A 143,701-nucleotide genomic window follows, 5' to 3' on the forward strand; every position below is an offset into this window, starting at 1 on the left:
TCACCTACCTCAGCCTCCCAAAGTGTTGGAATTACAGGCATTAGCCACCGCGCCTGGCCAATTTTCCAAAAATATTAATCTATACATCCAAGAAGCTCAAGGAATTCCAAGTTGGATTACTTAAAGGCTGGTCCTCACTCTAATGTGCTACTCGGCCTCCACCCTAAGAAGGACAAACTGAAAGAGATCCACACTGAGGTATATCGTAGTCAAATTGTCAAAAACCAAAGACAATGGGATCTTTAAAGCAGCAAAAAACAAAACAAAACAAAAACAAACAAACAAACAAAAACTCTTAATTGCACACAAGTTATCCTCAATAACAACTAACTTCTCATCAGAAATCATGGGGACCAGAAGACAGTGGAATGATATAAGTACTGGAGGAAAAGGACTGTGAACCAAAAATTCTGTATCCAGCAAAATTGTCCTTCAAAAGTGAAGAAGAAATTAAGATATTCCCAGATAAACAAAAACAGAGAATTCATTACTAGTACATGTGCTCTACAAGAAATATGGGATTCTTTAAGACTGAAATGAAAGGAATGATCTCTAACATCTCTCTAATTTTATAGATATGAAAACTCAGGGGCAGGTGGAAGGAATAATCTTATAAATGATGGGATAAGAATTAGATCCTCGTTATAACCACATTGATGCAATCCTTTCTTCATTCATCAAATTAATTCCAAGAACACTGAAACATCTGATTCCAGAAGGCATCTTAGTATGAGCACAGACTTGCCTATGTCCTTGGGAGCAACACTGGGGAATAAATAATTATATTCAATGTGGTAAGTATTAGAATAGCCTATACTGGCCTGGTGCGGTGGCTCACGCCTGTAATCTCAGCACTTTGGGAGGCTGAGGCGGGCAGATCACAAGGTCAGGAGTGTGAGACCAGCCTGGCCAATATGGTGAAACCCTGTCTCTACTAAAAATACAAAAATTAGCCAGGTGTGGTGGTGCACACCTGTAGTCCCAGCTACTTGGGAAGCTGAGGCAGAAGACTCGCTTGAACCTGAGAGGCAGAGGTTGCAGTGAGCCGAGATCATGCCACTGCACTCCAGCCTGGGCAACAGAGTGAGACTCTGTCAAAAAAAAAAATAGCCTATACTAAGAACTTTTCAACTTCCATTTCAAGATGATAGACTGAGCACATGTAGTTGTTTCCTTTTATTCCAAGTCTCTATACATTGCTCAGAATGATTTAAACAAATATGTTTCTTCCCTATAAAACAATATAGGGAAAATCTGGTGAACCAAAACCACAATAAAAGGTGGAAAACAGGTGGGATCAGATTAAATATGGAAACCGTGCCAGAGGAGAGGACTGCCGCAAAAGGTGAGAGCAGCTCTAGGAATGCTTCAAACTCAGAACTTGAGAACTGGGAACCAGAGGTGGTCCATGATCGACTGACCATGACAGGTAGAGGCTCACAGAATAGACAGCCAGGAATGTTCACCTCAGGCCATACAGTGAGTCACAGAGGTGTCTTCCCATGGACAGGAGAAGTGAGAGATGGACAACTGGGTGTGAGGCAAGACAAAGCCCCAGAGATTAACGGCTCCCAAGGATAACAGGAAGCTTCCACATCTGGAAGGTTCACCGTTGGCTCATCCTGCCCAGCAGCACATCCCATCCCTTCATTCCACTTTACACAGGTGCACCAAGTCATGGCTGCATGTCCTACACCTTTCTGTAAGCAGGCCACTTAGGCTAACAAGGAATTTCAGATCCAAAGGTGAACTCACAGCCAAGAAAAGCCAAATATTTGAAAAAAGTGAGTATCATGAGGGAAAGGACTGACAACGAAAGGAGTTCATACCTGAAAAAATAGGGTTAATAAAGCATACAAACCTGGGCTTTAGGATAACTATAATCAGATATGAAATGATATTGTACTGAAAAACCTAGATACCTTTGGAATTAGAAGCTTGACTATTAAAATTTAAAAAATGTATTTGATAGAGTGAGTAGCAGAAAGTATGTAGCTGAAAAATGTATTAATGATCTGGAATCAACCAAAATGCATTCCAAAATTAACAAGAGATGAAATATATAAAAAGAGAATAAACAGAATAGATGAAGTTCAAATAACCATCCAATATGAATTCCGGAAGAAAAAAATAGAGAAAATGGACAAAAGAGAATACTCAAAGAAAGATTAGAGCTGGGCATGGTGGCTCATGCCTACAATCCCAGTGCTTTGGGAGGCCAAGGTGGGAGGATCCCTTGTGGCCAGGAGTTCAAGACCAGCCTGGCCAACATATAAGACTCCCATCTCTACGAAAAATAAAAATAAAAGAACAGTTTCTCAGAATTGAAGAATGATATAGCTTTTCAGATTGAAAAAGCCCCCCAGTTGCCAAATAGAATAAGTGAAAAAAAGACTTTCATTTTGACACATACTGGTGACATTTCAGAGTACCAGGGATAAAGAGAAAACCGAAGAAGAAAAAAAAACACCCCAAAACAGATCACACAGAAAAGAATTAGAATCACATTATCAATAGGCTCTTTCTCAGCAATACTTGGTACAGAATGACAATAGAACAGTATCTTCAAAGTTCAGGGGGATTTTCTTTAATTGAAGCATATTTACTATAATGATATGCACATATCTTTTTTTTTCTTTTTGAGACAAGGTCTCACTCTGTCGTCCAGACTGGAGTGCAGTGGCACGATCATGGCTCACTGCAGCCTCCACCTCCCTGGTCTCAGGTGATCCTCCAACCTCAGCCTTCAGAGTAAGCTGGGACTACAGGCACATGCCACCACACCTGACTAATTTTTTAATATTTAGTACAGATGAGATCTTGCAATGTTGCCCAGGGTGGTCTTGAACTCCTGGGCCCAAGTGATCCACTTGTGTTGGCTTCCCAAAGTACCGAGATTATAGCATGAGCCACCGTGCCTGGCCTATGCACAGATCTTAAGTCCCCATTTTGATGAGGAAATAATTTTGAAATCTAAAATTCTACAGGCAGCAACTCTCTCATTCAAATGTGAGAGTAAAATGAAGAAATATTCAGATATAAAAAGACTCAAAGTTTGTCATTTAACAGATACTTTACAAACAAATTATTAGAAGAATCACTTCAGAAAAAAGAAAAAAACAAGAAAAATTAGTACGATTGTAACCATTAAAGGCAAAAAAAAGTTGAATCGAAGTAAATGTTAATTGTAAAAAATTAATAATAATTTGAAATGAAAACCACAGATGATATCAACATGGGTGGAGTGACAAAAATAAAAACACGCTAAGGTTCTTTTCTCATCAGCAAGAGGGTTTTCACAATTTTTAAAATTTTTTTGAGACAGAGTCTTGCTCTTGTTGCCCAGGCTGGAGTGTAATGTTACGATCTTGGCTCACTGCAACCTCTGCCTCCTGGGTTCAAGCGATTCTCCTGCCTCAGCCTCCTGAGTAGCTAGGATTACAGGTGCCTGCCACCATGCCTGGCTAATTTTTGTATCTTTAGTAGACAAGGTTTCACCATGTTGGCCAGGCTGGTCTTGAACTCCTGACCTCAGGTGATTTGTCCGCCTCAGTCTCCCAAAGTGCAGGGATTACAGGTGTGAGCTACCACACCTGGCCAGGAAGAAGTTATTTTTAACAATAGAAATGAGAAAAAAATAAGTTTAGTTTGTATGGTGAAGAACATACTAACAAAATGTAGAACTACAAATAAAATATATACATTCAAAATCATGCGAAAAATAATAGAACTTCAATTCCTGCAGCCCAACAAAAGTCAGGAAAGAGGATAAAAGGATTTTTAAAGATGTATATAGTCTAGCCCTGTCATCCAGGCTGGCACAATCATAGCTCACTGCAGCCTCAAATTCCTGGGCTTGAGGTATGCTCTTGCCTCAGCCTCCCAAGTAGCTGGTAATCCAGGCATGTGCTACCATGCCTGGCTTTTTATTTTATTTTATTTTTTATTTTTATTTGTAGAGACTGAGTCTCAATATGTTGCCTAGGCTGGTCTCAAACTCTTAACCTCAAGTGATCCTCTGACTTCAGCCTCCCAAATAGCTAGGATTATAGGTGTAAGCCACTGCACCTGCTGAAACAACACATTTTCTGATTTCAAATTATACTACAAAGCTATAGTAATCAATATAGTATGGTACTGGCATAAAAACAGAAAAATAGTTCCATAAAACAGAATAAGGATCCCAGAAATAAACCCATGCATATGTGATCAAATCTTCAACAAAGCACCAAGAATACACAATAGAGAAACAACAGTCTTTTCAATCAATGGTATGGAGAAAACTGGATATCCACATGAAAAAGAATAAAATTGGACCCTGTCTTACACTATGCACAAAAGTCAACAGAAAATGGATTAGCCTTAAATGTAAGACCTGAAACTGTAAAACTCCTAAAAGAATGGTTTTATGGATATGACATCCAAAACACAAGTAACAAAAGCAAAAACAAGTGGGACTGCATCAAACTAAAAAGCTTCTGCATAGCAAAGGAAGCAATCAACAAAATGAAAAGGCCACAGTAGATAATATTTGCAAGCCATATATACAATAAGGGGTTAATATCCAAAATATATAAGGGACTCATACAACTCAATATTAGAAAAACAAATAACTTGATTTAAAACTGGGCAAAAGACCTGAATAGACATTTCTCCAAAGAATACATAACAATGGCCAATGCATATATTAAAAGGTGCTCAATAACACTAATCATCAGGAAAACTGCAAATAAAAACCACAATGAGCTATCACCTCACACCTGTTAGAATGTCTAATGTCAGAAAGTCAAAAGATAACAAGTGGTTGTGAGGATATGAAGAAACAAGAACTCTTCTATACTGCTGGTGGGGATACAGACTGGTACAGTCATTATGAAAAACAGTGCGTTTCCAATTGCATAGCTTAAAAAAATAGGAAAACAGTATGCAGGTTCCTCAAAAAATTAAGAATAGAGATATCATATGATCCAACGGTCTCACTTCTGAGTATGTATCTGAAGGAAATAGAAGCAGGATCTTGAAGAGATGGCTGCCCTGCTGTGTTCACTCTAGCATTATTCACAATAGTCAAGATATGGAAACAACCTAAGTGTCCATTGATCGATGAATGGATAAAGAAAATGTTATATATATGTATTTATTTTTCAGCCTTAAAAAAAGGAAATCCCATCATTTACAACAACATGGTTGAACTCAGAGGACATTATGCCAAAAGAAATAAGCCAGACACAGAAAAAGCTGAACTCATAGAAACAGAGTAGAAGGGTGGTTACTAGGAGATGGTGGTGGGGAAAATGAAGAGATGCTGGTCAAAGGGCACAAACTTTCAGTTATAAGATGAGTAAGTTCTGAAGACCTAAATGTATAACATGGCCACTATAGTTAATAATAATAAGGTATTGTATACTTGAAATTTGCTAGGATAGTGGATCTTAAATGTTCTCACCACACCTCCAAAATTGTAACTATATGAGATGACGGATATGTTAATTGGCTTGATTATGGTAATCACTTCACAATATACACATATATCATATATACATTTATCAAAACATATTGCATACCTTAAGTATATACAATTTATCTGTCAATCATAGCTCAACAGAGCAGAATGAAGTAAAGACACACACACACACATACACACACACATACACACACACACATATACACACACACACACATATATATATATCTATTTTTTTTTTTAGTCAAAGTCTTGCTCTGTTGGCCAGGCTGGAGTGCAGTGGCATGATCTCGGCTCACTGCAACCTCTGTCTCCTGGGTTCCAGTGATTCTCCTGCCTCAGCCTCCTGAGTAGCTGGGATTGCAGGCGTCCGCCACCACATCCGGCTAATTTTTGTATTTTTGGTAGAGACAGGGTTTCACCATGTTGGCCAGGCTGGTCTTGAACTCCTGACCTCAGGTGATCCTCCTGCCTTAGCCTCCCAAACTCCTAGGATTACAGGTGTGAGCCACCACGCCTGGCCACGTGTATTTTTTTTTTTTTTTTTTTTTGAGACGGAATCTCGCTCTGTCGCCCAGGCTGGAGTGCAGTGGTGCAATCTCGGCTCACTGCAAGCGCCACCTCCCGGGTTCACGCCATTCTCCTGCCTCAGCCTCTCCAAGTAGCTGGGACTACAGGCGCCCGCCACCACGCTCGGCTAATTTTTTGTATTTTTAAATAGAGACGGGGTTTCACCGTGGTCTCGATCTCCTGACCTCGTGATCCGCCCGCCTTGGCCTCCTAAAGTGCTGGGATTACAAGCGTGAGCCACCGCGCCCAGCCGGCCACGTGTATTTTTTAAAGCCATAAAGGAGAGATTGATAAATTTGATTACACAAGATGTTTTTTGAAAGCTTCTGTGTGACAAAAGATACCATGAATAAAACTAAGAAGCAAGATAATAGTTGGGAAGTAGAGACTTTCAACACATATAACAGAATGGAGTGATGTTGAAACTTACAAAACACTTACTCCTCAATCAATAAGAAAAGCACGGATAGCTCACAGTGAGTGTCCAAGATCACATATGGAGAAATCAATCCAATCACTTATGGGGTCAATAAACATGAGAATAAACTTTGCAAGAGCCTGGGAAGTGCAAATTAAGACAGCAACAAGATGCCAACAAAATAGAACTTGGTTGGATGGTGAAATGGTGAAAGGGTACAACATTTCAGTTAGAAAACTTTTCCACTGCCTGGCAAGGTGGCACAGGCCTATAATCCCAGCACTTTGGGAGGCTGAGACAGGAGGATCACTTAAGCCCAGGAGTTCACGTCCAATCTGGGCAACATAGGGAGACCTTGTGTCTATAAAAAAAATCATAAAAATTGGCCAGGTGTGGTGGCCTGTGCCTGTGGTCCCAGCTACTGGGGAGGCTGAGGTGGGAGGATCGCCTGAGCCTAGGAGATTGAGGCTGCAGAGAGCTATGATCATGCCACTGCACTCCAGCCTGGATGGCAGAGTGAGACCCTGTTCAAAACAAAATAAAAACAAACAAAAAAGAAATCAATTACACAAAAACATTGGAGGCATTATCTACTAAAATTTAAACTATTCATACACTATTGCCCACCAGTGTCTACTCCAGAAAGTCACTCACTGCTTGCAAGAATGACCTGGCAGCAATTCTTGTGACAGGAAAACACTTGGAAACAGACTTTATATATTTAACAGCAGGAAAGTGGTCATATCAACCATGGTTTATCAGTATTATAGAACACTGTGCTGTGGTTCCAAGGAATAAGTTTTTGTTTTTTGATTTTTTTACTTCATTTTATCTGGAACTAGGGTCTCACTCTGTCACCCAGACTGGAGTGCAGTGGCGTGATTATAGCTCACTATAGCCTCCACCTCCTGGGCTCACACAATCCTCCCACCTCAGCCTCCCAAGTAGCTGGGACCACAGGTGGGCATCACCACACCCGGGTAATTTTTTAAATTTTTTGTAGAGACAGGGTCTTGCTGTGTTGCCCAGGCTGGTCCTGAACTCCTTGGGCTCAAGCAATCCTCCTACTTCAGCCTCCCAAAGTGCTGGGATGGCAGGTGTGAGCCACTGCATCCAGCCCAAGGAATATGTTATCATTATGTTTCTGACATACAGGATGTAGCATACAGTAAACGTCATGAATCTAAAAATGCATAAAATAATGTGTGTGTGTGTTGGTATATGAATGGCAAAGGGTCCAGGAAGGTAAGAGAAGTGACCCTGGGAAAGGACTGGGATGGGGATGTGATTGGGAGGATTGAACATTTCACTGGCATGTGGGGACTTTTTTTTTTTTTTTTTTTTTTTTAACAAGAGAATGAGCTTATATATTGGTTAAAAAGCCAGAAACAGTTGCTTTGGAAAACAGTGGTGGCTCCTCAAAAACTTAAACACAGAAGGACTGTATGAGCCAGCGATTCCACTCCTACATATATACCCAAGGGGATTGGAAACACTTCCACACACAATCTGTACACAAATGTTGATAGAAGAATTATTCATAATGGCCCCAAGGTGGAAATGAATATTATTTGATCCTTAAAAAGGAATGAAATACTGATTCAGGCTACATCATGATGAGCCTTGAAAACGTTATGCTAAGAGAAGGAAACTAGTCACCGAAGGCCATATATGCATGATTCCATCCATATGAAATGTCCACAATAGGCAAATCCAGAAACAGAGAGTAGATTAGTGGGTTTCAGGGGCTGGGGAGAGGCAGGAATGGGGAGTGACAACTAAGGGGTACGGAGTTTCTTTTTAGGGTGAGGAAAATATCCTAAAATTAATTATGCTGATAGTTGCACAACTTTGTGAATAGAGTACTAAAAACCATTGAACTGTGCATTTTAAAAAGATGAATATTATGATAATGTGAGTTACATCTCAATTAAAAAGTGATCCAAAACAAAACCTCTCCGAAATAGACAAAGAATTGCTAGTGGGGGAAAAAGAGGAAGGCGATATTAGCCCTGGGAGCAGGGACAGCTGAAGAGGAGATGCCTTTTGAGCTGGTCCTACAGGGAGAGTTTGGAAGGCAGAGGGGAACGGATGCGGGTCTTCCAGACAGCAGGCGCGGCACATGCAGAGATGGCAAAGGCAGGGTGTGCTGGGGGAGCTATGAGGAGGTCGGATTGGCCCAAGCAAAAGGAGAGGGCAGAGGCGAAGGGGAAGAGAGGTGGGCCTGCCCCAGGAGCGCTCTACCGGCTGCGTAAGTGCCGGTGCCCGTCCCAGCCCTGGGGCTGCAGGAGGGCTGATCTGCCAGGGCCCCGGTCAGCCAGCAGCGCACAGTGCTTGTAAGGCAGGCTGGGAGAGAGGCAGGCTGTGGCTAAGTTTCGCTTTCCTAGAAGCCTGAGATCACAGGTTCCCTTGACGTGAGGTCACTGGAGTAAAACAATGGAGGAAGCGTGTAATGAATCATTATCACAGGGGCAGAATACACGCAGTAAAAGGAAAGTAGAACTGCAACCAGGGATCTTTAGCACCCTGTAAGCGGAGGCCTGCCTGGGCTGGCTCCAGGGACCTGCTACGGGGCTTTCCTGGAGACATGGGAAAATTCCCTTGTCCAGACTTTCACATCAGGGTTTCTGTTAGATCAACTGGAGAGGGACGGGGGAGACCGGGTCCACCATGTCACCTGCCCCTGGCCCCCATCGCACACAGGGCCCCAGCGTGCTGTCCTCACGAGGCCTCGCCAGCATTACTCCCTCATTGCACTCCTCTCGCGACCCCCACCCCCACCCCCGCACTGCACGCCCTGACCTCCTGCCTGCTGATCAACTGTTGAAGAAATTCCACTTGGAAGAAGTCTACAGTGGGGACTGGGGGTCTCCCGTGTGGGGGATGACTCCTAAGCCTGGAGGCAGAGGGAAGAGAACCGCGCACGGTCCCTTCCTCCACAGACCTGCACAGCAGATTAGCGTCTGCTGCCAGCTGCCCTGCTCCCCAGTCCCTTCCTTTGAAGGAATGGGTGGTAGGGTCCCCACATAAATCTGGAGGTGGTGCCTCTGTGGTTTTCTGGCGCAGCCAGGCTGTTTTTCTCAGATCTGCGTGAAGTGGGAGGGGCACAGCAGGGGGTGACATTCTCATCTTAAAGCCAGGAAACTGAGGCTCAGAGGCTTTGTGTGACTTGCCTGCAGCCACACAGCAGCCCATGGTATGGTTGGGACCAGATCTGGAATCGCTGAATCCCAGCCAAGACTCCCTTCTGCCTCAAGATGAGCCATTTATGGCTTGACATGGAGGCAGATCACCTGAATAGTTCCCATTCCCCACAAAGTTCTCAACAAAAAAAGGGCCAACTTGGACACAGTGATTGAGATGGAGACTGACCACGAGAGGAGTGCACCTCCTAATCCCCGTTTCTGGCCCTAAACATCTTCCTGGCTTTCTGTTCAGGACCCCTCCTGACTCCCTCAAATGCTCCTGGATTCCGCTGACTTAAAGGATCAAATACATTTTGGTTCCTTGCCTGTATCCCCCCCCAGGAGCATGTGCAGTCCTGGGGCTGACAGGGACTTGGAAGGAGGAGCCCAAGTGTCTTATTCCGTTTTTTTGTTTGTTTGTTTGTTTTGTTTTTTTACTGTTAGAACACCACAGACTGGGCAATTTATAAAGAAAAGGATTTATTTGGTTCATAGCTCTGTGAAGTCCAAGGGCATGGCACTGGCATCTAGCAAGAGCCTTCATATTGAGCCATCCCAAGGTGGAAGGCAAAGCGCTGGAAGGAAGATGGAGACTGAACTTCACCCTTTTATCAGGAACCCACTCCCTCAGTGACTAGCTCACTCCTGCAATAACAATATTATTTCACTCACGAGGGCAGAGCCTTCATGGCCTAATCACCCATCTCTTAAGGTCTTCACAATGGTAATTACATTTCAACATGAGTTTTGGAGGGGACATTCAACCATAGCAGCAAGTATTATATTGGAGGGAATAGACTGCCCGTCCTTTCCCTAAATGGAGACTAAGAGGATATGACCATTGGCTAAAACGGGGGAAGGCAGGCCCTTGGGTTACCTATTTGTGAGGAGAGAGGGTCCCATACCTGTGTAGCAAATGTATGTTCTCCCAGTCACAAGGAGATGTCAGGAAGTGTGTGTCCTCTTGGGGGACAGACTGGGGCCTGGCCTCTGAGAGGCCCGAGGCTGGCTTTTTCACCCCCAGTGAATGTATGAGGCCCAGAAATTTGATGTTGTCAGCACGCAGTGAGAGCAGCTGTCACCCCTACTCCTTGGGGTAAAGCCGAGAGAAGTGTGAAACAGCCCACATGCCCATGGCAGCTGTAGAAAGGCCCTGCTCAGACTCCTGCCGTGAGGAGTGCAGTTGACAGACCCAGCCTGTCGTGAGCTTCCCTCCGCCTCATCCTTCCTGACTCCATGCTTCCCGGTGCTGCTTCCAGTCTTTGATGTGGGAGCACCAGATAGAAGTACAGGGAGGCGGTATCTGGGCATCCCCTTTCCTGGGGGATGTGGGATGCCTGTAATGGTGACATTGTTTAGAGGACTCCTTATCAGCCTGGGCCAGCGATTCCCAGAATGGCCCTGCAGCCCTAAACTCTTCCTGTCCAGCCTCTTTCCTTCCCCTCTCCTTTCCCAGGCATCTGAGTGCAACATTCTCCAGCTCACCCCCCCTGTCTCCTTCAAAGGCATTTCCCCCAGTCAGTGTCTCATATGTCCAACTTCGTCTTGGTATCTGCTTCTGGGAAGACCCAACTTCTACAGTGTCCAACAAAAGAATGGATGAACTGCTGTGTGGTCATGCAGTGAATGAGCTAGAGCTATGAGTGTTGCATAGACAAATCTCAAAAATATCATGTTTAACTGGAAAAACCACATCACAGAAGGGGGCTTCAGATAGATCCCTCCTCCCAACCCACCAGCTGCTCTAAGCACTTTACGTGTAGTTATGCATTTGATGCACACACCAACACTCAGCATCATCCCCACTTTGCAGATGAAAATATCGAGGTAAATCACCTCACTGTGCCTTGATTTCCTCATCTGTAAGATGGGGATGACAATAATGCCTCCTTCATCGGATGATACTGTGAGCATTAAACAAGTGCAAAACATTGAGTGTCGCACCTGCTGTATCGCTAGCTTCTTTCATCGCCATTATTTGTATTTCCTGTTTGATTCTGTTTTCCTGTCTGGAAGGCCACATCTTCCTTAGATATTTAATTGCTATTGTTGTAGTGTCCGTATCTTGCTCATGGTTTTCTCTGGCTTTAAGGTCCTTCATGCCAACAAAAGCTGGGAAAGGGTCATGGGAAGAGATGGAGTGTCTGGGAGGGGCATAACCTAGTCATGAATTCTTTAGCTGAATTACATTAGAGGCACCAGGCCTCCCAGTGGGCAGGAGGGCTTGTTTGTGTGCTTTCTGGGTGGGGAATGAAGAGGCTGCCCAGGGCCAGGAGGCGAGGCTGCCAGGTGGGCTGAGGACCACCTGTGCCTATCCTCGAGGCTGGGGGCCAACAGGGAGAAATGGCAACACAGCAGCTACTGTGTGCTGGGCCCTTTCCATTCAAGCTCTTGTTTCATCCTCACAACTGTCCCCTTTTCTGGAGGAAAACCGAGGTTGCTGGAAGAGGAGGAGCCACCACGGAACTCAGGTCCATCTGGCTCTAGGTGAAAAGTTTTTTTCTTTGAGACCGAGTCTCGCTCTGTCGCCCTGACTGGAGTGCAGTGGTGCGATCTTGGCTCACTGCAACCTCTGCCTCCCGGGTTCAAGCGATTCTTATGCCTCAGCTGCTTCCTGAGTAGGTGGGACTACAGGCGCATGCCACCATGCCCAGCTAATTTTTGTATGTTTAGTAGAGATGGGTTTCTTTCTTTCTTTCCTTTCTTCTTTCTTTCTGTCTTTCTTTCTTTCTTTCTTTCTTTCTTTCTTTCTTTTTCTTTTCTTTCTTTCTTCTTTCTCTCTCTTTCTTTCTTTCTTTCCTCTCTCTCTTTCTTTCTTTCTCTTTCCTTCTTTTCCTTCCTTTCTTCCTTCCTTTTCTCTTTCTTTCTTTCTTTCTTTCTTTCTTTCTTTCTTTCTTTCTTTCTTTCTTCTTTCTTTCTTTCTCTTTCTTTCTCTCTCTCTTTCCTTCTTTCTTCTTTCTTCTCTTTCGTTCTTTCTCTCTCTTTTCCTTCCTTCCTTCCTTCCTTCCTTCCTTCCTTCCTTCCTTCCTTCCTTCTCTCCTTCCTTCCTTCTCTCCTTCCTTCCTTCTCTCCTTCTCTCTTTCTTTCTTTCTTTCGAGACAGAGTCTTGCTCTGTTGCCCAGACTGGAGTGCAGTGGCACAATCTCGGCTTACTGCAGCCTCCGCCTCCCAGGTTCAAGCAATTCTCCTGCCTCAGCCTCCCGATTAGCTGGGATTACAGGCATGCACCATCACGCCCAGCTAATTTTTGTATCTTTTGTAGAGTCAGAGTTTCACCATGTTAACCAGGCTGGTCTCAAACTCCTGACCTCAAGTGATCCGCCTGCCTCAGCCTCCCGAAGTGCTGAGATTACAGGCGTGAGCCATGGCACCCGGCCTGGAGACGGGGTTTCAGCATGTTGGCCAGGCTGATCTCGAACTCCTGGCCTCAAGTGATCCACTCACCTTGGCCTCCCAAAGTGCTGGGATCACAGGTGTGAGCCAGTGGGCCCAGCCTTCCAGATGAAATTTTGATTCCTGCCCGGTGACTAGAAACCAGGTCATCTGTCTTTGGGGCACTCCCTGGGGACATTCACGACAGCCCTTCTTGATCGAATGTGCTGCACTGACTGGAAGGACCAAGAAGAAGGCTATCTTCTGGAAATCAGCAGGGCCACTTCCGTAAGGCTTCCTGGGTCTGTGTGTTCACTCTGGAATAGCAGAAATTTAGCACATTACTTTAGGTAAAAACGTTATTTGCTTTATATCCTTATCTCAAGAAATTCCCAGATCCAACCTTAACCAAGTTCTGATAAAATATAAATGAAGCCCAGATGGAAGGTCAGCGGGGAAGCAGGTGAGACGCTTTATCCTGAGCAACAACGCACATCTGTATTGGGTGCCATTTCACTTAAAATACTTGTGAGGAGGGAGGGTCCCATACCTGTGAAACAAGTGGGTGTCCCTCAGGTAACCTCTGTTTTTATTCCACACCTACTTTGAAGCAGGATTCATAACTTTTTCTTATTCTTCCAGAAAAAAATCTGGCCCCAGAGCGTCGGTGAGAGGAGCACATGCGATCGGAGAGGCCGGGACGTGTGGAGCGTTCTGCACGCCCTTCACCTCGCCCCATGGCACTGTCATGTCCCTCTGCTTGGCTGTGCCACCCTCTAGGGGATCTATCTCTTCCCTTTCCTCCAGGCATCCATCACTTTTGCCAGCTCCAGGCTGCGGCACCATGGTTTTCCCTCCACTAACCTCAGTGTCCCTTCTCTCTCATGCACAGTTTTGTCACCACATCCATCTCCCTACCAAACAAACAAGGATGCCCAGTTACCTAGAGCAGCACTTTCATAAGCAGCAGTGGTCATCTCAATACATGCACAAAACATGCTTCAGAAATTCCAATGTGTGTTCATAATTTTTTCTTTTTTTTTGAGACAGAATCTTGCTCTGTCGCCCAGGCTGGAGTGCAGTGGCATGATCTCAGCTCACTGCAACCTCTGCTTCCTAGGTTCAAGGGATTCTCCTGCCTCAGCCTCCCAAGTAGCTGGGATTAAAGGCATGTGCCACCAAGCCCGGCTAATTTTTGTATTTTTAGTAGAGACAGGGTTTCACCATGTTGACCACGCTAGTCTTGAATTCCTGACCTCAAGTGATCAGCCCGCCTCAGCCTCCCGAAGTGCTAGGATTACAGGCATGAGCCACCATACCCGGCTGCGTTCATAATTTAAAAAAAAAAAAAAAAACTCTCAGAATATTAGAAAGGGAAACTTCAATTGGATAAGGATATCTCTGAAAAAAATCTATAGCTAACATCCCAGTGAATAGTTAACGATTAAAAGATCACTCCTATTCAACATTGTTCTGGGAGAGTCCTAACTTATGCAAGAAGGTCCTCCCAGCAAAGGAAAAATAGAAAAAGAAAAAAGAAAGAGAAAACAAAGGAAAAGCTGAGATATTGGAAAAATAACAAATCTGTCTTTTTTCCTCAGACAACCTGATTATGTATAAAATCCTAAGGAATCTACCAAAAAAGCTCTTAAAAACTAATATGAGAATTCAGCAAAGTCACAGGATATAAGCTCAATACAAAAAATTGGTTGTAATAAAAATCATTTGTATTTATATACACTAGCAGTGAACTATCTGAAAATGATATTTTAAAAAATTCCATTTACAATAGCATCAAAGAATAAAATATTTAGGAATAAATTTAACAAAAAAGTGCAAGAATTATACTCTAAAAACTACCCAAAAGATAACTAAAATAAATTAAAGAAAAGCTAAATAAGTGGAGAGATATCTGTGTTTATGAATTGGAAAACCTAATATTGCTATGATGGCAATATTCCCCAAAATTGATCTACAGATTCACCAAATTTCCCACCTGTCTATTTTGCAGAAATCAAGAAGTTGATTCTAAAATTCAAACAGAAATTCAAGTGATCCAAAATAGCTGAAATAATCTTGAGAAGAAAAAACTAAGTTAGAGTACTCACACTTCTTGATTTCAAAACTTATTGTAAAGCTACAGTAATCAAAACTGCATGGTAATGGCACAAGGATAGTCATATTGTCTGATGGAATAAAATTGAGAATCCAGAAATAAACTGTTATGTTTATGATCAATTGACTTTTGACAAGGGTGCCAAAACAATTCAATAGAGAAAAGAATGGTCTCTTCAAATGGTGCTGGGACAACTGGATAGCCACATACAAAAGAATGAATTTGGAGCTGTACATACGCAAAAACACATACAAAAATTAACTCAAAATAAATCAAAGACTTCAGTGTAAGAGCTAAAACTATGAAACTCTTAGAAAAAGCATGGGGGTAAATCTTCATGACTTGGATTAGAGAATGGTTTCTTAGATATGACACAAAATTAGCTGGGTGTGGTGGCCCATGCCTGTAGTCTCAGCTACTTGGGAGGCTGAGGCAGGAGAATAGTTTGAACTCAGGAGACAGGAGTTGCAGTGAGCCCGAGATTGCACCACTGCACTCCAGCCTGGGTGACAGAGCGAGGCCCTGTCTCAGGATTAAAAAAAAAAAAAAAAAAAAAAAATATATATATATATATATATATATATATATGTGTGTGTGTGTGTGTATATGACAACAAAAGCAAAAACAACAGAAAAAAAGACAAGATAAACTGGATTTCATCAAAATTAAACATTTTTGATCACCAAAAGACACTACCCATATAGTGAAGAGATAAACCCACAAAATGAGGGGAAATATTTGCAAATTATATATCTGATGAGGGTCTAGTGTCAATAATATATTAAGAACTCCTACAACTCAATTTAAAAAAAAAAAAGCCAAACAACCTAGTTTTAAAATGGGCAAAGGAAGCTGGTCTTGATGTTGTGTCCCTGCAGTCCTAGCTACTGACAAGACTGTGGTGGACGACTGCTTGAGTCCAGGAGTTCGAGGTTGCAATGAGCTATGATGACATCACTGTACACCAGCCTGGGTGACAGAGCAAGACATCGTCTCTTAAACAAACAAAAAACGGGTGCGGGGCGCAGTGGCTCACGCTTGTAATCCCAGCACTTTGGGAGGCCGAGGCGGGTGGATCACCTGAGGTCAGGAGTTCAAGACCAGCCTGGCCAACATGGTGAAACCCTATCTCTACTAAAAATACAAAAATTAGCTGGACTTGGTGGTAGGCGCCTGTAATCCCAGCTACTCAGGAGGCTGAGACAGGAGAATCGCTTGAACCCGGGAGGCGGAGGTTGCAGTGAGCCGAGATTGTGCCACTGCACTCCAGCCTGGGCAACAGAGAGTGAAACTACACACACACACACACACACACACACACAAATGGGCAAAGGACATGAAAAGATGCTCAACCTCGTTAGTCATTAGAGAAAATCAAAGCCACAATGAGATATCATTTTATATGCACTAGCTTGGCCATAACAAAACAAAACAAAAATGAAATAACAAGGTTGGTGAGGATGTGGAGAAATTGAAACCCTTATGCATTACTGGTGGAAATGTAAAATGGTACAGCCATTGTGGAAAATAGTACGGTGGCTCCTCAAAAATTAAAAATTACCCCATGACCTGGCAATTCTATTCCTAGATAGCTACTCCAAGGAACTGGAAACAGGTACTCAAACTAATACTTGTAGATGAATGTTCATAGCAGCACCACCCACAGCAGCCAAAAGATGGAAACAACACAAATGTCCGTCAACTGATGAATGGATCAAGAAGATGTGGTATAGACAATGGAAGATAATTCACCCAGAAAAAGGAAGGATGAACTACAAACAACACAATTAAAACAAAAAGACATGAAAAATTTTAAAGTAAAATGGTAGAAAAATATACACCAGATAAGTAAGAGGCTGAGGTAGCAATCTTAATATATAATAAAACAGAATTTGAGGCAAATAAGGAAGTTACATAATGGTAGAAAATAAAAGCATTAGAACAAGAAGCCAAACCATTATAAACCTAAATACACCTAAGAATATACTCTTAAAATATACCAAGCGACAAGTGAAAGAACCATAGGAAGGAGATCAGTATCTATGATTAGAGATTTTAACACACCCCTCTTAGAAACTGGCAGAGCAAACAAACAAAAATCAAAGAACACAAGATTGAAACAATTTTACTAATAAGCTCAAGCTGTCATATGTAGGTAACTCTTACTATTCAACAGCCACTAAGAAAATTTACATTTTTTTTTTTTTTTTTTTTGAGACGGAGTCTGTCGCCCAGGCTGGAGTGCAGTGGCGTGATCTCGGCTCACTGCAAGCTCCGCCTCCCGGGTTCACCCCATTCTCCTGCCTCAGCCTCTCCAAGTAGCTGGGACTACAGGCGCCCGCCACCACGCCCGGCTATTTTTGTGTGTATGTGTATTTTCAGTAGAGACAGGGTTTCACCGTGGTCTCGATCTCCTGACCTCGTGATCCACCTGCCTCGGCCTCCCAAAGTGCTGGGATTACAAGCGTGAGCCACAGTGCCAGGCCGAAAATTTACATTCTTTCAAGCATTTGTAGAACATTTACAAGAATAGACCATGTTAGGCCATAAACAAAGGTTCAATAAATTCCAAAAGATCAATACCCTTCAGAACTGTGCCATCCACTATAGTAGCCACTAGCTGCATGTTGTTGTCTAAATTAAATTAAAATTAATTACAAATCACAATCCAGTTCCTGGGTGACACTAGTTGAATTTTACATGCTCAATAACTATTTGTACCCACCAGTTACCACATTAGGAAGTGAAGAGCATTTTCATCATTGCAGACATTTCCATCAGATAGAAGGATTACCTGATTTAGAGGACAGCACCCAGCTAGACTGCAATGTAATTGGGGGGAAAGGTTAGCTTTAAAAATTCCTAAATGAATATCCTAAATCTCAGGAGATTCATGCCAGTATATTTTGAGGTGAAATGTCATCATGTCTGCAACTAACCTTTAAAGGCTCGCTAACAAACAAAGGATAGAAAGTGGGAGGGAGATAATATAAGAGATGAAGGAAAGGGAAGGGAAAAGAGAGAGATAGGAATAGTGATAAAGTAAAAGTGGGAAAATATGGACAATTTTTGAAAGAAGTGTAAGCTGTATAATCATTCATTGTCCCATTGTTTCAACTTTTCTGCATGTTTAAAAATGTTCAAAATAGTTATGGTGGGATCTCTCTATTTGGAAACTAAACGACATATTTCTAAATAACCTTTAGGTTAGAAAGGAAATTATAAAAGAAGTATTAGAACTGAATGAAATGAACAGAAAGAAAGCATACACTGCGTTTCAAAGTTTATGGGACACCGCTAAAGCTGTGCACAGAAGGCAATAGTAACTTTAAAATATGTTCATTAGGAAGTAGGAAAGGTTAAAAAAAGTGAGCTAAATGTTCAATTCAATAAATTGGAAAAGAACATCAAAGCATACTAAAGAAAGAAAAATGATGGAAATAATAAAAATAGGGGCTGAAAATGAAATAGGGAAGGATAATACAAATTTAAAACATTATTAGTCTTTAGAAAGACTAATAATGTTTTTGGCAAGACTGATCAAGAAAAACAGAAGATACAAATAAAATATAGGAAGAAATAACAAGACATAGATTAATATACTTAGTAGAGAAATTTTACATGGATTTTCATAAGGATCGGAAACTATTTTGACCAATAGCATTAATAAGAAAAGTAAAATAAATAAAATTGATAAGAATTGAAGGGAAAGAGAATAAACTATCATTATTTTTAAATGATATGACATCTCCCTAGGGAAAAAAAAATCAACAGACAGACTTTCAGATCAGGAAGAATCTTTAGCAGCTATTAAGGTTGCTGGATTCAAGATCAACCAGTGCTGGCAATAGTCAATTAAAAGTTTTAATAAAAAACAAGATACAATTTTTAATATTTACAAAACCATGAAGTATCAAAGAATTAACTAAGAATATATGAGATGTGTATGGAAAATAAAACTTTAATAAAAGACATTTGCACATGCTCCCTGACTTATGCTGGGATTATGTCCTTATAAACCCATCATAAGTTGAAAATATGCATTTAATACACCCAACCTACTGAATATCATCATCTAGGCTATCATAAGTCTATCATAAGATAGACTAGGCTATCATAAGGTAGCCTAGTCTACCTTAAACGTGCTCAGAACACTTACATTAGCCTATAGTTGGACAAAATCATGTAACACAAAGCCTACTAAGCCTATTTACAATAAAGTGTTGAATATCTTGTATAATTCACTGAGTATGTACACTGGAGAGCACAGCATTGGTGTTCACCCTTGTGATTGTGAGGCTGACTGGGAGCTGTGCCCACGGCTGCTGCCCAGCGTCACTAGAGAGTATCACGCTGCAATTTGCTAGCCCAGGGAAAGATCAAAACTCAAAATTCAAAGTATAGGTTACACTGGGTGCATATAGCTTTTCCGCCATCATAAAGTTGAGAAATTATAAGTCAAACCATTATAAGTCGGAGACTGTAATAAGGATGATCTCAATGAATGAAGAGACAGACATACTCTTGAATGGGATGGTTTAATATGACAAGATATCAATTCTTACAAATTAATCTGTAAATTCAATACAATTCCAAAGCAAATTTGAGTTGAATTTTTTTTAAGTTGATAAACTTGCTGAATTAGGTTAAGTAGTTTCCCCCTGAAATTCATGCAGACCCAAAACATGGGTATGTGACCTTTTTAAGAAATAGGGTCTTTGCAGATGTAATTAGTTAAGATGAGGTCATACTGCTGCTGGTGTCCTTCTAAGAAAGCTGTGTGAAGACCGAGGCAGAGATGGAAGCAATACAGCTGCAACCTAAAAAACGCCAAGGAATGCCAAGGTCCCCAGAAGCCAGGAGGAGGTGGGGAAGGGTTCTTCCTGGGGCTGGAGAGAGCATGGCCCTGCCAACACCTTGATTTCAGAATTCTGGCCTCTGGAATGCAGAGAATACATTTCCATTGGTTTGAGCCACCACGTTTGTGGTAGCTCATTACAGCAGCACTAGGGCTCTCCCTCTGAAATTTATCTAGGAGATGAAAGATCCACAAGTATCTAAAACACCCTACCAAATATACAACTAAGAAGAGTGCAGTGCTGGAACAAGAACAGTTAACCAGGGCATGGACCAGAATAGAGACACTGGAGGCAGACCTCTATATTCATGAGCATTCAGCACTGACTGTCTAGTATTTGGTGTTGAGAAAGGGACTCAGAAAATGAAAAAAAGAAAAGAAAAGAAAAAAAAGTCAAATCTCTACCTAACACCATGGAAAAATGCTGTACTTCACATGGAATAAAGATTTAAAGCTATAAAACTGACAGAAATGTAAGAGAACATCTTTTGAGACTTAAGGCTATGGAAGGACTTAACCAAACTTTCAGAAGCAGAAATTATAAGGAAAAAATGATAATTTTGGTTACATCAAATATAAAAATTTATGTTCAACCAAGGGCTCTATGGACAAATTTAAGACTGGTGCAGACTGGGGGAAGATATTTGTAATTTCTAGGGGCTGATATCTAGAACATTAGTCTAGACCAGTGCTGTCTGGTGGAGCTCTCTGCAGTGAGGGAAGTGTTCTATGGCTGCTCGGTCCACCAGCTGCATGCAGCTACTGAGCACATGAAATGTGGCTACTGTGAACTAGGAACTACATTTTTATTAATTTAACCATAAATAGCCATATTTGCCTAGTGATTACCCTATTGGACAGTGCAGGTCTAGAACATAAAGGAACTCTTACAAATCATCAAGAACATGATAGAAATCACAAGAGAAAGATAGGCAAAGGATATATCCAGCAATCCAAGAGGAAACCCTAAAGACTAGTAAATATAAAAAGATTGCTCAAACTCATTAGTTTAATCAGAAAAGGGCAAACTCTTCCTCCTCTTCTTCTTTGCTTTCTTCTTCTTCTTCCTTTTCCTCTTCCTCCTCCTCCTCCTCCTCCTCTTCTTCTTTTTTGTTTTTGAGACAGAGTTTCACTCCTGTTGCCCAAGCTGGAGTGCAATGGCACAATCTTGGCTCATTGCAACCTCTGCCTCCAGGGTTCAAGCAATCCTCCTGCCCCAGCCTCCCAAGTAGCTGGGATTACAGGTATGTGCCACCACGCCCAGCACAGTTTTGTATTTTTAGTAGAGACGGGATTTCACCATGTTGGCCAGGCTGGTCTTGAACCCCTGACCTCAGGTGATCTGCCTGCCTCAGCCTCCCAAAATGCTGGGATTACAGGCATGAGCCACCGCGCCTGGCCAGAAAAGGGCAAATTAAAATAACAATGAGGAAATTACCCTACACCTACAAACTGGCAAAAATTAGAAAGCTGAATCATTAAATTATTGTTGGGGTTGTAGGGATGTAGGAATCTCTAGGCATTGCTGGGGGAGGGTGGACAGCCCCCAGATTAGATATGCACAGAAAAACATAAATGGGTCTTGAAAACATGCTGCTGGAGGAAAAAAAAAAGAAGCAGAGTTATATAGTGCAATGTTATTGTCATAAATTAAAAATGCATGTACACAAAACACTGGCTAAAAAACATGCAAAAGGATGCACATTAAAGACACTGGAGCAGTTGCCTATGGGGAGAATGGAAAAGGAGTTGGGGTAAATGCAAATAAATATATTAATAAAGGGCCAGGCATGGTGTCTCATGCCTATAATCCTAACACTTTGGAGGCTGAGGAGGATGGATTGTTTGAGTACAGGAGTTTGAGACCAGCCCGGGCAATATGGCAAAACACTGTCTCTACAAAAAATATAAAAATTATCTGGGTGTGGTGGTGGGCACCTGTAGTTCTAGCTCCTCAGGAGGCTGAGGTGGGAGGATTGCTGGAACCCAAGAGGCAGAGGCTGCAGTGAGCCATGATTGCACCACTCAAAAAAAAAAAAAAAAAAAAAATATATATATATATATATATAAACAAAATTTAAAATATAAATAAAACAAGGGAAGAACTTTGCATGGGACAACAATGATAAATTAGTCAATAAGAAAGATTTATTGTTAATCTCTTATCAGATGTAACCTCTGTTAAACAAATATTATGGGAAGCTATTGTTTTGGACTGAGCTGCTGCACTAGGCCCCAAAAGGCCAAACTTAACCAAAATGGAGTCACTCATGCTAAATGTCACATAATCTAATTGAAACTTTAAGGAAGCAGATAGATAGATCACCAACCAGAACAGTTTTTTCTGAAAACAGGAGATTTCAGTCTACCTGAGCCAGGCTAATAAGGGAGTCTCCTCTGTTTTAACTCTCACAAAAAAGTAACCTGATAACCAATTAGCTTTTTAAAATCCTATTTCCTTGTTCCCATCTTACAAAACCCACCGTTCCACTTGCCATCACCCAGTGGGAGCTCTCATACTAGTTTGTAGAATGTAGGCTGCTGCAATTCATGAATCTCAAAAAGCCAATTAGATCCATAACTAAGTTAGTTGTAATTTTGTCTTTTGACACGCTTAACCCAAAACAGTTATCTTAAGGTGTTTATAATGTAGGTTTATAAAAGGAAAAGGTAAGGGTTAACATGTTATAGAAAACTGTTTGTATTTTGGAGTTAACTAGAATTGTTACAGTTCATAATATTTAACCCACTGACTATGACACCATTGACTGATATGATTAACCCAACCAATGTATAATAAAATGTAGACTCTCCAGGAGTCAATAAATCATTTCTTTTTTGCAGAAGTTTATGTAAATTTTAGAAACCATTTAATCTGCAATGCAAAATCTCTTTCATGACACTATGACACAGAAAAGGCAATAAAAATGGCTTCTTTTCATTGTTGGTATCTTTTTTTTTTTTTGAGACAGCGTCTCGCTTTGTTGTCCAGGCTGGAGTGCAATGGCACAATCACCGCTTACTACAGCCTCAACCTCCTGGGCTCGATGATCCTCCTACTTCAGCCTCCCAAGGAGCTGCGACCACAGCGCCACCACATCCTTTGCTATGTAGCCCATGCTGGTCTCCAACTCCTGAGCTCAAGTGATCCACCTGCCTTGGCCTCCTAGAGTGCTGGAATTACAGGTGTGAGCTACCGCGCACGGCCTGGCCTCTCTTAAGGCAGAAACAGCCCTCCTGCGGATGAAATGAGCTGATACTCTGAGCAGGGTCTTGATGCCACTCTCAGCCCCCTGCCTCCTCTCTGAAGCCCCATGGTGGGATCCACTGCTGCGTGTGTGCACCCTCGGGTGGCAGCCAGCTGCAAGACGGGCACCTTGTACGTGTGCAGCCCTGGGCACCATGTACACATTCACCCCTGCTCCAAAAGCTAGGACTACAGCCGTGTGCCACCATACCTGGCTAGTTTTTTATTTTTATTTTTAGTAGAAACAAGGTCTTACTATGTTGCCCAGGCTGGTCTCGAGCTCCTGAGCTCAAGCGATCCACCTGTCTCAGCCTCCCAAAGTGTTGGGATTACAGGTGTGAGCCACCGTGCCTGACCTGTTAATATTTTTATTTAAATGGCTAGTTCTCTTTTCTATTGTGGTAAAATATATATAATGTAGAAATTACCATTTTAACCATTTCTAAGTATAAAATTCAGTGGCATTAAGTATATTCATATTGTAGTACAAATATATTCATATTGTAGTTCACCACTATCCATTTCTAGAACTTTTTCACCTCCCCAAACTGAAACTCTGTACCCGTTAAATAATTCCCTATACCCCCCACCCCCCAATCCCTAGCAACTATGATTCTGTCTCTGTGAATTTACCTATTCTAGATATTTCATATATGTGAAGTCATACAATATTTGTTCTTTTGTGTCTGGCTTATTTTTTAGTATAATATCTTCAAGGTCTGTCCACGTTTATAGCATGTGTCGGAATTTCATTCCTTTTTAAGGCTGAATAATACTCCACTGTATGTATATACAACAGTTCCCCTTTTTTGGGGTTTCTTCTTCCATGGTTTAAGTTACCTGGGGTCAACTGCAGTCGGAAAATATTAAACAGAAGATTCCAGAAATAAACAATTCATGAGTTTTAAATTTCTCACTGCTGTGAGTAGTGTGACAAAATTTCCTGCATCTATGCCACTGCCTGTTAGTCACTTAGTACCCAGCTTGGTTATCATATTGGCGATCTCAGTATTGCAGCATTTGTGTACAAGTAATCTTTATTTTACTTAACTGTTCTATTTATGATTCGTTATTGTTAATGTCTTACCGTGCCTAATTCATAAATCAAACTTTATCATAGGGATGTATGTATATGAAATAAACAGGGCTGGGCCTTGTAGCTCAGGCCTGTAATCCTGAAAAACACTTAGGAAGGTGGAAGTGGGAGGACCTCTTGAGCCCAGGAATTTGAGACCAGTCTGGGCAATAGAGTGAGAACCCTGTCACACACACACACACACACACACACACACTCACACACGGAAAAGGGGGAAAAAAACCCTTGGCATATGTAGGTAGGGTTCAATGCTATCCATGGTTTCTGGCATCCACCGGGGGTCATGGAACTGTCATGTGCCGATAAGGGGGACTACTGTACCACGTTTTGTTTACCCGCTCATCTGCAGACAGACCCTTGGGTTATGTCCACATTTGGCCTATTATGAGTGACGCTGCTGTGAACATGAGTGTACAAATACTTGTTCGAGTCTCTGCTTTCAATTCTTTTGGATGTGTGTATACTTAGAAGTGCAGTACAGACACTATGGAAGATATTCTGACAGTCTCCCCCCAAAGCTAAACATAATCTCATTCTATGATCCAGCAAATCACACTCCTGCTTATTCAGTCAACTTTTAAAAAGCTTATGTGCACACAAAAAGCAGCACATAAATATGTACAGCAGCTCTCTTCACAATGGTCAAAGACTGGAATAAATCAGGATGCGCTTCAATAGATGAATGGATAAGCAAACCAGGCTACATCCATGCAATGAAGCAATAGAAAAAAAACCAGTTATCAACCCATGCAAAGATATGGATGAACTCAACTCTATCTATATTGCTAAGTAAATGAGTCGGTCTGATGAGGCAATGTACTGTATGATCCTATTTACACGACGTTCTGGAAAAGGCAAAACTGCAGAGAAGGTAAACAGATCAGTGGTTGCCAGGGGTTTTGGGGGCAGGGAGCTTGAAAAGGAACATTCTTTATGATGCTTTAATGGTGGACACCTGCTATTATGCATTCATCAAAACCCATAGAAGGTTACAACCCAAAGAATATATAGTAAGGTATGCAAATTAACATAAATCACTGAGGAGGTTAGAGGATGTCCGGATGGAATGCAGAATGTGACAAAGAACCTAACCGTGTCACAAATGTATGAAACAAACGATGGTGGGGGAAAGGTGCTGACCAAAGTGACTTTGGAAATGATGGAGATCCAGAAAGCTAAAGGCAAAGGAAACTGTCCATAAATGGTGCCGTCTCTTTTAGAAAGTTCCCACAAGGGTAACAGTTAACAGTTCTGAAGCCACTCTACCTCTAGTGCGGAATTGCACAATGAATTAAATACGTGGCAGATGGGTGTGAGCCTGGTTTCTCACTGCTGGAGTGAGAAGTCACAGATGAGAAGAGAAGCTAGAATGATCCATACGCTAATAGGTTAGAGCCGAAGACATCAGTGCGACTCATGCTTACCTTAATTTAGACACATGATCCAGGAGTCTGTATCCTTGTGAGAATATGCACGTTTCCTTGTACTGTGAGCAGAGAGCACTGAGAAGCAAGGCTTCCCTTGTTAGGATGGCTATTATCAAAAGGACAGGAGATAACAATGGTTGGTCAGAATGTGGAGAAAAGTGAACCCTTGTACACTGCTCTTGGGAATGTAATGTTTCTCAAACAAGTAAAAATAGAACTACCATATGATCCAGCAATCCCACTTCTCGGAAGATACCCAAAGGAAATGAAATCAGTATCGTGAAGGAATATCTGCACTCCATGTTTAGTGCAGCATTATTCACAAAAGCCAAGATATGGAAACAACCAACTGTCTGTCAACAGGTGAGTGGGTAAAGCTAATGTGAGGTATATCTAGAATATAAGGCAGAATGTTATTCAGCATTAAAAAGCAGGAAATTTTGCCATTGGCAGCAACAACATGGGTAAGCCTCGAGGACATTATACTAAGTGAAATAAGCCAGACATAGAAAGACAAATACTGTGTGATCTCATATGTATGTGGAATCCGAGAAAGTCAAACTCATAGAAGCAGAGAGTAGATTGGTGGTTGCCAGGAGCTGGGGGTGTTGGAGGTAGGGAAATGGGGAGGTGCTGGCTGAAGAATACAAACTTCCAGTTATAAAACAAACAAGTTCTGGGGATCTAACGCACACATGGTGACTCTAGTTAATAATGTGTCACAGCATTTTGCTAAGAGAGTAGATAGTAAGTGTTCTAACCCCATGTGCACACGTGATGCAGTGGATGTGCTAATTAGCTTGATTGTGGCAATCATTTCACAGTGTATATGTATATCAAATCATCACCTTGCACACCTTAAATATATACAATTTTCATTTCTCAATTATACCTCAATAAAGCTGGAATAAAAGTTTCTCCCGAGGACAGATCTTATTAAGAGGAGAATGCTCTGGCGTATTTCAAAATGGTGCCTGTTCTCCTCCACCTGCCTGAAGCCCTCTGAGATTTTTCTCCAGGATTCACTGTGAGAATCCGGTGGAGCTCCAGGAGTTAAGGCTCACAAATGTGCCCCCATGACTGGCTTGCCCTGCAGCTATCAGACTCATCCTCATTGAGCCCAGCGCCACCAGCTTTGCAGGCTCCCCTCCTGCCTGGCACTCTGGTTCTGGTTCTGCTGCAGTAGTTGTGGTTTTTTTTTTTTTTTTGAGATGGAGTCTCACTCTGTTGCCCAGGCTGGAGTGCAGTGGCGCAATCTTGGCTCACTACAACCTCCGCCTCCCGGGTTCAAGTGATTCTCTTGCCTCAGCCTCCTGAGTAGCTGGGATTACAGGCATGCACCACCACCCCCGGCTATTTTTTGTATTTTTAGTAGAGACGGGGTTTCACCATGTTGGTCAGGCTGGTCTTGAACTGACCTTGTGATCTGCCCACCTCAGCCTCCCAAAGTGCTGGGATTACAGGCGTGAGCCACTGAGCCCAGCCAGTTGTAGTTCTTTGTATTTGACTGTTGGTCTCTCCACCCTGAGGGGCTGAGGCTTGTCCTGTGACTTCACTTCTCTTACAGATCTAGGAAGAATTCCAGATGTAAGTTTTTAATACGATCTTCCAATAAAAGAAACCAGAGCTTCTTGGAGAAATTGATAATAATGGGACTGGGGCAGCAAAAATACAAGATTGGATAGTACTGAAATAAGGAAGTGCTCAAAAAACAAAATTAAACAAACCCCGCAAAAATCGAATGTTGTCAAACAAAAGAAGGAGCTTTTGGAAAGCCCTCCCAGTGGCCAAAGCACGAACAATTTGAGCATCAAAATAAATAATGTAGTATTAAATTATAGTCGAAAGCTTAAAATAATTATCCAGGTGTCCATGATGGTATATATAAATGATTAAATGAATAAATGAGTGAATAGAAATCCCTTATGCAGAAGAGCTCCTAATGATTAATGCAGATAATCAGTCAATAAGGAGGCAGCACAAACTCCCCACTTCTTTTTTTTTTTTTTTTTGAGACGGAGTCTTGCTCTGTCGCCCAGGCTGGAGTGCAGTGGCGCGATCTCGGCTCACTGCAAGCTCCACCTCCGGGGCTCACACCATTCTCTGGCCTCAGCCTCCGGAGTAGCTGGGACTACAGGCGCCCGCCACCACGCCCGGAGAATTTTTTTTATATATATTTTTAGTGGAGACAGGGTTTCACCGTGTTAGCCAGGATGATCTCGATCTCCTGACCTTGTGATCCGCCTGCCTCGGCCTCCCAAAGTACTGGGATTACAGGCGTGAGCCACTGCGCCCAGCCCAAACTCCCCACTTCTTAAGTGAGGGCTTTGCATAGTGATTTCGTTCCAAAGACCACATGCAGTATAGACAGGGGAAAAGTTACTTCCCAGTGAAGAAAGCTGATAAACATAACCTCAGCCGGGTGATCAGCATTAACGTGAACAGGGTCTTGGGAGCCTGTGCCCTTGCTATGATGTAAGAAGAATGGCACTTTGGCCGGGCGCGGTGGCTCACGCCTGTAATCTCAGTACTTTGGGAGGCCGAGGTGGGTGGATCACGGGGTCAAGAGATCGAGACCATTCTGGCCAACATGGTGAAACCCCGTCTCTACTAAAAGTATAAAACTTAGCTGGACATGGTGGTGCTTGCCTGTAGTACCAGCTACTCGGGAAGCTGAGGCAGGAGAATTGCTTGAACCCGGGAGGCAGAGGTTGCAGTGAGCCAGGATAGTGCCACTGCGCTCCAGCCTGGCGACAGAGGGAGACTCCCTCTCAAAAAAAAAAAAAAAAAAAAAAAAAAAGAGAAGAAAAATGGCACTTTACCTCAGATCATCTTTCTCAGAACCAAGAACCCCAATCTAACAATGAGAAAAACATCATTTAAACTGGAGGACATTCTACAATACACCTGACCAGCACTCCTCAGTATCTTCAAGGTTATCAAAAACAAAGAAAGTCTGACGAACTGCCACAGCCAAGAGAAGCCAAAGGAGACATCACTAAGTGGTATCCTTGATGGAACTCAAACAGACAAGGAAAATGTATCAGTCTGTTCTCACGCTGCTATAAAGAACTGCCCAAGACTTTATGAAGCAGAGAAGTTTAATTTATGAAGCAAAGAGCTTTAATTGACTCACAGTTCCCCATGGCTGGGGAGGCCTCAGGAAAGTTATAATCATGGCAGAAGGCACTTTTTCACAGGACGGCAGGAGACAGAATGAGTGCCAGCAGGGGACACGCCGGACACTTAGAAAACCATCAGATCTCCTGAGAACTCACTCACTATCAGGAGAACAGCATGGGGGAAACTGATTAAATTACCCATGATTAAACTACCTCCCACTCGGTCCCTCCCATGACACACGTGAGGATTATGGGGATTATAATTCAAGATGAGATTTGGGTGGGGACACAGCCAAACTATATCAGGAAAACTAAGAAAATCTGAATAAAGTATGGACTTTAGTTTGTAGTAATAACTTAATATTGGTTCATTCATTGTGATAACAGTATATACTGATGTAAGACATTAGCAAGAGAGGAAACATATGGATGGGTCTGCACAACATGAAAAATCTTTGTGCTATCTTCCCAAATTTTATGTAAATCTGAAACTATTCAAAAATAAAAATTTAGTAATAATAATATAACACATAATAAATAATTATATGTATTATAAACATATGTTAAAGTGACATTTGGAATTATATGTTAGTCTGTATCATTTACTTTTCATTATAATAAATGTTATTATGAAAAAACATTGTTATTTTTTTCAAACACCTGTTTAATTAGTTGTACTATTAATCACAAGTAATTGACAGTGATAACTGGCTGTACTTTTTTTTTGAAACAGGGTTTCCCTCTGTTGCCCAGACTAGAGTGCAGTGGCACCATCAGAGCTCACTGCAACCTGAAACTGCTGGGCTCAAGCGATCCTCCCACCTTCGCCTCAGGACTGTACCACCATGCCTGGCTGGTTTTTATTTTTATTATTTACTTATTTTTTTGAGACAGAGTCTCACTCTGTTGCCCAGGCTGGAGTACAGTGGTGTGGTCACAGCCTCAGCCTCCCAAGTAACTGGGACTACAGGTGCGTGCCACCACACCTGGCGAATTTTTGAATTTTTTGTAGAGACAGGGTGTCACTGTGTTGTCCAGGCTGGTCTTGAACTTCTGGGTTCAAGCCAATCCTCCCACCTTGGCCTCCTGAAGTGCTGGGATTATAGCAGTGAGCCACTGCACCTGGTCCCTCCTGTTTTTTACTAGGAGCATTAAAAACATCTATTATAATGAAAAGTAAATGATACAGACTAACATATAATTCCAAAAGTCACTTTAATATATTTTTATAATATAATTATTTATTATGTTATATTATTACTTTTTGTTGTTGTGTTGCTATGTCCTGAGCTCATTCTCAATCTCTCTCTCTTTTTTTTTTGAGACAAGGTCTCATTCTGTCACCTAGGCTGGAGTGCAGTGGTGTGATCATAGCTCACTGTAGCCTTGACCTCCCGGGCTCAAGCGATCCTCTCCCTCAGTCTCTGGAGTAGCTAGGACTATAGGTGTTCACCATCATGCCAGGCTAATTTTTAAATTAATTTTTTGTAGAGATGGGTCTCTGTACGTTGCCCAGGCTTGTCTTCAACTCCTGGGCTCACGTGAGCCTCCTGCCCTGGCATCCCAAAGTTCTGGGATTACAGGCATGAGCCACTATGCCTGGCCAAGGGTTCACTCTGTAAAAAGCTGATTACCTTTCACCAGGGTAAGATGCAGACTTTAAAGAATCTATTTCAATTCATGGTCAACATTTTCAAGAGAGTAGCTTTATAAAATGATGCTCCAGTGGTGAGTTCTTTCCTTGTGAGTGGCTGTCTTATTCCAAAGAAATTTCCCTTAGTTCTGTTTCATGAGCATCTTTTAGCAGTGATACAAATACTCACCACTGGAAAACAATATTCAAGGTCTGGAAGAATGTTAACAGAATTCATGATGATGATTTGATGTTTCATTGTGATGTTTTCTAAAACAGAAGTGTTTATATATTTTTTAGAAGTGTTTAAAAGAATATTCAATCTCATAATTTTCTAGATGCTTTGCAGAAAGTGATAAAATCAGAGAAACAAAAATTATGGGATACCGTATGAGTGATTTTAGGTGTTGTTATGTTTTGTAAAAAAGAAAATTACCTCATAGAGCTATTATTGGAAGGAATTATTGGAAACCCAAACACTGGAATGTTTCCAATTTTAGCTGAACTTACAATTACGTTATGATGTCCATATAGCTAGTCATGTAGCTAATGATAAAAAGGGATCTGTGCCTTATTTGTATAATAAAGTTCAAAAGGAATTTTTAATGCTTCTAGGAAGTCACTTTAAACTTGAGCTATAATTGAGAACACCAGAAGTAAAATACTCTTCTGACCTTTCAATCTGCATAACAGAAGTAGCCAGTCATGACCAAATGTATCATATCACAAACTATGTTCTATTAGCTATGCATACTTAATGAACTAATAAATATACTTATCAGTTACTGGTATTGTTCCGCATTGTAATTGCTACAATACTGGTACCATACCAGTAACTATATATATATATGCACACATAATACGTTACTGGGTCATAAGAAATTGTCAAACATAGCAATTATGTCACTTGAAAACAAAATACTCTAAGAAGTATACTTTAAGAATATAGTTTTGATCATGGAAAAAAATAGAATAAAAAAGTAGTTAAAATTAAGAATCCTGGGCTGGATGTCGTGGCTCACACCTGTAATCTCAGCACTTTTGAAGCCTGAGGCCAGTGGATTGCTTGAGTCCAGGAGCTGGAGACCAGCCTGGGTAACATTAGGGAGACCCCGACTCTAAAAATAATAATAATAATAATAAAGAATTCTGTATAAAACTACAAATAGAGGATAAATCAAGTCTTTTAACCGAACAAACTGGGAACCTAGAGGAAATGGGTGATTTCATAGAAAAATGTAAGTTGCTAAAATGGACCCTGAAATAAGGAAAACAAAAACTGCAATTTGCATAAAGAGCTGTCATATGACCCCACGACCACATGGGTTCACAGCTAAAGGTAACTGACCTTCAGCTAATTCCGTATTGCAGATGGTCAAGACCTAGAAAAACAAACCAAAAAAATGAGATTCTCCTGAATTCATCTTGTGTTTTAATATGAAAACTTGATACAGCTAACATTTCCTCTAATCCACGACTCCGATGACTAAAAACATGCATCACCTATGCACCCCTACAAATCTGCTGCCAATTAAACTGTGACTTTCTTAACAAAGGAACGATAAGTATTGTTGACGCATTTACTTCCATTATAGCCAGGAAAAGAAGACTGTAGTGAGATCTGATTTTATTATAAACAATATATTTAAATGTAATGTAGTGGATTCTGCGCAGCTGTTTTCCAGCGTGTGCAGGGCTTTGGCGCTGTGGGAAAACAGACCAGCAAAACCTTGGCAACCGGGGCGCCCACCCCGCCGGCCCCAGCGTCTCAGCATCGAGACCGTCCCAGAAACAAGTCAGAATCTGCAAATATACCGCGATAGGCGATGACCAGGAGCGGCAAAGCCTCGAGGAGGCGAAACTTCTAAAAAGTAAGTGTTTTAAAAATGTTCTCTGACAAAGTAAAGAACCACGTGGGAAAATCCCAGAAAAGTGACCGCTTCCGTGCGCAGTTTTTAAGAGCGGTTGGAGGGCGGGGCGCAGTGGCTCCTGCCTGTAATCCCAGCACTTTGGGAGGCCGAGGCGGGCGGATCATTTGAGGTGAGGTTCGAGACCAGCCTGGCCAACATGGTGAAACTCCATCTCTATCAAAAAATGAAAAAAAAAAAAAATTAGCCAGGCGTGGTGGCGCGCGCCTGTAATCCCAACTACTCGGGAGGCTGAGGCACCAGAATCGCTTGAACTCGGGAGGTGGAGGTTGCAGTAAGCCGAGATCGCGCCACTGCACTCCAGCCAGGAAGACAGAGACGATATAAACAAATTTGCATGTTGAAGCCTGTATAAGACATGGTACAGTGAGTGAATAGACCCCCATCCCCAAGAACACTTTATACATATTAAATGGATATATGATTACTGTGCAAAAATTCATTCTGGAAATGAACATATATTTGAGCACTAATATGTAATGTACATCTTCTGCCCTAAGGAGAAAACAAATTATAAAACTTTTTACATTCAAAATTACTTTCCCGAGCATGTCTTAGAATAATCTATGTGTTGATGCATGTAAATTGTATTTTAGTTAGGCAAAGAAACAAATCTGGTTATTTATGTAAAAACTAGTCTAATAAAGTTACTGGCTTTATCACTTTAAATCTTTAGTGTCTAAAAGTGGTGTTTAAAGTAATAGCACATCAGAAAACCTTGTCTGGACAAAACTAGTTCACTCACTGTTTCTGCACTTGCAGTTGCTCCCTTTAGGGTTATAAAAAAAGGATCCAAATGTTACATGTGTTGATATTATATCTTGTCAGTTACTGATGTCTGTGGTATCCTACCCTCATCTCTGAAAGGGATAATACTGAATACTTTGTACCATTAAAACCTAAAATTAAAAAAAAAAAAAGGAACGGTTGGGAAAGCCGCGGCAAAGCTCCCTCTTCGGTCCGGGCCGCTCCCCTCCGCGCCCCGCACGACTGAACTCACGAGAAGAAAGCTCGGTTCTCCCCGCGCACGCCGCGCCCAGGCTGCACACCGAGCACGCACGCACGGCGCGCGGGTGGAAAGTAGCGGGATCGGGCGCGCCCTGCCGGTGGTCAGCACACAGTGCAGGACTACTTGAGCCCGCTATTCTGGAGTGAGTTGCATGCATCACATGCATTGGCATCACTGAAATTCAGTGTACAGATTGTGCCACGCGGTAATTTTGGAAATTCAAACTGAAGTGGAGCCTGCTATTCCGTATCTTGATCGGAATGGATATAAGAATCAAAGTAAAAGGGCAATAATACAAGTTAATTGATTTCCTACATGTCAGTAAAGAACAACTGGAAGTTGATTTGAAATGAAAGAAAAATCATTTACAATAGCACCCCCAAAATTGAGTCCTTGTATAAACCTAACAAAATATGTACAAATGTGCATTCAGAAAACTTTGAAACACAGTTGAAAAAAATTAGACAAAAGCTAAATAAATAATTCCTCCAAACTTCCTCTATAGACCCAGTGCAATTCCAATCAAAATCCCAGCAAAGACACCAATAAAATGTTTCTAAACCTAACATAGACAATATAAGACTGAGGAGGAACAAAGTTGAAGAAGTCACACATCCAGATTCCAAGACTTATAAATCTATGAAGAGAGTGTAACATTGGGGAAGAAATGGTCACACAGACAAATGGAACAATATAGAGAGCCCCTAAATAGACCAACATAAATATAGTCGACTGATTCTGTCAAAGAGCAAAAGCTGCTCGGTGGAGAAAAGAGTCTTTTCCACAAATGGTGATGAAACAGCCAGATGACCTTGTGGGATAAAACAAATGTACAAACAAATCTTACAACGTACACAAAAATACATACAAAATTATTCATAGACTTAGAATTTAAAGTAGAAAACTGTAAAAATTCTAGGATAGAACATGGAAGAAAATCTACCTGACCTTGCATTTGGTGATGAGGTTTTATACACAACACCAAAAGCCAATCAATGAAAGGAAAACATGATAACGTAGACCTTATTAAAACTGAAAATGTCTACTCCATAAAAGACCCCACTAGGAGAATGAAAAGGCAAGGCACATACTGGGAGAAAGTATTTGGAAAACATCTATCTGAAAAAGGACTATTATCAAAAGTATACCAAGAAAGTAAAACTCAACCAGAAGAAAACAAACCATCCAATAAAAATGGGTGATGATCTGAACAGACACCTCACCAAAGAATACATAAAGATGGCAAATAAGTATTACCAAAAGCAGCCCAATAGCATATGTCATCAGGGGATTGCAAGTTACAACAACAGTGAGGTAGCTGTGTGGCTGTGAGGGTGTTTCTGGAAGAGATGAGCACTGAATGGGTAGACCGAGGATGGGCCATGCTCACCAGTGTGGGTGAGTGCCATCTGATCCACTGGGGGCCCAAATAGAACAATGCAGTCTCTCTCTTCTTGAGTTGCAATTTTCGTCTTCTGTCCTTCCTGGTTCTCAAGCCTTTGGACTCTGAGACTGCACCAGTGGCTCCCCACTTGACTATCAGGTCTTCAGGCTTGTGTGTTATACCACTGGTGTTCCTGGTTCTCCAGCTTGCAGGCAGTAGACTGTGGGACTTCTTGGTCTCTATAATCATGAGAGTCAATTCCCATAATAAATCTCTCTCTCTTTTTTTTTTTTTTGAGACAGGGTCTGGCTCTGTTGCCCAGGCTGTTGTGCAGCAGCACCATCTCGGCTCATTGTAGCCTTGACTTCCTGGGCTTAAGCAATCTTCTCACTTCACCTCCCTGAGGAGCTAGGACCACAAGCGCGCACCACCACGCTGGCTAATTTTTTGTAGAGACGCTGTTTCACCATGTTGTCCAGGCTGGTCTGGAACTCCTGAGCGATCCACCCATCTCTGCCTCTCAAAGCGTTGGGATTACAGGCGTGGGCCACTGCACTGGGCACAAATATCTCTCTATATATAGAGATATGTGTGTATATATATGTAAATATATATGTATATAAATATAAAATTCCTATTGGTTCTCTTAGAACAATTCGAATATAAAAACAATGACGATAGCAATTGCTATGGAGGATTAGGAACAACAGGAGCTTATCACTGCGGGTGGAAGGCATAATGGTACAGCCACTGGCAGTGCCAATGGTAGTTTTGTCTCAAAGCTAAACACAGTCTCACCATATGGTCTAAGAAAGCAGCTGTGCTCCTGGGTCATCAACTGCTTTGAAAACTTATGTCCAAACAAAAAAACATGCAGTTATATACAGCACCCTCTATTCAGATACTTTAAGTTTCCAGACACTTTAAATCAGGATGTCCTTCAATAGGTGAATAAAAAACAAGCTGAAGCACATTCACACAATGGAATACTACTCACCGATGAAAAGGAATGAGCTGTCAAGTCGCTCAGAGGCAGGAGTGAGCCTTCAATGTATATGACCAAGTGAGAGTGGTGGAGAGAAGAGGCTGCACTATTCTATTTAGATGCCTTCTGGAAAGGTGGAGGTAGAGATGCAAGGAGATCTGGGCTTGCTAGTGGTTTGTGAGGAGGCTGTTGAATAGGGGAATGGGGAATGGCAGGAGGTCCCTGGGGCCAGGGGCCCATGGGCTTCCTCTGGCTGTCAGCCATGGGGAGCATTTGTGGAGAAGCTTAGCTGGCTTACCAGCGTGAGCATGGCTACTTTTCCCTAGGAAGGGATCCCATCACATGTGGATCTCTTTGGGGGCATTCTGGGGAGGATATTTTACCCACACTGTGTGATTCCTCGGGACCACGTGGAGGCCCCTCCTTGGGCGCAGGCCCAGCTCTTTGTGTTAGCCAGGTGAAGATGCACGGATGGGAACAACTTCATTCTCTGGGGCTCAGTTTTTCCTCTGCAGTGAAATCAAGCTCCAGTATTTCATTCTCTGTTTTAAATTCAATTCCTTTTATCTTGTCCTGCCATTCAATGGGTCTTAAGAAATGTTTTCCAGAACCTCAAGGGGTGGACGGGACACTTTCTTTAGGGAAAGGTTTTGTCACGTACATGGCATGCTCCTTGGTCCCTGCAGAGGCTCAGGCCTCAGGGCAGCTGCCTCGCTAGGCTTCAGGACCTCACAGGTGTCCAGGGGGCCACAGGGGTCTGCATGCGAGGGCAGGGGCAGCAGGTGGGCCCATCGCAATGGGGCGTCGGTGACAGTGACGTCCTGCGGGTTCCCCACCTGCCACCTCCATTCAGGGAGGTCTCCCTTGGGCCCACCCTAGCTGGAGAGGCCTTGCCTAGAGTCACCCTCTTCCATGCTGTGTGTCCTGTAGCTGCAGTTTACTGGTGAGCTTGGTAGGGCACAGAGAGGATGGAGCCACCAGCTGGAGGCAGACAGGCCCCAACCGTGAGCCCAGGATGCAGGAGCGGCCGGGATTGCAGAAGCCCCCCAGCTCTGGTGTCCTGGCTCTTCCTGCACAGGGTCTCCACGTGACGCTCAGCAAGCCGGATCTCAATTTGTTCACCCATCCTTTATTTTCTGTATTTATGACTAATATTTCTCCAGTTTGTCTTTTGTTGGCCTTAGTGACAGTGAGTTTTCCTGTTGAGTTTCTATTCTGTTGAATCTTTATTTTAGCAGCGGATAGGCAAATTTCGGGTGATGGTTATTAATGCAAAATGGAAGGTGATGATATGTCACACACATCCTTCTGCCTCCTGCAGCAGTTTCGCTGTGTGCTGTGTCAAAACAAAAACAAAAACATCAGAAAGGAAACAAAAAACCAGTAAAGAGTGATGGGGAGGACACTTCCTGGAATAATTCCCTTCGATGCCCGTTGCGGGTTAAGTCAGAGACGAACTGACTCAGGAAAGGAGCTGAGGAAGAAATCCAAGAATTCACGAAAGGAGGTGCTGGAACGCAGGCCGTATATCCACAGGTGCACGGAATCTTGCGTTTCACGCTGGTAAATTACTCATACTAGCTCCTACTACCATGAGGAAACACAGTCTTCAGAAGTTGACAATTAGCAAATTAGAGAATTGCAAAGCCTGTTTTACCCTGAGAACCTGAACCCTTTCTTATTCCTGAAGGGCTTTCCATCAAGGAGTCTGTGTGGTGGACAAGAGACTGGATCAACTGAAAATAACAGATATTGTCACAGTGTTCTTCTAGCAACTGTCACTCACCATAACTATCCCACCTGAGGCTTAACCAGAACCCTCCCCTCCAAGAGCTGAAGTCGCCCTGAGAGGGAATGAGCAGGATACCTGTCCACTCCCACAGGGGCCATCGGGTTGCCATGGAGCTGGGCTGTCTGAGTCTTGGTCTAGCCTGTTCCTGGCCCTCATCTGGGGCCCTAATGTATGTCTTAAACGCTACCTCTCTCACCATCTAAATATGAAGAGGAAGAAAAGAGAAGCTGATTCCTGGGGCTAATGCATTTTAGTGTGGAAGCCAAGTAAAGGCCTCAGAGTCACTCTTGTCTTCTGTCTTTGCTGTTTCACTCCAGTCTCAAAAGCAATCCTGGTCTTAGGTCTTAGAATCACAGACTGCCGAACGACAGCACCTGCCCTCAGTTCATTTTGCCGCACTTCTTACTCTGACAGTGCCATTTGTGGGATTCCTGTTTGCCCATCGTCCTTTCATGCCGAGGAGGCAAGTGCATCCCTTGACCAGGCCACCACTGCAGGTGTGTGTGTCAGACTGAGGAACAGCAGGGAGAGGAGAACAGCGCATGGTAGGCAGCCCAGGGGAAGCATCCTGGGCCCTTAACCCAGAAGGAGGGTCTCAGTGTGTCCAGTTGCTCGTTTCCTTGAAAGAAAACCCAGATGTCCTGTGAGGTGAACCTAGTGATAGTTTTTCCTTGTAGTTTTAAATGTGCTCATTCAAATTAGAATGCTTAGCCATCTGTCCCGTATTCCGGCATTTTTCCTTTAATCTATGTTTGCAAGGTCGTGAGTTGTGCTGGATAGTATGAAATGTGTTGTTAGTGGATGCACCACTGTTGACCTCAGAGCATGTGACCAGACAGTGCAGGAGGAGATGTTGTCAAGTTACTCTGGATATAAAATGTCCCTAGATGACCTTGTGGGCTTGATCCAAGGTGAAAGGTGGGGAGAGGGTACCGGAGCAGAGCAGACGGGCTGGATGAGCCTGGGTGGGGAGGAAGGCATGACTGAGGGAAGACAGCTCAGCCCCCCAGGGGAAACCTGAGTCCAGTGTTGGGGAATGTGAGGACACAATGGCGGGGCAGGATGGCCCTGGCACCAGCGGTGCTGGGGACCGTAGGGGGCCATGCTTTGTGAGAGGCAAACTCGGCTCCAAGGATGTGAGGCTGGGAGCATGGAGGTGAAAACGCTGAGAGACAGAGGGGAGCTGAGGCAGGCAGGGCAGAGACGGGGGGCCCAGCAGGGCCTGGGGCAAGAAATTAAGGACGGGGCAGGGTACCTCCAGCAACTCAGTCACACTGAGGGGATGGCAGAGGCAGTAAGGGACTGGGTGGGGACAAAGTGACAAGATGGGGAGTAGGGATGTGGGCACTAGTTTGTGTGTTAATAGGTCAGCAAGTCTTTTAGAGTCCTGGGAAGTAAAATAAAAATTAAAACAACAAAAACAAGCCGGGCATGGCAGCACATGCCTGTAGTCTCAGCTACTAGGGAGGCTGAGGTGGGAGCTTGTGTCTGCAGTGAGCTACAGTCAGCACTGCACTCCAGCAGTTACAGAGCGAGACCCTGTCTCCAAACAAAACAAGCAAAACCAAAATGCAAACCACACAAATTTCCTGTTTTTGTTTGGGATTATTGCCTGACTCTCATTCCACCTCTGAGAGATCCTCCTCCACTCCAGAGACACCAGCACAGCCAGGTGGTCATCGCACCTCTGAGAAACCCTCCTCCACTTCATAGACACCAGCACAGCCAGGTGGCTGTCCCACCTCTGAGAGAACCCTCCCTCAGCCAGGTGGTGGTTCCTTCTCAGAATTTCAGCCCCACTTTCTATTTCTTCAATCATTTAGGTTCTGAGAACCCCAAACTCTTACCTTGGTTCCTCCAGCTTTGGGGTTGGCACAGTTTTAGATCTGTGGCATCTTTTTGTCAAATTCCCTGTATTCAAGTCTCTTTTTTTGTTTTTTGAGACAGAGTCTCGCTCTGTCACTCAGGCTACAGTACAGTGGCGTGATCTCGGCTCAGTGCAACCTCCACCTCCTGGGTTCAAGTGATTCTTGTGCCTCAGCCTCCTGAGTAGCTGGGATTACAGGTGCATACCACCACAACAGCTATGTTTTCGTATTTTTAGTAGAGAGGAGGTTTGGCTCGGTTGGCCAGGCTGGTCTCGAACTCCTGGCCTCAAATGATTCGCCCACCTTGGCCTCCCAAAGTGCTGGGATTACAGGCATGAGCCACTGCACCCAGCCAGATCTCTCTGATATAGGAAGCTTGTGTAGTTTCTGTTTTCCTGACAGATTAATGACCAACACAACTGATGAGGGTAAGACAAATTTAGAAGGTCATCTTCTCCAGCACCGATGATGCGTCAACATACGGGCACTCATTCAGTGTCAGGAGTGTAAATTACTGCAGCCTTTGTAACAAAAATCCGGCAGTAACTCTTATCGTTCAAAATGCATAAGCAATTCGGCTGAGCAATTTTACTTCTACATCCCTAAATTAGAGCCACATTCTCTGATGTGTCTAAAGGCACTCTTGCATATTTATTACTGCAATGTTTGGACTTAAATATCCACAACTGGATAACAGGGTAATTAAACAGTTAATTATAATATGGCTCATCCATCTGTTATGCAAATGAAATCAATCTCTGTGCACTGTGGTGGAAAGATTTTCTGAACATAGTTCAGATTTTTTAAAAAAGGCCAGCTGTTGGCCGGGCACGGGGGCTCACACCTGTAATCCCAGCACTTTGGGAGGCCGAGGCGGGTGGATCACGAGGTCAGGAGATTGAGACCATCCTGGCTAACATGGTGAAACCCCATCTCTACTAAAAATACAAAAAAAGTTAGCTGGGCGTGGTGGCGGGCTCCTGTAGTCCCAGCTACTGGGGAGGCTGAGGCAGGAGAATGGCGTCAACCCAGGAGGCAGGGCTTGCAGTAGCTGAGATGGCGCCACCGCACTCCATCCTGGGCACTCCGGCCTGGGCGATAGAGCAAGAAGACTCCATCTCAAAAAAAAAAAAAAAAAAAAAACAGAAAAAAAACAGGCCAACTGTTGAATAATGCTTCTGGAATAACACCATATATATGAAAACGTATTCAATACACCATAATATCTAATGCATGTATATATCCAAATGAATATTTTTATTTTTATTTAGTTTTTCTGTGATATTTTTGAACTTAATGGTAATTTCCTACCTATGAGCCAAATAACATAATCACAATTTGAAATACTTAGATCTATAAAGTATTCAATTATTACAAGATAATTAAGATAATCTGCAATTATTAAGTGATTCAGCAAAATGTTTTTATTATATAGAATCTATTAGTATCATTCTTAGCCTCAGTTTTTTAAAAATATACTTTTTATTATACTTTTTATATTATAAAATGAGATTTATTTTATAGTTCATCTCCCTTGGAACTTATCTAAAGGGATTCAGTTCTTGAGTACAAAAATAATCATTACATGTAGGTTTTGTGCTGTGAGAGATCCCACACAATACATCTTAGGGCAGGATAATAATAAGACTCCAGTGTTAGGAACTTTGACCGCATTATCCTAGTAACGAGAGATATTAACTAGATCAATGTAATGGATTAAAAATTAAACAGGCTAAAGATATATTTGTATGAAATGACCACATTGGTCAAGCTATGTATATTTTGCATGTTGATTAGCTGAATGATCCAATTCCGTTAGACCACTGAAATAACCAGGTCATGCTTGAGATAGTAATATAGACAGAAACCAAAGCTACTTATTGTGGATAAAGAAACCTAAAATCTAATATCAAATATCTTTACCTCTCCACACCTATGTTGTGTTTTAACATTCTAATGACTCAACATTTTCTAAATAAATACATGCTTAGTTTTTGTTTTTGTTCTTATTTAAGTAACTCAAAATTCTTTCATGAGTTACTAGAAACTATTCAAACACTGCTTCTTAAAAGAGAAATCTTTATTTTTTTCTTCTGGGAAGTTTACACAAAGTAAATATATTTACCTCATGTGTAATTATTAAAACATTAAGAAGCCAGGTTCAGTGGCTCACGCCCGTAACCCCAGCACTTTGGGAGGCCGAGGCCGGTGGATCACCTGAGGTTAGGAGTTCCAGACCAGCCTGGCCAACATGGTGAAAACCCGTCTCTACTAAAAATACAAAAATTAGCTGGGCATGGTGGCACACACCTGTAGTCCCAGCTACTCGGGAGGTTGAGGCATGAGAATCGCTTGAACCTGGAAGACAGAGGTTACAGTAGGCTGAGATTGCACCACTGCACTCCAGCCTGATGACAGAGCAAGACTCCATCTCAAAACAAAAACAAAAACAAAAACAATTAAGAAGTATTCTTTAATCATTTATGTTAAAACCTATAAAAAATCAAAAGCATCGGCTGAGTTTGGTGGCCCACGCCTCTAATCCTAGGACTTTGGGAGGCTGAAGGGGGTGGATCACTTGAGCCCAAGAATTCAAGACCAGCCTGGGCGACATGGTGAAATCTTATCTCTACAAAAAAATACAGAAATTAGCCAGGCATGGTGACGCACACCTGTATTCTCAGCTTCTTGGGAGGCTGAGGTGGGAGGTACCTCTCTTTGCTAAGGGTACCCTCTCTGCTGTCACTCACCCCAACAGGAGATGGCCAAAGAGAGGCGGGCAGAAAAGGAGCTTGGCCAAGCAGCCTTGGAAAGGAATTTCTGTGTATCACTCATGTCCTTCTCACCACTAGAAAGGCATTTCTACATTGGAGTGGAAGGAAACCGCTGTGCTATGAGAGGGAATGGATCCACACAAAAGAGCAGGGAGGAAGGGAGGAAATGTGCCCAGTGCCAGAATTTTGTTAATTAAGGGGAGGGTGTCAAGGCGCAGTGAGCCGTGATTGTGCCACTGCACTCCAGCCTGGGCATCAGAGTGAGACCCTGTCTAAAGAAAAAAAAAAAATCAAAAGTATCCAAGTAATGAAGGCCAAGAATCTCAAGGAAAAGTGGTTCAAGGCAGAAAGCATGGTGAAAAATGAAAAAAAAAACCCCAGAAATTTAAAATGTGAAATATAAATACACCCTTACGATTTATGATACAGAATTCTGCATTGAACCCCAATTCTTTCAGGACATGTGATCTTAGATAATACACTCAAGCTGCTTGACACTGAATTTTCTTGAAGGTAGTGTTTGAGAGCTGTTTCCAGCTCTGCTGCAGGAAGCACATCCATGTGTGTTAATGCCCTTAGCATAGTGCCTGCCACACAGTAAGAACCAAAAAATAGGCAGTTCTTTGACTCGCAAAACTGTCAAAATGGGCATCCCCCAAAAGCAGAACTCTGGCAAGTGTCTTTAATGACACAAAATTCTGGCACTGGGCACATTTCCTCCCTTCCTCTCTGCTCTTTTGTGTGGATCCATTCCCTCTCATAGCACAGCGGTTTCCTTCCACTCCAATGTAGAAATGCCTTTCTAGTGGTGAGAAGGACATGAGTGATACACAGAAATTCCTTTCCAAGGCTGCTTGGCCAAGCTCCTTTTCTGCCCGCCTCTCTTTGGCCATCTCCTGTTGGGGTGAGTGACAGCAGAGAGGGTACCCTTAGCAAAGTCCAGCAAGGTTGCAGGGCTACAATGTCCAGCAGCCAAGAACTGAGGTGCCTGCCCACATGCCCAGGCCCCGGCACCCCTGGCTGCAAGCCTCGTGCATCTTCCCAGGCTGACATGGAAAGAAAAGATGGGGATCTGGGAACATTTTCACTTGGCAAAGGTAGATGAGCAAAGCCCACACAGCCATGCTGACAGTCCTGGTCTCCTGGCTCGTCCCCACCACCTCCCTGTGCAGAGCCAAGAGTGCTGTACTCCCTGCTGCCCCAGAGTGTGCCACGTGGTGTGATGGTTAATTTCAGTGTCAGCTTGACTGGGCTATGAGGTGCCCAGATAGCTGGTAACACATGGTTTCTGGGTGTGCTTGTGAGGTGTTTCTGGAAGAGATTAGCATTTGAACCAGTGGACGGCGTAAGAAGATCTCCCTCACCAGCATGGGCGGGCCTCATCCCATCCACAAGGGCCACACAGAGCAAGACAGCAGCAGAAGAGCAGACTCTCTCTTTCCTTGAGGACTGGAGTCTCCCTCCCCAGCCCACCCTCACCTTGTCCTCAGGCCTTTGGCCTCATGCTGAATGACATTGTCGGCTTCCCGGGGTCTCACACCTTCAGATTCAGCCTGAATTATGCCACCGGCGTTCCTGGGTCTCCAGCTTGCAGATGGCAGATTGTGAGACTTCTCAGCCTCTGTAATGGTGTGAGCCAGTTCCCATAATAAATCTCCTCTTATCTATAGGTCTATATATATCCTCTTGGTTCTGGTTCTCTGGAGAACTTTGACACACACATATCGAGACAGGCGAGGGGAGCTGGTGGGAGCTGACACCCTCCCCAAGTTAGTGAAACAGAGAGCACCTCTCCCCCAGCCTATGTCAGGAAGGGCATGGGGTCTTGGGTGCAGGGAGACCTCAGCCCCACCAAGATATTCAGGGGCATGGATTTCTCCCCACCCTTCTGAACTCAGGGCTGCCCACCCCAAACCTTCAAGTTCCACTTTTGGGATATGTGAAGCCTCTTGTCTTTCACTCTCCCTGGATGCTCCGTGGGGAGATTCGGCCCCTAAGGCTCACTGCCTCCTCCACTCCACCTCCTGCCAAATGCATCTCCAGGCAATGGGGGAGGCCTGAGAGGCCCAGGGCATGGGGCTTGTTCTTTTTTGAGCATTTTCACTTTTACAAGCCCTGGAACATTTGTTCATTGGGTTTTTGCTTTGTCTTTCTAATGACAGTCTATTAAAAATAACAACTTTTTGGCCAGGCGTGGTGGCTCACGCCTGTAATCCCAGCACTTCGGGAGGCTAAGGCGGGTGGATCACCTGAGGTTAGGAGTTCGAGACCAGCCTGGCCAACATGGTGAAACCCCATCTCTACTAAAAATACAAAAATTTGCTGGGTGTGGTGGTGGGCGTCTGTAGTCCCAGCTATTCTGGAGGCTGAGGCAGGAGAATTGCTTGAGCCCAGGAGGCGGAGGTTGTAGTGAGCTGAGATCACGCCATTGCACTCCAGCCTACTGTTTCATTGCACTCCAGCCTAGGCAACAAGAGTGAAACTGCCTCTCAAAATGAATGAATGAATGAATGAATAAATAAATAAAAAGCTGGGTGTGGTGGCTTACACTTGTAATCCCAGCAATTTGGGAGACCGAGGTGGGTGGATCACCTGAGGTCAGGAGTTAGAAACCAGCCTGGCCAACATGGTGAAACCTCGTCTCTATTAAAAATACAAAAATCAGCTGGGTGTGATGGCAGGCACCTGAAATCCCAGCTACTCGGGAGGCTGAGGCAGGAGAATCAATTGAACTGGGGAGGTGGAGGTTGCAGTGAGCTGAGATCGCACCACTGCACTCCAGCCTGGGTGACAGACTGAGACTCCATCTCAATAAATAAATAAATAAAACAATTTTAAAAAGTGAGATAACTTTACAAATGCAAGTGAGTGAAGCAGGACGATGGCAGGGCAGCAAGCCACTGTCATCCTCTCTTCCTGATCCTTTCCCTTCCTAGAGGCCACGGCCAGCTCTCAGTAAAAGCTACAGCTGACCCATTCCTTTCCCTAAGCCCAGGCTCCCGGGACACCCCAGACCTTCCCCCGTAGGGCACAGACAGATGATGCCCTCCCCTTTTGTAAGGAACAAATATATTTGGGAAGAATAAATGTCTTTGGTTGTGAGAATCAGAGGCCGTCCTGTTTGGAGGATATGGTGTTGAAAGAACTAACTGATGTTCTATATTTGTGGTAAGACCTTTCTGGTGACTGTGGAGGAGGACATGGGCCTCAGACATGGCTAAGGGGTGCCCAGGGCTGGCAGGGCCTGGAAGATGCTGCCTTTCCTGGGGAGTAAGAGTGGGATTGCTTAAAACCATGGTGTGACCCAGCAATCTCACCGATCTCGAGGCATGTGATGCTGTCTCAGGCCCCTGTTTTCTACCTTTGGGCTCTACTTGTCCTCAGGTTCCTCCCAGGTGGGATTTCCTTCCATGTATAAACCCTGCCCATGAGCCCAGGCGTCTCTGTTAGGACGCTGGTATGTTCCTCTGGTTTCATAGCTCTTTGCCCACAGCAGCTCCGATGTCAGGTGGCCTGGGCCCTGGACATGTCGGTGGGAGGGTGCAGGCCCTGGGTGAGGAGATCAGGGATGTGATGGCTCATTGGACCTCAAAGGTGATGGGAAAGAGCAGTGTCTTCCCTGGCTCCCCACACAGCAGTATGTTGGCCTCCAGGGCTGTTCCATCACCCATGACAGCATGGACCACGCTGTAGCCACTCTGGAAAGCGACCCTTGGAAGGGAGCTTGTGCAGGAGATAGGAGGACTGATGTGCACCCAGCAGTGTCATGGGGACAGGGCGCTGGCCAGCTGGGCGGGACTCACACTCCTGACACCCAGTTTCCAGGATACTCCTTCACTCCCACCCCGGGGCAGATCCCTGCCCTAGATTTTCTCCCTCTCATGTCCAGCAAATGCTGTGCTAGAGCCCTGGAATTCCATGGGGCAAGCTCGGAAGAGGGAGAGCTGAAATGAGGAAGTCATCACCTTTTCCAAAGAGAAAGTAGGCCCAGTACCACCTGGGTGCCCCTTGGGCGAGCTCTCCAGGCTGGGGAACAGGAAGGAGTAGGGGCTAAGTCAGGTGCAGACAGAAGGAGGGAATCTTCCAGGAAGCACTGTAGAATGTTCCATTGCAGCAGCTCATACCCTGTCAGGCTTAGACATTTAGACATTGAGACTTGGAGATCCCCAGCAATTCGTATTCAAGGTCAAAGGGCTAGTGACAGAAAGAGGAAGGCCCACTGTGTCATTCACAAAGTGCATCCAAACCCATTGTCCCAGGTGACTCTCACAATAACCCCATGAGATTTGCAGGCCAGGAGCCTCCTCAAAGGAGGAGTCAGGAATGTCAGGGTTTAGCAACTCCTCCAAGTCAGGACCAGGAAATGCTGTCTCCAGCACCAACCTAGGTTCCCTATGCTTCCTCCCACACCACAGCTTATGGGCGACTGCCGCCTCATGGACAGAGCCCTTTCCTGTCCAATTTCCACCAGGCTCCTTCCTCTGATCATTCCCTCAGACACCTTGTTTTCTGAGGCCAGTCACTCTGGGAACTGCTGTCCTTGGCAAGTGGGGACCTGGGACTTTGCAGAAAGCAGATACTAAGGTCATACTTGGCTGGGACCAGCATTGGACAGCAAACCTCACCTTTTATTTTTAAATTTTATTTATTTACTTATTTGAGACACAGTCTCATTCTCATCCAGGCTGGAGTGCAGTAGTGTGATCACGGCTTGCTTCAACTTCCGCCTCCCCAGCTCAGGTGATCCTCCCATCTCAGCCTCCCTAGTAGCTGGGACTATAGGCTTGTACTGCCACGCCCAGATAATTTTTGTATTTTTTGTAGAGACAGGGTTTGGCTATGTTGCCCAGGCTGGTCTCAAACTCCTGGGCTCAAACGATCCTCCTGCCTCAGCCTCCCAAAGTGCTGGGATTATAGATGTGAGCCACTGCACCTGGAGAAACCTCACCTTTTGAAACTCATGCCTTGTTTGTCCTCCTGCCAACACATTGGTGCTGCCTCCTAAGGAAGCAATATATTCAGTCCATGGGTCCAAGCAATCCCAGATGAAAAATATTAAAAAAATAAAATAAAAAAGCAATATAGCATAACAACTATTTACATAGCATTGACACTATATTAGGTGTTTTAAGGAATCTAGAGATGATTGAGAGTACACAGGAGGATATGCTCAGGTCATATGCAAATACTACACCATTTTCTATCAGAGACTTGATTGAGCCTCTGTGGATTTTGGTATCCTTGGGGATCTGGAATCAGTCCCCCACGGACCCTGAGGGCCGAGTGTGCGTCCATCCTAGGATTGATCAGTGTCTCCCCAGAGTCTCCGAGAGGCTCAGTCTTGCTCTCTCAGTGTGATTTTGTGATATTATAAGCATGTGACTGGTCTGTGTCCCCAGTCCCTGGCAGTAGAGTTCCTAAACCCTTGCAGTTTTCTGAGACCTGTAGGGGTGACAGGAGCTTCTTCTGTTCTGAGGTGACTCTTGGTAGGCTCCTAGGAAGCTTCAAGGTGGCCCCGGTCAGAAAGACCACTCACATGATTAGAGGGTTGAAACAGTCTGTCCCACCTCTGCACTCCCAGGGAGAGAAGAGGGCTGGAGATTGAGTGAGTCACCAGTGGCCAGTGATTTAATAAATCATGCCACATGATGGAACCCCCATAAAGCCCCCAGGCAACTGGGTTCTGAGAACTCCCAGGTTGGTGACCACAGGGAGGTGCTGGGAGGGTGTTGTGCCCAGAGGGTATAGGAGCTCTGTGCGCCCTCTGCCACGGTGCCCTGTGCATCTCTTCCTCTTGACTGTTCTGGAGTAGTGTCCCTTATAATAACCAGTGATAGGAAGCTGAGTGCTTTCCTGAGTTCTGTGCATCATTCCAGCTAATCATGGAGCCTGGGGATGGGGTTATGCAAACCCTCCATTGATAGCTGGCCGGTCAGAAGTACGAGAGGCCTGGGGTTTGTGATTGGTGTCTGAAGTGAGGGCAGCCTTGTGGAGCTGAGCCCTTAACCTGTGGGGTCTGCACTAACTCTGTTTAGTAAGTGTTAGAATTGAGTTGTGCATAAAAGCAGTTCGGACTAGACTGGCCCTAGAGGAGATGACAGGCCTGGTGCAGATTCACCTGGGAAGGGAAGGCAGCTGATGAATAGGGGCTGCGGGATACTCTCCTGGGCTGCCTGGAGCCAGTCTATGGCCCCAAAAGCATAGTGTTTAGGGTTTTAGCCTGGAATCCAGGAGAGACTGGAGAGAAGCACCAGTCTGCCCTCCACCTCCTGCCCTGCCCAACCAGTTCCTCTCTCTCTCCTATGACTTTCTACCCTGGGGGGGGGGTCTCTGTGAGCCAATAATTGATTTAGAAAAGTGAAAAGAATGCAAATGAAACCAAGAGTCAGAGTCTTTTAGTGGGCTGGGCTTAGGGTTCCTTTATCAGATGGATGTCTCTGTCTTTCTTGCGTATTGGTGACTTTGGATGCACTGAATGCAGTTGCATTACAGGAAAAAGACGTCCACCTCACACAAATAATGGAAGAGGGTTCCAAAGCCCCAGGCTCACCAAATGCAGGAGAAGCCACCCTCTCGTCATCTGAAGTGTGCTGCTGCCTCAGCAATGGGTCCAGAGAACACTCAAAACGAGTGTTGAGTTCCAGGCCTGCATCACAGCGCTGAGGGAGGAAACTGCTCTGGGTCCATTGGGGCAGACCCACTCCTCCTAGCACCTAGATCCCTCCATCCTGGTCTGGGACTACCTGTTTTTCATCAAACTTACTTTACTGCAAGTTTCTTTCTTTCCTTTTTTATTTTATTTTATTTTATTTTATTTTATTTATTTACTTATTTTGAGATGGAGTCTTGCACTTTCACCCAGGCTGGAGCTCAGTGGTGTGATCCTGGCTCACTGCAAGCTCTGCCTCCCGGGTTCACGCCATTCTCCTGCCTCAGCCTCCTGAGTAGCTGGGACCACAGGTGCCCGCCGCCGCACCCGGCTAATTTTTTTGTATTTTTAGTAGAGACGGGGTATTGCAAGTTTCTTTACTCCACCTACAACCCAGACATTGGCAGAGTTTCCCTCCCATCCTTAGAGATAGAGGGTAAAACCACACGTTTGGAGGTTTAAAGATTTCCCACAAGTCTTTTTCTAATTTTCTGGTATTAAATTGAAAAGAAGATAGAATGCACAGATGAAACATACAAGGTGATGAATTTTCGCAAAGTCAATGTGCTGTGCAAGTAGGACTCAAGTCAGAAAACAGATTTATCCCAAATTTATCTGATAAGAGGATCCCAAATGCTCCTCAGGCATGCTGACTGCTCAGCCTCCTACTCCATGACATCTCCATATGTGCAACACCACCTCCCCACAGCTCCTGTGGAAGGCCTGGATTGCTGCCATGTGACCTTGGAAATGTCATTTCTCCTTCTGGCCATGCTGGGTTGAAGTTAAATGATTTCATATATTGTCTTCCTCCATTAATCCTTCCAGTGGCTTCTCTTTATATCCAGATTAAAACCCAAGTACCTTTCTTGCCTATGTAGTAAGCAGCCTCACTAATGGCTCCCCGTGATCCACACCCCTGGGATACACATCCTTGTGCAACACCCTCCCTTTGAGTGTGGACTAGACCCTGTTCTAATCACAGAATATGGCAAAAATGATGGGATATCTCCTCAAAGCTTTAGTTGTTAGTAACCATGGCCGACATTTTCTCAGATCTTCTCAGCTCTCTCTTCCCCCCTCTCTTCCTCCTCTCTTTCTCCTTTCCTCTCTCTGAGCCCTGGCTCTGGGGAGCAGCTGCTCTGTTAGGAGCTGCCCTGAGGGGAGGCTTCTGTGGCTTAGGACCCAGAGAGGACAACAGAGGGGAACTTGGCCCTTCAGTCCACGTGGAATCCTTCTAATAGCCCCATGAATGAGCTTGAAAGTGGATCCTGCCCCAGTTGAGTCTCAGAGGAGACCTCAGCCCAGCCCCCTGAGAGACCATGTGGTAGAAGCACCCTGCTGAGCTGGGCTGGGCCTGGGTCTGTGGAAACAGAGATAGTGAGTGCCCATTGTTATGGGCAGCTACAGGTGGGGCAGTGTTTCCACACAGCAGTGGGGCCCTCATACAGTGGACCTGGCCCAGGATCTGCTCCACCCTTCCCTCCTTCCCCTGCTCTCCCCCCAGCTCCCTCCAGCCACGCTGTCCCCCTTTCTAAGCTCCTCTCTGGACAAACTCGTGTCTGCCCTAGAGCACCTGCACAGTTCCATCTCCCCACACTGTGCTGTAAATGCCTGCAGGGCCGGCTCCCCCTTGTCATTCTGCTCATGGCGTGAGTGTCACCTCAGGGAGGCCTTTTCAGATCCCCCCACCATGAAGTGGCCCCAGCCTCCCCTGCAGCAGTTGCTTTACTTCAACGCAGCACTTGCTCCTTTCCCCACTTATATGTTTTGTGGCTTGGTCCTTCTCCCCCTCCAGATGGTGCACTCCTGGAGGGCAGGGACTATACCATGTCTGTCTTTTTCACTGCAGCACCCAAGCTTAACTCAGGCCCTGGAACAAGGTAAGTGCTCTGGGCATCATGACTGAATGAGTAAATGAGAGGATCTGGAGCCCCTCACTCCCACATCCTACCACGGACCAGCTCGGACTGTGGAGATGGATGCTGACAATAGGAGATGCAGGTCAGGTTGGAGGCAGGGGAATGGCCTGAATGACTCCTGGCTCTTCTCTGGCTCAGGTGCTCCCACAGAACACAGTGGGCACATGTCTTCCCCTCGTGGCCAGAGCTAGCACTGCATCCAAAGAAAGAAAACCACAACACAGAACTTGCAAGGCAAATCCATGCTCCCACATCCCAGGGGGCAAAAATCCAAGAGGATTGAGAGAAATATCGGAAACCCCTCTTACCCCTACTGCCAGCACTGGCCTGGGGCCCAGACACTTCCAAGGCCTCCTCACCAGATCCAGGGATGTGGCCACGGCTCCACTTCCACAGTAGGAGGACCTGAGGCTCCCACACTGGGGTCTTTGCCCTTGTCCAGGGATGCGTGGTCCATGCTCTGCCACTCCAAGTCTCAGTGCATCAACCGCCCTGCCCCTCTCTGCTCAGAAGGAACTCCAGGGGTAGAAAGCATTTTCGAAGAATCTTGGAGCACAGTGGGTCACCTATGGAGAGCTGGGGCAACGGAGGCTTTCTGAGCCTGTGGGACTCTTGGAGTGACCCACGCCAAGCACCTCAGTATGTAGGGAAGGAAACTGAGGTCTCCTTTCCTGTAGCTCCTTCAGTCTAGGGGGCTCATCCTGGTTGAAGGTGCACAGAGCAGTGGACACAGGACCCCAGGCCCTGCTTTCCCCTGACTGCCGTGGAGGTGGCACCAGACCAGGCTGACCCAGGGGACCTTAGGGATCCCCCAGCCTAGCCTCTTGGCATCTCTCCCCTTCCCATGCTATGTGCCCTGGTCATGGTGCTGGTGATTGGATACTGCTGTCTGTAGCAGAGCTGCCTCAGCCTCTTTCTTCTTTCCCCTTGTTACCTCCCCAGGATCCGCTTCTCCTCCCATCCTACCCTTAGTCACCCCCTGTGATGTCAGCTTGTGTGTGCCTGTGGGTATGCACCTGTGGGGATGCTGAGAGGAAACAGCCTCTCCTGGGAAAAGTAAGTTGGGGTCTGCAGGATTTTAGGGGCTCCGATTCCCAAAGCCAACCCCATGGGCTATGGTTCAGCCCTGGCCTAGGAGATGGTAACTGGACTCTGCCCATGTCCTGTGTCCTGGGCCAGCCCCTCCTCTCTCTGGGCCTGGGTTTCCCAAGTGTCTAATGAGGGGTTGGACTGGAACTGCATATGGAAGCCTCAGTGTGGACCTGTCTGGCTCCCTCCATACCTGGTGGGTGAGTGGGATGTGCTCTGGGGTACCCTTGGGCCTTCTCATGAGTGGACACGCGTGAACCTTGAAGGGGATGCCTGGGCCTCATGCCCATGGCCACACATACACACAGGGTCTGCATGGGCCCCAGGCGGCAGGTGCACCAGAGCCACACTGCACATCACATTGCATGGCACCAATGGTTCCTCCAGCGCGCGTCCCACGTGTCCCCTGGTTCCTGTCTCCTGCAACCAGAAAGTAAGCCAACCTTACTTAACCACATGGACTTGGGGGAACGGAGTAGTTTCCCAAGGGGAAACTGAGCCGCTGTGACTATAAGAAGTGGCCATGGATGTGGGACTGGCGAGAACCCCAGGTCTTTACAATCATGCCGGTCGCCTACACCCCTGCCTCTTGCAGGAGCGTGTGTCCCAGGGAAGGGCAGGACTGGTCCCAGCTCACAGAGATTCAGGGAAAAGTGAGTGCCTCAGCTGGGGTTAGATTTGTCTACACAGAGCAGAAAGTTCAGAACAGTTGTGGCATAGACAAGAGAGAGTGCTTTCTTTCTACTGTTAAAGAACTCTGGAGGTGGCTCTCCATGCTGACCCAGGCTGTCCCCATGGCCATCAGCCAGCACCTGTCCTGCTGTCCCAGAGTCTCAGTAGCTGACTTCTGTCCTCAGTGCTGTCTCTGGACCCCAGAGGGCTGTGCTTCAGAGCTAGGAAGAGGAGAGAAGGAAGGACCAAGGCCTGCTCAGCTGTGTGAGTTCCAGGCAGACAGCCCCTGCGAGCCCCTCGCAGTGCCTCTGCTCATGCCCAGTCAGCTTGGACTTGTTCTGGTCACCTTAGCTACAAGGTAGGTTAGTTAGGAGTGGTAGCCTTTTTGGCAAATTGCTGCCCAGGATAAAACCGAGCCTTCTGTTCTTAAGAAACAGGGAAGTATGAAAATCCTGGGTGAAGCCCAGCGTTGTCTCCCTACACTGAACTGCAAGATGAAGGGGAGGAATTGAGTTACCCTTAGATAAATTGGGAATTTATTTGTCTACAACAGACTCTCTTTTCTTGGTATGTGTTTATTGAAGAGAGAGAAACAGTCATGGCTCTCAGCCAGGATGTGTGAGTAGGAAGGCTGCTTTCAGTGCCTAAGCAGGATGATAGGAAGTGATGTGTTGGCTTCCACCTGCCTGTAACTTGTAAGGAGCTCTGAGAAAAATCCTCTTCTGTTTCATCCATGGGGCAAGGCCGGCACAGGGGTTTATGGAGACTTCTAGGCAAGCAGCATGTTCCTAAAAGCTAAGACTAATTTAAATCTCTAAACTAAAAAAGTAGAATGGTTTGACCCCACCATTTTGACTAGAGATATTTCAATTCTCATAGTGAAGATTAATAATACAAGTAATCCACACAAAATGGATAATGGTTAAAACTTTATGTGGTACAACTTATTATGACTAAAAATTGTTGGAAGAAAAATATTTTGGAAAATATTTTGTTGTGTTTAATTTGATCCTGAAAAGTTGACTTAAAGAAGTACTGATCCCTAAAGAAAACTTACGATAGCAGAATCTGTAGTCAGTTAATTTTGATGTGGCCCAAAATAGAGTCATTTAAATAAAAAATAAATAATCCTGATAAAATAGTTTTGGTGAATTAAAAATAAGAGTCAATGAGCTAGAGGCTGGGCATGGTGGCTCACATCTGTAATTCCAGCACTTTGGCAGGCCGAGGCAGGTGGATCACTTGAGGCCAGGAGTTCAAGACCCACCTGGCCAACATACAAAAAGTAGCCAGGCATGGGTGAGGCATGCCTGTAATACCAGCTACTCAGGAGGCTGAGGCAGGAGAATGGCTTGAACCCAGGAGGTGGAGGTTGCAGAGAGCCGAGATGATGCCACTGCACTCCAGCCTGGGTGACAGAGCAAGACTCTGTATAAAAATAAATAAATAAATAAAGTGGATGAGTTAGAATTGGATTTCTATCCTTTATTTTTATAAAACGGATCAAGGTTTTAACATGTCTGAATAAAATTTGCCGTGGGCAGCTGCCTAACCTTGACCTGCTCAATCTCTTCCAGACCTTCTGCCAGAAAGTGGGCCTGCTGTGCACGCTTCAGGGTAAGCTGCAGCCCCAGGACTGGACGTTGTTGGACGAACCGCTGCAGGGCCTGCAGACACTGCTGCTCATGATTTTGCGGCAGGCCTCCCATGGCCTCTTCCTGCGCTACCATGTGGAGGCCCTAACCCTGTGTCGCATCAATAGCTTCCGCCAGTACAAGTATGACCTGGTGGCAGTGGGCAAGGCTTTGGAGGGCATGTTCTGCAAGCTCAACCACCTCCTGGAGCACCTGCACCAGCCGTTCTTCCTCTACCTGCTCCCCACCCTGTCCTGCTTCTCCTCCATCGGCCTCTACATGCCTGCCACCAGCTTCTTGCTCCTGGTCCTTGGTTTCAAGGCTTTGCAACTGTGGATGCAGCTGCATGAGGCCGGAGTGGGCCTTGAGAAGCTCAGGGGGGCCCCTGGCCCTAGTGTCGCCCCTCCCCCAGCACAGGGTGGTAAGCACACAGGTCCCAGACAGGGGCTGGATGGCTCTGAAGCTGGTAGCCCTGATCTACCTAGTACTGCAGCTGGGCTGCATCGCCCTCACCAACTTCTGACTGGATTTCCTGCTGGCCGCTGCTATGGTGCTGCTGCCGTGCTCGCTGAGCCTTTGGGCCCTGGACCCTCTATGCTGCCCTGCTGGTGTTGACAAGCCTGGCAGCCATGCTCCTTGGCAGCCCATTCCTGTGGCGGGAGCTACAGGAGGCACCACTGTCACTGGCTGAGGGCCGGTAGCTCTTTCTGGCAGCGCTGGCACAGGGTGTGCTGGAGCACCACACCTAAGGCACCCTGTTCTTCCCACTGCTGTCCCTGGGCTTCTACCCTTGCTGGCTGCTTTTCTGGAATGTGCTCTTCTGGAAGTGAGATCTGCCTGTCCAGGGCACCAGGCTGGTACAGAGACTCCCCAAGGACCCCATTCTGCCTCCTTCTGGGGAAATAAACAAGTGCCTGTCAGCTGGTTTAAAAAAAAAATACAAAAAAAAAAAAATGCCCTGGAAAATACTGTGTTAGCAAAAAGATTTAAAGATTGGCATAATTCTGATTTAAATGTTTTATTTAGCACAGAATCAAACATTGCATAAGAACAAAGTTTTCTGAGACAAAATGGCTGGGTTTAAATGGGTTTAAATGTCTAGAAAAATACTTAGCTAACAGTGTGATTAAATTTTTACTTATTTTATTTATTTTTGAGATGGAGTTTCACTCTTGTTGCCCAGGCTGGAGTGCAGCGGTGCGATCTCAGCTCACTGCAACCTCCACCTCCAAGGTTCAAGTGATTTTCCTGTCTCAGCCTCCTAAGTAGCTGGGATTAGAGGCGCTTGCCACCACGCCCAGCTAATTTTTGTATTTTCAGTAGAGATGGGGTTTTGCAATGTTGACCAGGCTGGCCTCGAACTCCTGACCTCAGGTGATCCACCATTCTCAGCCTCCCGAAGTGCTGGAATTACAGGCGTGGGCCACTGCCCCTGGTCAAGTTTTTTTTCTTTTTTTCTTTGTTTTTTTCTTTTGAGATAGAGTCTCGCTCTGTTGTCCAGGCTGGAGTGCAGTGGCACGATCAAGGCTCACTGCAACCTCCGCCTCCTGAGCTTAAGCAATTCTCCTGCCTCAGCCTCCCGAGTAGCTTGGATTATGGGCGCCCACCACCACACTTGGCTACTTTTTTGTATTTTTAGTAGAGATGGGGTTTCACCATGTTGGCCAAGCTGGTCTTGAACTCCTGACCTCAAGTGATCCACCTGCCTTGGCCTCTCAAATTGCTGCGATTACAGGCATGAGCCACTGCGCCTGGCCCTGGCCAAGTTTTTTTTTTTTTATTTTTTTTTTGCACACAAAACAATAAACATTTTCTAAAAGTACATACAAACAAAAAGATGCATATCAAACATATTAGGAAGGTTGCACATGGGAAGATGGGGAATAGAAATGGGGGGTGGGAATTAAAGAAAATAAATGAGAGAGGGACTTTTATGGATCAATGATAATAACTCAATCCTCTATTTGACAAAGAAGAAGGAGAAGGAAGAGGAAGATAAAGAAAGTGGGGTAAAGGATCAGAAATGGAGGAAAATAGAAAAAATTAGAGTATGACTCCAGGGTAGACCTGTTTTGTTGTCGCTTGGTTGGTTGGTTGATTTGTCAGTTGTATTTTTCATATGTTTCACCATGTTGGCCAGGCTGGTCTCGAACTCCTAGCCTCAAGTGATCAACCCACCTCGGCCTCCCAGAGTACTGGGACTACAGGCATGAGCCACCACATCCAGCCCCCACATTGCTTCTGGCCTCTGTGGTAGACCTCCCAGACGGGGCAGCCGGGCAGAAGCGCTCCTCACTTCCCAGAAGGGGCGGCCGCGCAGAGGCACTCCTCACTTCCCAGACGGGGCGGCCGGGCAGAGGCGCACCTCACTTCCCAGATGGGGCGGCTGGGCAGAGGCGCTCCTCACTTCCCAGACGGGGCGCCCGGCCAAGTTTTTAAGCAGATACATTAGTTACGTGTGCTGAAGTATCAGATGACTCCCTCAGATTTCATTGACTTCACATTATATTTTGGGCCCACCAGAGGTTGCTGGCCGGGCGTTCAGGGTAGAGGCTGCTCCCCTCTGCGTGGCCATGCAGGAACCCAGAATCTTTCCACCATCAGGTGCCTCCGTCATCTCTGGGACCTCCTCCCACCTGCATCTATCGGTAGAAGGGGAGAGTGTGAGAAAGGCACTGGAGGCTTTTGTGGGCCAGCTCTGGAAGTGGCTCATGTTAGTCCATTGTCTCCCTTTGGCAAAAGCTTGTCATAGGACTACACCTAACACAAGGGGACTATGAACTAGAGCTTTTATTTATTTATTTATTTGTTTGTTTGTTTGTTTGTTTAGGCCCCATGGGGGCTGTGAACTACAGCTTCTATTTATTTATTTATTGTTTAGGCACCATGGCCTACAGTCCTTTATTAGAGTGAGGGTCCCGAGGACCAGCCCCCATATATGATGGGTCCACTTGAGCCTCCTTAGGTGCCCCATGAGGGAGTGATGGCTTGGGTACGGAGCCAGGGACCTTGCCCAGCCGGACACTGGAGCAGGAGAGCGGCCTCAGTCCCCACCCCAGCCCCAGGAGAGGGCGCGGCGAGAACCGGAGTCAAATCTTGGGCCGGGTCCAAGGGCCTGAGCGCCCGGTTTAGGCTGGAAATGGTCTAGCTCTCAGAGGTGGTCTGATCCCTAACCAGTCCCAGGCCCAGGCCCAGCCCCAGCCCAGCACCACCTGGAAGGTTCAAGTACATGGAGGAGAGGAGTAAGGCGGACTTGGGCGTATGGAGAAAGGGGTGAAGGGAGAAAGAGGACTTGCGCTCAGGAGGCAGCGTGGCCTACTGGCGGGAAAGCGGGCGTGGCAGCCTGTGCGGGAGGTTGCGGATCCACAGTGGGCGAGACCAGGCCCCAGCCCCATCAGGGCGCGGGGTGCGCGGCCAGGTGGTGCTCCAGCAGCGCGTAGTGAGAGAAGACCTTGCAGTAGACGGGGGAAGGGCGCGCGCTCGGGCCGGTGAGTGCGCATGTGCATATTGAGCGAACTCTTCTGCGTGAAGGGCTTGGCGCAGACCACGCACTGGAAGGCGTGCACGCAGGTGTGCGTGACCATGTGCTTGAGCAGGCAGTCGCGCAGCGAGAAGGATCGCCAGCACACGGCGCACTGGTGCGGCCTCTCCCCCGAGTGGATGAACGTGTGCTTGGTGTAGTTTTTCTTTGAGCTGAACGTCTTGCGACAGTGGCCGCACTCATAGGCAAGTGGCTCGGCACCTGGAGTGCGAGCAGAGGTGCCTGAGGGGGCCGTGGTGGGAGCAGCAGAGGGAGCCGGGGCCTCCCACAGCTGAGTGCCGGGGGCTGCCTCGGGCTGGAGTGTGGGGTAGAAGGCGGGTGGGGGCGCAGGGGCTGGCCCAGATGGTGCTGAAGGGGGTGGTGCGGGTGGTTCGGGAGCACCCAAGTGAAAGGGGAAGAGTGCGACGGGCGGCCCTGGGGTATTCATGCCAGGCGGGCGGGGTCCAGCCAGTATGCGGTCAGGCTGGACAGGGGTCTCGGTGGGACAGCCTTCGGGGACAGCGCCATCCTTGTCGTGCCAAGCGGTTACAGAGCTGTCTGGAAATACGTCCTCAGCTGCCCCAGATCCCGGAAGAAAATCCCTCCCACACCACTGTAGTCAGAGAGGCCAGTGGGTGCAGGGAACTCCTCGCACGAGCTGTCAGCAGCAGCAGTGAGGAAGCCGGCAGCAGAGTCTGGGAAGGAAGGAGGTGCTTGGCTCTCTCCCGGGCCGCCACCTTCGCCGTCCTCGCCATCGGTCTCATCGTCAGCTTCCTCGTCATCGTTGTCACCTCGGTCGTCAGGGGCCGCGGACAGTGAGGGGTAGGCACCAAGCCCCTCGGCTTTGGCAGGTGTCGGGGGCGCAGGCAGCTGCAAACGCGCGGGCTGGCGCTGCTTACCGCTGTGCGCGGCACCGGGGTGCCCCGGGGGTGCGCAGCCAGCAGGTGGCGCAGGCGGTGGCGCAGGCGGTGACGCAGCTGCTCAGGTGCGAGTGGCAGGGGCACAGGGGTGGGCAGGGGCGCGGGTGCAGAGGTGCTCGGGGCTCGAGCGCGTGCGATAATCTGCGTGCATTCGTCGATAACTGTCTATGCGAAGCACCGACGCAGCCATGAGTACCTGCAGGGCTTCACTCTGTGCCACAACGAGCGAACCGCTGTACAGGAACTCGACTAGCTGTCGCACCGTCTGCACGGGCACCACCGAAGCCACACGGATCTCAGAGTGGCCGAGCAGCAGCTTGTCTTGGAAGGAGGGCGAGCCGATTGCCAGCACGCAGCGGTGCGCACGCAGCGAAGCTTCACGAATGCACACAGTCACGTCGCAGAAGTGCCCACCCAGCTTCTGCCCATTGAGGGTCTCAAGCAGAGAGCGTGAGAAGTTCTGCAGGTGTATGTGGCGCACAGCCTCTGCAGCCGCCGACTCCGACTCCTCTTCAGGCACCAGGCCCGGCCGTGGCCGCCTTCTCACCCCAAGGCAGCACTTCCGGGCGCTTCTCTTTATTTTTATACAGTTTTATTGAGATATAATTTACATGCTATCCAGCCCATCTATTTCAAGTGTACCATGCAAGGGGTTTGTGTATATTCACAGAGTTGTGTATCCATCACCATCGTTTTAGAACATTCATCACCCAGAAGAAACCACGTACCCATCAGCAGCCACTGCCCATTTCCCTGATCTGCCCCGCCCTAGGAAATCCGTAATCACTTTCAGTCTATGGATTTGCCTATTCTAGAACATTCATATAAATGAAGTCACAACACTGGGTCTTATGTGACTGGCTTCTATCAAAGTTTGCAAGGTTCATTTATGTTCATGGTATGTATCAGTAGCTTGTTACTTTTTATGTTTGACTTATATTCTGTTACTTACCTACACCATATTTTATCTATCTCTTCTGCAGTTTATGGGATTTAGGTTGTTTCCACGTTTTGGCTGTTCTAAATAATGCTGCTCTGAGCATTCACATACAAGTTTTTCACATGATTTCATTTCTCCAGATCTAGGAGTACAATTGCTATGTTATATGGCAACTCCGTCTTTCACTTTTTGACAAAGTGCCAGACTGCTTTTCAAAGGACAGCATCATTTTATATTCCTGCCAGCAATGTCGAGGGGTCCAGTTTCCACACATTCTCACAAACACTTATTGTTATCTGTCTCTCTAGTTATTGCCTTCCTGATGGGTGTGGAGTGCTTTCTCACTGGTTTTGATTTGCATTGTTTAAATGAGTTATAAGATTGAGCATGTTTTCGTGTTTATTGGCCGCTTGTATATCTTCTTTGGAGAAATGTCTATTCAGATTGTCTCCCCATTTTAACATTGCGTTATTTTTTACTATTGACTTGTGAATGTCAATAGTAAAATATATATATATTTGTGAAAAAAATGCATATATATATATTTTTTGAGACGGAGTCTTGCTCTGTTGCCAAGCTGGAGTGCAGTGGCACGATCTTGGCTCACTGCAACCTCTGCGTCGTGGGTTCAAGTGATTCTCCTGCCTCAGCCTCCTGAGTAGCTGGGACTACAGGCGTGCACCACCACACCTGGCTAATTTTTGTATTTTTAGTAGAGACGGGGTTTCACCATGTTGGCCAGGATGGTCTCAATCTCCTGACCTCTAATCCACCCACCTTGTTCTCCCAAAGTGCTGGGATTACAGGCGTGAGCCGCCGCGCCCAGCCCAAACATATTCTTATACAATTCTCTTCTTAGATGTAGGGTTTGCAAACATTTTATCTCACATTGTAATTATTTTTTTCATTTTCTTGAAAGTCTACTTTGATACACGAATGTTTGTGAATTTTATAAAGTACAGCTTATCTATATTTTCTATTATACTTGTGGTTTTGGTATGATATCTATAAAATCATTGCCTAACCCAAGGTCACAAAGCCTCAGTCCCATATTTTCTCCTACGTGTACTAAACGTTTGGCTCTTATGTTTAGGTTTTTGATCCATTTAGGGTTAACTTGTATAAATGGTGTGAGGGAGGGGACTAACTTCAGTCTGTACATGTGGACATCAATCTGTCCCAGGACATTTTTGAAAAGACTATTCACTCCCCATTCAATTGCCTTGTCTCCCTTGTCAAAGTCACAACAATTACTGTCCTCATTTTTGTATCTGGTCACATGTTCCTAGTTAGTAACTATAACTACCTTTTTCTACTACCCATTCTGTATTCCCTTGGCTTTCAGCAAGCAAGTCAGTTGGTCTTGATTCTTTATATGGGGCAATAACCCAAACTTTCCTTCCTGAAGGAACTGGGCCATTGGCAGCTGTGCCTGAATTGGGTTGTTGTAGTTTTCCATTAAATTAATCACAGGGCATGGTAGTAGGTAGCACTGAAGACACCCTAGGAGATCCCATGTATTCCAGAAGTATTATTTCTTACTTCTGTGGAGTAGAAGCAATTAACCCTTGGCAGTCAAGATCAACCACCTCTGCCAGCACGGTAGCTCCCTTCTTCGCCTGTCTATTCAGAGGCATGAGGAGCTCAGTGGACAGGGACTATCTTAACTTCCAGTTCAGTAGAATCATTTCTTTGTATTGTGGGGGATGAATTCCTCCTTTTGGGACCAAGACTTCTAGACCAGCAGAGCATAAGATTGAGGGACAGGAAATGAAAATTTTGCTGGTGTGTCACTAGGGGTAATAGTGATGATGAGAGCCAATTGGTGTGGGAGACCATGAGGGTGGATAAGGCACTCTAAGTCTAGACAGTAGTGTGATTTTTATGAAGTACAATTTATCAGTGGTGACAGAAACATTGAGGGTAGGAGGGGAAATTCTCATACATAGTGTCTGTTTCAGTGAGAACAAGACACTGCCTCTTCTATGATGGAGGTGGTTCAGAGCCACAGCCAGGTTACCTTGGGAGTGGAAGTCCATGCTGCAGAGCCCAGGCATCACCTCCGACCCTGCCACCATGGCCACTGTATTCATGAGCCCATTGAGCAATGACAGGGGTGGCTGGGGAAAGAGGCTGAGTGGTGTCCACAAAACAGGTCATCCTATCTGCTTGATTATTGAAATCCTTCTCTACCAAGGCCACCCTTTGGAGAGCATTTATGTAGCACTCAATGCACTCTTGCTTTTGGTTTACTCTTTTACTAGGTGAAACCAGTCCTAGTGGCTCATAATTGGGTTTTCCTATCATACTTGTCCTCAGTCCGTAGGTGAAACAACAAACGTAGGGATGCTGAAAGTTGCTGTGTATGTGTCTATTCCAACCGCAGGGTGGGTTCAGGGACACATTGGATCCACTGTGGTACAGACATGAGCTCACACTCCATCCACCAGCTAACCTCCATAAGTCCCTACTCTGGTGGACCACAGTGATGATTTTGGTCTCTGGAAATTCCTGTCAAATCAGAGTCAGTGTCCAGTAATTCCCCAAATATCTGAGAATTTTCTTTTCTCTAAGTCACAGTCATCCTGGTGGAAGGCTGTAGGTCCCTTTGGGGAAGACTGGGAAAAAGATTAACAATGTAAATTTTTGGCAATGTAGCAGTGTACTTCCCCAAGATCACCCAGCCTCCCCTTCACTTAAGGGGTTGTGGGCCTGTGAACTGGCTCAAGTCTGGGAATTGATTGAGGGTTTTAGATCTGTGTTTCATTAATTTGAGTTAGTCTTTTATTCAGTTGACCTAGAATTCTTCATTTTTTAAAGAACAACTAAGACTTTGGTACAGCCCATTAGCTCTCCCTGTGGATACCATGGACTACACAATGCCGTGGGTTTCCGTGAGTCAAACCATTCCGACTGCTGCTTTGACATTGCTTTCCACTGTGGTGACCACACCCACCTCATCTTTGGTGATTAAGGACAGCCCATGTTCCCTGCCACCCCAGGATTCAATTATCCTCATTTTATTTAAAGATCCCAGTCCAGCGGCTGCAGTTCCTGCTGTAACATTTTGCCTACTGAGAGCACAAGCTCAAAGCTCTTCCAGCATACTGGGCTCCTCTCACAATATTCTTTCTCATGATCGTTGTGAGAGGTATGTTCTGTAGACCCTCCAGTGTGAGTGAGCAGGTCTGACATAATAAATCCAGTCTCCCTGAGTTTTTGCATACCATCCTGTACACATAAACCAAGGAAGTTGTGGCATCTCAACTTTATGTACCTTAGGTAAACTCTGATTCTGTTTCAGCCAACCAACCAAGTAACCAAACAAATAAGCAAACAGCCAAGCAAGCAAGCAAGCAAGCACCAACCAATGAAGCAAGCAACCAACCAAGTAACCGATCAAACCAACCCTTGGAGCCCTTTCTAAAGCTTTGACCTACAACCCTGAATCCAGAATCTCTGTTTAGTGGGCCAACATTAATAAATTTAGCCTAATCCATCTTTATGTTACTTCCACCATGGTGCCACACACTTAATATCCATTCCCACATACATTCTCCAGATTTCTTTCTGTATAAATTGTGTGTGTGTATGTGTGTAGAAAGAGCATCAACTGAAAAATCACACAATTTTATAAATTTAGAAAAGAGAGCTTTATTTCTTTTTTTTTTTTTTTTTTTTTTTTTTTTTGAGACGGAGTCTCGCTCTGTCGCCCAGGCTGGAGTGCAGCTTTATTTCTTATAAAGGTTTGCAGCCTGCAAGGTGGCCATTATGACAGGCTGGGAAGTGTGGCCTACAGCCAAGGCCAGAGGCAGGCACTTCCAGGGAGGGAAGGAGAGGACAGGAATTTGAGCCAAATGAGTTGGATACATATACATACTCAATAGGATATCAGAGAAGCTATATCATTTTATGAGAATACTCATAAAAGAGGTCCTAACACCTGCATATTCAATAAACATGCATGTTCATTCTGGGGTGGAGACTTGACACTTAAATGTATTCTAATTAGGACCTACACATCAAAAAGTGAAGCAGGGACATGAAGGTACTCAGCCTCTGTAAAGGCACAGCCTCTAAAACTGGCCAGAACCAATCCATGGAGGATGGTCTCTTATCAGGAGAAAGTTACTGAAATCAGTCCCTTGTCCAGTGAAAGCTGTTGTTAAGGTTGATGGGGCAGGAGATCAGTTACTCAGCATCTGTGAACTGGATGAGTTGTAATTGTTTTAATCTTGCTTCTCTCACAGCCAGTGCTTGCTTGGCTGCTAGAGAAAAATAAAAACCATGTGGTAGTTAGAATCTAGTTTATTCTTTAAGAGTAGGGTACAAGACTTAACCCTTGCCTGGCATGGCCCTAGGTCCTGTTTATAATTTGGGGTCTTATTGCCACAAAGAGTCTGTTCTGTCAGTCTTATGATCTCTATTTTAACATTAATGCTGTTCAGTTGTTGGGTCTAAACCATAAGAGGGAAGGAGGTATAGGGAGGTATGTCTGACCTCCTGTCCTGTCATGGCCAACAATTGAATTTTAAGATTTATTTGAGGTTCTGTTGGCCAACAGGGGGTCTGTTAAGTCAGGCGGGGGGCTTCGGATTTTATTTTTAGTTCTCAAGGGAGATAAAATAATTTAATCAATTGGCCCCTGTGACTGTTGGACTAACATGGCTATGATCTGTTGGACAGACTTCAGGCTGGCACCCAGGCAAAATTCTACACTGTAGTAAATGCATCATGCACATTTGTAACAACATGTACATAACAATGTCACAAAATACTTTCACGGTGACACCTAGATTAGTGTTTTATTGAATAGCTGATGATATAAACTGGCTCATTTGATGCCAAGACTGACCATCACCACCATACCAAGGTCATCACTGATCAGAGGCCTAACCCAAGGAGGGGGTCATGTGCAGACCCAGCGGTGGGGAGGAAAGATGCTGCAGAGGAGACGGATGCCCACAGAGGCCCCTGAGCGGATACAATGCTCACTAAGTGGTAAGTAGAGACTCCACATAGGCTGTGAGGTCTCCCCCTGTGCAAATGGGACCCCATCCACTTGAGAGTCAAGGGTCTGTTTGGGTGGCAGGGATAGCCACTTCTGAAGGTAGAAAGGAAAATAAGCCACCAAATTGGTATCTTTCTGTGAAATGGACATCGTGCTTAGAATCTCCATTTTCCCCACAACCTGGAGGAATAAGTATTGTCATCTGCATTTTATAGCTGAGGAACCTGACTAAACAAAATTAAATTACTCGCCTAAGCAATTAGCAACTAGCAATTAACCAAGTCTTTCTGACTCAGAAACCCAGCTGTTGCCTGTTCATATCTAGCCCCTGTATTGGGATCAAGATCTGCCCTATTCTCAATGCAGCAAGATCCAGGCAGATCACACTGGACTCCCAGCACTGAATCTGGCTCAAGGGGACATCAAATTTGACTGGGTCATGGGGCTCAGGAGCATCACTCTCAAAAATAGCAGTACAGGAAGAGGCGATGGCCCTAAACAGCATTTGCAGGCAGATCCCATGTTAATCATAAGGGTCAGGACTCTCTCACTTTTCTGTCTCTCTGTCTCTCCTCTAGGGCTGACCCCACATTGGACACCGCTGCATCCATGTCCATCACACAACACAGCTGCCTTTTCTTCTGCCTGCCTATGGGAAAGTCCCCTCTTCTCCTCCGTTTTCTTCTCTTCCTGCCCGATCACACCGTGCACGTCTCCCTTTCCTTAAAGAACCACCATCAACATTAGGAAGAGGGAAAGGAAAAGCCAGAATCCCCTCTAGCCAGCAGAGAGAGAGGAATGGCTGCATGTTTTCTCCCCCAATCCAAGGCACTGGGTCTTGGCTGGGTTGCAGGCTCCAAGCTGCTCTCCTGCTGTGTCGGTGAGTTCTGGTCAACCTGCAACCTCCTGATGTGGTCATTGCAGTTCATCGAGTCTTCAGGGACTCCCCATGGCCTGGAGTACTTTGCCTTGCTTACACAGGAGAGGAGAATGGATTTATAGAGAACATCATCTAAATCCAACCTGACCATTGTGTGGCCACAGTTGCTAGATTGCTATAGTCTAAATCTAGCATTGTAGAAAGACAGGGGAGCTTGGAGCTGCACAAACCCAGGTCTGGAACTGGCTCCTTACCTTGGAAGGTGAATGATCCTGGCAGGACTCTTAGCCTCCCTGGGCCTCAGTTTCTTTATTTGTTTCATGGGAATGAGGATCTCTGCTGGGTGGTTGGGTGATGTGGGGGCTGTGTGAAAACAGCTTGTCAATTCAAGCCGAAATAGAAATATTTCTCCACAGAGTATGAAGGTCAAATGAGAGAATACATTTAAATTAAATGGAAAATTAAAATGGCAAAAAAGGCAAAGCTGTATTGAAAGTTCCAAGCTTCTCTATAAGGAGCTTTTTGACTAGGTAAGAATCCTGTACTCGTTCCCCCTAAATATAAAAAAAAAGTTGAAGGAGGCAGAAGGGTGAGTGATGCACGATGGGCGAGGACTTCACCTGCTGTTGCTGGCTTTGAGGATGGAGGAAGGAAGCCACAAACCTAGAAGCTGGAGCCCCTAGAAGCTAGAAAAGGCAGGGACCCGATTCTTCCCTTGAGCCTCCAGAAGGGACATAGCCCCGCCAGCACCTTGACTTTAGCCCGGTGAGATCCTCTTAGGACTTTTGGCAACCAGAACTGTAAGAAAGACAGAAATGGAAGCCACTGAGTCTGTAGGTGTTTGTTGCAGCAGCAATAGAAAACTAATGCAGAGCCCAAGAAATCACTGGTGATGAGATCAGGAAACTGGGATCAGGAGGTCTGGATCTGTGATGAGATGGGGGAAGTGGGCTCAGGAGGTCTGGATCTGTGATGAGATGGGGAAGTGGGCTCAGGAGATCTGGATCTGTGATGAGATGGGGAAGTGGGCTCAGGAGGTCTGGATCTGTGATGAGATGGGGGAAGTGGGCTCAGGAGGTCTGGATCTGTGATGAGATGGGGAAGTGGGCTCAGGAGGTCTGGATCTGGGGTGGCGATCTGGAGTGGAAGGGGAATTCATTTGTTCATTGTCTATCCTTTTGCATTGATTGAATTTTTTTCTATATATATATGTGAATTTTCACAATAAAATTTTTTTCCAAAATAAAATAAAAGAAACAAAAGGGGCTTTTTGCAACTCAATTCCTATGTATGTCTGAGTCCACTTGTATTGAATGAGTCTTTCTGCTAACGTCCTTATATTTGGGTGACAATCTGAATGTCAGTGACCAATCAGAGCAGAGGCAGACCTTGGAGTGGGCAGGGCATCCTGAGGGCCCTGATTCCTGCCATGAGACATAACCCTTTAGGTGCCAGACCATGGGGAGGTCCAGGGGTTGCAGGGGAGGGCTGTGCATCTGCAATGGCTCTCAGGGGGCTCCCGGTGGTGGCAATTGGTGAATCTGCACAGTGGTGCTTCAATATTGTCACAACCCTGCTGTCTCTCATGCTCTCAAAAAGCATTCCTCTTACCTGTGACAGACTTCCTATACCTAACAGCTTGCAAAAATGTTCCAGGTTAATGAGAATAATCTCTCAGAGCCATACCTCCCTGCTTGGGGTCTCAGTTTCCCCAACTGTCTCCAGACAAGTTAGGCTAGAAGGTCCCTGAGCCTCAGCCCCTCTATCCCCCTTCTGTCACCCAGACCTGATCTGAGTCTTGCACCCTGGGTGCAGCACGACAGGGGTGGGCAGGGGCTGGCTCTGGGCCAGAGGACCCTTTCTGATGGACTTCAGCTGTTGGCCTTCCAGGGGAGACTGATCAACCTCACAAGAGTCATAAGGTGAGTAGCTTGGGCAAATCCATCCCCCTCATCTTAGATTTATGGGGATACAGAGAGAAAGAGGAGACACTCCAGAAAGACCTGCAGGTGGGGAGTACCAGGTTGAAACCAAGGACACCTTCCTGGAGGAGCTGCTGTTTGAGCCAGCTCTGAGAACAGGTGGGGACAGGACTGGAGAGGAGGAGGGGGTCCCCTATGAGCAGAGACTGGCCACCACCCCATCTAACACCCCCACAGGGCCTCTGTGGCATCCCTGTCCAGTCCCTGTCACCACCCAGTTTTTCCCTCTGGACCTAGGAATTCAAAGTAAGCAAGGAGATCCGCTGCTCCAGTTGGCTGCAAATAATTACAACCTTGAGCCCAAGCAGCACTTTGGGTCCTGGTTTGGGACCATGAAGCGGCTCGGTGAGACTGAGAGGTAAGGCCAGGGCAGGAATTGGGACAGTAGGATTGAACTCTCCCTGGGGGCCAGCCTCAGAAAGCCTGTGGCCATGGCCTCTTAGTCAACATCAGATCCTGTGGTCTGGCAATGCCTGGGGTACCCAGACCTCACTCTGGACAGGCCCTGGGAGGGGGCCCTGGTGAGATTCCTGGCAGCCTCACAGCCACTCTTCTGTCTGTAGCTACAACCTGTCATGCCAGCTGGAGGCTCCATCCCAGTTGGCTGGGAGCACAAAGGCCAGGAAGATAGACATCACCCACCACAGGGGCCAGTCGGGGCCTGAACCAGGGCAGGCAGAGGTTGGCTGCCTTGGGCTATGGGTAGGCTCAGGGAGTCAGACAGCAAGGTACTAGCCTCCCATCCTACTGCTGACCAGCCCTGTGACTGGGGAGAGTCACCTTACTTCTCTGGGCCTCAGTTTCCCCCTCTGTGGAGTGACGCCAAATGATCTCTCTGGAGACTGGGATCAATAGGGCACTGGTGATTGACCAGGCACTCAGCACATGCCTGGAGCACACAGTGCAGGGCTGTGCTGGGGAGGTGGCCTGAGTCCCTGAGGAGGCACCCATGTGTGCCTGCCCTTCCGACCAGCCACCAGGCCCTCAGGGCAGAGCCCACTACCAGCAGCAGCTCACACCCCGAGACCAGCTCAGAGGTGGCCCCTACCTCAGCAGTAGGGATATCACGGACACTTTGAGCTGGTACTAGGGCGGCTTCTCCAGCTACCACGTGGAGAGAGGTCCCAGCTGAGTCCCACTCACGTGGAGTCTCATGCCCCTGAAAGTGCCATTCACCACTGGCCAGGCTCATGAGGCCGCATGAGAGGGGGGTCACTGGGGAGGAGATATCGGGGGAACAGAGAAGGTGGTTGAATTTTTGTATAATAGGTAGTGCAAGTGTTTACTGTTTGGGAGGGGAAAGGTTTCTTATTATTAGCAATGCTACACTTGAATATTATACTAAAATCCAGTTTCTCTATAACCTGGGAGTTGCTCTTTTGTTCTTTCTTTTCCCGTCTTAATTAAAATGAGATGCAGACTCTCACGGTCCGCAGTTGATTAAGAAATCTTGCATGGCCATCAGGTTATGTCTTGGAGAGCAGGGTTTCAGTACCATCAGCCTGGCAAGGAGCTGGGCCTGCCCCTCAGAACTCCTGGGACTGCAAGATTTGGCTTGTTCAAAGGGCACCGTCACAGCCTCTGAAACACGCTGTCTTTAAAGACGTTTGCAGGCTGGACGCAGTGGCTCACTCCTGTAATCCTAGCACTTTGGGAGGCAGAAGCGGGTGGCTCAGTTGAGGTCAGGAGTTCGAGACCAACATGGCCAACATGGCAAAACCCCATCTCTACTAAAAATACAAAAAATTAGCCAGGCGTGGTGGCAGGTGCCTGTGATTCCAGCTACTCGGGAGGCTGAGGTAGGAGAATTGCTTGAACCCAGGAGGCGGAGGTTGCAGTGAGCAGAGATCGCACCACTGCACTCCAGTCTGGGCAACAAGAGCAAAACTTCATCTCAAAATAAATAAAAAAAAAAACATAAAAAAGACATTTGCAAGGACCATGTCCTCACCCAGAATGGTGCCTGCCTTTCTACAGTTTTTCAGGAAGAGGAAACATTTTCTGCTTCTCTCGCTGAGGTTTTTTTAAACCACCCATTAGGAACCTATAGATTTCAGGATCGAACACTGGGATTCCCTCAGCACTAAAGGAGGAAAACTGCAAACAGAGCTGAAAGTGCAATGTGGAAAGGTCAGGCTGAGGAAGGTTCTTAGCCAGTAGACCAAGGGTAGGAAGGACACTGCCTCCTCAATCTCCCACTAGGGAACTTGTAGTTCTTGTCTCCTGACCTCAGAATTCCTTGTCATGTTTGTTTTGTCTCCAAGGGAAGGGTTTGCATTACAGAATTTAAGGCTAGAGTGGGCCTCGTGCAGTTAACCTTAACCCTCTCTCTCCTTCCCTGGCCGAGGTGAAGTCCGGGACCATGTAGTTCTGACGTCCACTCTCTCAGGGGATCACCAGTTCACCCACCTCACCCGGCAAGCTGGGCCTAGTTTGGTGACAGGCATCTTCCACCCACCTGGGAGGCAGGGTTCAACACTCTGCCTCTGACCTTGTTTCCTTCCTCTGCCACCTGCTTAGGCAGCCAGAAGGGGTTGTCCAGCCAGCACCTGGGCTTTGGCGCTCCTCACACAGGTGGAGGAAGTTTCAGGCACCTGGCTCCTCAGGTGTCTGCCATCCAGGTGCTCTTCAGGCCTGCCCAGCAGAGCTCTCTTGATCCAGCTAGAACTGGCCAGAACTGACTCACTCAGGAATGTGTAGACTTTGGCATCAGGGGCTGCTTTAATTTGCACAATTTCCAAATACCTCTTTTTTCTTCTTTTTCTGATGAGTCATCTCCCTAGACTTGCATTTTAAAGAGAGAGATAGTTATCAGGTTCCAGAGAAGACATGGTAGAACATTTATATCTCAAAGGCACAGAGCTGAGACTTCAGGTTTAGATACTATAATTTGCCTAAACCAAAAAGGAGGGTGTAGGTAAAGTTCTAGTCAAGACAGGATGGCCAGGAAAAACACCTTAAACCAAGGGATAGCTTGCTTTGCTGATTTAAGCCAATGGCTTCTTTATCATAAGACTTCCCAGTGATTTAGTCCTCTCTCTCTTCCAGTGCACAGAGACATACCCCTCCTTACAAATAAAAATGTTCTTTATAGATGTAAATTTATTTTAAAAAATGTTTCAAAATAACCAGATGAAAATCATCCTTATGCCAGAAAGACTTTTTTTTTCATTACTAGAAATGAAACAGTAAGTATTTGTTGTATTGACATACTTAGGCTTAGACCTATGTTTAACAAGAAAGCCTAATAATAGCACTGTGGTTAGACTCTAGCCTATTTTTCCAAACCATCATTTTATTATTAAGGAAACAAAGGATCAAATACCTTTCATTCATCTGACATGATCCTTTAAAACACATTCCACTAATAAGTCCCATTTGGAACAGCTGAAAATCTTTTAATAAAACTTTTTAAAGATGAGCTCATGGCTTAGTGTAAATTTCACAAGCTTAATTAGGTCAAATGGAAGGAACTCAGAAGAGTAGTTGCCCAATCAGAGCCCATTATTTGTAAGTCATCAGCCCCCTCCATGACCTTAAAACTCCACTCTGACCTAATTATTGCAAGCCTATATACGACAAAGTGAAAGGATTAATTTTCATTCATCAACCTCTCAATCCCAGATTTTCAAAGAAAAAACCTATGTAAGGAATACTTACCAAAACCAGACAGGAAAATTAGAGCCTGCATACTTAAGAGTCAAATTTGTTCCACTACAGCCAGGTCGCATACAATTACATCATTTGGTTCTTCATACACTCTAGAACTGACCAGGACAGAGTTTAGCATAGAAAAACTGTAAGAAATAGGTTCCGAAACATAGAAATTGCAAAGTTCAAAAGGCTATGAAAAAAACTAATGTAAATGAGAGACTCCTCTCCCTTTGTTTTAAAGAAATAGACCCATCAGAGAAATGCAAATCAAAACCACAATGAGATACCATCTCACACCAGTTAGAATGGCGATCATTAAAATGTCAGGAAACAATAGGTGCTGGAGGGGATGTGGAGAAATAGGAACACTTTCACACTGTTGGTGGGACTGTAAACTAGTTCAACCATTGTGGAAGACAGTGTGGCAATTCCTCAGGGATCTAGAACTAGAAATACCATTTGACTCAGCCATCCCATTACTGGATATATACCCAAAGGATTATAAATCATGCTGCTATAAAGACACATGCGCATGTATGTTTATTGCAGCACTATTCACAATAGCAAAGACTTGGAACCAACCCAAATGTCCAAAAACAATAGACTGGATTAATAAAATGTGGCACATATACACCATGGAATACTATGCATCAATAAAAAATGATGAGTTCATGTCCTTTGTAGGGACATGGATGAAGCTGGAAACCACCATTCTCAGCAAACTATCGCAAGGACGAAAAACCAAACACCACATGTTCTTACTCATAGGTGGGAATTGAACAATGAGAACACTTGGACACAGGAAGGGGAACATCACACACCGGGGCCTGTTGTGGGGTGGGGGGAGTGGGGAGGGATAGCATTAGGAGATATGCCTAATATAAATGATGAGTTAATGGGTGCAGCACACCAACATGGCACATGTATACATATGCAACAAACCTGCACATTGTGCATGTGTACCCTAGAACTTAAAGTATAATAAAATATATATATATATACAAAAATAAAAAATAAAGAAATAGATGTTCTGTAAAAATATACACAATTTTTACAGACAAATACATTTATAAGTTATTTTTATCTTAAAAATTGGGGATATTTCATATTTATAACTAATTATTGAACCTTAAGTTTTCTTGGCCATTTCTAGGCTAATAAACTAAGAATCATGTAAACTAAGCCAAAGTAGAATAGACATAAAAGTCTTGAACACTTCAACTTCCTATTCTTCAAGAAGTATACCTGGCAAAGCTCATTTGAGAGAGGAAAACTTTCCTCCACCCTCTGTTTTACAGCACTGAGGCTTCTCATCACAGTTCTATGACTTGTAGCTTAAATCCATGTTACATGGTCACTGGCATTGTTAGTGCTTCTCTTTTAACACTGTAGGAATTAATCAATTCGGTGGCGTATTTAATTAATTCTATCACTAGCCTGGCTACTGGCCACCCTTCTCTTCTCAACAAGGAAATCAAGTGAGAAAGGCTTATTTTCACTAAGTAAGACTTTGGGGACATAGCAAAGTTCATGACAATAAGAAAGAAGTGGCAGCAAGGGTTTGAAAAGAGTGGTTTCAGTCAACTGAGAGGTTCCCATGGGAGAAGCAGAATCAAAGAGAGAGAGAGAGAAAAAACAGGGAGGGCTAATTAGATTACTTCATAGTTGTCCCAACAGCGATGCCTTTGGGGGCTTCCCTTAGAGGGGAAACAGTCCAGGCCAAAGGGATGACCCATGAGATGGCTGCTGTAAAAGTGAACAATTCTTTTTCCAGTGGCCTGGCTATTTGCAAAAAAGGCAGACATCTTAGGGCACAGGGGTCTTTAGTTTGCATGCACAAGTAGAAGTACTCTCAATCCCTGCAGTTGTTGTAACTGGGAAGACATGCACCTGTTTACCTTTGTAAGGGTTTCCCCACTGTCACCACTGTAACTCTAGGTTATCTTTAGGGAGGCCAAACTTATCTATCTACTGAACCCAGTCCAGTTTCCATCTGATCATCAGACTGAGTGGCCTCTTCTCTCGATCCAATACAGTTCACCATCAAATCCAATTTGATGCTGGACTCAGTCAAGTTTTTACCAATGACTCATCAGCTACCCAAACCTCAAAAGGCCATATGTCATCTCATAGCACAAACTGGGCACTGGCACCCACCCCAAGGTTATTTGCTCTCTCATAGCACAAAACCCTGGATTCAAAACCCAAAATGATCAAGGTTCAATGCAAAAAGAACAGAGTCTGGCCTAAGAGGAATGTACAACCTCAGAAGGAGGGCAAAGGGGCCAGCAGTGTCTTTCCTGCATTCCTCAAGTGGTCTTGGGAGGTGGATCCCATCCAGCTTGCCAGAACTCTCAAAAGACAAAATTACAACAAATTTACTTTAAACTAAATAAATAAATAAAACTTAGCTTTTATTTATTATTTCAGAATCAACTTCGAAACCCAGTCTGGATAAAAAAATTAAAAAAAAAAAAAACCCTTACAAAGGTAAACAAATGCACAGCTCAAAACACAAATCCTTGGAGCTTCAAAATTTGAGAGAGAACTTGCCCAGGACCCCTGCTGCTGTGAGAGATCTGCGTGCACAATGGACCTGGTGGGTCGCTGTGCTTGGGCACTCCATGCTTCTGGGGTTTGATGGAAGTTCTACTTCAGATTGCATTTCCTACACTAATCTGTTAAAAAAAACCTTTACCTACGTTAAATTTAGCAGAGTTTATTTGAGCAAAGAAACCGTTTAGGAATCAGGCAGCAGTTTGCACCAAAAATGGCTCAAAACACTCCATGCCACCGTATGTGCGGGTTATATTTACAGCTAGAGAAAAAGAAGTGCACAGAAACAGCCTGATTGGCTGCTGTTGGCATTTACCTTATATAGTCATGTTTTGGCAGCTTTCAGCCTCTGATTGGCTGAAGGCTCAGCTGTTTTCATTGGCTAAGACATAGTTACATGTTATAAGACTATAGTCTTGGTTAACCCAAGACTTAACGTTACAGTTATTTTTACACATTAAGTTAGGTTACAACTAGCTATGTATAGAGAACTCATTAGGCCAAACTTAAAATAAGTATGGAGGCAGCTTTAGGGCAAAGATAATTCAATTTAGTAATACCCTTATGTATATATTTACCCTTTTTATGTATTTCTATATATATTAATAAATATAAGTAGTTGTATGTACATATATAAAAACACACCTATGTGTGTGCATACACATGTATGTGAGTATATATGTTTGCTTCTACCCTGTATGAGCAAAGTATGCCAGAGTGGCAGAGTGCTACATACATATGTGTAAATTTCTATATTAAATATATTTATGTATGTTACCTATATATTTATATGCTCATAAATATATATTTCCTTGAATAGTCACCTATGTTCTATATTTCTAAATTTATAAATATGCATATTTATGTGTGTGTGTATATGTATATATATGTATATTTAATTTTTATGTGTTTGCTTCTGCCTTATTTGTAAGGTAGCCCAAAATGGCAGAGAGATTACATATGTATGCTATAAATGTTTATAGTATATATTTATGTTTATGTATATATTTAAATATGTTACATAGTTTTTTTTCAAGAATTTGAAAAAGTTTCTAAATTGAGGAAAAATTTATGTAAGATTAAGCACTTTAAAGTGTATCATTCACTGACATTTAGGACATTCTTAACACTCTCTAGTTCCAGAATTTTTTTTCTTTTTTGAGAGGGGTCTCATTCTGTCCCTTAGGCTGGAGTGCGGTGGTGAGATTTTGACTCACTGCAATCTCCACCTCCCAGGATCAAACAATCTTCCCACCTCAGCCTTCTGAATAGCTGGGACCACAGGCACATGTGCCACCACACCCAGCTAATTCTTCGTTATTTTTTTTTTTGGTAAACACTGGGTTTCACCATGTTGCCCAGGCTGGTCTTGAACTCCTGAGCTCAGGCGATCCACCTGCCTTGGCCTCCCAAAGTGCTGGGAGTTTTATAGTTCGAGGTCTTACATTTAAGTCTTTAATCCCTCTTGAGTTACTTTTTGTATATGGTAATAAGTAGGGGTCCAGTTTCATTCTGGCATCTAGATAGCCAGTTATCCTAGAATCATTTATTGAATAGGAAGTCCTTTTCCTATTGCTTATTTTTGTCACCTTTGCCAAAGATCAGTTAGTTGTAGATGTGTGGCTTTATTTCTGGGTTCTTTATCCTGTTCTAATGGTCTGTGTATCTGTTTCTGTACCAATACCATGCTGTTTTGGTGACTGTAGCCTTGTAGTATAGTTCGAAGTGAGGTAGCGTGATGCCTCCCGCTTTGTTCTTTTTGCTTAGGATTGCTTTGGTGATTTGCGCTCTTTTTGAGTTCCTTATAAATTTTAGAATAGGTTTTTTTTTCTAATTCTGTGAAAAATGACACTGGTAGTTTGATAGGAATAACATTGAATCTGGAGATTGCTTTTGATAGTATATGGCAATTTTGACAATATTGATTCTTCCTATCCTTGAGCATGGAATGTTTTTCCATTTGTTTGGGTCAGCTCTGATTTCTTTCAGCAGTGCTTTGTAATTATTGTTTTCTTGTTGTAAAGATCTTTCACCTCCCTGGTTCCCTTTATTCCTTGGTATTTTTGTGTGTGTGTGTGTCTATTGTGAATTAAATTGCATTCTTGATTTGGCACTCAGCTTGGATATTGTTGTATACAAATACTGCTGATTTATGTACCTTGATTTTGTATCCTGAAACTTTGCTGAAATTGTTTATTAGATCTAGGAGCTTTTAGGCAGAGACTATGGGGTTTTCTAGGTATAAAATCATGTTATCTGCAAACAGAGATAGTTTGACTTCCTCTCTTCCTATTTGGATGCCTTTACTTCTTTCTCTTGCCTGATTGTTCTGGCTAGGATTTCTAGTACTGTGTTGAATAGGAGTGATGGGAGTGGGTATCCTTGTCTTGTTCCAGTTCTCAAGGGGAATGATCCCAGCTTCTGCCTGTTTGGTGTGATGTTGGCTGTGGGTTTGTCATAAATGGCTCTTATTATTTTGAGGTATGTTCCTTCAATACCTAGTTTATTAAGGGTTTTTAACATAAAGGGATGTTGAATTTTATCAAAAGTCTTTTCTGTATCTATTGAGATGATCATGTGGTTTTTGTTTTTAGTTCTGTTTATGTGATAAGTCACATTTACTGATTTGCATATGTTGAGCCAATCTTGCTTGTTTACCCCAGGGATAAACCCTGCTTGATTATGGCGGATTAGCTTTTTGATGTGCTGGTAGATTCAGTTTGCTAGTATTTTGTTAAGGATTTTTGCATCTGTGTTCATCAAGGATATTGGCCTGTAGTTTTTTCTTTGTTGTGTCTCTGCCAGGCTTTGGTATCAGAATGATGCTTGCCTCACAGAATGAGTTAGTGAGGAGTCTCTGCTCCTCAATTGTTTGGAATAATTTCAAGTAGGGATGGTAGCTCCTATAAAGACGAGCTGTCTTTATACGTCTGGTAGAATTTGGCTGTGAATTCATCTGATCCTGGGCTTTTTCTTGCTCAAAATCATAAAATTAGATGGAAATTATTTTATTACTGATTCAGTTTCAGAACTCATTATTAGTCTGTTCAGGGTTTCAGTTTCTTCCTGGCTCAATTTTGGGCAGTTGTGTTTTCAGGAATTTTTCCACATTTTGTAGGTTTTCTAGTTTGTGTGCCTAGAGGTGTTCATAAGGGTCTCAGAGTTTTTTGTATTTCTGTAGGGTCATTGATAATGTCTCCTTTGTCAATTTTGATTGTGTTCATTTGGATTTTCTCCCTTTCTTCTGCTGTTTGTCTAGTTAGTGTTCTATCTATCTTATTTAGTCTTTAAAAAAACTTCTGTTTTTATTGATCTTCTGTATGTTTTTTCATGCCTCACTTTATTTCAGTTCAGCTCTGATTTCGGTTATTTCTTGCCTTCTTCTGGTTTTATGGTTGGTTTGATCTTGTTTTTCTAGTTCTTCTAGGTGTGATGCTATGTTGTTAATTGGAGATCTTTCTAACTTTTTGATGTGAGCTTTTAATGCTATAAACTTTCCTCTTAACACTGCTTTAGCTGTATCACAGAGATTCTGGTATGTCTTATCTTTTTTTCTTTGGTTTTGAAGCTTATTTCTGCCTTAATTTCATTATTTAGCTAGCAGTCATTCAAGAGCAGGTTGTTCAATTTCCATGTAATTTTATGGTTTTGAGCAATCTTCTTAGTATTCCCTTCTATTTTTATTGTGCTGTGGTTTGAGAGCGTAATTAGTATGATTTCAATTTTTTAAAATTTGTTGATAATTGTTTTTTGTCTGATCGTGTGGTCAGTTTTAGAGTATGCACCATGTGGTGATGAGAAGAATATATATTCTGTTGTTTTGGGGTGGAGAATTCTGTAGATGTCTGTTAGTTCCATTTGGTCAAGTGTTGAGTTCAGGTCCCACATATATTTTTTAGTTTTCTGCATTGATGATCTGTCTAATACTATCAGTGGAGTGTTGAAGTCTCCCACTATGATTGTGTGGGAATTTAAATCTCCTCACAGGTCTCTAAGAATTTGTTTTTATGAATCTGGGTGCTCCCAGGGTGCACACATAATTCTTGTGTTGGATGCATATATATTTAGAAGAGTTAAGTCTTCTTGTTGAATTGAACACTTTACTATTATGTAATGCCCTTCTTTGTATTTTTTTGATTGTTGTTGACTTAAAATCTGTTTTGTTTGAAATTAGAATAGCAGCCCCTGCTATTTTTTTGTTTGTTTGTTTTGTTTTTGTTTTCTATTTACTTGGTAGGTTTTCCTCCATCCCATTACTTTGAGCCTATCTGTGTCATTGCATGTGTGAGATGGGTCTCTTGAAGATGGCATACAGTTGGGTCTTGTTTGTTTGTTTGTTTGTTTTAATTTTTTGAGACCAATCTGTCTCTTTCATCCATGCTGGAATGCAGTGGCACAATTATGGCTTCCTGCAGCCTCAACCTCTTGAGTTCATGTGATCTTTACACTTCAACTTCTGGAGTAGCTGGGACTACAAGCACATGCCACCATGCCTGACTAATTTACATTTTTTATAGAGACGAGGTTTTCCCATGTTGCCCAGGCTGGTCTCGAACTGCTGGGCTTAAGCGATCTGCCCACCTTGGTCTCCCAAAGTGCTGGGATTACAGACATGAGCCACTGCACCCAAGTGGGTCTTGATTCTTTATTCAACTTGCCACTCTGTGCGTTTCAATTGGGGCATTTAGCCCATTTACGTTCAAAGTTAATAATTCTATGTATGGAATTGATCCCGCAGACTAGACTTGATTTTGTAGTTGCTTTATAGTGTTAATGGTCTATGTACTTAAGTGTGTTTTTGTGGTGGTTGGTAATGGTCTTTTGTTCTCATATTTATTTTATTTTATTTTGAGACAGGATCTCACTCTGCTGCCCAGGCAGAGTGCAGTGGTATGATCTGGGCTCATTGCAACCTCTGCTTCCTGGGCTTAAGCCATCCTCCTGCCTTAGTCTCCTGAGTGGGTGGGACCACAGGCGCATACCACCATTCCTAGCTAATTTTTATATTTTTTGTAGAGACAGGGTTTCACCATGTTGCCTAGTCTGGTTTTGAACTCCTGGGCTCAAGTGATCTGCCTACCTCAGTCTCCCAAAGTGCTGGGATTACAGGCGTGAGCTACTGCACTTGGCTTGTTTCTATATTTAACACTCCCTTAAAGACCTCTTTTAAGGCAGGTCTGGTGGTAATAAATTCCCTTAACATTTGCTTGTCTGAAAAGTATCTTCTCCTTTGCTTATGAAGTTTGTTTGACTGTATATGAAATTCTTGGCCTCCTCGGCATTGCGCCATCAAAGACAAAGTTGTCCTCCCACTTCTCGTCCTGCATTGCTGCCATCACAGCTCTCAGCACTAAAAAGGTGGCTTCAGACTCCTCCAAAGAACAAGTGGCCAATTCGAGGGAATCCTCCCCATTACTAAAAGAAATAAACGACAGTCCGAGAGCCGCTGCCAAGTCTCCTGAATCCCGGAATCTCATCGACGGGACAAAAAAACCATCCCTAAAGCAACCGGATAGTCCCAGAAACATCTCAAGAGAACAGCAGCAAGGGAACCCAGTCCTCTCCTGCAGGATCCACACCAGCAATCCCCAAAGTCCACATAAAAACCATTAAGACATCTTCTGGGGAAATCAAGAGAACAGTGACCAGGGTATTGCCAGAAGTGGATCTTGACTCTGAGAAGAAACCTTCCGAGCAGATGGCGTCTGTGATGTCCTCTGTGACATCCCTTCTGTTGCCTCCAGCATCAGCCACCGCCATTTCCTCTCCCCCCAGGGTGCCTCTCCAGTCTGCAGTGGTGACCAATGCAGTTTCCCCTGCAGAGCCCACCCCTAAACAGGTCACAATCAAGCCTGTGGCTACTGCTTTCCTCCCAGTGTCTGCTGTGAAGACAGCAGGATCCCAAGTCATTAATTTGAAGCTCGCTAACAACACCACGGTGAAAACCACGGTCATACCTGCTGCCTCTGTCCAGAGTGCCAGCAGCACCATCGTTAAAGCTGCCAATGCCATCCAGGAGCAAACTGTCATGATGCCAGCATCCAGCCTGGCCAATGCCAAACTTGTGCCAAAGACTGTGCACCTTGCCAACCTTAACCTTCTGCGTCAGGGTGCCCAGGCCACCTCTGAACTCTGTCAAGTGCTAACCAAAACTCAGCAACAAATAAAGCAGGCAATAATCAATGCAGCAGCCTCACAACCCCCCAAAAAGGTGTCTGGAGTCCAGGTGGTGTCGTCCTTGCAGAATTCTGTGGTTGAAACTCTCAACAAGGTGCTGAGCAGTGTCAATCCAGTCCCTGTTTACATCCTAAACCTCAGTCCTCCTGCCAATGCAGGGATCACATTACTGATGCATGGGTACAAGTGCTTGGAGTGTAGGGACTCCTTTGCACTTGAAGAGTCTGACCCAGCACTACGACAGATGGAGCATGTGCATCGAAGTAACATGCAACCATTGTACAAAGAACCTCGTTTTTTACAACAAATGCAGCCTCCTTTCCCATACCCATGGGCATAAGGAGAAAGGGGTAGTAATGCAATGTTCCTACTCAATTTTAAAGCCAGTCCCAGCAGGTCAAATGACAGTTTCTCCATCAAGCAATACTTCTTCTTCATCTTCCACTCTTCAGAGCCCTGCGGGAGCTGGCATACACACTGTCACAAAAATTCAGTCTGGCATAACTGAGACAGTCATATCGGCTCCTTCAAGCACTCCCAGCACCACAGCCATGCCCCTAGATGAAGACCCCTCCAAACTGTGTAGACATAATCTAAAATGTTTGGAGTGTAATGAAATCTTCCAGGACAAGACATCGCTGGCTACGCTTTTCCAGCAGGCTGCAGATATGAGTGGACAAAAGACTTGTACTATCTGCCAGATGCTGCTTCCTAATCAGTGCAGAGGATCCATCAGCACAAATCTCCCTACACCTGCCCTGAGTGCAGGGCCATCTGCAGGTTGGTGCACTTCCAGACCCACGTCACCAAGAACTGTCTACACTACACAAGGAGAGTTGTTTTTTGACGTGTACATTGCAATGTTGTGTACTCTGATGTGGCTGCTCTGAAGTCTCGCATTCAAGGTTCTCACTGTGAAGTCTTCTACAAGTGTCCTATTTGTCCAATGGCGTTTAAGTCCTCCCCAAGCACACATTCCCACACCTACACACAGCATCCTGGCATCAAGATAGGAGAACCAAAAATAATATGTAAGTGTTCCATGTGCAACACTGTGTTCACCCTGCGAACCTTGCTGTATCGCCACTTTGACCAACACATTGAAAACCAGAAGATGTCTGTTTTCAAGTGTCTAGACTGTTCTCTTTTATATGCACAGAAGCAACTTATGATGGACCATATCAAGTCTATGCATGGGACATTGAAAAGTATTGAAGGGCCAACTTGGGTGTAAACTTGCTTTTGAGCATTAAGCCTGCAACTTATAATTCAGCATATCAGAACAAAGAGGACAGCAAATCCATGAATGGGAAAGAGAAATTGGAAAAGAAATCTCCATCTCCTTTGAAAAAAATCAATGGAAACCAAGAAAGTGGCCAGTCCTGGGTGGACGTGTTGGTAGTGTGACCGCCTGTTCATGCAGAGAGATGTGTACATATCCCACGTGAGGAAGGAGCATGGGAAGCAAATGAAAAAACACCCCTGCTGCCAGCGTGACAAGCCTTTCAGCTCGTCCCACAGCCTGTGCTGGCACAACCGGATCAAGCACAAAGGCATCAGGAAAGTGTATGCCTACTCACACTGCCCAGACTCCAGAGGTACCTTTACCAAACGGTTGATGCTGGAGAAGCATGTCCAGCTGATGCACGGCATCAGCGACCCTGACCTGAAAGAAATGACAGACACCACCAATGAGGAGGAAACAGAAATAAAAGAAGATGCCAAGGTCCCCAGCCCCAAGTGGAAGTTGAAAGAACTGGTTCTGGAGTTCAGGCCTCCAAGAGGAGCAATCACTCAACCACTGAAAAAGCTGAAAATCAATGTTTTTAAGGTTCACAAGTGTGCCATGTGTTGCTTCACCACCGAAAACCTGCTGCAGTTCCACGAACACATCCCTCAGCACAAATCGGATAGTTCTTCCTACCAGTGCCGGGAGTGTGGCCTCTGCTATATGTCTCACGTCTCTCTGTCCAGGCACCTCTTTGTTGTACACAAGTTAAAGGAACCTCAGCCAGTGTCCAAGCAAAATGGGTCTAGGGAAGATAACCAACAGGAGAACAAACCCAGCCACAAGGACGAATCTCCCAATGGCGTCATGTCAGACAGAAAGTGCAAAGTGTGCGCAAAAACTTTTGAAACTGAAGCTGCCTTAAACACTCAAATGCAGACACATGGTATGGCCTTCATCAAATCCAAAAGGATGAGCTCAGACGAGAAATAGCCACAGATGCTCCATGAGGAAAATCCCTGTCCACATTGGGATAAAAAAGACACTTTCGTTACACAAAGTTTGCAGTATAATAGAGTTAATAGTACTGTCTAGGCTGTTGCAATATATTCTCTTTCAACGTGCCTTCTTCTTTATCTTGTCATATATATCCTCATTAAGTATTAAAACAGAATTTGAGTTTAAAAGAGTTTGTATATATTTAAATGAATAACTTTTTATACTCTTTGTTACATGTTTGTATCAGTAATCAGTGGAAAACGTTTTGAGTTGTTTTGGGTTAGAATTTTTCTTTTTGTACTGTTTCTTTAAAACAGAGTTCTTAGTAACGGGGCAGTTCCTGAATTTGAATAAACCATTTTGTATGTTTCGAATTTGAATGGGTTAACTACTTACAGGCTAAAATAATGCCCTTTTTAGTGTTTTTAATTTTTAGAATTCACTACATAAATTGGAAGTAATTGTGGGTCTCAAAAACACTAGGAACTTCTAAATGTCTTAGCACCTCCTTGATGTGCCTGCCCCGAGGGAGTGAGTGCACGTTTGAGACAACTGCACTCCCGTGTGGGGGCACCTTTGTCTTCAGGCCATGCCGAAGGGTGTTTAAAGCAGCCTTGCAGGTCGCTCCTTTCCCAGCCGTGGATAAAAACTGAAGCCAGGAATCTAATAAGGAATGCTGATTTCCTCAATTCCATTTTGAGGAATGGGGAAGGCTATTCTAAAGAAAAAAAGAATGGGACAGGTTTTCTGCGCAGATCTGCAAGGCTGGCTTTAAGAGCACAAGGAGGGAAAGTAACAAAAGGGCTGGACTACTATAAAAGTTACAAATACGTAGTTAGACCAATAGATCTACATAGTCAGGTTTTTGTCATGTAATTTATTAACTATTACAGAAACACAACTAAGAATATCAAGTATTTCTCTGGCTCTTGATAGAAAAAAAAATCAGCTGACTTAATCCTTTGCTTTCAAAAGAGTTGGCGTTTCCTGTTCTGGGTGCTACTGCCAAACGTTCTGGTGCTTAGAGTTGGGGTGCACGACGTCAGCCACCGACTTAGCAATGCAGCCGGCTGTGTATCGCAATTGGCCGTTACCTCAAGCACTGAGCCACATGGGATTAGTTCAGCCATTTCAAGAGGTATATTTAACGTCGGTAGTTGTGCTTTACTAAAATGCAGTAGAGGTACTCTTCTGTCCCTTCCGTTTATAGTTCTCTGAGAGAGTTATATTTTTTGGTTTTGTTTTGTGTTTCCTTTTGCATTTTATATCTTGTATTTATCCCTGAACATGTTTTGTACTTTTTTTTTTTAAGAAAAGGAATTCTTTTGTGTATATATAGATACTTGCATGATATACTGTAGTCAATGTTCGGTTCCTCGAAAGGTCTTGCTGCTGTCAGGTGTTATACACTCCATCCATCATAACTGTATGAAACACATTTCATATGTAAATAAACGTGGGACATTTGAAAAAATATTTTGTCCTATGTAGTTGAAAATCATTGGCTAAGTTCATTATAACCTCCTTTCTGCATCTTACCCTCATCCACACTCTTACAGGCTTTCATTAATTGCAAATTCTTATGTCTGTATTTTCCATATCTACTTAGTACTACTTTTTGGAATGAATCTTTTATGCCCTGCTCTGGTCAATAATCTTGGGTGAAATGAGAACACAAAGCCAGAAAGACCAGGTTTCTGCAGTTCTCTAACATCGGGTTCCAATACAAATTCTGCTGTGTAGTGCCCAGGCATTGCCACCCCTCTGGAGAGAATTCTATGGCTACATCCCTGAATGTCAACAGTTCCATTTCTAGGCTTGCAGCAGGTTCTGGTGTCTTAGCTATGGATCTCCGAATGCCTGCTGGTCACAGGGCCATAGAGACTGGGCTTCTAGGAACAGAAGACACAGAACAGTGAACAGGAGCCAGTTTCATTCTGCCTATGGATAGGCAGTTATCCCAGCACTATTTATTGAATAGAGAGTCTTTCCCTATTGCTTATTTTTGTCAGCTTCATGGATGTTCACTTGGTTGTAGGTGTGTGACTTTATTTCTAGGTTCTCTATTCTGTCCCACTGGTCTATGTATCTGTTTTTGTACCAGTACTGTAGCGTTTTGGTTATGTAGCCTTGTAATATAGTTTAAAGTTGGACAGTGTGATGTCTCTGGCTTTTTTCTTTTTTTGGCTTAGGATTGCTTTGGTGATTCCTGCTCTTTTTTTCATTCCATATGGATTTTAGAGTAGTTTTTTTCCTAATTCTGTGAAAAACAACATTGGTAATTTAATATGAATAGTGTTAAATCTAGAGATTGCTTTGGGCGGTATGGCCATTTTAATGATACTCATTCTTCCCATCCATGAACATGGAATGTTTTTCCATTTGTTTGTGTCATCTGTGATTTTATTCAGCAGAAATTTTTGTTATTCTTGTGGAGTTCTTTCACCTCCTTGGTTAGATATATTCCTAGGTATTTTTTTGTGTGGCCATTATAAATGGGATAGCATTCTTGATTTGGCTCTCAGCTTGGATGTTATTGGTGTATACAACTGCTACTGACTTTTGTACATTGATTATATATTCTGAAATTTTACTGAAGTTATTTATCAGTTGTTGGAATTTTTGGTAGTCTTTTAAGTTTTTCTAGGTATTGAGTAATATCATCTATGAAGAGAGATAATTTGACTTATTCTTTTCCCATTTGAATTTCCTCTTTTTCTTTCCCTTGCATAACTGCTCTGCTATGACTACCAGTACCATGTTGAGTCAGAATAGTGAGAATGGGCAACATCGTCTTGTTCTGATTCTTAAGGGGAATGAATCCAGTTTTTGCCAGTTCAGTATGAGCTTGGCTGTGGGTTTGTCATAGATAACTCATTATTTTGAGGTATACTCCTTTGATGTCTAATTTGTTGAGGGTTTTTATCAAGAGGAGATGTTGGGTTTCATTTAAAACTTTTTCTCCATCTATTGATGATCATGAAGTTTTTACTTGTGTTCATGTTTTTTGTAAATTTTGTTTATTTGGTGAATCACATTTATTTATTTGCATATGTTGAACCAACCTTGCCTCCCATGAATAAAGCCTACTCAATCATGGTGAATTAACTTTTTGATGTGTCGCTGGATTCAGTTTGCTAGTATTTTGTTGAGGATTTTTGTGTCTGTTCATCAGGAATATTGGCCTGTAGTTTCCTTTTTTTGTTGTGCCTGTGCCGGATTTTGGTATCAGGATGATGCTGGTTTTATAGAATGAGTTAGGGAGGAGTTCCTTCTCCTCAACTTTTTGGGGAATGTTTCAGTGGGATTGGCACCAGCTCTTCTTTGCATGTCTGGCAGAATTTGGCTGTGAACTAATTGGTCTAGGACATTTCTTGGTTAGTAGGTTTTTTATTACTGGTTTATGTTTTTCAATCTTGCTATTGGTCTGTTCAGGATCTCAATTTCTTCCTAATTCTTCCTTGGGAGGTTTTGTGTTTCTAGGAATTTATTCATTTCCTCTAGATTTCTAGTTTGTGTGCACAGAGGTGTTCATAATAGTCTCTGAGGCTCTTTTGTATTTCCGTGGGTATCAGTTCTGATTGTATTTATTTGAATCTTCTTTCTTTGTTAGTTTACTTAGCATTCTATCAATCTCACATATTCTTTCAAAGAACCAACTTTTAATTTCATTAATTTTTTATATGGCTTTTTGGGTCTCAATTTTATTTCTGCTGTGATTTTTGTTATTTATTTTATTCTGGTAGCTTTGGATTAGTTTGTTCTTGTTTTTTCAGGTCCTTTAGGTGTGATGTTAGATTGATAATTTGGTATCTTTCTAGCTTTTTGAGGTAGGCAAACCATTTAAGCACTATAAACTTTCTTCTTAATACTGCTTTTTCTACATTCCAGAGATTTTGGTCAATTGTGTCTCTGTTTTCATTTATTTTAAATAATTATTTGATTTCTGCTTTAATTTTGTTGTTAACTCAAAAGTTATTAAGAAACAAGTTCTTTAGTTTCCATTTTATTGTGTGATTTTGAAGTATCTTCTTGATATTGCCTTCTATTTTTATTCTCCGTGGTCCAAAAATATGCTTGGTGTTGTTTCTTCATTAAAAAAAGTTATTGAGACTTGCTTTATGGCCAAATACATGGTTGATCTTAGAGTATATGCCATGTGCAAATGAAAAAAATGTATCTTCTGTGGTTGTTGGGTGGAACATTTTGTCAATTTTTATTAGGTCCAATTGGTGAAGTGTTGAATTTAAGTCAGAATTTCATTGTTAGTTTTCTGCCTCACTCATCTATTTTTCTAATTAGTATGATTCAGTTTTTTTTTTCTGACATTGCAGTTTTCTGCACTTATCACAACATTTCAAGAAGACTATTACAAGAATACTACAAATTTTACACATAATATCATCAAAGGAGTGACACATTGGAGAAAAACCATGACAAATATTCAACAAAACTAGAACATACATTTGTATATTCTTTCAGTAATTGTATTAGTTTTTTCCTCTTTTTGTGCCCGTACTTATTAGAATCTTTTTCATAAAAAAAGCAGTTTTCTTTCTTTCTTGTTTTGTTTTTTTTTGAGACAGGATCTTGTTCTGCAACCCAGGCTGGTGTGCAGTAGTGTGATTATGGCTCATTGCAGCCTTGAATTCCTAGGCTCAAGCAAATCCTCCCACCTCAGCCTCCCAAGTAGCTGGGACTACAAGTTTGTGCCACTAGACCCAATTAAGTTTATTTTATTTTATTTTATTTTATTTTATTTTATTTTATTTTATTTTATTTTTGTAGAGTTGGGGTCTTGGTATATTACCCAGGCTGGTCTCAAACTCCTGGGTTCAAGTGATCCTCCCACCTTGGCCCCGCAAAGTGCTGGGATTATAGGTGTTAGCCACCACACATGGCAGCACTTTTTGACTAGAGCTGATTGCAAATGTTTGTAGAGAAGAATTGAGAATAATAACACTGGATGACCAAAATTCAGTGTAGCTATGGTTAAGATTTGATGAAAGTTCCCAATAGACAAGGAAATTTTGTTATTTCTATTATTTGCAGCATTTTAAGATAACAACCAGAATCATTATGACAATGTCATGCTAGAGACATCAGGCTTTCATAAATTTTATGTCATCTTTAGAATATTCACATTAATAACATACCCATACAAATATAACTTAATATTTAACATAGTAATCAAAATTATGACTGATAACAAATCAGCTTTTTGTAAATTTACATAAGTTTTGGAATATTTATGTCAATAATGTACCCATAATTGTAACAGAAAGATCTAATATCAATTATCATTTGATGATACTTTAAAAATAATCTACCAAATAGGTCTAATTATTTAATATAAGAAGACTTCATTTAGGATTTTCATCCTGGGAGAACATGACAAAAATGTCAAAAGTTTCAAAAAACTAGATCAAAATAAAACCATAGGTCACTGGAAAATAAAAGTTATTCATACAAGTAGAGTGGTAATCAAAATACTTCAAAAGAAATACAGAAATTTTTATGAATGTAAAATCCTTAACCCTTTTAAATTTCAGTTTTCCTAAGTAATATGAAACCTAATAATACTAATGCAGAAATTGTTTTAATAAAACATAAAATCTTTGTTTTTTAGACCAGCTACTATAAAGGTAAACAAACAAACAAAAATCCCCACAAAACCTCCTATAGTGTTGATTTAGTTTGGATGTGTGTCCCCTCCAAATCTCATGTTGACATGTTACCTCTAGTGTTGGAGATGGCCTAGTGGGAAGTGTTTGGGTCACAGAGGCAGATACTTTATGAATGACTCATTGCCATCCCCATGGCAATGAGTGACTTCTTGCTCTGGTAGTTCATGCAAGAGCTGGTTGTTTAAAGGAGCTTGGCACCTCCTCCTCTCTCTTGCTCCCTCTCTTGCCATGTGACATGCCTGCTCCTCATTCACCTTCCACCATAAATGTAATTGTAATCTTCCTGAGGCCCTCACCAGAATCAGATGCTGGCACTGTTCTTCTTGTACAGTCTGCAGAACTGTGAGCCAAAATAAATGTCTTTATAATTTACCCAGTCTCAGGTATTTCTTTATAGCAATGCAAAATGGAGTAATACAAGTATGACTAATTCTCCTTATGGGAAGCCCATTTAGATAGCCTGGGAGTCAAGCCTGATAAAAAGGGTAGTTGAGCTTAATCAGATGTAAGAACAGTGTGTTCAGGGTTATAGGTGTACACGATAGTACAAAGGAATGTAAACAGGAAAACTCATACCTTGAGCACAGAAATACATGGCTCTCAGCAACAGCATGAGAATTCCCCTCTACTGAAGAAAAGCCGAGAGTACAGAGTCAAATTATTCTAGAAGAAAACACTACTATTCTAGACCTTCAAGATAAACATTTTAGTGTCCAGCCACAACATCAGAGGTAGAATGGAAGAAAATAGTTACAGGAGTTAATAAAAAGATTGAAGAAGAGAGTTATCATCCCAGGTAAGCAAAAAGATTTACCTTTTAAGGGAATAAAGAACAGAAGGCAATGATACATAAACTGCAAATCACATTTAGTAAGATAGAGCAGAATTTGAACTTCTGAGACATAAATTTGAGAAATTTCAAAAAGAAACAGATAAAACCTCTTGTAATTTTATTAATAACAAATAAATACTTTCAGAAAATCTTATTCTAACATAGGGGACCAATTTTTAGTTTTGCATTAGTGTATTTTTAATATCAAAACTCCATATTTAGAAAGATAAATATTTGTGTTATAGCAAACTTAATCACATACAAACTTCCTTTAATAAATCTATTTTCAAATATCTTCTCGTGACTTACACAGACTATTTAAGACATCCTGGGACTTTTTGCTCTTTCTTATACTTCCTTTTTCTTAAATACCCAGTCATTTCACTGTAGGAAAAAATTTACTATACAAGATTCTTTCTTATACAAAATTATTCTCTTTTCTTTTTAACCTCTTTTTGTTTTTTTACAAAAAAGTACATTTCCATATCCATAAACTTTTTCACCTTTCTCTTCCAATTACTTGTTTCTTTCTATCTTATTTCATAAATAACCTTTAAATAACCTCTGAATTAGACAAAATTTTCTTTTTCTCAATAACACATTTCATGCCTTTCTTGCATTTTTTTCTTATCAAAAATACATCTTATTTTTTGGCATATCTTATATACAAAATTATATGTTAGTTAGAGCTTTTAACTCTTAGTAACCTTAAATTTTGGTGTAAACTTAGTAAGCAAGATCTTGACTTGTCTGCCACATATCAGTATTTTATAGAAAAGAGCCATTTCATCATTTTTTAAAAATACGTTTTCTTATATTTTCTTAATTGAAAATGACAATGAGTTTCTATTATTTAATTTATCATAAGTTTAAGATTTCAAATTACATAAAAGGTTTATTTATAAGCATTTTTCATTTACATTTGCCTAATTTACTTACTGTTAACAGTATAACAAGATTACTTATGCAAACTGAGATATTAGACAAAGCTGGTATTTCAAGTTATTTCGTTGTTAACAACTTTTATAGCCTATGAATATCAAATGTTCATTTAAGTAAGAACCTGAAAGTTACATATATGGGTATTTTGCCTCTAACTCATAAGATAGGTCTGTTTTCGTGAAACCAACAATATTAAATCAGCCTTACTTATCAAAAAACACACAAAGATCATTCTGTTTTTGGCTTGATTTATAGTTTTATAGCCTTCATACCAAACCCTGACATTTTAAAATATCTAGCAGAAACAACTATAAAACTTTTTGATCAGTAAATGCAGGCAAAAATGTGTGCTGACATTTCTGAAGACATTTCTATGTATATTTTATTAATAATTTTAAAACCAGCTTACTTATTAAAGATTTAAGTCATGTGAACTTGAAAAATATTTGTACTTCCTAATGCATGCATGTTTATTTATAAGTCAATTTGATACCATATAGACAAAAGATAAAAAATACATGTACACATACATAAACACATCTAAACACATACACACAGATAAATATCTTATAGCTTTCATTCTATAATTTTAGTCATGAGATAGTAATATAAACTCACCGGCTTACCAAAGATGGCTGGATTCAAATTGTATTCCTGACAAAACTGGAACCTGTTCAGATGGCTAAATTTCATTTGCTGCAGTGGGTAATGTAATGAAGGCTCTGAAACAAAGTTTTGGAAAAAGCAGTTTGCATGGCAATTTGATTTAAAAAACCCACAAAAGCATTTGAACTGGCTGAACTGTATAAGAAAAACAAAATCTCCAAGTAGCTTTGGATTAGCAATACCATGCGTTAGCAGTGCATTTTATCTCAACAGCAGCACAAAAGTCAGCAAATTCAATGTGGGGGGAGGGGCGGGAAGAGAGAGAGAGGGAGGAATTAGAAGACTCTACGGTTTGGCTGGGCGTGGTGGCTCACGCCTATAATCCCAGCACTTTGGGAGGCTGAGGTGGGCGGATCACAAGGTCAAGAGATGGAGACCATCCTGGCTAACAGGGTGAAACCCCGTCTGTACTAAAAACACAAAAAATTAGCCGGGCATGGTGGTGGCAGGTGCATGTAGTCCCAGCTACTCGGGAGCCTGAGGCAGGAGAATGGCGTGAACCCAGGAGGCGGAGTTTGCAGTGAGCCGAGATCGCTCCACTGCACTCCAGCCTGGGCAACAGAGCAAGACTCCATCTCAAAAAAAAAGAAGACTCTACGTTTTAACTCTTATAGTTGTAGGTTGCCCATTTGAGCTCTGAATTTTTCTTGATGTAATTTACCTATTAGTTTAAACGTGCACACAAGAATGAGCCGTAATATGTAGCTAACTAGAGTCCTGGAAAACCTGTCATGCCTTAATATTTGAGAATCCAGTTTTTGGCCATTTCAATGTTAAATCTCCTGTAGTAAACCCCTCCTATTCAGGGAGATACCTGTAAGTGTAGGCTCTGTATGTGTTATACATGAGGCCTACTGGATCACGACTGGAGATTGGTTGTCAGGTACCACTGTTGTTTCGATTTTGGATAATTTATTTCCCATTCTGAGAACTCAGCAAAGCATAATGCTAGTGAGAAATGTAGTGGGGTCAGGTTTGCTGCTTTGAGCATTGCCAATAGTTGTTTGTTTTACATGTTTTGGTTTCTCCCTCTGGTTATCAAAAGCAATCATGGAGGCTCAGTGCACTGGGTGGCTGACCGTCATGTGTGCTTCCCCAGATGAGCCAACTATTACTTACCTGTGAAATGGAATTTCCTATGGGACCACTGCATGTTACAAGGATTGTACCTCTGACACTTCCATGAGATTTGCAGTCACCCGGGAATGCCAAATCAGAATTTGGCTGGAAGGGGCAAGTGTCCCTTGTCTTCAGAGATGACTCAGGTCAAATCTTCCTGTATTTTTAATAGTTTCTGTCCTGTGAGCCTTGTTCATAAAGTCAAATTGAAAGGGAAAGTACCAGCACAACCTAGCAATTCAGACAGCTTCACATATCCATTCCTTCCTAGTATCTTTTAAATAGGAGAATTCCTCTTCTTGAGAAATGAAAAGTCTCAAGGAAGAACTTATCTTTTTGTCAAAGAGTGAAAGCAGCTAGCTGAATAAACTCAGGTCTGAGTTTCAGGAGAGACACCCAGTCATCCACAACCATGGAGGAGCTCCAGGGACTCCAAGGGCTCGCTGGTACTGAGGTGCTGGTTCCCTGCAATGTTTTAGATGACCTTGGGCAGTCTACTCTGTGTCCTTTCATGGTCATCATGATTCTTAACCAAATTTAAAAAATCAAGCTTCTAAAGAATTAAAGTTGTTTTTATTCAGAAATCTTATTGAGGACTATAGCCTAAGGACTGCAGCCCAGGAGCAGTCCTTCAGGAGGTTCTGTCAGACTGCTCTGGTACTATTTTAGCTCACAGCTTATATATGGGTCATGTGGGTTCATTATGTGCAAAATCACATCAAACTTGCTCACCAGTTACATTAAAGCAGAATCGCATCAAGGTTCAGGTGTAAAGAGTACATCTGGTTACAGACTATAGAAATGTAATCGCTCTGTCCGATGTTATGTTATAGGCAGGAAAAGGCAAGGACTAGGGTCATTCATCTTTTAAGGAAGATAGTGACTCAGGCAAGAGATGTGGGGGGCCATGTGCTGTATCTTGTTTTGTCTTTAGTGCAGAGCATCTTTCCAGAAAGCTCACATCTTCAGATAGTCAGGGGCTTTGTGAAAATATGTTGGCATGCAGAAATGAGCAAACATGGCTTCTTACATTTGCTACTTTGTCTCATCATACATAAGTATATATACATCTATGTAGTCATATAAAATATCTATATTTATATATATATTTATGTGCATATATCTCTCTCCTGTATGGAGAAAGACCACCTGAGTGGCAGGTAGCACTACAAAGTTATATGTATAAATATGTTTTTAATTTTTATTTCATATGTTGCTTAAATTTATGTTACACATTGCTTTATATATTCTAAAAATATCCACATTTAAGTGTCTATAATTATTTCCAGTTATGTCTTTGTATGTGTCCTGTATGAGTAAAAAACTCCAGGCTGACTGACTTTGCTTCATTGTTCCTTGAGAGCATTGATTCCAACACATGGAGATACCCCAGAGTGTGTTATTCCTCTGGTGGACTGCAAAGATGCAGCTGTGCATGTGACTCTGAGGTCAGGGCCATTTCTTCCCTTGGCATTTGGGAAAAGTTGATATCCTACTCTAGGAGAGAGCACAGATAGGGGACTGGCTTTTTTACTTTTTGGATGAATAGGGTGCCAAAAGCCTGTAGGACCAGGTAAAGTCAGATGGTCTTATAATTAATTCCTCTGTGGTTGCTACTTCCCTGAGATTCTAAGAATAAAAGAGATGAACTTTTTGTATGGCCACACACTTCTCATCCTGGCCTTAGGACTACAGTGCAGCCCTAATTCAAGCCGAGCTGATGGCCCCAGGCCAAATGCCAGGTCCAAGGTTTTGGGGCTCTGTGTAGCATCCTGCCCTGTGCAGGTGCAGTTCGCATCCACCATGATGAACCCATCAACTTGCACAAGCTAGGCACTAGTTTGGCCAGCTTCATCCATCCACCTGGGCTGGCAGTGTCTAACAGTCTGCCTCTGATCTGGTTTTCTTTGCCTGCCACCTACTTTGGAGTTTAGAACAATTTTTCCAGTGAGACCTCTGTTTTCCTTGCTGAATGTACTTACGGAAGAGGTCTTAGGCACCTGGCTCCAAGGTTATTTTCAATTCATGTGTTTTCAGGTCTGTCTGTGGGTTTCTTTAGATCCAACTAGAAATGGCTAGAGGACTGTGTAGGCTTCAGCATCTGGGGCTACTTCCCTGGTGCCCAAAGTGGCTATCAGCGCAGTCCCAACCCCAACCCGGCCTGGCTGTCTTTCCAGCCCAGTATCATTTTATCGCATCCATACCTGCAATTCCCCCAATGCCCCGAAACTATCCTAAGGGCTCAGACCTTTTTTATTTTTAAGCTCTCTACATAAAGCCTCTTCTCCACCTACCCAACCTCTGGCCATTTCTAGTTGGGTCTAAAGAAGTAAGTACATTCAGCAAGGAAAACAGAGGTCTCACTGGAAAAATTGTTCTGAACTCCAAAGTAGGTGGCAGGCAAAGAAAACCAGATCAGAGGCAGACTGTTAGACACTGCCAGCCCAGGTGGATGGATGAAGCTGGCCAAACTAGTGCCTAGCTTGTGCAAGTTGGTGGGTTCATCATGGTGGATGCGAACTGCACCTGCACAGGGCGGGATGCTAAACAGAACCCCAAAACGCTGGACCTGGCATTTGGCCTGGGGCCATCAGCTCGGCTTGCATTTTCTGCACCCATCTTAGCTGTTCAAAAGAAATGCACCTATCTGGATTGAAAGATCAGGAGATGTGGACAGCTTTATTACTGGACCTTTCAATCTGGATGACACACAGGCTGCTCTGGTTAAAAGACTGGTCTGGTGTTTGCCGTCAGGGTAGGGTTACATGAAACAGGGAAGGAAAGACTCCAGTGGCCTTATATTCTCCCCTTTTTGACAGTAGGTAGCAAGAGAGCCCAAAGGCCCCTAGTATAAATGTCCATATATCGCTGTGTCAGTGTGCATGTATTTCTGTGTGTGTGTTTTTTGGATATAATTTATTTTATACATATGCATTTATATTTATATAAATTTGTTTCTATATGTAACCATATACAATATCTTTATGTATGTGTGTATATATATGTATGTGTGTATATACACACATATACATATAGGTATATATATGTACTAGGTATATACGGATACATATATACAGATATATATGTATATATATATTTATGTGTATATATTTCTCTCTTGTATGGAGAATGACCACCATGGGGCAGCAGGCAGCACTTCCATTTTGTATGCGTAAATACTTCGTTTTAATTTTTATGTGTTGATGCATATATTTATATATATTACATAGTTATTTACATAGTTCAAAAAATCCATATTTATTTCTGTGTCTATATTTATTTCTGGTTATGTCTTTGCTGGTGCGTGTGTGTGTGAAAACTCCAGATTGACAGATTAGCGTTTCAACACACCGAGACGCTATCCAGTGTTACTCCCTGGCCCACTAGGAAGATGCAGCTGTGTATTGCGCTCTGGGTGTGGGTCCATTTCTTCCCTTGGCATTTGGTTAAAGTTGAGTGCCTGCTCTAGAAGACAGTATAGAGTGTTGTCTGTTTTGAGGCACATGCGGCACCAAGAGCCTGTGGCACCAGGCAATATGAGGTGGTCTTCCATTTGAATCTCCTCTGGTTGCTCCCTCCTGGAGATTCTTAGAAGAGCTGGGGCCTTTTGCTTGGTCTTACACTTCTCGTTTCAGCCTTGGGACCCACAGGCTGGCTGGAAGCTAGCAGATCTCCTGGTTCAAGGCCACTTGCTTGGCCTAGATGTGGGCCTTTGTGTAACTTCCCACACCCCCTAGAGCAATGGCTGCTTCAGCAGGGGAGAGCCACTCAGAGCTGCCTCTTGCAGTGCTGAGGGTCACACAGACAGACTATGGGAGCATCAGGGGAGGCTCAGAACACCCTCTCTACCCTATTCCCTCCTATTGTTTCCTTTTCCTAAAGGGCTGCACCCTAACCCTTTTTGGCCAGTATCTTGCATGTCATTTTAGATCCAGACATCTAACAAATCTGAAATGCTCCCTTCTCGGTGCCCCTTTCCAGCATCCACATTCCACATCCTGGGGACTCAGTCAGTGCCAACCCCACTGTGAAGCTCATGTCCCTAAGGGCTTTGGCCCGGAGCTCCATCTCACTTGCCTCCAGGCTCCTCCCTTTGTTCCAGTTTGTCTACAGGGCTTGGCACTCAGTTCTATGCTGCTGTCCATGCACTTCCCTGTGTGCCCGTGTGGCCTCCCCAGATGACTGTGTGATCTCTGGGTTGGAGGCTGTGTCATTACAATCAATTACATGCAAAAAGTCTTTATGGGGATGGGTGAGGGAAGGAAAATAAAATTTAAATAAACTCTTTATAGGCCATTTAATACCCTGTACCTCCAAAGCAGTGTTCTCAGTGGTATGTGTGTGTGTGTGTTGGTACATCAGCATGTCTATATAAGTGTGAGTGTGTGTGTGTATGTCTGGGTGTCTGTGTCTCTGTGAAGGTGAGACTCCATCTCTATGTGTGAGACACTAAGGGGAATGAGCCACACATCCTGCTCTGCGGCACTAAGTCTAGATGGACGGTAAACTAGGGCACAGTAACTAAGTTGGGAATTGGGCACACGATGGAGACAAAGGAGCGAGAGATCAGGGAAGGGGATGGGAAGAACTTTGTGGAGCAAGTGGCATCTGCAGTGGGTTTGAGAGGGGAAGCAAATTCCACCTGGGGTGGCAGTGGGAGGAAGGACCTTCTGAGAAGGGACCTGCTGAAGCAAGGCCCAGGGGACAGGAGCGTGAGTGTCATTGGGGGAAGTGGGGAGGGGGCTGAAGCTCCAGTTTGATGGAGGGCTGGCCCTGGCTGTTCTCAGGGAGTCTCTTCTGGTGCTGGCCCCTTAGTGGGGCTTGAGGGGCCCAGCCCACAGGCACCACCTGCCTCTCTCTGTTCAGGAGGTCGGCTGGAGCCAGGAGAGGATCTGACCACTTGGGCTCCTCACAAGCCATGTTGGAGACTTGGAGACTCCCCTTGGAGACTCAGCCAAGAGGCGTGATGGAAGAAGGGGAGTGGATGTGCTGTGGCTGTACCTACATTCTTGGGGCTCCCCCCAAGCACTTCTCACACCTCAATCCAGGTGTCCCAAGTGAAGCTTTTGCAGGCACCAAGGGCCCACACCTGAGTGAGAGGACTGAGGGTCACTCAGCGATGGGAGTCCACATTAATTTTGTCAACCCATGTGACTTTATTTTCCCTCACCCCAAAGGATCAAAGACAGAATGCAGCACAAGCTGAGGTCCAGACTCTGAAAGAAATCCAAGTATTCCCTGCAGGAGCATATCATAAACTCAGCACACATTGTGAGCTCAGGTGCCCATTCATTCCTACCAGGGGAACCTGGCTGTGTTCCCAGTGGAGAAGACACCTCCCACAGGTGGCCACTGCAGCATCCCGTGTGTCTCAGTGCTCCCCGGGCTGGCGTGTTGGCTGGACCAACTCCCTCCTGCACTTGAGCTGCCAGCAGCCACTTGGAGGAGCAGGGACAGGTCCCACTCCAGGTCCTCAATCCTCTGGGCCAGGTGAACTCTCCTCACTTCCAGCTCTAGAGCCTTGTCACTCTTCAGGGCCCAGATTCCCAGCTTCTCTCCACCTGGGCCACCTGCCTCCTGTGGGTTAGATCTGTCTTCCTGCCACTCACAAGGGAAGATGCTGGGAGCCACCTGGAAAGGACAGATGTGGAACCAGGAGAGGTGACCCCTGAGAGTCCTCTGCTCACTCTGGCCTTAGCCATGATCTTTGTCACTCTGGCACTCTTGGGGCACCAATACCCACCTCACACTTGGGAAAAGGCCAACAAGCTACCTCCAGGGACTGACCTCATTATTAACTAATGACAACACAGTGTCCCCTGAGTTTATGTTACCACACGAATGCACAACAGCCAAGTATATTATTACACAATTGTCATTTGAGCAATTTGGAACAATTATTAAATAATTAAATCGCACTGCATTTTATAGTCCCTTGCCTACTACTGTTTTTTCCTTCCTTAATACCTGGGATATTTATATAGAATTTTTTTTTTTTTTTTTAAGAATTAAGTTCTCCTGCTGCTCTATTCTCTCCAATCACTGTCTTCTGACTCCTTGACAAGGCCAAGGACAGGTCCCTGCACCTGGTCGCTCTGCAGTGGAGCTGGCCTCACAGCTGCCAGTCTCAGGTGGGGTGGGGGAAGATTCAGAGAGGAATGACTCCTCAGCTTAGCACAAACTCTTTGGAAGGCATCCAGATAAAGCTCCGGGCAAGAATAATTGGTGTGTTGAGAATAGAACATAACAGTAAGCTGGAGTTTGCATTTGGGCGTCATGAGAGGTCCCTCTTCTGTGGCTCAGGAATGCTGTAGGGCCATAAGAGACACAGTTCCCACAGCCCACTGGGAAGGGGTTTGTGCATTTCATGGCCATTATTTGGGCCCCACCCTGCTTTGTTTGCCCACAAGAGAAATTTTCCCTCAGTTGTCCATGAACATAGTTATCCTTCCTTGCCATTTTTGTCTTAAGAGAGAGGTCACTTTGACAAAGAACACCGGATGCTCCAGACATCAAGACCCAGGCATACATGATGTTCTCCTGGAACTTTCCATACTCAGGAAGCATTCTGACCCTCCTCATTGTGTGTAAAAATGAGAAGAGAAGAAAACCCACTCAAGGCTCCTTCTTGGCCCCACTCCCGGGGTTTCTGTGGCAGGGGGTATTCCCTGGCTGAACAGAGGGGATTCTGTGGTGTCTCAGGGTATGCCAGCCTAGATATCCACTGGGGGTTGGCTGGTGAGGGGAGGTGCCCACCTGCACCCTTCTAACATCCAGGGTGTTACCCATTTTTAGCAACTCAAGAACTATGGTGTGGTAAAGGAGACACTGAGATTAGGTACAAAAGTCCAGGGGGACTTGCAGTTTAGAAGGGAGGGTGAAACATGACACAATGACTAAAGTGGGAATCAAACACACAGTGAAGACAAAATGATGTGAGGGGGGTACCAAAAACCTCAAGTTAGGATAAATAGTATCTTATGCAGTGTTAAAACAGTAACACTGGCAACCTAAGGCCCACAGGCCAGCTGCCGGCTTTAGCAAATAAAGTTGTGTTGCACTGAGTGCAGACACAATTGAATGATTGCTTTTTTTTTTGAGACAGGGTCTCACTCTGTTGCCCAGGCTGGAGTGCAGTAGTGCAAACATGGCTCAACGCAGCCTCAACCTCCTGGGGTCAAGAAATCCTCCCACTCAGTCTCTCATATGATGGCAAAGGTGCTACCACACCCAGCTAAATTTTCAATTTTTGTAGGAACAGAGTCTTGCTGTGTTGGCCAGGCTGGTCTTGAACTCTTGGGTTCCAGCAGCCCTCCTACTTCAGCCTCCCAAAGTACTGGAATTGCAGGTGTGAGCCACTGTACCTGGCTTGAGTCATTTCTGTCTCTAGTCTTTTTCCCTCCAGCCTTCCCTGTATCTGCACCTCTAGAGCCTGGAGCTAAGATGGAAGGCAACCTAGATGGAAGATACAGCTCACAGAAAGCTCCTGATTCGAGGCATGCACTGTCCAATATGCTATATTTAAACAGTCATTTTTATTGTTTGCTTTCCATGATTTTCCTCAATATTTCCAGGCTATGGATTTACTTAGAGAGCTGCAACCCTAAACTGATGGTGTGGGCTTCCCTGTCTCCAGCCCCAGCTCCAAGGCTTCCTGGCATAACCTTCCATTCATCCAACCAAACATGCAGAGCCTGACTTTTGCTAGTGGACATTCTGATGAGAGCTGACTGTTCTGATCCCACCTCCTCTCTGTGGAAGGGCCATAACCCTATGGGATCTGCCCCTATAGACAATTCAGTACCTGAGACCTTGGGCTGCTGGGCTTACCACAAGCATGCCACCTTCACCTGGAGGCAGTGGGTTTGGCCTCTCCTCCTCTTTCTGGAGCTCCAAGGCTTGAACAGTGAGCTGGAAGAACTCCTCATTCAGTGCCTCCAAAGCGTCTTCCACCTGCCTTATCTTTCTCTACAAACAAGGGCATATGGTCTTCATTACTTTTATGAAAATTGTATTAAAATTTTCTTGTGCTCCTGCTCCATGACAGGCAGCAGGGCAAGTGCTGGACATACAGAGTCAAAATCCAGTGCTATTCTCAGAAGACTCAGAGCCTGAAGGCAAGATGAGCCAGACCTATAGTCCAGCAAAATAAAGTAGGAAAAGCTATTGTGGAGAGAGGCACTGGGCATATTAGAAGCAAAAAGTGGAATTCCTAGGCAAGGTAGAGTTGTCAGGGAGAGATTTCTGGATTAGGGGACATATCAACTGAATCTTACAGGATGGACAGTAGTTAGCTGGGTGGAGATTGGGACAAGAGCAATCTAGGCAAAAGGAACAGCATGTGGGAAAACAACAGATATGAGAAAGCACGGGGAACATTTATTTAGCCATCTGTTCATCTATCCACCCACCCATCCATTCATCTATCCATCCATCCATCCACCCACCCACCAACCTACCCATCCATCTATTAATTCATCCATTCATCTATCCATCCACCCATGCATCTATCCATCCACCCACCCCATCTACCCATCCATCAACCCATCCATCTATCCATCCATGCGTCCATTCATTCACACACCCATTTATCCATCTACTAGTTCATCCATTCATCCATCCATCCATCCATCCATTCATCCATCAATTCATCTTCCTACCCATACATTAACCCACCTGACCATTCATTCATCCATCCATCGATCTACCCACCCAGCCATTCATCAATTCACCCATCCACCTATCTACTCACCCACTTATCCATCCATCGATTCATCCACCCATTCATCTATCTATTCATCTACCCATACATCCATGTATCCATCCATCCATCCACCCATCCATCCATCCACCCACCTATCTAACTGCCCACTCACCCATCCATGTATCCATCCATCTATCCATCCATCCATCCATCCATCCATCCATCCATCCATCCATCTTCCTACCCATCCACTAACCCACTCACCCATCCATTCATCCATCCACTCATCCACCCATCTACTTACCCACCTATTCATTCATTCATTCGTTCATTCATCCACCCACCCATACATCCAGTCATTCACCCATCTACTCACCCATCCATCAACCTACCCATACATCCACCCACCCACCCCCATCATCCTTGTATCCATCCATCTATCCACTCATCCACTCACCAATTCAGCCATCTACTCATCCATCCATCTATCTATCCATCCTTCCATCCATCCATCCATCTATCCCTCTATCCATGGGTGGATGGATGATTCATACATTCATCCATCCACCCACCCACCTATCCATTTACCTACCCACCAACGCATCCATCTACTCATCCATCCATCTATTCATCCATCCATCCATTCATCCATCAATCCATCCATCCATCCATCCATCCATCCATCCATCCATCCATATCTACCCACCAATCCACCCACCCATCTACTCACCCACCCATCTACTCACCCACCCATCATCCATCCATCCATCCATTCACCCACCCACCCACGCATCCATCCATCCACCCACCCATAAGTAAAAAAGACTTATTGCACACTTAGTATGTATCAAAACAAGGATCCATTCTGGGACTCCATTAGTGAACTTCCACAGAGTTTGCAGTATATCAAGAAAGACAGACACAGAACAAGAAATGATGTGTGATGAGGGTTACTTGATGGTTGTTTGGGTTGCTGTGGGAAGTAGTAGTATGGGATTTGTTTGGAAAAATGGAAGGAGATGATGTTAGAGAAATGGGGGTGGTGTGGGGGCTGGGGACAGCAGGAGATGGAGGGCCCCTGTGCTCTTCTTGCATTGTGGGATCACATAAAGCCCACCATGTCAGAGCCTTTCCTATTAATAGAACCCTCATTTTCTTGGAAATGCCAATGTGCTCAGCTGAAAAATGACTTATCTCGGACTCTCCTGTAGATAGAGGTGATCACGCAGCTAAATTTCGTCCAGTGAGACGTAAAAGAAAGTTGTTGAGGAGGTGGATTCTGAAAAACTTCTTTAAAAAGGGAAGCTGCTAAGTTCCTTTTTTATCTCTTGCATTTCCAGCAGCTGTCTTGTAACCACAAATGACCATGAAGATGGAAGTCATGTGCTAAGGATCATAAAGCAGAAAGATAGAAGGATCCTGGAATTTGTAGATCCCTGGATGCTGATGAATTTGCTTTTGAACATATTAAATTTAAGCCATCTGTGGGCATTCCAAGAGCTAACACAACCTCAACTGCATGGTGAGTTTAGCTGTCACAGAAAGCCCACTTTTTGCTCCAAACATGAAATAGCAGCCAAAATAAAAATATAAATGAAGAGCCATGTTTAAAAGGAGACTCTTCAGACACCAGAGCTGATGAGACAAGGTGAGGTGGAGGGAGGGAGGTGAAGGCACGTGGCATGTGGGTCTTCCTCCTTAGAAGCCAAGGAGTTAATTCCCGCCTTAGGCAGTTGTTAGGCCGTAAGCACCATTATGGTGGGAGAACTGGTACAGGGGTGCCTAAGAAAAGTCTGGACCGAGGAAGTGGTTGTCCGTTCTCTGAACCTGTATTAGAAACCTTTATCCAGCCTGAAGACCTGGCCCTGTAGCCGAGTAGGCTTCTTGCTCAAGGGTGTGGTTGGAAAAGAATTGATGTGAGAAACTGGAAGCACAAGGCCACACACCACGGAAGGCCAGAGCCTAAGAACAGGACTGGAACCAACCAACCCCATACACAGTAAGCAGAGACAACCACAGTCGCAGCACAAGAAGGTCTGCACAGAGGAAAGTCCCACTGGAGATGCTACAGACAAAAACACAAAACCTGCAAGGAAAGCTGATGACATGAGTCAACAACAAAAAACACATCCAAGAAACCAAAGATAATGGTGAACTCTGACCATGACTGTCACATGGATTCTATTCCTCCTTTTGTTTTTCCCGTTCTTGTCTGATGGATTCTATTACTCCTTTTGTTTTTCCTCATACTTAAACAATATGAAGAAAAATAAAAAGAGGAATAGAATCCATCAGACAAGAACGGGAACACTGTAGAGAGAGAGAGAAAGTGTAGAAATGAAAAAATGTTAATAAAATGACAATATGACTGGTGGATTACAGACAGAGCCAACTGCAGTGAGTTGCTAGAAAATTATGAGGAAATAACCTGGGATGTAGCACAAAGAGGTGAATGGATGGAAACATAAAGAAAGATATAGGAGGCAGCAATTTTCAGTATGGTCCAGCAGTACCCATTAACAGATGGTGCTCTTGGCACACAAGCATCTGTTCTTCGTGTAGGGTTTCCCTGTCCTCACCCTGGGATGCACAAGGGAGTAATACTAGGGAAATGCATCAGATTAGTACACCCTTAGGAGTGGGGTTGCTTGTTTTCAGTGGAAGGGCAAAAGCATGGAGTTGGGAGGCTGCCCTATTGACAAAAAACAGGTTTCAAGGTTTTCTTCCCTTTTCTTTTTCCTTCCATATCAGATCTGCCCTACTATCTTCTGATTAAAAAGAAATGAAAAACAAAAATATACCAGAACATGAAAACTCCCAACTTTCATTTTTTTCTGATTTTAAAAGATAACACCTACTCATTGGAGAATATTAGTAAACAACTAAACGTACAAACAGGTACAGTAATGTTGCCCATAACCTACTGAGATAGATTGCACTGATGGCCCCTCTTTGGGCATGTGTCCTTGGCCTGTAGTTTGGTGGTGCCCTCCCACAATGGCTGGTGCTTTTTTCTCACCCCTTGACCTGGGATCTACCATCTGACTTTCTTTGGCCATTCAGATGAAGCTGAAGTCACAATTTGCCAGTTTTGAGCCTGGGCCTCAAATAGCCTTTTGGAATTCTGCCATCATTATGAGAAGGACATGCCCCGGCTAGCCTGCTTCCCTGCAGAAGGAGGAAGGATCCTGGTGCCCAACTGCCCCAGATGAACTGCACTGGGCAAGCTCAGTCTAGAGCTGGGTCCAGGCCAGAGGCTGAACCCCCACATTGCAGGAGCAATGGACGCTTCTGTTTGCTGCTGAGGGTTTGCACTGTTTGTCCTGCAGCAAAAGTTAACTGATACCCAGTAACTGAGCTCACATTTCATGTCTTCTCCTTTCAGTTTCTCTCCCTTCCCCCAAGCTAGTCTCTCTCCTGCTTTTATGGCTGTCTTGCCCTGTTGCTTCCTTATCTCTTTATAAGCATACATATACTCATTTTTGAAATAATGTCATACTTGCATTCTCTTTTAATCTTTTAACCTAAAGACACTAAAAATTCTCTGTAACATTATTTTTACTAAAGGCATTACTATGTCATGACATTAGCATAATCCAGGTAACCCTTATATTACTGAAAGTTTAGGCCACCTCCATATAATGTTACAAAAATTGCAGTGAGCGTGTTTCTTCATGTTCACTTGTATTTTAAAATTATTTCTTTTGGAGAGATTCTTAGAATTGGAGTTAATGAGTCAAAAGGAATAAATATTTTAGAGGCTTTTGATACAAATTGCCAGGTTGCTTTTCAGAAAGGTTTTAACTTTTCACTTTAAAAGAAAATCAAAGGACTTCACCCCAAAATACCTTCTTTGACATATTTTGAGAAGGCTGTTCAGGGGGCCTGCAAACATAAGTAGTCTTACAAAGCTGTCTTTCCTGGGGGAGAGCATCTGCATCTGTAGAGAATCTGCATTGGTACAGCCAGGCTTTCTCTGAGGCCCTCTTCTTTCTAAATCTAGGAAAGATTAGCTGAGAGTCTGACCCTTTCTAAGGTCTGAAAGAAACATTCACCATCTGTTCTGTCTGAGAGCTGCTACCTGTGAAGTTTCATCTGCATAGCAAGGCCACCTTTGCTAGCCAGGCCTTCTCTTCTGTCCATCCTATAACCTGTTTTGCCACCCTCGAGCCCCTCTTCTTTCTGTAACTTTAAGATGGTATAAAAACTTCAACCACCTGATCCCCCTCCACCCTGCTTTGAGCCTCATACTTTCTGTATGGCTCCCAGGCTCACATGCACATTAAAAATAATTTTGTATGCCTTTTTCTCCTTTAATCTGCATTTTTTTATTATTATACTTTAGGTTTTAGGGTACATGTGCACAATGTGCAGGTTTGTTACATATGTATCCATGTGCCATGTTGTTTTGCTGCACCCATTAACTCGTCATTTAGCATTAGGTATATCTCCTAATGCTGTCCCTCCCCCCTCCCCCCACCCCACAACAGTCCCCGGAGTGTGATGTTCCCCTTCCTGTGTCCATGAGTTCTCATTGTTCAATTCCCACCTATGAGTGAGAACATGTGGTGTTTGGTTTTTTGTCCTTGCGATAGTTTACTGAGAATGATGGTTTCCAGTTTCATCTATGGCCCTACAAAGGACATGAACTCATCATTTTTTATGGCTGCATAGTATTCCATGGTGTATATGTGCCACATTTTCTTAATCCAGTCTATTGTTGTTGGACATTTGGGTTGGTTCCAACTCTGCTATTGTGAATAGTGCCGCAATAAACATACGTGTGTATGTGTCTTTATAGCAGCATGATTTATAGTCCTTTGGGTATATACCCAGTAATGGGATGGCTGGGTCAAATGGTATTTCTAGTTCTAGATCCCTGAGGAATCGCCACACTGACTTCCACAGTGGTTGAACTAGTTTACAGTCCCACCAACAGTGTAAAAGTGTTCCTATTTCTCCACATCCTCTCCAGCACCTGTTGTTTCCTGACTTTTTAATGATGGCCATTCTAACTGGTGTGAGATGGTATCTCACTGTGGTTTTGATTTGCATTTCTCTGATGGCCAGTGATGATGAGCATTTTTTCATGTGTTTTTTGGCTGCATAAATGTCTTCTTTTGAGAAGTGTCTGTTCATGTCCTTCGCCCGCTTTTTGATGGGGTTGTTTTTTCTTGTAAATTTGTTTGAGTTCATTGTAGATTCTGGATATTAGCCCTTTGTCAGATGAGTAGGTTGCAAAAATTTTCTCCCATTCTGTAGGTTGCCTGTTCACTCTGATGGTAGTTTCTTTTGCTGTGCAGAAGCGCTTTAGTTTAATTAGATCCCATTTGCCAATTTTGGCTTTTGTTGCCATTGCTTTTGGTGTTTTAGACATGAAGTCCTTGCCCACGCCTATGTCCTGAATGGTATTGCCTAGGTTTTCTTGTAGGATTTTAATGGTTTTAGGTCTAACATTTAAGTTTTTAATCCATCTTGAATTAATTTTTGTATAAGGTGTAAGGAAGGGATCCAGTTTCAGCTTTCTACATATGGCTAGCCAGTTTTCCCAGCACCATTTATTAAATAGGGAACCCTTTCCCCATTTCTTGTTTTTGTCAGGTTTGTCAAAGATCAGATAGTTGTAGATATGCGGCATTATTTCTGATGGCTCTGTTCTGTTCCATTGATCTATGTCTCTGTTGTGGTACCAGTACCATGCTGTTTTGGTTACTGTAGCCTTGTAGTATAGTTTGAAGTCAGGTAGCGTGATGCCTCCAGCTTTGTTCTTTTGGCTTAGGATTGACTTGGCGATGCGGGCTCTTTTTTGGTTCCATATGAACTTTAAAGTAGTCTTTTCCAATTCTGTGAAGAAAGTCATTGGTAGCTTGATGGGGATGGCATTGAATCTATAAATTACCTTGGGCAGTATGGCCATTTTCACGATATTGATTCTTCCAACCCATGAGCATGGAATGTTCTTCCATTTGTTTGTATCCTCTTTTATTTCATTGAGCAGTGGTTTGTAGTTCTCCTTGAAGAGGTCCTTCACATCCCTTGTAAGTTGGATTCCTAGATATTTTATTCTCTTTGAAGCAATTGTGAATGGGAGTTCACTCATGATTTGGGTCTCTGTTTGTCTGTGATTGGTGTACAAGAATGCTTGTGATTTTTGTACATTGATTTTGTATCCTGAGACTTTGCTGAAGTTGCTAATCAGCTTAAGGAGATTTTGGGCTGAGACGATGGGGTTTTCTAGACATACAATCTGCATTTTGTCAGTTCACCTCCTGACAAAAGATGAAAGGGGGAAGTTTCCCCTCTTCTCCTCTACACTATTAGGGCCATTTACATGTATTAATGGTAAAATTTTAATTTAGTGAATTTATTTTATATTGTTATGTGATCATATCTATTGTTGCTTTCTTTTGGGTTTTCTCTCATTATTTGAAGATTCTTTAAAACCTTCATAGGCTCCCACCTCTTGGTCTTGAGAACATCATACTTGTTGATTGAATGAATTATTTCTCTTGACCAGTATTCTCCAATCTTAATTTCTTTGTCTGTGAAATATTCCTTCTAGTACTTTGTCTCCAACCTTGTGTTTGATTTCTGTCTCCCAGAGTCACTTGTGGCATGTAGGTAAGGAGCAGGGCTAAGAGGTGAAACAGCTGGACAGCATAGAGAAGCCCTGGAGGTGTGAAATTAAATAATTCAAACTTAAAGCTGTTGGAACTTTAAATTATTCTGAGCAATGAGGGGAGTGTTGTGGCTATGCAGACTGAGTTACAGTACAGGTAGCTCAAACTCTTGTCTTTTTTTCTGTAAATAATTAGGAAGACCAAAGCTGTGCTAGAGATAAGACCTCCTTCAGTAGTTAGTAATAAGGTAATCTTCCTTGGAATATAGCAATCTGTAACCAATCTAATCTCTGTAAGATAGGCACCGGCCCTGTGTGGAAAATGTTGTAATGCTGCTAAAATCTCTGTGTCTGCCTATATAAGTGAAACCTTAACTTCTCCACTTTGGAATATTACCCCATTTATTTGGAGTCTAGAAGATAGTCCTAGGTGGCTATCTTCAAGCTTTGTGATTGAACAAACTCTGCATAATCATATTGTCTGACTCTCATTTAAAATTGACATTTTGGTGACTACCAAGGAACTAAAAGCAGACCTCCAGTGATCCACGTCACTTCTCTGACAACTATAGCCCTGGTACCAGCATAAATGACTTGCATTCATCTGGCCTCACCAGAGTCACAGGGGATCTCTGGTAAGGCCCCTGTCAGGTTCTAGTCTCTTGGCTTGGTTGAGATTCAGCTTTATTCAGGTACCACATGTTCCTAACTTGATGGGCTTGAAATTAAAGCTCTATTACAAGGTAGGAGTTTTATTTTGTTATTCTAGAGATTCTGTTTATCACAGATTCATAGTTTTCACTTTTCTCTGAAGTTAAGGTTTTCCTTGGAATTATTCCTTAGAGTTTTTCAATCTTTTCTCTCATTCAAAATTTTGATCATGGAGAAAAACAGTTTCTCTTTGAAAAGATGAAGTAAATCTTTGTGACTTAAATGAAAAATGCGTAATCTTTAAAACTGGGGAGATTCTGAAGCTTGGTTCAATTGCACTAGTGATATGGAGGGAAACCCACAGGAGAGGGTATCCACATCATTACAAGCACTGGCAGGCATGCCACTGAATGGGCACAGTGACTGGATGTTTGTTGGCTATAGCTCCAGTGGAATGTCTTGGTTATGCAGCAGCAATCCATGGCCAAGATTTACCCCCAGGATTGTTAGGACTGTGTTCTTTGGGTAATGGTTAGGCACAAAGTCAAATAGTTCATATCCTTTTGAAGCCTTCAGATCTTCCTCATTTATCATTTCATTGGATTTATTCTGTATTCCACTGATGTGATCACGTAGCTTCCATCTTTCTTCCACAAAAGGGTATTGAGGATGCAATTCGGCATGCAGAGGCCCTAATCAATTACACCAAAAAGGTCCTTAAGGATAGCTGTGTGGGTGTCTCATTATTAAACAGCAAAGTTGTCCTTATGAGGCAGGCTGTATTAGACACACTCATGGCAGCCCAAGGGGAAACCTGCACTACCATAAAAACTGAATGTGTGTCTATATTCCAAATGATCAGATAGCAACACTAAATTAATGGCTGATATGAAAACCCAAATACCTAACCTTTCAGAATCAACAGCTTCTCTAAATGATTGGCTAAACAGCTGGACTGGATCTTGGCAAACTTGATGGCAGAGCTGTTATTTATTACAGGAATTATAATCATTTGTTGTGTTTTGTCGTGTATTTTTTTTTCTCATTGCTGCTGTGGCATTTGTTCACAATGGAGTTGATGCATAAGTGTAGTGACTAAAATAATGGTCAGAGAATTGCATTAATTAAAGATGCAGCTGTGTAGTTTGACGCAGGTGCAAAATCACCTGGTACATATTGCTTTAAATTCAGCCTATACTCCATTTGCCTTGTAGCTTGATCAGTTCCCCAGCTGTGGGACATGACCGTCTAGGAATGAGCCTTCCTCACAACACAGAACTACGTTCCTGAACATAAATGGAGCCAAAACAGTTTGAGTTCATTTACAAAACTTTCTTTGAAAGATCTTGATAAAAATGGGGAAATGTGAAACTAAGTCATTCAAACTTAAAGCTGTTGGAACTTTAAATGATTCTGAGCCTTGAGAAGAGTGTGGCTATATGGCCTGAGTCACATGGTAGTTGCAGCTTCTGCCTTTTTAAAATTTTTCTGTAAATAATTTGGAAGACTAAGTGGCACTAGAGATAAGATCCCCTTCAGATTATTACCCCTCCTCACAGAGTAATAAAGTAATCTTCCTTGGAATGTAGCGATCTGGAACCAATCAAATCTCTGTAATGTATGCACTGTCCTTGTATGGAAAATGTAATCCTGCTAAAATTTCTCTGTCAGTGCCTATGTAAGTAAACCTTTACTTTCCACTTTGAAATGCTGATCCCATTTGTTTGGAGGATGTGTTTCCTGAGGTGTCATCCTCAATCTTTGTACTCAAGCTTTATACTTAATTATTAAGGTTGATGGAGGGTCATGTCCAGGGAATAAGGCTGCCTCAAGAGCTCCTGAGGTGAAGAGGGCCTTGTCCCAGAGTCATGCACCTACCTGCAGCTCAGGAGTGGCTCTATGCCCAAGGCCAGCCTCAAAGATCCACTCCGCAGGTCCTGGGTTCTTGGCATCACTTCTTTTAGCATCACCCTGTGGGAGGCCTGGGGGTCCAGGGTTCTGCTGGGGTCTGAAGTAACAGGAAGGAAAGGTTCCCTTTCAGGCCGCTGCTGTCCAGAAGCACATCTCACCTCAGCCAGAATCCAAAAGGAACACTGGCCACTTCCAACTCCTCCCTGAGTGTCTGACATTAGAAAAGGTTGTGATATTAATGTGATGGAGAAATTGAATCCCTGATGTGCCCCTATAGCCTGCTCTGCCTCTGTGTACAGAGCAGCCTTCTCAGTGAAGGGCAGCAGAATGTATGTTATTACCCCAAAGCATGCCATGCTGCCATATAGACTTGAGCTGAAGGCATTTGAGAAGAAGCAGATACAAGAAAAGCTTTTGGTCCTCCATTTGCCTAAAAGTAGGACATAAACTTATAAATGTATCCTCCCTTCCCCTCTCTACCTGGAAGGACAGAGGCAATCAATCACTAGAGACAGGTACATGCAGAGGAATCTACATAACAAACTGCTAAAACTGGTCCTTATCTGCCATCCATTTCCTCACATATTTACCTTCCCTCAACTTACCTCCCTAGAAACTCAATGCCATTGTCCTTTGTTTTGTCACTTCTCTGAAAATTTATTCTTCTCTTTTAAAGATGCTAAATAAGCCCAAGTTCTAACCACCCCCTTGAGTTACTTATCCTTGGGTGTCCCCGTGGGTCTGCCAAATGCATGTGTTAGAAACTTCTGTTTGTTTTTCTCTTGTTGACCTACCTTTTGTTAAGTCTCATTTACAGGGTCTCAGCTGGAAAGCCTAAAATGGGTTGAAGAGAAGGACAATTCTCTTTCCCCACCTCAGGCTAGCTGTGTCCTTGATGGGGCCAAAGGCCATGGTGTCAGGGCCTCCTCACACTGTACTGCTTTCAGGTCTGGGAGGGGAGACACTGCCTGGTGTGGTCACACATACCTGCCATACTTTTGTACACAGTCCCTTATTACACTCCCAAGTTTTCAGTCTAGAACGTGCCAGCTGTTTCACACTGGAACCCTGTTCTGTGCATTGCTATACTCTGAAGAGTCCCCTTAGGCAAGTCAATTCTGATCTGTTTCCATGCCTTGAATTGAGAGGGCTGGGCCATCCCAGAGAGCCTTGGTGCCTCTGGAACCGCTTAGTCCACGAGCCACACCTGGACTTTCTCTCCTAGCATCTTTGTCAAGAAACATCCTTCCCTCTACCTCTGCCAGTTAGGAACCCACCCTTATTGTAAAGCCCATCTCAAATGATCCCCACTTCACAAACCCTTCGCTGATCCTTATGAACTTTAAATCTCTGGAACCTGGTCACTTGGATTCAGCATTTCTCGCCTTTTCTTATCATTGTTGGCACCATCAAGCCTATTCCACCCGACTCGCTCATCTTCAAACCCTGCACAATGACCCACATCAGATGGCCATCATTGTTTGTTGAATGAAATTATCCTCAGATGGTAGCTCATGGAACTGGCTGGAGAAAGTGTTGACTCAGGATCCACAACATTCAGGGCAGAGTGCGGTCTAGAATCTGGAGACCCAGATTCTTAACTCTCCTTACCTCCAGGGCCCCCAGGCCCGAGGTTCTAGGAGAATCCAGACTCCTCTCTCCCTGCCTATGGGACACTTCAGTTACTTGTGTACACTTTCTGAACCTCTTAAACAAAACAAACAAACAAAAACTAACAACAGGGGTGTTTCTGGGAGGGAGGACTGACCATGGCTTTAGTGGAGGGTTGGAGGGGAGGCCTGAGCAGGTGAGCAGTACAGGCTGGACTGTGAGAGTCTGACCCTCTGAGCTGAAATCTCAGCAATTTCACCCTCAGTTTCTTCATCTTTAAATGAAGCTAGTGATAGTACTTACTTGACAGAGTTGTTGTGAGGACTGAATTAGTTAGCGGATAAAGTGCTTATCTTAGTACCTTGTATTTAATAAATACAAGCAGTCAATAATTGTTACCACTTACTGTCATTAAAAGGGGATGAAGGAAAAAGAGACCATGCCTCTAAACATTCATAGAACTCAATCAACATAAGCAAACAAATCCATCTTAGCCTCTGGGTAAACTTAGAGGAAGGACAAAGAGATCCCTTGGTTACACCCTAGAAGAGATGGCATATAGATGAAGAAAATTAGAAGGAGGTGAGATGGGATGTGAAGTCTGGAGTCCAACAGCCCGAATGTGGCCTTGTTCCCATGGGTGGGAATAATTTCTCTAAATGACATGTGTTCTAATGAATTACTCAAGTCACTGGACCCTGTGGCTAACCAGGTGGGCATGCCAGTGGGGGACTGTGGAAGCAGGGACCCCTGGAATCTTGTAGCTGGATTTGAATGGATTAAGGTGTTAAATCAGGTTTGGGGTATAAGATTGTCACTGCCAGGGAGCTGAGGTCGCCCCTAGGGACACATCTGCTGCTGTGTCAGTTTGTCTGGTTCCTGCCCCCACCTTGTGCTTTGGTGCTCCTCATTGGAGGGTGCAGGCTGGGCCGTCAGGAGCACATCCCGCTGGCAGCTGGAGAGAGGCTGTTCACCAAGCTGACCAGAGGCCTTGGAAGAACAGACAGCCAGTCCTGTAATTTCCCTTCTAGGTTTTGGGCCCAGAAAAGAACAGTGATGGACAGATGAAGGCAGCATTGCTAAAGCAATGAAGGCACACGACCTGATCTGAGCTTGAGATTCCTGTGACCTAGTTCCTGACTATCAGGTGCTCCTGGGGCCACAGGCAACTGCCTGGTGGGAGTTAAGACCTGATGTGGGCTGTGGTCTTGGCCCCTCAGAGATACATGCCACCTTGGTGTTATTCTGCTCTGTTCACTGTAGGGCACTAGCACGTGGCCTATGTGTGGCCCTGACAGGCTCAGGCAGGGGTTCCTGATCAGAGGCCCGCTGTGCCTGCCTTCCCTTCCAAATGCTGCTCTGAGGGCAAGACTAATGAATCCCACTGCCCGCCTGAGCTCTGTATGGTGGGTCAGAAGACCAAGCAGTGGACTGGGGAGATAATCTCGGACACACATCTTGGAGGAGATAAAGAGCAGAAACCCGGGTTGATCTTCCAGTACAGGCAAAGTGCCCTGGGTTTCTGACCAGAGTGCAGAGCCCCAGCCCCCCAGGGGTATGAGGCCCCAGTGCATGAGTGAGTGGTGTGTGGTGTATGTGTATGTGTGCATGCATGTGTGTGTGAGTGTGGATGTGCACACCTGAATGTGCCTGCACGTGTGTGATTTGTACATATGTGTGTGTCTGCATGCATGTGTGGTTGCATACGTGCATGTGTGTGTGCCAATGAGCCTCCATGGGGTCGGGGGACTGGGCAGTGGTTCTGCACACACAAGTGTGCTCCGGTGCCCCCTGGCAGCCTTTCACCTTTCTGCTGGCTCTGGCTGACCGTCCCTGTGCCTGAGAAAGTGCCGATGCCAGGGCTGCGATGGCTTGGTCAAGCTCCAGCTGAAAGCCCAGGGCAGTGGCGCTGGGACTGCAGCCTGGGGAATGAGGACACAGGAGAACAGGACAACCTCAATATGTTCATCTCACCCAGCCACAGACCTCCCCAACCCATCGTTCACATCACTCCCCTGCTTTTGAAGCCTTTTGTGTGGTTGTGTGTGTGCCTCTCACCTTCTATTTTTCCCTCTATTTCCAGAGCCCATTTCCATCTCCCTCTTGCACTGGGACACTCACTGTCCTGTGCTAAACACATGTGGATAGAACCCTGCAGGACACATGGTGGTGCTTTGCATATGAATGCTTTGGTTTTTATACATCTTTCTTCCCTTCCTACATGTTATCCTGTTTTTTACTTTTCTTTTTTTAACTCAGAAAAGTTTACAAACCCACCCATCTTTCATTTACACATCTCCTCTGCCCCTTCCTGCTATTCTGACCCTTCCTTCTGTGGGCCACACTTTCTTGCACCCCAGGCACCCCCAGCCACCCACACCTGATGGCAGCCATGCCAGGCACAGTCTTCTGGGGACCCACAGAGAGATTTTTGAAATAGCCATTCAGAGTAGTTTTTCTGAGTTATAGGATAATTTCACCAAAGTGTTGATTAATTGCTTTACTCTTATTAATTTGATAAGAGTTTCATCCCATCCTTTCTTTCTCTTTTAAAAAAAAAGTCGCTTTCTAAGAAAAAAACTTAACCTGCCTTGCAGTTAGTGATAGCTTGGGAGGAATGCAAGGCTTCGTGCAGCCTTGCAACCAGCTTCCAATCAGGAAGCAAAGGGGAATCTTTGGGACATAGAGGCCTTTTTTGTTTTGTTTTGGTTTTTTTGTTGTTGTTGTTTGTTTTTTGAGACAGGATCTGTCACCCAGGCTGGTGTGCAGTGGCATGATCTTGGCTCACTGCAACCTCTGCCTCCCCCTCCCGGGTTAAAGCGATCCTCCCACCTCAGCCTCCAGAGTAGCTGGGATTACAGGCATGCATTATCACACCTGGCTAATTTTTGTATTTTTAGTAGAGACGGGGTTTCACCATGTTGGCCAGGCTGATCTCTTAACTCCTGACCTCAGGTGATCCGCCAGCCTTGGCCTCCCAAAGTGTTGGGATTACAGGTGTGAGCCACCGTGACCAGCCTGGGACATAGAGTTTTTAGCTTAGTCTCAGACAGGGTTCAGAAGAAGGTGGTATTCTTGGTCCCTCCCTTCTCACAGTCACTTGGCCAGGTGTCCTAGCTCACCAGTGTACTAACGAGAAGTTTAAGAAGGGAACTGGCCTACAGCGAAGATCAAGGAAGGCTCAACCCATGCTCTGCAGCGTGGGGTGAGGACAGCAGGGTTTCTGGCATCTGTCTGACCTGCTCCTCAACTCCCCACCAACTGGGCCCACAGTGTCTTGGAGGGCCCCTTATCCAAGGATATGGTCACAAAAAAGTGACACATTTTCAAGGGACCCACCCCTTTCTGGAGCATGACCTTCATGAAGGACAAGTGGGGTGGGACCCTAGCCCAGCCTACCCAGTCTGCCTCCCCAGAAGGGCCAGGAGCTCCATAGCAGGCTGGGCAGAGCAGCCGCTGACCTTGGTCGGTAAGCCCCTTTATTCCTTTCCGGCTGGAGAGGAGGGGGTGTAGCTGAGACTGGGCTTCTGGCAGGATTGTGGTTGGTTCTGTCAGCTTCTATAAGCTTCAGTTCCTCGACTATAAAATGGAGATGGTGATAAGTTCATTCACAGGTTTCCTGTGACAACTGAATGGGTTCAATGAGGCAATGCCTGTCCTGTGTGTATAAAACAGCTCCTCAGGGGCTGTGGAGGGACCCAGTAGGGAGTCCCAGAATCCCCTATTCCCTGCAGGAGGGGTGAGGCCAGCTCCCTGTCACTGTCTACCCGACAGCCATATGTGCTCTTCTTCCAGTGGGAGTGTCTCCATCCCCTCTCAATGCTGGCAAGACAACATTGCTGTGCCCCCTATTATCTTGATCACTGGGCAATTCATTCCCCAGGCATGCAAATCACTACCTAGTTCATGCTAGGAGTTTTCACCTGCTGTCCTGCCAACCCAGGCCCCTGCCCTCACCTGGAGGAGGCTGCTGGCACTCCCTTTGAGAAGCTGCAGTGTGGCCGTCCCATGGTTCCTGGCTTTGCCCAGTGTTTGCCCTGGCAGTGGCTTTGGGATCTGTCTCAGGGTCTCCACCCCTGCCCAGAGCTTGCAGCTCAGTCCTGCTGAGGCCTGCAGAAAGTCCTGGAAAAACCAGGGTCACCCTCTTATCTGTGGGCATCCTTCTTGGCTCAGCAGTATCCAGAAGGGGTGGGTGGCTGCTCCCCGGGTGGCAGTCTGGGGATGGGGGCTGACCTGGAGTCCCTGGAGCTGCTGGGCAGTGGCCCTGTAGAAGTCCAGGGCATCACTCCTGTGCTTGCTCAGCTGGGACGCAACATGCAGGTTCTGGTCCTCGAGCTTGTCATAGAGTGTGCGGACGCTGAAGTCCTCCAGGGTCTGGGACAGGAGCGGCTCCCCTGCAGGAAGAGGCCTTGGATTGAGACTTCAGGATGAGGAGACCTTGGGCCAAGAGGTGGGCTCAGCAGCTTTCCTCTTTCCTGCAGGGCTTTGAAGGCAGAATGGGCAGATGGAGGAGGTGGGAGGCCCACTTGCAGGAGGGGCCAGCTCTGGAGAGGGAGTCAGCACTGAGGGGTGAAGGTGGGAGGAGGCTTGATGGAGGCAGAGGAAGAAGGAGGCCTCCAGGTGTAGGATGTGGCAGGATGGGCGTGACACCAGAGCTGGGTGGCAGTACTGCCTCACGCTTTGCTGAGAGTGAGTCTCCCTGTCTTCAACCTTGCTGGGGAGGCTGTTTGCTGGGTCCTCCTAGGCCTTGTCTGACTGCCTTCCCCTGCTTTCCCCTCCACCTGAGTTCACCTCACTGTCTACCTGTTCTCACACATAGCAAAATGACAAAAGTAAGTCCCTTCTTATCATAACTACCTTAAATGTAAATAGATTGAAGTCTCCAATAAAAAAACAGAGATTGGCAGAATGGATAAAAAACACATGGTCCAAGACATGATCATAAAAACACATGATCAGCTTTGTAGATTTGCTATCTACAAAGTCTCACTTTACATTCAAAGACACAACTAGATTGAAAGTGAACAGACAAAGATATTCCATGAAAAGAGTAACCAAAAGAGAGCAGGGATAGTTATATTAGTATCACACAAAATAAACTTTAAATAAAAAAAGTTTACAAGCGACAAAGAAGTATACTATATATTAATACTAATAAAAGGTTCAATGCAGCAAGGATATGCTTGATATGTCATGATATGCACGACACACTGAATGACAGGCCACTAAAATACGCAAAGTAAAAACTGTCAGAATTGAAGGGAGAGATAGTTTTACAATAATGGTTGGAGACTGCAATATCCACTTATTTATTTATGTATTTAATTTTACTTTAATTTCTGGGATACATGTGTAGAATGTGCAGGCTTGTTACATAGGTATACATGTGCCATGGTGGTTTGCTTCACCTATCAACTCATCATCTAGGTTTTAAGCCCCGCAGGCATTAGGTATTTGTCCTGATGCTCTTCCTTTCCTTGGCCCTCAACCCCCTAACAGGCCCTGGTGTGTGATGTTCCCCTCCCTGTGTCCATGTGTTCTCATTGTTCAACTCCCACTTTTGAGTGAAAACATGCAGTGTTTGGTTTTCTGTGCCTGTGTTAGTTTGCTGAGAATGACGGCTTCCAGCTTCATCCATGTCCCTGCAAAGGACATGAATTCATTCTTTTTTATGGCTGCATGGTATTCCATGGTGTATATATAGCCACTTCTTAATAATAGAACAACCAGACAGCATATAAGTAGGGAAACAGGGGACTTAAACACACAATAAACCAACTAGATCTAACAGACATATAGAAAACATTACCCAACAAAAACAGCATGCATATTTTTCTAAAGTGCTTATGGGATGTTTTCCAGGATGGAGTATATGTTAGGCCACAAATTAAGTCTCAATAGATTTAAAAAGATGGATATCATAAAAAGTATCTTCTTTAACCACAGTGGGATGAAGCTAGAAATTAGTAATTGAAGAAAAACTAAAAAATCCAAGCACTTTTGGAAATTAAACAACACATTTTTAAACAACCAATGGATCAAAGAAGCAATCACAGGGGAAATTAGAAAATAATTAGAGATGAATGAACATAAAAAAGCACCACCTACCAACCCAAAGGGTAAAATGTGTACCTATAAATATTTGTATCAAAAAACAAAAAAATCTCTCTATGAACAATCTAACTTTACAACTTAAGCAACTAGAAAAAGAGGAACAAACTTAACTCAAAGCTAGCAGAAGGAAGGAAATAACAAAGATTAGAGCAGAGATAAACACAAAAAGAATACAAAAAAATAGAGAAAATCAAAAGTTGTTTCTTGGGAGAGATGAACAAAATTGACATATTTTTAGCTAGATGAACTAAGAAAAAAAGGAGATTCAAATTACTAAAATCAGAAGTGAAAATGTGGACAAGTCTACAAAAATAAAAAAGGACTATAGGAGTACTATGAACAATTGTATGCCAACAAATTAAGACAACCTAGATGAAATGGGCAAGTTCCTGGAAACACGAAACCCACCATGACTAAATCATGAAGAAATAGAAAATCTGAACAGACCTATAACTAGTAAAAGGATTGAGAGGCCAGAAAGAACCCGTTCCAGATACAGTCAAATCACTTCTGACAACGAACCCAAGACCCTTCAGGGGGAAGAAGGAGTCTTTTCAATAAATTGTGCCGAGAGAACTAGACATCCACATGCAAAAGAATGAAGTTGGACTCTTTCCTAACACCACACACAAAAATTAACTAAAATGGATCAAAGACCTAAATGTATGACCTAAAACAATAACATTCTTAGAAGAAAACACAGGACAAAAACATCACAATATTGGATTTGGCAACGAATTTTTGAATTCAATACCAAAGGCACAGGCAATAAAAGAAAAAATATGCAAACTGAATTTCATGACTTAAAAAACATTTCGTGCATCAAAAACCACTATAAACAGAGTAAAAAGGCAACCCACAGAACCACAGAAAATATTGTCAAATCATGTATGTGATAAATAGAGAGCTCTTAAAAGTCAACAACAACAACCACAAAAACCAGACAACTTAATTCAAAACTGGACAAAGAACTCCAATAGATATTTCTCAAAAGAAGATATACAAATGGCCAATAAGCACATAAAAAGATGCTCAATATGACTAATCAGTAGGGAAGAATGCAAATCAAAACTACAAAAAGATATCAATGTATACGCCCCCAGTAGGATACCTACTATCTAGTAAAAGGAAAATAACAAGTATTGTTGAGGAGGGGCTGGCTGCACACCAGCATGGTACCTGTGCCCCGGCTCATGGCCTTCTCAGAGTCAGCTCCTTCCCCAGATCCCCAAGGGCCAAGGTCTTCATAGAACGGGAGGCTGAAAGGAAGAACCAGGCTCAGTGCCCAGTCATGAGCGGCAGTGCTGAACCCCACGTGGAGCCCACATCACAGGTTAACTCTAAAGGGCATCTGTCCCAAGTCCACAGGGACAGGGGGAGCTTGGCCAGTGCCCAGGCTCCTGGGGAGTGGCCAGATCCGCCACAGCAGTCCCCGGGCTGGGCCAGGGCTGGGCCTGGTGTGTGGGGGGGCAGGGGGGATTCACCTGTCCCTGAGGATCACATACTCAGCAGGCACCTGAGGCTGTCCCAGGCTTCTCCACCAAGGCTTCCAAGCCTGCATGGGGCAGGCGTGGGGCAGGGAGGGACTCAGCAGGAGGCCCAGGACCATCAACAGCACAGTTGCCAAGCCAACAGGAGCAGCACCCCTGGAAGGTGGGCAGGAGAGGGGAATGGGGCTACATGGTGGCCTCTCCGAGCCCCTCCAGGCTGCCTGGCAACGTGAGAACCGCTGTTTTGCATTTGCCTCAGTGGCCCTGGCCTCTGCCCTGCTGCCCTTGCAGTTGAACTCTTCACAGCTCCCTTCCTGCCTCTGGGCCATTAGTCTCTCCCTGGGAGGCCCTCCCCACTACCCTGTGCCCTTCTGTGTGAGGACCCTCCTGGGACAGCCCCACATGAGGCCTGTGCTCTGAGTGTATGTGTGCATGCATGCATGTATGCGTGCGTGTGTGTGTGTGTGTGTGTGAGAAAGAAAGAGCTGCTGCCCTGTGCCCAGGGCTCTGATTCTTAGCTGTCAGAGGGCTTTGTCCTCTCTGCCCATTGGGCAGGCCCCAGACTAAGGAGCTCAGTGCGGATTGCTGACCTCTGGAGAAAAGAAGAAGATGGGAAACCCACACTGGGGGCTAGTCTAGGATGTCTGTGATCCTGTGACTCCACTCAAGGACCTTGTCCACTGGGGCAGCTTCCAGGACCAATGGGGCATGAGAAATGGGGAAGGGGAGGTGAGAAAGGAGGCCCCATATGGAGAAAATTTTTGCCTGCAAATGAAGTCCCAGGTCAAGGACAAGCTGCACCATGCCACTGTCGCTGTCATCATATCTGGAGTTTGGTGGCTATGCCCAGATCCTCGGACAGAGCTGACACACACTAGGGGCCCAGGAACTCGGACAGGACTGACACACGCTCAGGGCCCTGTGGCATGGCACTCCTCCCTACCTGCCCCAGTCCTGGCTGCTATGTCCTGTCAATCAGTACCTGTGACCACTGCCCAGTCTGGACCCAGGTTTGGCAGCCTGTGCCTGAGGACGCTTTGCCTGCCCAGCTGATATGGGGATGAGGGCTACACAGGGGACAGGCCAGGACTACAGGCCACCCCCTCCTCCTTCACCAGCACCATGGCCAGGCTCTTTGGCTGCCCATTGTCTTGAAACATGTATGTGCCTGGATCTAGGAACTGGTGGGCAAACCTGAGGAGCAGAGATCAGGAGTCAGAATGTGAAGGTTCACCTGCAGTGGGCCACTCATACCAAGCCAAGTCTCAATGTCTCCCCGCATATGGAACAACGTGGTCCAGGGAAGCTGCCATGACCCCTGCTGGGCACCAGGAGGCCCCGCCTGCCAAGCTCCCCTCTGCCCCATAAACAGGAGGCCTCTCCTGCCCCTGGGCTCTGGCCTGGCCACCTGCATGGTCTGCAGTCTCCTGTGTTCTCCTATTGGCCCATCGAAGGAGAGGCTGTGAGTCACATGGAGGAACCTCACCCCTTCCCCTCCCACCTCCCAAACTCCAGGGAGCTCAGCTGTGTTAGCTTGAGAAGTTGAGGTGCATCTCTCGCACCAGGTGGCTGAGTCTGCGGAAGGCCCTGGAGTCCCAGTGGAGGTTGCTGTTGAACAGATGCTGCTTCTGGTACATGGGGTAGTGGCTGGCCGAGCGGTCTGGGGGATGAATGCAGGGCTGGGCTAGGTTCCAGAGCCCGTCCCAGCCCCACTCCTGAGCAACCCAGGTCCAGGGACGGACCCAGTATCTGTCCTCAGAAGAGTGAGGGGAACTGAGGTATGCTTCCCATGAGATGACACAATTCACCCTGTCATGCCTGTGATGGTGCATTTAATGATCTTGGTGCCAGGGCAAGCCCTCCTCCCTCTGCCTACAGAGGCCACTGGCACACAGAGAGCATGCTCTCAGCAGAGCCACCAGGCACCATGCCTTTCGTGGTGAGCATGCTCAATGCCCTGGCCTTCTCCTTTGTGTCCTATTTCCTTGAGCAGTGACTTACAGTTCTCCTTGAAGAGGTTCTTCACACCCCTCATTAGCTGGATTCCTAGGTATTTTATTATCTTTGTAACAATTGTGAATGGGAGGCTTTATGCAGGGTCTTTATTTGAAGCTGACTTCTCATTTCTGGTTTCAGAGGGGAGTATATTAGGAAGGCATTTTTGGTGCTGAAGCTTTGGGATGTGATCCAGTAGGTGGCACTTTGGCTTACTGGTCAGTTGGTAGACTCTTGCTTGGTCATGTGGCTCCCCTATATTTCCTCATAGTTGCAGCCATGTTCCCTCTCAATGATCTGAAAATGTGCTTCTCTCCCCCTTGAGTGCTGGCTGTAGATCATGGCTTGGCACTCCTAGGCTGCCCACTGCAGCTCTGGAGCAATCTCAGTGTCTATATTTCTTCCCTAACTTTGAGGCAGAAGAGGAAGGGATATTAGTAGTGGTTGTAGCCAAGGGTCTTTTGTCTCCTCAGGGTTCCACCCCTGGAGATATACAGGTCAGCAACTGTTCATTGCAATCAGCCCAGGATGGAGAATTTGTGCTGTGGGGGCCAATCCAGGGGTTCCCTGTCTGTTATGAGCAGTGGGGAGTGTGTAGAACCCATGGGAGAAGGGCTTGGGTCAATTAAAGCTTGTTGAAGATGTAGATAAGAGTGTTAGCTCCTTCATCAGTCTGAGGGTAGCATGGACAGTTCCACTGCAGAAGCAGTGGCAGAGAGGCTTTCAGTTGCCCCTGGAGGCTCTGTCCAGGGAGTGGCTGAGTTGCTACTGGCTCGACAGCTCTGGTAGGGGTGTTAGGTAGAGGTCCAGCCTGCAAGACTTGCCTAGTGAGAAGATATAGGAATGGGAACCCAGGTAACAGTCTGGCCACTTTTCCATAGGGCTGCTGCAGTATGCCCAGGGCCCACTCCAGTCTCTAGTAGCCTCAGATTTTCCAGTACCTGGAGTTATCATCAGTGAAGACTGTGAAACAGCAAAGATGGCAGCCTACCGCTCCCTTTGGAAGCTTTGCCCTAGGGAGGTATGAATGAACTTGTTGCTGGCCCAAACACACCTGTAGCAGGTGGCTGGAGACTGCAGTTGGGAGGTTTTGCCCACTGAGGAGGAATGACATTGGGAAAGTGCTTAAAAAGCAGTCTGGCCACATTTTTATAGAGCAGCTGTGCTATGCTGAGGGTCCACATCAGCCCCTGGTCTCCTTGGACACTCCAAAGACTGAAGGTTGAAGTGGCTAAGTTGCAAAAATAGCAAAGATGGTGGCCTGCCCCTCCATCAGGGAGCTCCAGCTCAGAAAAAATTGAAATCTCTGTCAGCAGGAGAACACCAGCAGGGGTGGTTGGAGGCCCCAGTTGGGAAGTCCCAAACAGTGAGGAGGAATGAATCAGGGACCTGCTTAAAGTAGTAGTCTGGCTATGCTTTTGTACGGCAGCTGTGCTGTGCTGGGGGGCTATATCTGCTCTAAGTTAGCTGGGACTCTTTAAAGCCCAAAGGCTGGAATGGCTAAGTTGCCAAAACATCAAATATGGCGGCCCACTGCCCCCTCGGGGCATTCCATCTCAGGGAGAATTCAAATTTGTCAGCCCAAGAATACCAGAGTGGGCAGTTAGAGGCCCTGGTTGGGAGGTCCTGCCCAGTGAGGAGGAATGGGATTGGGGACTTTCTTAAAGCAGCAGTCTGGCCATATTTTGGTAGAGTAGCACTGTGCTGTGCTGGTGGATCCCCCTGCCCTTGGTCCGCTGAGACTTTCCTAATCCCAAAGACTGGAGCAGCTAAGTTGCCCAAACAGCAAAGATGGTGGCCTGCCCCTTCTCTCAGGAGCTTCGTCTCAGGGAGGCTCAACAGTGCTGCTGGTGGCTGGCTGGAATTCCAAGCCAGTGGCTCTTATCCTGTGAGGTGCTGTGGAAGTGGGGCCTGCAGGCTGTTGCTGGTCAGCTTCCTGAATTCAGCCTCTTCCCTAGGGATATGTATGAGGGTCTAACCTCCCACTTTGCCAGAGTTGCAGCTACTTTTGCAGGAAAGCCCAGGTACCTAAGGCTCCCAGGTCTCCATGTGTCCCTGAGTGGCTGCTGTGCCAAGATTCCACGTAGCTCCATCAGACTGAAGGCCCTGGTAAAGTGGCTTCATGAGAAGATCTCCTGACCCAAGGATTGCAAAGATCCATGGAAAAAGCATGGGTTTCCAGGGTCACACATTCACTCACTGCTTCCCTGGGTGAGGGAGGTTCCCCTGGCTCTTTGGTACTCCCAGGTGGGCTGTCATTTTGCCTTTCTTTTCTTCATTCTCCCTGGGTCAAGTTGTTTCCTTGGTTAGTCCCAATGTGAGTACCTGGATGTTTCAGTTGAAGGTGCAGTATTGACTCTCCCCTTGTGTTCCTCTCCGTGAGAGCCAAACACACTAGCTGCTTCAACTCAGCCACCTTGGCCAGCCCACTGCCCCCTCACTGCTATATTTTTACATATAACATTTACAACTCTATAAAGTACTTCATTATACTCATTTTACAGGTGAAAATATTTTAGACACACAAAGACTGAATAAGATCTAAGTCCTTTCCTTATAAGATACAAAATCTGGAATTGACAATGTACATAACTGCTACGTGTTTCAAACTTAAGATGTAATTAGGCATTTCTAAAGCTCCACACTTTTTAAATGTTTAAATATTTTGTTAGAGTTTTAAAGAATGATTTACTTAAAAAATATGATTATGGGTGTGTGTGGCCAAGACAACTGACTAGAAGCAGCTAGGGTGCATGGCTCTCATGGAGAGGAATGAAAGGGGCAAGTCAATACAGCACCTTCAACTGAAACAACCAGGTACTCGCATTACTCACATAATCAAGGAAACAACTCCAGCCAGCCACCAGCAACAGTGTTTTCCCTACCTGAGACTGAGTTCCTAGGGGACAGGGCAGGCCACCATCTTTGTTGTTTGGGTAACTTAGCCATTCCAGCATGTTGGGCTTTTGGGAACCCAAACCAACTGTGGGCAGAAGGGATCCCCCACACAGCACAGCTGCTCTACCAAAATGTGGCCAGACTGCCTCTTTAAGTGGGTCCCCAATCCATTCCTCCTCACTGGGCGGGACCTCCCAACTGGGGCCTGCAGCTACTCCTGCAGGTGCTCTCAGGCTGACGGAGATTTGAATTCTCCCTAGGATGAGTTTCCTGGGGGAGAAGAGGGCCGCCATCTTTGCTGTTTGGGTGACTCAGCTATTCCAGTCTGTGGGCTTTGGAAAGTCCAAAGTGACTAGGGTGGAGGGGATCCCCAGAACAGCACAACTACTCTACCAAATGATGGCAAGATTGTTTAAGTAGATCCCCAATCCATTCCTCATTGGGTGAGACCTCCCAAGTGGGGCTTCCACCCCTTAGTTCTAGAGCTGACAGAGATTTACATTCTCCCTCAGACAGAGTTGTCAAGGTCCTGCCAATTAAGAAGGAATGGGTCAGGAACCTGCTAAAAGAATCTGCCTGAACAAGATTTTATAGAGTAGCTGTGTTGTGCTGGGAGATCCCTTCTGCCCCTGGTAGGTATGGATTCTACAAAGCCCTCAGGCTGGAGTGGCTAAGTTGCACAAACAGCAAAGATGGCAACTCATCTTTGGCCATCTCATCCCAATAATTCAAGTATCTTTGGGCCCGAGAACACCAGCAGGAGTGACTGGAGGTCCCAGTGGGGTGATCCCTCACCGGGCAGGACCTTGAGACCTCCATGCCAGGGATAATTCAAATCTCTGGCAGCTGAGGACACCGGGGGAGGGGGCGGGGTGGTGGCTGGGGGCCCGAGTTGAAAGGACCTTCAGTGGGCAGGAACTGGAGACCTCCATGCCAGGGATAATTCAAATCTCTGTCAGCATGAGTACACAGGTAGGGGTGGCTGGAGGGCCCAGTTAGGAGAACCCTAACTGGGTGGGACCTCAAGAACTCCATGCCAGGGAGAATTCAAATCTCTGTCAGCCCCAGAACACTGGCAGGGGTGGCTAGAGGCCCTGGTTGGGAGGTCCCTCACTGGGCCAGACCCCGAGACCTCCATGCCAGAGAGAATTCAAATCTCTGTCAGCCCCAGAACACTGGTGGGGTGGTTGCAGGCCCTAGTTAGGAGGTCCTCACTGGGTGGGACCCTGAGACCTCCATGCCAGGGAGAATTCAAATCTCTGCCAGCCCCAGAACACTGGTGGGGGTGGCTGGAGACCCCAGTTGGGAGGTCCCTCACTGGGCAAGACCCCAAGACCTCCATGCCAGGGAGAACTCAAATCTCTGTCAGCCTGAGAACACCAGTGAGGGTGGCTGGACACTGCAGCTAAAAGGACCCTCATTGGGTGGGACCTTGCAAATTACGTGCCAGGGAGAATTCAAATCTCTGTCAGCCTGAGAACACCAGTGGGGTTGGCTGGAGGGCCGGTTGGGAGGTCCCTCACTAGGCAGGACCTCAAGACCTCCATGCCACGGAGAATTCAAATCTCTGTCAGCCCCAGGACACTGGCGTGGGTGGCTGCAGGCCCCCGTTGGAAGGTCCCTCACTGGGCGGGACCCCGATACCTCCATGCCAGGGAGAATTCAAATCTCTGTCAGCCTGAGAACATTGGTGGGGGTGGGGGAAGTTGGCTGGAGGCCTGAGTTGAAAGGACCCTCACTGGGCAGGAACTGGAGACCTCCATGCCAGGAAGAACTCAAACCTCTGTCAGCATGAGAACACAGGTGGGGGTGGCCAGAGGTCCCAGTTAGGAGAACCCTAACTGGGTGGGACCTCAAGAACTCCATGCCTGGGAGAATTCAAATCTCTGTCAGCCCCAGAACACTGGCAGGGGTGGCTGGAGGCCCCGGTTGGGAGGTTCCTCACTGGGCAAGACCCCAAGACCTCCATGCCAGGGAGAACCCAAATCTCTGTCAGCCTAAGAATACCGGTGGGATTGGCTGGAGACCCCAGCTGAAAGGACCCTCATTGGGAAGGACCTTGAGAACTACATGTCAGGGAGAATTCAGATCTCTGTCAGCCCGAGAACACCGGTGGGGGTGGCTGAGGTTGAGAGGTCCCTCACTGGGCAGGACCTCAAGACCTCCATGCCAGGGAGAATTCAAATCTGTCAGCCCCAAAACACTGGCAGGGGTGGCTGGAGGCTGAGGTCCTTCTCTGGGCCAGACCCTGAGACCTCCATACCAGGGAGAATTCAAATCTCTCACCCCGAGAACAATGGTGGGGGTGCCTGGAGGCCCGATTGGGAGGTCACTCACTTGGCAGCACATCAAGACCTCCATGACAGGGAGAATTCAAATCTCTGTCAGCCCCAGAACACTGGCGGGGGTAGCTAGAGGCCCCAGTTGGGAGGTCCTTCACTGGGTCAGATCCCGAGACCTCCATGCCAGGGAGAATTCAAATCTCTGTCAGCCCCAGAACACTGGCGGGCGTGGCTGGAGGCCCCGGTTGGGAGGTCCCTCAATCGGCGGGACCCCAAGACCGCCATGCCAGGGAGAACTCAAACCTCTGTCAGCCCCGGAACACCAGTGGGGTTGGCTGGAGACCCCAGCTAAAAGGACCCTCATTGGGCAGGACCTCAAGAACTATGTGCCAGGGAGAATTCAAATCTCTGTCAGCCTGAGAACACCAGGGGCAGGTGACTGGAGGCCTGAGTTGAAAAGACCCACACTGGGCAGGAACTGGAGACCTCCATGTCAGGAAGAATTCAAATCTCTGTCAGCATGAGAACACAGGTGGGGGTGGCCAGAGGCCCCAGTTAGGAGAACCCTTACTGGGCGGGACTTCAAGAATCAATAGCTGCATACCTGGGAGAATTCAAATCTCTGTCAGCCCCAGAACACTGGCGGGGGTGGCTGGAGGCCCCGGTTGGGAGATCCCTCACTGGGCAGGACCTAAAGACCTCCATGCTAGGGAGAACTCAAATCTCTGTCAGCCTGAGAACACCGGTGGGGGTGGCTGGAAGCCTGATTGGGAGGCCACTCACTTGGCAGGACCTAAAGACCTCCATGCCAGCGAGAATTCAAATCTCTGTCAGCCCCAGAACACTGGCAGGGGTGGCTGGAGGCCCCAGTTGGGAGGCCGCTCACTGGGCGGGACCTGGAGACCTCCATGCCAGGGAGAACTCAAATCTCTGTCAGCCTGAGAACACTGGTGGGGGTGGCTGGAGGCCCCAGTTGGGAGGTCCCTCACTGGGCAAGATCCTGAGACCTCCATGCCAGGGAGAACTCAAATCTCTGTCAGCCTGAGAATACCAGTGGTGGCTGGAGACCCCAGCTAAAAGGACCCTCATTGGGTAGGACCTTGAGAACTACGTGCCAGGGAGAATTCAGATCTCTGTCAGCCCAAGAACACCAGTGGGGGTGGCTGGAGGCCACGGTTGGGAGGTCCCTCACTGGGCCAGACCCTGAGACCTCCATGCCAGGGAGAATTCAAATCTCTGTCAGCCCCAGAACACTGGCAGGGGTGGCTGGAGGCCTCGGTTGGGAGGTCCCTCTCTTGGCAGGACCTCAAGACCTCCATGCCAGGGAGAATCCAAATCTGTCTTCCTGATAACACTGGCGGGGTTGGCATAGCAAGGTGCTCTACCAAAATGTGGCCACACTGGGTCTTTAAGAAGGTCTGTGATCCATTCCTCCTCACTGGGTGGGACCTCCCAACCAGGGCCTCCAGCCACCCCCACCAGTGTTCTCGGGCTGGCAGAGATTTGAGTTCTCTCTGGCATGGAGGTCTCGAGGTCCTGCCCAGTGAGGGACCTGCCAACTGGGGCCTCCAGCCACCCCCGCCAGTGTTCTGGGGCTGAGAGAGATTTGAATTCTCTTTGGGATGGAGGTCTTGAGGTTCCATTCAGTGAGGGACCTCCCAATAGGGGCCTTGAGCCACTCGCGCCAGTGTTCTGGGGCTGACAGAGATTTGAATTCCCCCTGGTATGGAGGTCTCAGGGTCCTCCTCAGTGAGGGACCTCCCTACCGAGGCCTCCAGCCACCCTTGTCAGTGTTCTGGGGCTGACAGAGATTTGAATTCCCCCTGGTATGGAGGTCTCGGGTCCTCCTCGGTGAGGGACCTCCCTACCGAGGCTTCCAGCCACCCTCACCGGTGTTCTGGGGCTGACAGAGATTTGAATTATTTTTGGGATGCAGTTCTTGGGGTCCCTTCCAGTGAGGGACCTCCTAACTGGGGCCTCCAGCCACCCCCGCCAGTGTTCTGGGGCTGACAGAGATTTGAATTATTTTTGGGATGCAGTTCTTGGGGTCCCTTCCAGTGAGGGACCTCCTAACTGGGGCCTCCAGCCACCCCCGCCAGTGTTCTGGGGCTGACAGAGATTTGAATTATTTTTGGGATGCAGTTCTTGGGGTCCCTTCCAGTGAGGGACCTCCTAACTGGGGCCTCCAGCCACCCCCGCCAGTGTTCTGGGGCTGACGGAGATTTGAATTCTCTCTGGCATGGAGGTCTCAGAGTCTGGCCCAGTGAGGGACCTCCCAGCCGGGGACTCCAGCCACCCCCAGTGTTCTGGGGCTGACTGAGATTTGAGTTCTCCCTGGCATGGAGGCCTGGAGGTCCAGCCCAATGAGGGTCCTTTCAGGTGGGGCCTCCAGCCACCCACACCGGTGTTCTCAGGCTGACAGAGATTTGAATTCCTGGAATGAGTTCCCATATGCAGGAGCAAGGAGCCATCTTTGCTGTTTGTGCAACTTAGTCGTTACAGCCCGTGGGCTTTGGAGAATCCATACCTGCCAGGGGCAGAAGGGATCTATCAGCACAGCACAGCTACTCTACAAAATCTTAGAAGGCAGATTCTTTTACCAGGTTCCTGATCCATTCCTCCTTACTGGGCAGGACCTTGACAACTCCTTCCTGGGGAGAATGTGAATCTCTGTCAGCTTGAGAACATCGGAACACCGGCAGGGTGGTGGAGTCCCCAGGTGGGAGGTCCCACCCAGTGAGGAGGAAAGAATCAGGGATCTGCTTAGAGAATCTGCCTGGCCACTATTTGGTAGAGCAGTTGTGATGTGCTGGGGGATCCCTTCCACCCCTAGTCATTTTGGACTCTCCAAAGCCGGCCCCACCCTCTCCCCCAGGCCCCAGTTGGAAGGACTCCCACTGGGTGGGAACTCCAGAACTCCCTCCCAGGGAGAATTCAAATTTCTGTCAGCCCCAGACACTGGCGGGGTAGCTGGAGGTCCTGGTTGGGAGGAACAGATTGGGAATCCCCTTAAAGAATCTGTCTGGGGCTGGTCGCGGTGGCTCATGCCTGTAATCCCAATACTTCGGGAGGCCCAGCAGGGCGGGTCACTTGAGGTCAGGAGTTCCAGACCAGCCTGACCAACATGGTGAAACCCCATCTCTACTAAAAATAAAAAAATTAGATGTGTGTGGTGATGGGCACCTGTAGTCCCAGCTACTTGGGAGGCTGAGGCAGGAGAATTGCTTGAACCCGGGATGTGAAGGGTGCAGTAAGCTGAGATCATGCCACTGCACTCCAGCCTGGGTGACAGAGCAAGACTCCTTCTCAAAAAACAAACAAACAAACAAAAACAAACAAAAAAAGAATCTGGGCACATGTTGGTAGAGCAGCTGTGCTATGCTAGGGATCCCTTCTACCCCATCAGTTTGCACTGTCCAAAGCCCACAGGCTGGAATGGCTGTGTTGCCCAAACAGCAAAGATGGTGGCCAGCTCCTCCCCTGGGAAACTCATCCCAGGGAGCTCCAGCATCCTTGGCACAAGCTGGCAAGTACTGGCTGAAATGACAGGTGCCCTGGAGAAATTTGAAAGGGTTATCCACATATGGGTGCTGATTATTTCACAATTTTCCTGAGATGTCGTTATCATTCTCTGACTCTCCTGTCTATCGTCAGGCATTTGGCTCTCAGAGGTGACTTTCTGGCTGAAGAATGTGGATTCGTCACTGTCTTGTGCTCAATGTAGAGGGGGCTCTGTAATTCCATAAATGTCCATATCTGATGAAAGAAAGCAAAGAAGAATGAAACAAAAAGAGATATGTACCATATTCATAAGTAGATGCAATGCTATTAAGATGTCAGTTCTTTCCAATGTATAGATTCAATGCAATTCCAATCTAAATGAAAATGTTTATATGGAGAGGCAAAAGACCTTGAATAGCTAACACCATATTGAAGGAGAAGAACAAACTTGGAGGACAGACACTATTCAATTTCAAGACTTATTGTAAAGCTACACTAATGGAGACAGTGTGGTATTAGTGAAAGAACAAACGGATAAAATGAGATAGAGAGTTCACAAATAGAAACACATTAATACATTCGATTAATTTTTGACAAAAAAGTAAATGCATTATGATGACGAAACAGTTTTTTCAGGAAGGGCTGCTGGAATATCTGGATATCCACATGCAAAAAAACTAAATCACAGACTTTACACGCCCACCAAAATTAACTCAAAATGGATCAGCAACATAAATATACAAAAAACTATACAATTTATAGAAGATAATATAGAAGAAAATACAGATTGTCTTGGGTTTAATGACGACCTTTAGAAAAAACACCAAAGTTGAAGTCAATAGAAGAAAGAATTGATAAGCTGGACTTGATGAAAATGTAACATTTTTGGCCGGGCGCGGTGGCTCACGCTTGTAATCCCAGCACTTTGGGAGGCCGAGGCGGGCGGATCACGAGGTCAGGAGATCGAGACCACGGTGAAACCCCGTCTCTACTAAAAAATACAAAAAATTAGCCGAGCGCGGTGGCGGGCGCCTGTAGTCCCAGCTACTCGGAGGCTGAGGCAGGAGAATGGCGTGAACCCGGGAGGCGGAGCTTGCAGTGAGCCGAGATTGCGCCACTGCACTCCAGCCCGGGCGACAGAGCGAGACTCTGTCTCAAAAAAAAAAAAAAAAAAAAAAAAAAAAAAAAAATGTAACATTTTTACACCATTAAAGACACTGAAAGAAAAGAGAAACCACAGGTGGAAAAAAAATTTGCCAAAACACATCCAATGAAGAACTATTATTCAAAACATATTAGTGTTCTTAAAGCTGAGCAGTAAAAGACATGAGCTAAAGACCTTAACAAGTACCTCACCAAGTAAATTACACAAATGGAAAATAAGCATATGTAATGAGGCTACACATAATATTTCCTCAGAGAAATGCAACCATTAGATGCCACTGCACATGTCTTAGAATAACCAAAATCTAGAACCACTGACAACATCAAATGCTGGCGAGGATGTGGAGCAAGGGGAAACTTCATTCATTGCTTGTGGGAATGCAAAATGGTGCAGCCACTTCTTGAAAGTTGTATTCTATGTACCTCAACAGCATGGCCTTCACTGTTCATATTCCCGTTAACATTTTGGTCGACCACTTAACCAAGGTCTAATAAGTTCCACAAGTTTCCTCATCTTCCTGTCTTCTTTGCCTATTACCCAGTTCCTAAGCAAATTCTGCATTATCAGGTATTTTTATAGCAAAACCCCACTCCTTGGTACTAATTTCTGTGTTAGCAACTCAGAATAACACAGAAAAGAGCAACACGGAAGAGCACAAATTTTTGTGTTGCTATAAAAAAAATACCTGAGACTAGGTAATTTATAAGGAACAGAAGTTTGTTTGGCTCACAGTTTTGCAGGCTGTAGAAGCAGCATGGCAGTGGCATCTGTGCAGCTTCTGGTCAGGGACCCAGAAGGCTTTTACTTGTGGCTAAAGGTGAAGAGACAACAGGTATGTCACACATGGCTAGAGAGGTAGGAAGAGAGGGGAGAGGTGCCACACTGTTTTAAACAACCATCTTTCATGTAATGCAGTGAGAACTCACTCATTAGTCAAAAGAGGGCAAAAAGCTATTCAGAAGAGATCAACCACCATGACCCAAACACCTCCCACTAGGTCCCACCTCCAACATTGGGGATCAAATCTCGACACAATATTTGGAGGGTACAAATTTGCAAACAGTATCACTCTTTTTTTGTCTTTAACTTTGGACAATTTGATTATAGTGTATCTTGTTGTGAGTCCCTGGATTCACCTTATTTGGTTTCCTTTGGGCTTTCTGGATCAGGCTTTCTGTTTTCTTCCCCATACTTGATAAATTCTCTGTCATTATTCCTTTAAACATTTTTCTGTTCCTTTCTTCCTCTCTTCTCCTTCAGGCATGCCACTAATGTGTGAGTGGTCCTGCTTGATGGTGTCCCATAACTCTCTAAAGTTGTCTTCACTCCGTTTGCATTATCTTTTTTTCTGATCCTCAGATTAGACAATTTCCAGTGACCAGTCTTAAAGTTCACTGATAGATTCTATTAATGGACACCTCTATTAAATTTTTTCAGTTCAGTTACAGTACACTTTAGATCTATGATTTGTTTGACATTATTGTATAACGTTTTTCCTTGAAGTTCTCAGCTTGTTCTTGCAAAGCTGTCTTGACCTCAGTGATTATTGTTATGACCATTATTTGGAAATCTCTGTCAGATAAATTGCATATCTGCACTTCACTCAGGTGCTGGAGATTTATCTTGTTTTCTTACTTTGAATATATTTCCCTGTTTCTTCATTTTTCCTCGACTCTCTCTGTTGGCTCCTGTGCATTTGATAAGACTGGCCTCATGTAGGAAAAGGATCTCACCAAACTTTCCAGCCAGAGATCTTCGGGCACCTCTCAAATCCTTGTGTGCTATAGTGTTGTCTGTTTTTGGTGGCTCCCTGGAACTTAGGATGTGCCACGCCTTGTCAGTAACCAGAAATTGGTTAAGGTAGGAGCCAGACAATCCAGATGTAGCTAAAAAGTTAGAAGGCTGGATGAGTGTTTCAGTTCTTTCCAGCTACATGATGAAGATTAGTATGGACATTTATCTCTCACTCTGTCTCCATTAAGCTTGGGAGAGGATCTGTGACAAACACACGTATGCACACTCTGGATGCAGCCTCTGATCCTGAAGAGATAGCTTCTGAATGTGGGCCCATTGTATGCTTACTTCTTTGTTTTTTATGGTCTAAATACATTCAAAAATACAAAATCCTGTCGACTCACAGAGCAAAGTTGTTAAGAAAACAGTTCCTTGGGCACTAACCATAGAGGTTGTGGAATTTGATGCATAATCAAGCTCCTTCCGGGAAGAATTGGTAGGCTTGGATTTATTACTGGGTTGAGCCCGACATAAGACTGGTAGTGTCAAACTATGGTTCCATCTGCCAGATGAATTATACTTTGTATGCCACATTAGGCCCCACGATGCCAGTATTTAAATACAAAGCTAGAAATGATTAATAGAGTGAGAAAAGAATGTTGAAAGCTCAGATAGGCTGAAAGCTAGGCAACTTACATTAAACAGTAAACTAAGCTGTGAATGCAAAAAAAAAAAGTTCTTAAAGGAAATTAAACAGGCTACTCCAGTGAATGCACAAATGATAAGTACAATGGTATTATTGCTGATGTGAAGAAAGTTTTAGTGGTCTGAATAGAAAATCAAATGAGCCACAACATTTCATTAAGTCAAAGCTGAATCCAGAGGTAAGCCCTAACATTCTTTAATTCTATGAAATCTGAGACAGGTGAGGAGGCTGGAGAAGACAAGTTTAAAGTTAGCAGAGGTTGGTTCATGAGGTTTAAGAAAAGACTCTTCATAACATAAAAGTGCAAGGTGAAGCAGCCAGTGCTGATAGAGAAGCCACAGCAAGTTATCTAGAAGATCTAGCTAAGATCATTGATGAGGGCAGTTATGCTAAATAACAGATTTTCAATGTAGACAAAACAGCATTATACTGGAAGAAGAGGATACCTAAAACTTTCACAGCTATAGAGGAGAAGTCAATGCCTGGCTTCTAATCTTCAGAGGACAGGCTGACTCTCTATGTACTGGCTAATGCAGCTGGTTACATTAAAACATTAAAGGCAGTACTCATTTACCATTCTGCTACATTTTTAAGTTCTTCTAAACCTATGCTACCTATACTCTATATATGAAACAACAAAGCCTGGATGAAAACACATCTGTTTACAGTATGGTTTACCAAATATCTTAAGCACACTGTTGAGACCTATTGTCCAGAAAACATGTGTGTGTTTTGTATACGTGTGTGTGTATACAAGTATATGTGTGTGTGTGTGTGTATCTTTTAAAATATCACTGCTTGTTGACAATGCACTCACAACCCAAGAGCTCTGATGGAGTTGTACAAATAGATTAATGTTGTTTTCATGCCTGCTAACACAATATTCATTCTGAAGCCCATGGATCAAGGACATTTTATTATTTAAGAATACATTTTGTAAGCCTCTAGCTGCCATAGACAATGATTCTTCTGTGTATCTGCACAAGGCAAATTAAAAATCATCTGGATTTTTTTTAGAAAGCAATCACTATTCTAGATGAAATTAAAGATATTTGTGATTCCTTGGAGGAGGTCAAAATATGAAGTTTGGAAGAAGTTGATTTCAGCTCTCATAGATAGCTTGGAAGGTTTCAAGACTTCAGTGGAAGAAGTAACTGTGAGTGTGGTGGAACTAGCGAGAGAACTAGAAGTAAAATTGGAGCCTGAGCCTGTGACTGAATTTCTGCAGTTTCATGATCAAACTTGAATGTACTAAAAGTTGTTTCTTATAGCCCATCCATCTGAGATGGAATCTATTCCTTGTGAAGATACTGTAAACACTGTTGAAATGACAAAAAAAAAAAACAACAAAACCTATCTTATTATACAAATTGACTTGATAAAGCAGTGGCAGCATTAGATAGGATCAACTCTCATTTTGAAAAGTGTTCTACTGTGAGGTAAAATGCTATCCAACAGCATGGCACACTACAGATAAATCTTTCATCAAAGGAAGCAATTGATGCAGCAAACTTTACTGTTGTCTTATTTTAAGAAATTGCCACAGCCACCTCAGTCTGCAGCAACCACCACTTAATCATTCAGCAGCCATCAACACAGAGGAAAGACTCTTTATCAGCAAAAATTAAAATTCACTGAAGGCTCAGATGATCATTTGCATTTTTAGCAATAAAGTAGTTTTTAAAGTATGTAATTGTAGACATTAGGTTATTGCACACTTTACAGACTATGGTATAGTATAAAAAACTTTTATATGCAGTGTAAAACCAAAAATTCAAGTTCTTGTTTTATTGTGGTTGCCTGGAACCATACCTGCAATATCCCTGAAGTATGCCTGTACAAGAAAATATGGATAACATACTAAAATAAATTTGGGAAACAACTCATTAACAGAATGATAGTTCTGAAGTAGAAATAGATATTATAACAAAAACAAATAGAAATTCTAGATACAGAGAATAAAACAAACTAAAAATTTCATACAATGCTTCAGCAGCTGATTTTATTGGCAGAAAAAAAGAATCAGTGAGCTTAAAGAAAAAACATTTGAAATGATTCCATCAGGGGAAAAACAACAACAACAAAAAAAGAGTAACAAATGCATATGGCAATTATGGGACTCAATCAAACAACCCAACTTTCATATAATATCAGTTTCTGAAGGAGAAGAAAAAGAAAAAGGCCTAGAAAGCATATTTAATGAAATAATAACTAAAAATTTCCCAAACATGAAGAATGATGACAACATCGAGGTATGAAAACTGCAGGTCATGAATCCATTTCAATCCAAGAGGAGTTTGTCAACACACATCACAATGAAGTTATTAAAAATGAAAAACAAAGAATACTGAAAACAGCAAAAAAACAAGAAATATATCACATTCAAGGGAGCTTCAATATGGTTTTCAGTGGATTTCTCTGCAGAAAACCCTACAGTCCACAAGAGAGAGGGATGATATATTCAAAATGCTAAAGCAAACAAGCAAGCAAACAAACAAAAATGCCAATCAACAATACTGTGCCCGGCCAGGTGAAGTGGCTCATACCTGTAATCCCAGCACTTTGGGAGGTCGAGGCAGGTAGATCAGGAGGTTCAGGAGTTCAAGACCAGCCTGGCCAACATGATGAAACCCCATCTCTACTAAAAACACAAAAATTAGCTGGGCATGGTGGCATGGGCCTGTAATCCCAACTACTTGGGAGGCTGAGGCAGAAGAACTGCTTGAACCTGGCAGGCGGAGATTGCAGTGAGCAAGCTTGAACCAGGGAGGCGAGATCACACCACTGCACTCCAACCTGGGTGACAGAGCAAGACTCCATCTTGAAAAAAAAATGCTGTGCCTAGCAAAGCTGTCCTGTAGAAACGAGGGAGAGGGAGATATAAAAACCTTTCTATACAAAAAAAACTTAAAAAGTTTATAATCAATATCCCTGATTGATCAGAATTACTAAAGGAAGAGCCTTACATTGAAATAAAAGCCTAAATAGTAAGAAAAAAACATATAAAAATAAAAAGCTTCAATGCTATTAGTAATACACAGTCATGCTCAAAATGCTCTAATATTCTAAGGGTGGTTTGTAAAACAATTTTATCCCTATTAGTAGGGTTAGCGGACAAAGCTACTGAAAATAACTGTAGCTACAATAAATTGTTAAGGTATATAAATATGAAATAAAAGTGTAAATTTTGACATAAAATTGTACAATTGTATGGGAGAGAGAATGAAAATGTAGACTCTTGGATGCAATTAAAGAGAAGTTGTTATCAGAAGTTGTTAGAGTAGCTTGTTATAAGAATATGATATTTTATGTAAGTTTCATGATAACCACAAAACAAAACCTATAGTAACTGCACAAAATAAAAAAGTTTATTTTGCAATTTATCCAAAATTTTAAAGCATACCACTACAGAAAGCCATCAAGCTATAAAAGAGTTCAGCAAGAGAGGAAAAGGGAACAAAGAACTTATAAAACAATCAGAAAAAAAATTACAAAGTGGCAGTAGCAAGTCCTTCCCTATAAATAATTACCTTGATAGTAAGTGCATTACATTGTCAAATAAAAGGACATAGAACATCTCAATGGATAGAATAAAAAACAAGATTCAATCATGCGCTGCCTACAAGAGACCCACTTTACTAGTCAAGACATATATAGGCTGAAATTGAAAAGATGAAAAAAGATATTCCATGCAAATGGAAACTAAAATAGAGCAGGGGGAGCTATACTTATTATCAAAAGAAATAAACTAAGTCAAAACCTATAAAAGAGATAGGGTTCACTGCATAATGATAAAGGAGTTAATTCATTATGAAGACATACATAATACTTGTAAATATATATGCACTCAAGGTCAGAAGACTTAAATTCATAAAGCAATTATTAAATAATCTGATGAGAAAAATATACTGCAATACTATAATAGTAGGAGATCTCAATACCCCAATTTCAACAATGGAAAGATCATTTAGAAAGACAATAAATTAAGAAACATTAGATTTGAATTATACTTTGGAGCAACTGGATCTAACAGATACACCCAGAACATCCTATCCAACAGCAGAAGTGTGCATGTTCTTCTGAAATGTGGCTTGACCATTCTCCAGTATATATCATATGTTAGGCCACAAAACAGATCTTAACAAATATTAGAGAATTGAATTATAGAAAGAAAATTTTTGCATCCCAAGGGCATAAAGCTAGAAATCAGTAACAGAAGAAATCTTGAAAAATACATAAAATGGCAAAATTTAACATATTCATAAATGGCCCATGAGTTACAGAAAAAATAAAAAACATATTTTAAGACACACAAAAGTGAAAACACAACATACCAAAACTTATAGAATGCAGTTAAATCAATCATTATACCTCAATGAACTAGATGAGAAACAAAGCCAAGAGTTAGCAGAAATAAGAAAATAGCAAAGATTAAAGTGGAAATAAAGAAAATAGATATGAGAAACCCAATGGAAAGAATTAATACTGAATTTTTTTAAGGCGATAAACAAAATCAACCAATCCGTATCTAGACTAACTAGAAAAAAGACTATTCCAACAAATAAGATCAGAAATGAAATAGGAGAAATTACAAGTTTTAACTCTAAAATACAAAGGATTACAATTGTTCATATAATGAACATTTGTATGCCAACAACTTGGATAACACAGAAGAAATAAAAACATTTCCACAAATATACAACTTACTAAGACTGAATGAAGAAGAAACAGAAAATCTGAATGGACTAATAAATAATAAAGAAATTGAAGCAGAATTTTTTTTTTTTGAAGTGGAGTTTCGCTTTTGTTGCCCAGGGTGGAATGCAATGGCACAATCTCGGCTAACTGCAGCCTCCGCCTCCCAGGTTCAAGCAATTCTCCTACCTCAGCCTCCCAAGTAGCTAGGATTACAGGCACCCACCACCACGCCCAGCTGATTTTTTGTATTTTTAGTAGAGACAGGGTTTCACTATGTTGGCCAGGCTGGTCTCGAACTCCAGACCTCAGGCAATCCACCTGCCTCAGCCTCCCAAAGTGCTAGGATTACAGGTGTGAGCCACCACGCCCAGCCTGAAGCAGAAATTAAAAGCCTCCCATGAAAGAAAAGCATAGGACCAGAAGGCTTCACTGCTAAATTCTGACAAACCTTTAAAGAACTAATACTAATTATTCTCAAACTCTTTCAAAAAAGTGAAATAGAGGAAATACTTCCAAACTCATTTTATTAGGCTACCATCATTCTGATACCAAAGACAGACAAGGACACTACAAGAGACGAAAATACGGCCGGGTGCGGTGGCTCACGCTTGTAATCCCAGCACTTTGGGAGGCCGAGGCGGGCGGATCACGAGGTCAGGAGATCGAGACCACGGTGATAACCCCATCTCTACTAAAAATACAAAAAAATTAGCCGGGCGTGGTGGCGGGCGCCTGTAGTCCCAGCTACTTGGAGAGGCTGAGGCAGGAGAATGGCGTGAACCCGGGAGGCGGAGCTTGCAGTGAGCCGAGATTGCGCCACTGCACTCCAGCCTGGGCGACAGACTCCGTCTCAAAAAAAAAAAAAAAAAAAAAAAGAGACGAAAATACTAGGCCAATGTCAGTAATGAACCCTGATGCAAAAATCTTCAACAAAATATTAGAAACCAAATTTAAGAATATGTGAATGGAATCATTCACCATGATCAAGTGGGATTTATCTTTTGGATGCTAGGTGGCTTCAACATATGCATATGAATACATGTGATAAAATGCATGAACAAAGTCAAAGACAAAAATCATATGATTCTCTCAATACATGCAGAAAAAGCACATGACAAAATTTAAAACCCTTTCATGATGAAAGCTCTCAACAAATTAAGTGTAGAGAAAATGTATCTCGACACAAAAAAGAACCATGTATGACAAGCTCTTAGCTAACCTTATTCTCAACAGTGAAAAGTTGAAAGCTTTTCTCCATGTTCAGGGACAAGACAATCATGACCACTCTCACCACTTCTTTTCATCATTAGCAGTGGAATTCCTAGGCAGAACAATTAGACAAGAAAAGAAAATAAAAGCATCCTACTCAGAAAAAAAACAAGCGAAATTATCTCTAATTGCAGACAACATGATCCTGTATACAGAAAACCCTAAATATTCCACCAAAAACTGTTAGAACTGATGCATGAATTCAATAAGGTTTCAGGATATAAAATAAACTAACAAAGATCAGAAGTGTTTCTGTATACAAATAACAAATTACCTGAAGAAATTTAAAAAAAAAATCCCAAGTATGATAGCAACACAAATTAAATACTTAGGTGTAAATTTAAGCAAAAAATTAAAAGTCCTGTATATGAAAAACTATAAAACACCAATGAACAAACATTTAAAAACACAAGTAAATGAAAAAAAAATTCATGCTTGTGGATGGGATGAATTAATATTGTGAAAATGAACAAAATACCAAAAGCAACATATTTGATACAATCACTATCAAAATTCCAACGCCATTCTTTTACAGAAATGGAAAAAAAATCTTGACATTTGTATTGAACAGACCTAAAATAGACAAAATAATCTTGAGCAAAAAGAACAAAGCTAGAGACAGCATGCTACCTAATTTTATTACATATTGTAAAACAATTGTAATCCAAATAGCATGGTAGTGGCATACAAATGGACAAATTGGCTAAACAAAATGGAAAACCCAGAAATAAACCCACACACAGTCAACTTATTTTTGACAAAGGTGCCAAGGACATACAATGGTTAAAGGATAGTCTGTTCTACAAATGGTGTTGAGAAAACTGAATATCCATCCACAGGAACAATAAAGTTAGTCCCTTAACTTACACCACATACTAATATCAACTCCAAATGAAGATTTAAATAGAAGGCCTGAACTGTAAAATTACTAGAAGAAAACATAGAGTTAAAGCTCCACAACCCTGGTCTCAGCAATACTGTTTTTGATGTAACCCTGATAGCAGTCAACAAAAGCAGAAATAGACAAATTTGTTGTGGCTTAGTTTTGAATTTCTGGTCATTTACTCAATCTGGTCATTACTTTCCCACACTTCATGGTTACAAGTACCAGCCACGAGGTGGATCCACCTTCCTACTGCAGTATCTGAAAATCACTGTCTGTTCTATCCTCTGCCTGACCCTCTCTGGTATTCTTGGGATCTACATTTTGATGGAAATGTAATGCTCTGGAACCCTAGGCATATATGAACCAGAAACATGCATGCAGACTCTACTTACAGACAGCAACATAGTTGGAAATATAGTAATCACAGTTGGATAGGAACAAATATTTTATATCTGTTTCTTACAGATCTGGATTCCACTAAAATGGATTCATGGGTGTCAGGGCATTAGGGGTGTGGACTGACAACAAACCTCTCCCTTTTCAGTGCCAAACCAACTTAGAAATAAAAACAAGAGGTCAGATCAATATCCAAATACATTATTCCTTGTAAAGCTGATTTAGAAACTATGGTTTAATGTTGACCAAAAAAGACTTCTAATATTTTCCCCTAGCCTTGACTTTAGAACCTGAACAAAAAAAAGTTCATCTGAAGAACAGTCAGTTACCCACCCAGTGTAGGGAGGGTCTTCGCCTGCCTTCCACTTCTCCTGTTCAGAATCCAGAGGAGAAAGAGAGACTAGATGTACTCATTGATCACTGAGTAAGTTTGCCTTACTAATAGGCAAACGTGGACCAATGGATTTGATGGGACCAATGGATAAGATTCCCCATCCACCAGATAAGTCACATCTTCTCCTGGCTCTGGGAATGAGCCAGATAAAGGTGAAGAGTTGGCAGTGTTTCTACTCAATATTTGTGAGAAGACCGAAAGTGTTGTCAATGGGTAGACAGAAATGGAATGAGGTGGGAAAGTTTTACTCATTACCAACTTCTTTTCATTCATGTAGTATATGCTGAAGGTAGTCGCTGGAAGAATTGACTTCTGGAAAGATGATTCCCCTCACAATTGCTTGATCTTGAGTATTTTTATTTTTGTGTTGAAGAACTGATGTTGGTTTGTGTACACTGAAATAATGGGGGGAAGCTCTGTATGGAAGGAAAAGAAAGTTTCCTTTCTTCTCTAGAGCCTTCTGTTCAGGTTATCTGAGTCTCCTTATTCATGGGATGAGTGTCCACAACAAACTCCACAATCCTGTGTCTGATCATTGAAGGTATATATCAGAGTGACACTTGGAAGCATGGTATAAAGAGGAAACATGCATTTGTCAAATGAAAAATTAAAGTGTAAAAAAAGAGTTTAAAAGGGAAAAACAGAATGAGAAGGGCAGGGACTTGATTAGAATTCTGTCAACTGGGACAAACATTGCAGTTTTAGCCAAATATTTGCCATCTTTGTAGTGGAAGACTTTGACATGTAAGTTCTAGATTTTACTTTCATTTATAAATAACTGTGTAGCTTAATGAGATGGCCCCTGTTAGTATCTTAGGCCATCTATTGAAGGTTTACTAAATTCTTCCAAGGCATGTGAGTCAGTGCTCCTAGGCAAAGCAGTGACAAACCTGCTTTTCCCTGGTTTCCCAAACTGTGTAAAACCTTATTAAAGAATTCCTGAACAATATAAAGTTCCCTCAGCAAGACAGAACTTCCCAAGCTCTTGTCTCAGGAGAGAATGTGGATTATAGAAAGATTGTGGGTGTCAGTGGAGTGGGAAGTTATTTAGGTAATAAGATTTTCAGGCTTGGTGCAGTGGCTCACGCCTGTAATCTCAGCACTTTGGGTGGCCAAGGCGAGCAGATCACAAGGTCAGGAGATGGAGATCATCCTGGCTAACACGAAGAAACCCCATCTCTACTAAAAATACAAAAAAAACTAGCCAGATGCCTGTAGTCACAGCTACTCAGGAGGCTGAGGCAGGAGAATTGCGTGAACCCAGAAGGCGGAGCTTGCAGTGAGCCAAGATCGCGCCACTGCACTCCAGCCTGGGCGACAGAGCCAGACTCCATCTCAAAAAAAATAATAATAGAAAAATAAAAAGTTAAAGAGGCCAAGAAACATCATTTAAAACACGATATAAATTTTCATCAGACATAAAAGATACAAAAATATTTTCATTTAATAAACATCTTTGCATGTCACACATTTAATGGGAAACAAAATATCATGTTAACAGCCTAGTAATACAATTTTATTATCTTTTAGATTTTTTTGTCAGCACGTATTCTGTTTTGTTTTGCGTTTGAGATGGAGTCACTCTGTTGCTCAGGGTGGAGTGCAGTGGCACGATCTTGGCTCACTGAAACCTCTGCCTCCCGGGTTCAAGTGATTCTCCCACCTCAGCCTCCCGAGTAGCTGAGACTACAGGCATGCACCACCACACCCAGCTAATTTTTGTATTTTTAGTAGAGACAGGATTTCACCATATTGGCCAGGCTGGTCTTGAACTCCTGACCGCAAGTGATCCACCCGCACTAGCCTCCCAAAGTGCTGAGAATACAGGCATGAGCCACTGCAGCCAGCCACCACATATTCTTGTTATGCTTTTAAAACTAGTTATTGATTTAGATTTTACTCATTAGTAGATTCTAGTGCAGAAGCTGTAGAGCAGCAGTCCCCAGCCTTTTTGGCACCAGGTACCAGTTTTGTGAAAGATAATTTTTCCACAGATGGGGGTTTGGGGATGGTTTCAGGATGATGATTCAAGCGTATTACATCTATTGTGCACTTTATTTCTATTATTACTATATTGTAATACATAATGAAATAATTACACAACTCATCATAATGTAGAATCAATGGGAGTCCTGAGCTTGTTTTTCTGTAACTAGATGATCCCATTGTGAAGAGATAGGAGACAGTGACACATCATCAGGCATTAGAGTCTTATAAGGGGCATGTGACCTAGATCCCTTGAACGTGCAGTTCACAATAGGATTTTCACGCCTATGAGAATCTAATGCCTTTGCAGATCTGACAGGAGGCAGAGCTCAGGTGATAATGTGAGCAACGAGGAGTGGCTGGAAATACAGATGAAGCTTCACTCGCTTGCCTGCCACTCACCTCCTGCTGTGCAGCCTGGTTCCTAAGAGGTCATGGACCTGTCTGTGGCCTGGGGGTTGGAGACCCCTGCTATAGAGGATTCAGATTTAAATTCAGAAGTTAGAATGAAAAAGAATTATATTCTTTATCTAAATGATTTCACAGTTAGCTAAGAGAAAGTCAGTATAAGTTGAAAAGTTTATCAGTGTTAATAAGAATGAAAAATATGTACAATATGCAATTACTATTAAATATAATTTGCCCATAGTTGCACACTGAATTCATTATCATGGCAGTTAAGTATCAGAGCTTCTGGTTTCTCACTCTTCATTCATGTATTCAGCAACCATGTGCTAAGGTACTAGGACAAGCACTGGAATAACAAGATAAAGATACGGTCCACCCCTCAACAACTGTATGCTATAATCTGAAAAAACAAAGAGGCAATTCCCATACAGAGTCATACATACAATGACAGGCATAAGACAGCACTTATTGGAAGACATAGAAGGGATACTAGCTCAGGTTTGTGTCAATATTGTAGGCTTTTTGGTGGAGGCAATTCATAGGTTGATATCTGAAGGGGAAGGAAAACACACGTAGGATAGAGGGAAGAAGTAAATGCAAAGAGCTGGAGGTGAAGACGATCACTGTGGAGCTCCATGTAGTCTAGTTTGGCTGGATGCTAGAACAAAGGGGCAGAGTATGGTAAGTGGTGAAAGATAAGGCTGAATAACCTGATAAGAACCACACTGATGTGAGAGTTTTGATTCCATGCTAAGAATTTTCAACTTTTCCCAGGGGCAAAAGTAAACCAATGACAAAGTCAATGACTAGAGATTTAAAATGTCACTGGTCAAGTGACTGCTTGTGACCTGTAGTTGCTTAACTAATTATTATCACATGAGTGTGGGGTCTGTTAGCCTTAAATCACTACCTTAACCTTGAGAAGTTGATGATGCCTTTGTTTTCTGAGAACAGTT

At 44.2% G+C, this 143,701-nt stretch overlaps 3 protein-coding genes, 1 long non-coding RNA gene and 1 pseudogene across 7 annotated transcripts; 3 read left to right on the forward strand and 2 right to left on the reverse strand.

Annotated features, from left to right (window-relative positions):
• Nucleotides 1-25,480: 25,480 nt before the first annotated feature.
• LOC129462971 (uncharacterized) lies at nt 25,481-50,751 on the forward strand. Its single transcript, XR_010115377.1, has 3 exons — nt 25,481-26,116; nt 38,021-38,151; nt 50,696-50,751. It is a non-coding gene; the product is annotated as an uncharacterized lncRNA (long non-coding RNA).
• Nucleotides 50,752-52,471: 1,720 nt separating this feature from the next.
• LOC134731320 (uncharacterized) lies at nt 52,472-55,089 on the forward strand. Its single transcript, XM_063617047.1, has 3 exons — nt 52,472-52,938; nt 53,165-53,198; nt 54,125-55,089. The coding sequence occupies exons 1-3, from the start codon at nt 52,472-52,474 to the stop codon at nt 54,827-54,829; spliced, it is 1,206 nt and encodes a 401-aa protein (XP_063473117.1). The 3' UTR covers nt 54,830-55,089.
• Nucleotides 55,090-55,293: 204 nt separating this feature from the next.
• On the reverse strand, nt 55,294-67,072 carry LOC129462972 (zinc finger and BTB domain-containing protein 45-like; annotated as a pseudogene).
• Nucleotides 67,073-67,448: 376 nt separating this feature from the next.
• Nucleotides 67,449-82,075, forward strand: LOC129462973 (zinc finger protein 532-like). Its single transcript, XM_055243432.1, is given in 8 exon segments — nt 67,449-67,812; nt 78,920-79,208; nt 79,210-80,070; nt 80,072-80,574; nt 80,577-80,689; nt 80,864-81,074; nt 81,077-81,201; nt 81,203-82,075. Coding segments are annotated over 8 exon segments (3,339 nt in total).
• Nucleotides 82,076-96,495: 14,420 nt separating this feature from the next.
• On the reverse strand, nt 96,496-119,025 carry LOC129461861 (uncharacterized). Of its 4 annotated transcripts, none has more exons than XM_055241310.2 (6): nt 118,443-119,025; nt 118,117-118,196; nt 115,057-115,217; nt 114,781-114,945; nt 99,158-99,295; nt 96,496-96,958 (listed from the first exon to the last, which is right to left on the reverse strand). In XM_055241310.2, exons 1-6 carry the CDS (start codon nt 118,754-118,756, stop codon nt 96,623-96,625), a joined length of 1,194 nt encoding a protein of 397 aa, XP_055097285.1. In that variant the 5' UTR covers nt 118,757-119,025; the 3' UTR covers nt 96,496-96,622. The 4 variants fall into 4 exon arrangements, with proteins under 4 accessions (XP_055097285.1, XP_055097284.1, XP_055097286.1 ...); XM_055241309.2 differs by having other exon boundaries at nt 118,422-119,025; XM_055241311.2 differs by lacking the exons at nt 96,496-96,958; nt 99,158-99,295 and adding exons at nt 111,559-111,850; nt 112,630-112,745 and having other exon boundaries at nt 118,422-119,025.
• Between the last annotated feature and the right edge of the window lie 24,676 nt (nt 119,026-143,701).

The sequence above is a fragment of the Symphalangus syndactylus genome, chromosome 14 (genome assembly GCF_028878055.3).
Source record: "Symphalangus syndactylus isolate Jambi chromosome 14, NHGRI_mSymSyn1-v2.1_pri, whole genome shotgun sequence".
NCBI lineage: Eukaryota > Metazoa > Chordata > Mammalia > Primates > Hylobatidae > Symphalangus > Symphalangus syndactylus.

Bases quoted from the DNA above. Each gene is read 5' to 3' on its own strand.
- LOC129461861 (XM_055241309.2), bottom strand. From the start codon at position 118,756: ATGGCCCAGAGGCAGGAAGGGAGCTGTGAAGAGTTCAACTGCAAGGGC. The intron at 118,197-118,421 runs GTGAATCCCCCC...TCTTCCTTTCAG, and splicing joins TATGTGATCCTCAGGGACAG to CCTCCCGTTCTATGAAGACC. The intron at 96,959-99,157 runs GTAAGCCCAGCA...TGTCCTTTCCAG, and splicing joins GTGAAGGTGGCATGCTTGTG to GTGGCTCCCAGCATCTTCCC.
- LOC134731320 (XM_063617047.1), top strand. From the start codon at position 52,472: ATGCCGGTCGCCTACACCCCTGCCTCTTGCAGGAGCGTGTGTCCCAGG. The intron at 52,939-53,164 runs GTAGGTTAGTTA...TGTTTATTGAAG, and splicing joins CTGGTCACCTTAGCTACAAG to AGAGAGAAACAGTCATGGCT. The intron at 53,199-54,124 runs GTGAGTAGGAAG...TGCCGTGGGCAG, and splicing joins ATGGCTCTCAGCCAGGATGT to CTGCCTAACCTTGACCTGCT.